The following is a 144179-nucleotide window of genomic DNA, read 5'->3' on the forward strand; positions in this document are numbered from 1 at the left end:
TCTTGTTTGAGAAATATCTGTATATGGCTTAGATGAATACTTCGTTGAGTTTATTTTAGAGGATTGTATTTGAAAAAAGAAATTAATTAAATACAAGAATCTATTAGACATTGAAATCAAGTTTGAGATTTAAAAGATAAACGTCCTCTTTCAATAGATTTTAAGAACGAATATTCATTTGAAAAAAAGAAAAGAAAAAAAAAAAAAGTTTGAAATAAAAAGAAAATTTTTGAATTAGAAATTGAATGGTTAAACTTGGTTTTCCTATCAGAATAATAATGTAATGGTTTTATATACATATAAATCATAGAATTTATTGAAATGAATATAATAAATTTTAATAAATAAAAATTATAATATTATAAAACAATTTTTATCTTTATATATAATAATATTAAATTTGTTTTAATAAAATTTGTATTAAATTTTAAATGAAATAAAAATAAAAATAAAAATTAAATTAAACAAACTTACCTACTTACCTTATTGCCTGTATGGTGGTCGGCGGCCCCCACGCATGACTGTACCTGCGATGGGAGGCAGGTTTTTTTTTTAAAAAAATACTGCCGCACGCCTGCCAAAACAGACCGCACGGCTGAATTAAAGGCTGCGGCTTATTTAATAAGGCTGCCAGCCCATAAAGCGTACAGTTTTATAAAAAAAAAGGTTTATTACTATTTTAAATAGTTTATTAAAAAAAATTATATATTAATTGAAATCGCTTTCAAACTTTAGTTTTTTTGATATAAAGCAAATTTTTAATATTAAAGTTTTCTAATTATAGGTTTTGCTTATTAATACTAACGTATGTTATTAAATAAATATGAAATGTTTATTAATTAAAGTATGTAATTAAATAAATATTAAATGCTTATTTAATATGTATTAACTAGTTTTAAATTATAAACGAGTTATAATAATTTTAAATTTGTTTACACAAATTAATATTATTAATTGGTTAATTGACTTAATTTATGAAAGTATTTAATTTAAGTTTTAAATTAAATTATTATTAAAGTAATTTTTTTAAGTCATAAATTTAGAACTGATTTGAATATTTTTATATATTAATTAATTTGATTAACTATGATTTAATTAGAATTAATTAATAAATAAAGTTGTATAAGTTGTAAGTTTTATTTAATTTTTTTGTTCTACTCGACTCTATATTTCCAAGTCAAACCAACTATTATAGTATTATGGTTTCTATGCAATGTCTATACTTTTGGATTTTTGGAGTCAAATAGATGTTGACCAGTCTAGAACGTACACCAGAGGTTTTATGGAATTTCTTTGATACTATTTTGTGGTTGAATGTCACGATGTGTTTTGTGATTCAAATTGAGATTATATTTATGAGATTTACTTTATGGAGCATTTATGTGTACTTGAATGGGAGAACCATCTTATTATCAGGTTGCCTGTTAAGGAACTGAATTGATCTTTATGAGTGTTGTGGTATGGGACACAACTGTGTTTTTTATGTGCTTAGGAGAGGTTGTCTAGGTACATGACTTGGGAGTGGCTTGCATAGGGGTCCGAGACCCAAAGTGGTCAGTACCAGGGTAACCTAATGCAAGTTATGTAATAAGTGATAATCTAGTAATTAAAATTTATGGGGGGAAACGCACTAAAAAGATAAGTTAGAGATTTGATCTACCCATGCCTTTAGTGCTTGTATAGACTAAGGATGGGAATGAGATGAGTGCCTCGTCTTCTTGAGAGGGCTTTCTAGTTTCCATATGTGTGATGTTGAGGGTTCGGGGTTCATAGTAACCAGTCCAGGGTAACTCAACGCTTGAGGGTCCGGGGTCTCTTAAGAGATCAGTCCAGGGTAACTCAAGAAGCCATTTGATGACACTCCCTAGTATGTAGCCTGAGTCTCCTCTGTAGATCTTTGTGGATTTTGTGTACCTCTGGTGCTGTACTTATTGTTGGATGTGGTGTACTTATTATTGTCGGATGTGTTTATTATGGATATTTACTTTCATTAAGGATGATTGGTGATTCATGGATGTTGTACTTTTGACGTGTGGCTTTTGACTTAAGGTGATTATCTTTTGTTGACTTTGTCTTATGACCTTGGTATTTGGTTTATACTTGGTTCATGTATGATGTTTGGTTATGTGGTGTCGATATTGGATTGAGTGTTCTTACTTTTGGATTATTTTATCTTCTTGAGTAGTATGTGTTTCCTATGAGGTAGTTTTGGCTATTAGGGGTACCTTTCCTAGGAATGTTTTATGTTTGATAGCCGTATGTGGATCGTTCATTATCTTCCCTGCACGGTGGGAGTGGAAGCCTGACTAGGTAACTACGCGGTCGGGAGGTAGTGCCTTCTTACCATTTGGGTTTCCCCTCCACATTGCTAGCTGTTAGATGTTCGTTGCAGAATATGTACCTTTATCATTCTTATTTCTTATCTTACAGACTTCTTTTCAGATGATGTATATATGTTATCATGTATTCTGTTGTACAGTATCTATTTTCACATACCCTGCAACATGTGCAGTGGATGTTATTGATTGGATGTACTTTCATTGTATTGTTTATACTTATGCATTTGCTTATGCGATTTATGTATCTGTTATTTCTTTATGATCATGTGACATTGTACTTGAAACTTAAACTAATTAATTTAAAATTATTAAATGTGACTCAACGTAAAGGAACCTTTGAGGAATTGAAACTATATCTGTAATTGCAAATGTGTATTTGTTGTGTATGTTCATATTGCTTCTGCATTAATGTTATCTTGATGTTGTTTAAACTTCAAAAAAAAAACAGTTCAGTAAACATTGTAACATGTTAGGTTTATTTCTCTTGGGTTCCCGAGCGGGGCGTTACAAAAACTAAGTATGCAAGCTACACTAACATGTAAATGCAAAGGCAATGCAAATGCATAAGTAAACTAGACCAATGATGCAAATGAAAAGCTAAACCAACCACCAAATGGTTAGTAAGCATCTAGAAATCACCATGAAAACTACCATGAAAGCTTAAACTAGCATGCAAGCTCAACTATAATGAAAACTCAAATCTCAAACTAACATGATAACAATGCAATAATGAGAGATGCAAATGCTTGAGATAAGACCTCTATTTATAGGCTTGAGAAAGGGCTTGGTGAGGTGGCATCCACGTAGGTGATACATAAGGTGACATGCAAGCCATGCAAGTGGTCAAAAATTCAAAGACCAAACTTGAGAAGAGTAGCGGGAGACAAGAGTGCAAAGGGGAGTGTGTAGGCATGCCTTCTCACACGTATGAGCACACACTTAGGCTAATGAGGGGGATTAGGAAGGAGATTAGGATGCTTAAGTGAGATTAGAGAAGAAGTAGGCTTAAGAGGATGAGAATGATGGGTGTAGGCTAGGTTTAAGGCTGGGCTTAAGATTAAATTAAATAGAATTTAATTTAATCATAGGTTTAAAAAAATTAATGGGATATGAGGATTTAAATAAATAAAATTTATTTAAAAAGGGGAAACATGGAGGATCATGTATTAAATTAATTTAATACATTAGGGCTAGGAGTAATTTAAATACTTAGGAGAATGAACTTATTTAATTAATTAATTTAATTAAATAAGTAAAAGAATGTGACCAATATAATTAATTAATTAATAATTAATTACAATATCACAGGCAATATTAATAAATTAATATAGTCTTTAGGGATGATTTTAAGCATCTACAGGTACTTATTCTTTTCACTTCGTGAATTTGATCCTTTGTTAGACACCTTTGCTTTCCCTTTCCCTTTCCCTGCTAGGGCAACATTTTCTTATTCCACTTCACTTTTCTAACTCTTGTTGGCACCATTGACAAGACTTAGTCTAAACTCCTCCTGAGTGAAATCAGTCCATAGTTTATCCCAACTCAGTAAGGTATCTCATCCACTGACAACTTGAACAAAGACACTCCATTGTTTAGTAAACCCATTTAAGGCTATTCTCACTAGCTCATCATCACTAGGGCTATCTCTAACGACTACTAACTCATCCTTGACAAGTCTCAGCTTGGTGAGGTAACTTGTGATGTCTTCTCCCTGGTTCATTCAAATATTCTTCAACTTCTCTCTAAGAATCATCTTCCTGTTGGTGGTAGCATTTTTGTACAAATTCAGAATGACATCTCACATCTTCTTCGCTGTATCTAGCTTTGAGATATGTGGAACAATATGATCCTTGACACCATCAAGGATTATCCTCCCCACCTTGGCATCTTCCTTCTTGTATGCTGCAAGGTGTGTAACATCTATAGGTACAACTACAACAGTGGTTATATAAACCTAAAGAGATCAATCTAGGTTATATAAACCCTTAATTTCTTTCCTAGGATAAAACACTTTTACCCTCAACACTGCTCTGATACCATGTGAAAATTCCTATTGCAATCACTGATTATTAATCTCCTATTTTAAATGATTATTAAACCATCGACAATTAATTCACAACTAATATCAAAAAATAACACAACTGCAACTTCACCAATAAAATACAAAAATAAATTCAGAATACAAAGAACACAATACTTTCAGACAAACCATCCTTGGAAAAACCCATAAGGGAAAACTAGTTCTATAGATGAGGAATTATATCAACTTCAACAAATCAAGAGATACAAAATTCCTTGCTTCTCATTGGTAGAACTCAGACAACCTCCCAATTTCTCCTACTGATATTCCTCCGTTGTTATCCCCAACGCTATCATTGTGCCCTTGCTAACATTGCAAGATTGTTTACTATCACTGCAAATATTCCTACAAACTTCTTGTTCTCCAAATGCCCCCCCCCCCCGACCCCTTTTACTACTCCTGGTGGAAAACCAACGGCTGAGATTGATTCTCAATCGACAGTCGAGATTAAAACAATGATACAACCCTAACCAAGTTAGTTTCTAGTTGCTTCTAAAAGTGGTCAATTAATTAACAAATATTTGTCCCAACTCTAACCAATTTGTTAGTAAAACAATTACTTGCTAAATAATAGCATATGGACAAACACTGTCCAAAGCTAACTAAACTAACATACGCCTCTCAGTTCTCGACTCTTCATTGATATTGACGAAATAGACGACTCTCAATTCTTGACTCTTAATCAATATTGATGAAATATACACTTCTCAATTTTTGACTCTTAGTGAATACATTTCAATATGTAAAAGCTTTACACATAATTTAATGTATGTATTTAACATATGTATTACATATACAAAAACAATACATATATTCTTGTTATTATATATAAGATATCGATTGGATCAAGTTTTGATGTAACGTATACACTTCAACCCTTCCCTTGACTCTTAATCAACCCTTGCCTTGACTCTTAATCAATATATATATTTTTTTGATGGAGGTGTTCCATGAAATATTTGTAGCTACCCAAGCACATCCTTACGACTGAACCTCTTCAACTAAGGGCCAAGGACTAAGGAGTATCTATTCTGCCAAATTCACCCAGGGCATGATCTTGACCTCATCCCTTTTCAATGTTTAGAGCCACACATTCAGCGAGACTTGATCCCTAGTGGCCTCTTTAAGAACCTTTTCAACTTCATCGATAGACCAAAGGCCCATTGACAATCAATAAAATTTGAACACGCTTGAACTATCATATTAAGTAACGAAAACAATGTCACATACGTTATAAAACCTTCCATCGAATCATATTAAGTAACAAAAACAATGTCACATACGATATAAAACCTTCCATCGAAAAATATATATATTTATTCAATGCAAAATTTTTAAATCTCATGCGGAAGGGAACATGTATAAATTCAAAAATCTATTGGTGACGGCGATGTATGAATTCCAAAAGCTTGTGGTGAAGGTGACACAGGTGTCATAAAACTCATCATTTGAAAATAGACTATACAACACACACTACAATCCGCCACTATAGTTTATATATTCTGTTTTAGCCGCATGGGGACGAGAGTGGAGCTTTTACACATGATTTGTCGGTATTTTTAGCTAGCCAGAATATCTAGAGCCCCTCGGGGGTTTTAATATGTTCCTCCTCGAATACCTACGGGCTACGTAGGTTTTATTCTATTCTACGCTTTTAACGCAATATACCTGGCCGTCTACAACAGTAATAATAAAACCACATACTTCAGACAGGGCCCGGTCAACACGGACCCCTCCATTTGTTTTAGCCGTATCATTTTCGGCCAGCAAGGCACGCAACCTCTGCCGTCGGATCCTCCGGCCATCGGACGGCCGTGAGTCCCTCCAAGCGGAACTTAACCATTTGACCGGGCCCTTGTGGAGCGGAGTTACGTTCAAGGGAGGAATCGCGAGAAAGGGGCGGAGGATTTCAGGGGTAGTGTTGTATGTCCCGACACACACAGCTGAAAAGGAACACCACGAATTCAGGCCAAAGAATTTAGCCGATCCGAGGTTGCAACTTCGAATCTTATCCCGGCTCACCTGCCGAGCACTTTTTTCACGGGTTTCTCGTCTCGTTTCACCGGAAAGTGGAGTGTCATTTCACAGGATTTCAGAGTTTTGATGCGATGAGATGTGTGTCGGTGAATTTCACGGTCGGTGACAGCCAAATTTGGCCGGCGTGTGATCTATGGAAATCTGCAAGGCTGGATTGATTTGAGGGTAAGTATGTTGTGTACTGGAGACTTCAGGCGTTTTCTGATTGTTTTGATTCTCGGTTGTGGACATTGGGGCTGGCTGTGAATGTAGTTGCTTGTGACTGTGAATTTTAGATTTAAGTTAGTTGTTGTGATGTAAAATGGGGGATTTTGGAAATCCGTAGATGTTGTACGGTATGGCCTGAGTATGTTAGGTTATGACCGCGGCCTCTAAGTTCCGTTTGATTGATTTGGTACACTGTAAATGTCTATTTGCCTAGTAGGTTATGTCAGTGAACCCGTTAGGTTATACTGTAGTCCGTAACTTTTTTGTAAAATGAGGAGTTGATGCAGCAGCTTTCGATGATTTGGTACGGCTGAGTGAATGTAGTAGGTTATGACATCAAATGTTTGCGTTTGCGTGCTTCAGGAGATTTTTTTGTTTCTCTGATATGTAAGAGATGAAGGTGGAGTATCCATCCGCGGACTTTGGTGTGTTCGGTGTGAAAAAGGCGCACGAGCAGCAGAAGAAAGGCATGGTAGGGACACCGCGGATCAGGTTTACGGCTAGGCGGCCGCTATGGGTTGTAGCGCTGATTATCATGGTCTGCCTCTCCATTCTGGGAGCCTACATTTATCCTCCCACATTGCTTAAGGTGAAAGTGTGCCCTGCCTTCTGCGGTGGCGGCCGCTTTGAGGCCCTGTCGCGCACTCCGCCTTCTCCTGCTCCCCCTCCTAGAATCTTCAGCGAGGCGGAAATAGCGACTCGTGTTGTGGCGGCAGATATACTGAGGATGCCTTCGAATTCGACCACGATGCCGAAAATTGCTTTTTTGTTTCTCACCCCGGGTCCCTTGCCTTTCGAAAGGCTCTGGGAAGAATTCTTCAGGGTACGTTTATGCTTCCCCTACCCGTTCCTCTCCCAGTTGATGATCTCATTTATTTTCACGGTCCTCTTGTGTACGAAAGTTATGCTTCAGAAGGTCCTATTTTATGATCAGAACGGCATTAAAAACTCTGTAAATTTCGTTTTCAATAGGTTCTTTCGTGCTATTTCCTGCTTTTTTTGGCTTTGAATGTCTGCGTTAGTGGCTTCCCCCGCCTCCCTTTGAATCGTTTTGATATCTGAATTGGAAATTTTAACTGAATTAGTTCATTTTATACTTTTATGTTTTGGTTGGGACCCAGTCATAAATTATGACGTTTGAAGGAAATTTGAATTTTCAAAATTATAGAATTTTCTTCTTCTGTAATTTATTACTTACTGCAACATGCTCAAAATTTTTTAACTGGTGTGTTTTACGAATGGTCTCAAAAATATTATTTGCAATAAAATCGAACTCTGAGTGCTTTAAATGCACAATAAAAATATTATACGTTTTTTGTTTTAAATTGCTGATATTTAAACTTTCTGGACTTGGTAAACTATAATAGCCTGGATAAGCTTCTTGGCTTTTTAATACAATCCTTCACCTTGAACTTTACTGAGAATAATTCTGAAATATATAGAAGTTAAATAACATGAAATTTCAAGTGAACTTCTAAAAAATTTCTACCAGGTCAGAGCCACAGTGAATTATTTATGCCGCTTAACCTGTCAAGTGGAGTTTGTAGAGGAGGTTACATGATTAAATGTAAACATTAATACCCGTAACCAATTTTCTGTTTTTCTTTTTCAAGGATATTCAATTTGTATTACACATTTGAAGCTTTAGTTCAAAGTGGTTTGCTGACGAGGATAAAACGATTCTTGTGTCTTCCACGATTTTTTGTGTTGGAAAGATACTACGATGGGATAGAACTGTAAAAACTATAAAGTTATAGCTAAGGACAGATATTTTTTTAGCAGGAACTTAATATTTTGACGTAGGCTTTTGTATCGTTTGGAATTATTGGCTTTACTTTGTTGAACATTTGTGAAGTGTGTCTTTCTGAATGTCCCTGTTACAAAACATTGAACTGGAAATTAAGAAATCAGTTTCAAATAATAGACTCTGTCAGAAATGACTTGAATCTGTTAACTTATGATAATTCTGCCAACACATTATCTAAACTTGAGGTGGCAAGTGATTCAATAATTTTACTTGCAATTGTATCTAAAAACTATAATCACCCTCACGACTGTTTCAAAGCCCAAATTTACTAAGAATTTAAAAATATTTCAAGTAAAATTCTTTTTAAATTTCTTGTTAGTTTTCTTATTTGTTTATTTTGTATAAACTTCTTGTTAGTCTACAAGTAGCATAGATTTACTTTGAACTTCACATCTTGTAATAATCAATTTACCTTGTACCATTTTATTAGTCTGTTCTATTTCAAAGTGCTTCCTACTTGCTCTCGCAAATCTCTAGTACCATTTTATTTAGTCTATTCTATTTCAAGTTGCTTCCTACTTGCTCTTGTTAATCTCTAAGATAATCTTTTTTTTTACGTTGTTAAAAACTTTGGATAATATAAGCAAAGAAGAAATCAGTCATCAAGATTATCTTTTGGTTTGGTTGGTGTTGGTGTAAAAGGCCTCTTGAACTTGGGATGGAAATTCTATACATGGTTTAATTGGAATCATGCATCTTAAATTCCTTTTTTGTTCAGTTTCTTCCTTCCACTAGGTTGCAGGGGCCCTTGGTTATAATTAAAAAAAAAGAATGAATGCCTTGGAAGAACAGTGGCCCTTGGTTATAATTAAAAAAAAAGAATGAATGCCTTGGAAGAACAGTCTGTGTAAGCCCATTCTCACGAATGGCAGCTTCACTAAGTTCACTTGTATGTTACAAGTGACCAGTTATCCCCTTTCTGGGAAGAGGGGAACATGAGTTAGGTAGACAACCTGCAGTCTGTGATTTGCAGGCTCTGCCTGAGATTTGGATTTTTGGGATAATGTGCAGTTGTTTAAGGCAAGGCCACAGATAGTGGGTGTTACTTCGCCAGTCTGGTGCAATTGATTATAGAAATTGACATTTGCACCTTCAATTGCCAGGGGCACGAGGGCAAATACTCTGTTTATGTCCACGCCTCAAAACGGAATACATTGAAGACAGCATGGAAGAGCCCTGTTTTTCTTGGTCGTGATATCACGAGCCAGAAGGTAATTTCCTTGCCTTCTTTTTCAAATTATTTAAGTAGCAATTCAAATTTTGCTTTTAGTGTATGCATGCTCAGAATCAATAGTATGGTTTTTTTTTGTATGTTGATATATTGCATATTCTCACTGGATTTTACTTTTTCATTCTTTTGGTAATGGAATACTTATATTCGTGCAACTAGTATATATGATATATTGAGGTCCTGATTATCCTCCCTCCCCACTCTGCAACTAAAGATAGTGAGGCAATCTTCCTGAAATGTTTGATTTAAAAGAAGTTCTGGTATCATTCATTCACTGGGAGTCTAAATCTTCTGTTCTTGGAAAATGCACAAATACTTCTATCAAGCATTAGTGCAATTTAACTCAATCTGCTTCCAGTGGCTTACTTGATTACCTTTTACATTACTTTCTATTGTCAGGTTAATTCTAAAATGGCTGTAAATGCTCATTCTTTTTAGTTACCTCTCTAATGACTGGATTGTTGATTTGGTGGCCTATTGACAAATTTTCAACCACAACATTTACTCATTGCTTACAGTTTGTTTAACGGTTTAACCTTACTATGAATGTGCATACTTTGAAAGAGTAAGATGCAACAATCTCAAGACTCGACAATTCATAGCAGCTTTCTGTCTGTCTGCCGTGTTTTACAATCTTATAGCTGCTCAATTTATGATATGTCTATTATAGGCTGTGAAAATTTGAAATATCAAATTACTATTAGTTGGATATCGACTTGAGTAATGTTTTCCACTGCTTTCATAGAAAAATCTAATTTTCAGCTTACTGTGCTTCCTTCAGCTTGCTGAACCAACAATTGACAGCACACAAGACACAAGTCTTTTACCTCCTCATGGATGAAACTTTTACCTTTCTTTTTGCTCCTTTCCATCCATGGACGGTTAAGGCAATCCTTGCCATATTACTTGCAAGAAATGTGACGTTACAGTTTCACATTTTGTAACTTGTTTAATGTTTTCAAAGTGATCATCCTTGTGCATGTTAAAAGTCTGACCTATTATTCTATAATATTCTATGCTCCACGGAGTTTCCGGGACGGGGACGTTTTAGGGGACGGGGACATGTTTCCGGTATAGGTACGGGTCGAAGCCAAAATTTAGGGGACGGGACATTAGGGGACGACGATTAAAAACATAGGGGATTTTTTTATATATAGAGACAAAATTCAAATATGCATATCGTAACATTGATAAACCATTCACCATAGACATTTTAGAAGATAAATACATGGAATATTATCAAATGGCAAATACTAAGTACTTACATTATAACAATATCACATACATATATAGCAAAAATCAAAATGCCTAAAGGCTCCAAGTATCATGCTGAAATCAGAATGAAATAAAGAGAAGTCCAACTAAAATAGTTAGTAAATATTAAATACTAAACGCAATATTTCCTCACTAAACACAATCTTTGCTCACTGCTGCTATTGCTCTTATGTTTTTTTCTTCCTCTTAGCAAGTATGTTAAATCTAAAAATGAGTAGAAGAGTTAGTGTTTTAATGGACCAAATATGGGTTGCATATTGTTATTATGTCTTTAAGACGACTAGGGGCCACACGGACAACAAAAATTAGAAAAAAATGATTTTTTGGGGGTGTTTTGCCTTTACCAGATTGACTGGAAAAAAGGGGATGGCCAGTAGTTTCGGGGACGGATAGGGGACGACAAAACCGTCCCCGGTATTGTTGGCCGTCCCCAAGTATCCTGCCCAAAAAAATTGGCCGTTTCGAGGAAGTTTTTGAATTCTTCAAAACGGGGATGACTCAGGGGACGGCCAAAACCCGTCCCTGTGTCCCTGTTTCGTCCCCGGCATGGGTACGAGGGTAAAACCCTAGGAAACGCATCCCCGTGGAGCATAAATAATATTCATTCCTCAAAATATCTAACAATGTCTTTTTGGAGAGAGTTGGCTCTTTATTGCTTGGAATGCCTGTGGACTGACTGTGATTTCTTTTTATTGATCAATAAATATGTTCTTAAAACTTACGAAACACTAGGGGAAAATGATATTGAGGAATATTTGGGTTATTTCATAAATATTTTGCTTAGTTTTTCTTGGGAAATCCCATTTTTGGGGCAGGTTAGATTTATTTGGCTCAAGTAAATAAGAAATGAAAATTAGCTTAATTATTTTGTGCAGGTTGATTGGGGGAAAATTACGATGGTTGATGCTGAGAGGAGGCTTCTTATGAATGCACTACAAGATGAGAACAATCAACATTTTGTTCTTCTCTCGGAAAGGTGGCATTGAGTTAGAATATTTGCAAGTATTGATGCTATTTAGGGAAAATCTGAGTTTTTCTTCTTAGAAATTTGTTGATCATGAAACTGTTGAGCACTCCATTATAAGAAAACTCACATTGTATGTTTGATATTTTTGTTTTTGGTTTGCAGCTGTGTACCCTTGCGTAGTTTTGATTTTGTGTACAATTATTTGATGGGTCAGAATATCAGCTTTGTCGACTGGTAAGATACTTTACGGTTTAGTAAAACTTGGAAACATGTTGCACAATTTTTGATCTGTGAAGATGTGCTAGCAAATGCTGTGGATGGTTGAGTGCCAAGGTTTTTGTCCCCTGACATGTTATGAAATTGCACTCATTCTTTTTTGTCATCCATCCCTGCTTTTCTGATTAGATAAGTAGAATGAAATATGGAGGGACTTCTCAGTTGGAATTGGGTTTCTGAATGTCCTAATTGCATAATCTTCATCTTTGGAATGATAATTACTGATTATTTTGTTCTCTCTTCCAGCTTTGACGATCCGGGTCCCCATGGAAGAGGCAGGTACACAGTACCATTTTTGCCAGAAATATACATCAATGAATGGAGAAAGGGGGCTCAGGTGTATATGACATTTAATTAATTCATTCTATTTAAAGTGACCCTACCTGTAAGGGAAATTCTGTTTGCTATGCTACTTCTTGTCTTTACATCAAGAAATAAAGAGAGAGATTGCAAATGCTTTATCATTATGAAATTGAGATTTCAAATGTTAATTATAATAATTTAAAATCAGTAGGCTTAACTTGATTCAATACCTTAGGGATATTCTCTAGTCAACATTAATCTGTTTTAAAGAGGTGCACTTAATCCATCCATTTGGAACATGTACATACCATTGGTGTTTATGGAATCTATGCTAGTCCTTCTCACTATGTAAACAATGAAGTTTGACGTATTCTGGTCAAATTTTCTTCAGTGTTATCCTCAACACTAATAAGTGTAGTTAATTGGAGATGTGGGTGTATGAGCATTTGTGCAGAATGGGTTGCCATTAAAACTAGAGTACATAAATAATGAATAACAGCAAGGCTTATATTATATAACTGTAGTCACTGAAAATTGGAGGGGTGGGGGGCCTTTATTGTATACTGAATTTTTTTGGTAACTCTGGTAATAAGAATATTGAAAAGTTGAACCAGAAAACAAAATAAATGGGAGTTCTGAGGAAGATATATTTTTTCTTACCATGAATATGGTAGCACAAAACTTGATGCCATGTAATGTTTAATTGTGGCTAATTGCTGCTTTTGTGTCTTGTTGCAGTGGTTCACAGTTAAAAGACAGCATGCACTTCTCATAGTGGCAGATTATGTTTACTACTCAAAATTTAAGCAATTCTGCAAGGTACACTTCTGTAATGCATTACTCTATTTATAATATTCATGTATTAATAAATGAAGCCCACTTGTAGTTTTCTAAGCCCTTATTCCACGGTTACTGTGGACAAGGTACAAGCTACATCCAGAATATAGGAAAATGCCCTAATTTTTTAGGAGCAATTGAGAAATGTAATCAGTGCTTAACAACCCACAGATTAATTTAGTATAAATAATGTGATAATGATTGAAACTTTTACGACATCTAGTTTTCTAAACACGTTAGCTGAGACCAAATCATTATTTAATATATATTGACTTGAGCAAGAGGGCAGGACACAACTAACAGAACATCTGTTTATATACAGAGAAAGCATGTTGAACAAAGCAACAGGGGCAACAATAGAAATATGCTATCTGTGGGTTTGGCAAGGGGAAGATAAGAATGCAGTTGTCAAATTCATTGTTGAAAATTTATAGATCTTAAATTTAACCAAACATTTAGAAATATTTTGGAAGTAGTTGTTGACATGTAAGCATGGTTCCAGGGAGTCTCGGAATGGGGTGTGGGAATCTGGTATAAATATACATTGAACTTAAAGACTACTAATATAAATATGTACAAGGAAAAAAACATAAAAAACTTTTAAATGCTCAAACATATTTGATATTGCATTTCATGATCAATAAGAATATTGAACATCCATATATTTTAATTATATTCAAAATGATGATTACATTAAAAAATACCTTGGATACCAATGCGTCCATATCCGGCCCGGAGGCGGGTGCGCATCCAGCTGGCCAGGAATGGCTTTTAGCCAGCTTCCGACCGCTCCAAATGCATCCACAGGCATAAACGCACATACATGCTTTTTTTTTTCCCGTTTAAAACACCAAAAATGCACATGGGGAAAAAGGTTTTTTAAGCAATTTTTTCCTTGGAAACCCTAAAATGGTGATTATTTTTGAAGATCATATTTGGTAGAACAAGAGATAGCTTCCACAAACAAGTTTTAAGCAACTAAAGTAAGCATTTAATTTCATTCTTGAGTTCTTCAATGATTTTTATGAGATTTAGATGATTTGTTTCAAGTTTGTGAAGAGTTTTTTCAAGTTATTAACTTTTTTTTTTGGAAAAAAGAAGTAAAGCAAGAAGTTTATCTGTCTATTTTAGTAGTTTTCTATCATTTTTTTACACTTATATGCTTGATGTTCATAGTTTTTATAATTTAAATTTATTTAATTTCTTATTATAGGCATATCAAGAAATCATATTGTATTGTGGAAAAATGGCCGCCACTTGTAGTCAAAGTTCAGTAGGCCAAGCAGTTGATAGTTCCGAAATTGATGTAGCATGTCCTTTGTGGAGACATATTGCAAGAATATCACGAGTTTCCATAGGTGGCTCCTATATTTGGAAGTGTAATTATTGTCAAAACAACAAAGGCAAATCACCCATTAGCTCTTATTCTTGGGCCACACTTAATTTTATGGGCCTGGTTGGTAAAGGATTTACAATGTGCAAAGGCACAGATGGGAAGGGGTTGTCTAATGCACAAAAATAACTTCATTTGTAAAAGAACAAGATCTTGTTGATAAATTGGTAAAAAGGTCCAAACAAAGTTTTTAACAACATCCATCCTCAAAGAAAACAATGCAATTACCCAAGGAGTCAATTGTATCCTCCAAACACCCATTCTTGCAAGTACCTATACCCGAAGTGGAAGAGGAAGAAGTAGGAAATATTACCCACAAAAGAGGTCCATTCGACACTACATTTAATATTGAGGCAAGAGAGTTTTGCTGATCAAGCCATTGCACGATGTCTGTATGCGAATTGGAAGGAAATGGTGGCAGCCATAAATAAAGCACCGACTCATTACACAAGTCCCAGATATGAAAAGGTGTGTACTATTTTATTGACAAAAGAGAGGGTTTGTGTAGAGAGAGCTATTCAACTAGTTATAAATTCACGGAAAACTTCAGGTGTTTCTATTGTTGGATGGATGGAAGATATGAGAAATTGATCATTGATTAATGTGATTGCAGTGTCACCCAAAGAGGCAATGTTCTTGAAGGTAGTTGATTGTGAAGGGGAAGTCAAATATTTACATTTCATCTCCAAAATTGTCATTGAGGCAATAGAGATGGTGGGTAGTGAGAAAGTAATTTAAGTGATTATAGATAATGCAAAAAATTGCAGGGGCGTAGGTGCTTTGACTAAGGGCTAGTATGACCATATGCTAGTATGATCATTTTTTTGGACAGCATGCATTGTAGACTCCATAAACTCGGGCATGCAACAAATTGGCACCCAAATAGATTGGGTGAAACAAATTTACCAAGAGGGAGAGGAGATGCAAATGTTTGTGATGAACCACCACACGTCACAATCCATATTCAGATCATTCTCCAATTTGAAGTTGCTAGTTGCTAGAGGTAAATTCAAATTTTAAATTTTAAAATAGTAAATACTAAATTTATCTTATCTTATTTAATTAAATTATTTGAATATATTTTATGTCATGTCCAATATTTATTGATATATTGTTAGCATTAACTTACTTATGTGGTTGAGACCACGTTTGCATCTCATACTATCGTTGTGAGACGACTTGTTAAGGTCCAAAAGGCATTAAGCCAAATGGTTATTTCAAGCCAATGGGGTATATGGAAGGCTTCGAATTCAGAGAGGTCACCAAAGGTGAAGGCATTGATCTTGGGTGACAATTGGTGGGCTCATGTGTAATTTGTATTAGATTTCACAAATCGTATCATGACTGTGCTTTGTTGATTCAGATCAATCTTGTTTGAGGGATGTAGATGATGGCATGGGACAATGGCTGAGAAGGTTAAAATTTCAATACAAGCACATGAGGATGACCCCTCAAAATGCGAAACCTTGTGCAATCAACTTGAATCAATCTTTCATCGATTTTGGGAAAAGATGACTACACCATTGCACCTCCTTGCATATGCCTTATCTCCAAGGTACTACAACAAGGAAGTACTTTGTATGTTTGATAGGGTAGCACTATATGTGGATGAAGAAGTTGGTAGTGGTTGCTTCAAAGCTTTTGCAAGACTCTTCCTAGATGATGACACTTACAAAAAAAGTTAGGACCGAATTTGGATTATTTGCTTCAAGAACAAGACTTAGTCCTCTTGCAATAAAGTACCAATGTGACATGGGAGCTATCACATTGTGGTACCTCTACAGTCAATTGTCAAGCATTTGTTGGAGTTGATGAAATCCAACTCCGAAGACGCCCAAGATCACCTGCATGTGAAAACCTGTCAAAGGGAAGCCAAGGAGAGAAGAGCGTGGAGCAAGGGAAAAATCCTAAACGGACATGAGAGAGAATATTGCAACACAAGAAAAAATGTATTTACAATATGCTAAATGTCTTGTTGTTGTGATGTACAATGAGGGAGAGGTTGCTTATAAAGGCCTCATGGAATCTTCCAGAACGAGCTAGAAGACGTTAGGAGATAAGTGTGACAACTAAGCATACATCCATATAAGGTGGAAAGTCCTCGAACAAGGTGAGAGGATAAGTATGACTTAGGAGAGAACAAACTCCCGTATTGTCAACAACTTATAACTAACTCCTAGACTACAACTAATAAAATAAATACATTTACCTAAGTAAGCTTAAGTAAATAGAATAAATAATTAATAAATTAATTATTTACTCTAACACCCCCCCTTAAGTGCAACTTAGGGAAATGCCTTAAGCTCACAAAACTAAGATGAATGCAGAATGGGTCCCAACAACGAGGCCATGTTAAGTACCCATGAACAAATGCAAAAGATGCAACCTCTGAAAACGGAGAAAGAGAGAAAACCACGTGGGAAAAACCCTCCCCCAAAAAGAGGTAAGAACCTAGTGAAGAACTGAAGAAGCCTCCAACTAGGGAAATGTCCTCTAAAACAGGAACAAGAAGTGATCATGAAGAAGCATCACTGAAGCATGTAGAAGCCGCAAATCTGCCAAACTGTTGATCTAAAGAACCACCAAGGAAGAAGATGGCATGAACCAAGCGTGTCTATATGGTAGATGATCCATCTCATCGAAATGCATAGGTAGCCAGCCACTGCAATCGCCTTGTACATAGGATCAACCACTGAATACATAGTTCACATTATCGAACCATCGAACCATGGATGCATTAGAACAATAGAATAACCCCCCTTTAATGCAGATGGGGTGAGATGACAGGCAACTGAAAAGGTGGGCCAAAATCTTCTGCAGACGAACCAAGAACGATGAGAGAGGAAAAAGTACAAACACCTATAAAGACACGGTCACATTGACGCTACATGGGGCTAATGTCTTGGAAGGGACACTCACTTGACAAAGGGAGAATGCCTAAAACAGCAAACAACTATTCCCCCCATGGTGCTTTATAAAAATAATGCGAGTACAACTGACTCAAAAACAACGTTCATGACCCCGAAATGCAAGAGTGGCACTTTATCTCAGTGTGATACAAAAAAGTGCTTCAAAGTAATAGCTACAATGATCAAAACTGAAAACAAGGTGCAACAAAACATAGTACAGCCTAAAACAAAAGAAACCATGCCAGGAAAACGATCCTCGGGCCTAAAACACTCAAGATATCCAACATAGAGCAAAAACGCTAAAAACATGATAGAAAGAGCATGGGCCAAAAACTAAGGAAAAGGACCACATTTCTGGAAAGATGACAGAACCAGCTTTCCAAAAATATAAAGTTTTCAAAAAATTGACATGGGACGCAAAAGATATGAATGCCAAAGTCAAAAACACAACTTCGGACTTCAACAAAAAAAAGGGCAACAAAAAAGCATCAAAACCTAAAAATCCCTGCACCAATGTCTCTGTCGCAGAACCAGCTTTCCGGCGCTTCTTTCGGATTGGAAAAATACCTCCGTATGCTCGAGTTATGGCCAAAAAACCAACAGTAGGTCAAAAATTGACACTGGAGATGTGCAAGCAAGGTGTGCTGATGCAGTGCTGACATCAGCGTTTCACTGTCCTAAATTTGACGGCCTGTGGCCTGTCAACGCAAAAAGGGCCACGTGGCAAGTATAGATGATGTGGCAGGGGCCACGTGGCAAAGTGCCACGTGGCAGACCTGCCACGTGTCAGCCTGCAAATCTGCTGATTGTATTGCAAAAATCCACTCGGTCGCTGACTTTGCATGAACTGTTTGTTAGTGAAATAGGATCTATAACTTGTAATAGCACTTGTAGAATTTTTATCTGTTTTTCAAGTTACTAGATGAATGAATATATATGTGAAATAAAGAGGCATGTCTCTTGAAGAGACATGTCTCTTTAACATATTAACTTATATTAGTTATATTTATAACATAAGTAATATACCCTTAATATATTATAATTGTTATAAATATATATATATATATATATTACACTCTTAATATAAGTTAATTATTTCATATATAATAGTTGTCATATATTATATATCTCATATATATAATATAATTTATCCGACATAATTATATCATTAACACTCCCTCTTAATGAAGAAGGATAAAACACATAGATATTATACCATAGGTAATATTTCAAAAATAATACATATAGGAAATCTTTGATCAAAAGATTTCTAGAGTATGATATCATGTAAGTATTGGCCTATCAAAATATCAACATATGATATTCACCAATTACTATTTGATATCATATTTGGTAACATGAGCATTGGCCTATCAGAATATCAATCAAATGATATTCACCAAATACTCCGAGTAATGGCCTATCAGAACATCAACTAAATGATATCCACCAAGTACTCAATGTGGTAATGGCCTATAAAAATATTAGGGCATGATATACACCAAGTACCGAAAATATATCTATACAAACAACGTGTAGATAATCAAATTAATGATATCAACCACCTAGTTGTTGATCTACAAGATAAAGCCCTTATATGAAACACTTTCACAAAAAAGAATCATGCTACAAGTTATTGTAAGGATGTCACTTTACAACAACTTCTTCTAATACAAGTGATAATCATTTAGAAGTCGTCACTTCTTCATGATGTACGCAGGGGACAGGCTCATACATGTATGACATCAAAAGTTCCGATGAAGTCTCCATGAATACTGTCATGTGGTGTTGTCACAACATTCACCATAAAACATGGTAGAGAATAAGGTTTCTCCCTCTTAGTTTGATATCAACTTTTCTGACCTCTTAGCACAAGGTTCTTTCCGATAAAGTGTCAGACTTCCTCTGAATCTGTTATCATCCTTCTAACCTCTTTTGGAAGCAAGTCATGTCATGCTTCCCTAGTTCAATGGGTATCCTGATAGCATAAAGCCTTCCAACCTATACACATGAGACTTTATCCCATGAATCATGGTCCTTTAGCTATTATAGTTTCTAACTAGTGTTGAATCCATTGATAAGGTCTACTCCTTTTGAACCAATATCATCAAAAGTTTGATTTAAGCATTTTTATTTTTTGCTCCCTCTCTTTCTCCAAGGTTGCCTCTAATGAACTGTTAGACTCCCTCGCATAATTTCAATCATCAAGGATATTTGCTTTGAGAAACTCACATTATCCAACCTAATCATCAGATGATTTTCAAATCCTAAATCATAGTTTCTTTGAAGGTACTATCATAAGATTGAGTCTGCACAATATTTGGTAGCATGTCTAATGTACCAATCTTCTTTTTCTGCAAGAACATCCTCAAAGACAAAGGAAAAGATCAATGCAAATAACTCTTTATAGTAATTATAGAAATATAAAATAAGAGAGAGACTACAATAAGTAGATACATGCAATACTCGAGGATAATAAATACTTATCTGCAATAATAATATAGGTTTCTCCAATGAAGGTCCATATGCATCAAATCAAAAAAGGCCTCCATGTAAGAATTTGTCAAACAATTTGAGTACTTCTTTTCTGCTCCCATATAAGGATGGTTCAAATGGGAATAGAACATTGGTTATTATTTCCTCTTACAATGTTAGATTCCCACTCTTTATATCATCGAGTAATTTTGCATCACATCACATATGGAAAACTTCTTTGTGCCCCTTTTTTTTTTTTTTCATTATATAGGAGCAACTAGAACAAGCTTTCAACCCTTGCAGAGAATCACATCATAATCAAATTCAGAGTCCCTAAGGCCTCCCATAGAACTCAATAACTCATGTACTACACAGTCAGTTTCTACAGTATTCATCTTCCATTTATCCAAGACTTGGTTATTCGCCTCAGACATGTTTTCACTTTCCTATTGTTTTAACCGCTCAACTCTGTGCATATGCTGCTCACGTGATCCCAAACATGGATGATAATTTGCTTTATGAGGTATGATTCACATATGATTAAAATGATAGGCCCAAGACCACCTTGGACTTACTGTCATAAGTTTTAGCTTGTCAGACAAACTTAACTGCACCTCCAAATGTTCTGATCTATATGAGGAATATCTAAGTCATCATGACCAAGAGTTCCCCAAGGTTGCACTTCCATAATTTGTTCATAGATTTGCTGCTTTGTGCATAGATAGGTGAATTAACAATAGTATTTGAAACATCCTGCAGAATAATATACTTTCATTTTATCATTGCAATTTCAACAGAAACAGATGGGTTGAGAAGAACTATAAATTTACAAAGAGAAGCCACAAGGTCATCTAGCACATCCCCTAGATGGTGACATCCTCTCTATGGACAAAGAACTCTGATATGACAACAATGAGTGGACCTGTTATTATAGAAAACATATCATGATCACAAAAGGCCCTTAAACACAAACAACGTGAGGAGGTTTCTTCTCCTATTTCTACATGAGATCAATCCAGTTGCTGATAGCCATCTTATGAAGTCCTATACTTTGTTCATAGGATGTTTAAATTTTGACTCCCAATGTTACACATAACAACACTTTAGGTGATACATTCCCAGTCACACAGCAATGCCTGAATAGTCTTTCCACAACAATCCTTTCAACCCAAGTTGAAAATTTCTATAGGCTCCTCAATCATGATAACAGATGGAAATTTCATCCTCCTTTGTGGGAAGGGGTGAGGGAAGTCATCTCGAGCCACTACTAAATACCCAAGATATGTGGAGACAACACTGTATGTAAGGTTAGCATAGATTGAGAAACATCTTGCAAGAGTCCACCTGGTAGTCACGACATCAACAAGGAGTAAACACTGGTCCAGCGAACATCTAACGAATTTTGCAAGATCTCAGAGCATCTGCATCGGACTGATGCCGCTCATATCTGACATCTAGCAAATTGCAATCCATATTGCAGCCTCAAGCGTGCAAATGAAGTGGCCCCCTCTCATCACTAACAGGTATGTTATCATCTTACAAGCTTGTGGTTATCTCTTTGCACTTAGATTCCTAAGGCGAGATTCATACACACACCGCAGGAGTTGGTCTCATAAACATAGGTTCTAGTTTACATCCATCTCTAAAAATATGATTCAATGATTCAATTTATCCTCACAAACTTCTCTATAATTACCATTTCAAGTATGGGTGGCTCCAAAATAATTTGTGACCTTACAAACCTTCTATGTTATCCCAAATCTGTGGTATGAATTTCCTGATCTTCCAATTTGGGGTATCCCGACAATGTATGCCATTTAATGTATTATGAGAAACTCCATCTGCCTGTAATTTCATTTTGCAGTTTCATTTCCTCTGCTAGTCTCCCATGGTCACCCAATTATATATCAAAGTTCGTTGGCTGTGAAAATAATATCTTCAATAATGAATTCAGAGAGCTTAGTTCCACAAGGTGTTATGTCTGCTCGTGTGCTGCGATGAATTCTAAAATAACTCTCAATACTTGTGGCTTTGACAGTGCAGAAAAATGTTGCTCACACCCTCGATAGCAAGGGATTTGTTATTTAGACGTCACTGTGACTCACACCAAACATGTGCAGGCTGTCCATCTTCCAGCGTCACGGTAGATTCAATTTGATCACAGAAGGTCACGTGATTTGTTTTGTGTAATCTGAATTCTCAAATTTAATTTGGATCTTCCTTAACTTGCTCTGATACCATTTTAGTGAAATAGGATCTATAACTTGTAATAGCACTTGTAGAATTTTTATGTGTTTTTCAAGTTACTAGATGAATGAATATATATGTGAAATAAAGAGGCATGTCTCTTGAAGAGACATGTCTCTTTAACATATTAACTTACATTAGTTATATTTATAACACAAGTAATATACCCTTAATATATTATAATGGTTATAAAACAATATATATATATATATATATCACTCTTAATATAAGTTAATTATTTCATATATAATAGTTGTCATATATTATATGTCTCATATATATAATATAATTTATCCGACAGAATTATAACATTAACACTGTTGACTGTACATCGACGGCGTAGGAGCGGAGGACGAGAGGCGATTGGGAGGCGCAGTCGGTCGAGGTGGAGCGCAAGCTGCGATTCTGTGGGACTGCGATGGCGTGGTGGCTTTGCAGTGCCGCGTCGGCGAAGGAGGCTGGGAAGCAGTGCGGGGGCAGCGTAGTGGGGCGCAGGCGGCCCTGCGGTGGCCGTTGGGTGGAGCTGCGGTGGCGCGCTCTGCGCTGTGTTTTTTTTTTTTTGATGCCGAATCTCCATATAGCCGTACTGCAAGACCTGGAACTAATTTTTTTTGGCCTCCCAGAGCCCTGTCTCCAAAATCGACGAATTTTATATGGATCTTAGCTGAAAAGTGCCTTCTGAATCCAATGAAAGTGTCCGTTTGGGCTCAATGTGCTCTGAAAATTCGCTGCCCCCCTGATTTGAAGAAAAAATGCACAAACAAACTAGGGTTTGTGACTCCAAATCACGGCTTCAAAAATCCTTCAACGAAGCAGCAGCAGGAAGGCTCTGATACCATGTTGGAGTTGATGAAATCCAACCTCGAAGACGCCCAGGATCACCTACATGCGAAAACTTGTCAAAGGAAAGCCAAGGAGAGAAGAGCGTGGAGCAAGGGAAAAACCCTAAACGGACATAGGAGAGAGAATATTGCAACACAAGAAAAAACGTATTTACAATATGCTAAATGTCTTGTTGTTGTGATGTACAATGAGGGAGAGGTTGCTTATAAAGGCCTCATGGAATCTCCTAGAACAAGCTAATTAATAAATGCATTTACCTAAGTAAGCTTAAGTAAATAGAATAAATAATTAATAAATAATTAATTATTTACTCTAACAGCATCTACAACCTTTTGCAATCAAAATCCTCTCCCAAGTAAATTTTATTTGTTTTCAACTTTTTTTTACATGTATTCTTCAATTCTTTAAATTGGTTTTCATTTTTATGTTTGAGCTTAATAATTAATTTTGTAATTGTGAACATTGTCTAGGTTGCAAGTTTATCTACTGCTGAAAAGAGTTGGAGTACAAAGTTTATCAGTTATCCAATAATTAAAACACTTATCTTCTTTAAACAAATTTAACCATTCAACCAAAGTAAATAGCAACCATACAAAGATGCACACCGACAATTACACCAGATATGTTGATTAGGGAAACCCTTGATCAGAGGGAAAATCCCAGTGGGAATGATGCCCACAAGATGATGTACTAATATAAATATTCCTTGTTAGAGGATGGACCCTGTTAGGAGTCTGTTACAACATTTAGTACAATGAGTCCCTTTTAGGTGATTCCAACTCTGTTAGGAGTTGTGATACAATGTATGTAAGAAGAGCCCACTGCCGAAACATGTAATTTCAACTACAAGAAGAACTCACTGCTCAAACAAGTAATTTACTGGTATTTTCTTCTTTCCTTTGTCTTTTCCTTGGTCTAGTCAACTAGACCAATCACTGTGAGACCTTGTAGACAAGGTCACGAACCTTAGATCCAAATATCACACCTCGGATCACTAAGAAAACCTCGGCAATGAAGTTTCCTTCACTTTCGCATTGCTCTGCTCAACTTCACATCCCGTATTCTTTGTTGCTTTCCTAACATTCACAATTCGCATTCATCCATATCATGATGAAGGAAAATGTCCTTCCTTTATACTGAGTCCATAAAACAATTCCCTAAGTCGGCTGTTAGTCCTTCTCACTTAATTATTATAGGACCTCACTAAGAACACATTACACTTAGTTATAACCTTAATCTTTCATTTTGCAACTTGAATAACTTTCCGTACACGCAATATTATGACGAGTGAGCTTAGCCACGTCATCCTCAACATGTCTTCTTCATGTCCTCAACCTCGATCCTCAAGATATCAACTCTGCTAGGAGATATAACAAGTTCACCAAAACATGCCTCTATAAACTCTATTTCAGAACATACATCACCAAAACTTACATAACTTCTTCTAGACTTGTCCTTTCTGCTTTCGACGTTAATTGCATATATTAGATATTCAGAAGTATCTCCCATAACCTTGGGTGGTTATCATGCTTAACTAGCCGTCCGTACCCAACTTAATCTTTCCGTTGTTGTTCTGTTAGATACCACAGGAGACATCAAACATCTGTTAGATACCACAGGAGACATCAAACATGCTATGTTGACATCAATGACAAACTCAGTCATGAATGTAACATATCATTATCAAACCAATCTTCCAATCTTGCCAATCTTCCAACAAGCCAAGCTTTGAGATGTAGAACCTAAGTGTGCAAACTTGGATGCAATGATTCAAAATCTTATCACAATCATGGATAATGATGCTTATAACATCATGACACATGGTGTATCTAGCACAAGTGGAACAATTTTTGGTTCGAATGATCTTGAACTTGCAACAGTTGGAGGAGATGGAGATGATGAGTTTTTGCAAATCCATATGATTTGGACTCAGATTAATAAACATTGATTGATGAATTATACTTTGAATTTGTAGTTGTGTTGATTTGTACTGGAATCATGAACATAGATGTGTATGATATTCATATCATCAATATGGTTTATAGTTTATAATCTTATTAAGTATTTGAATATGTATTAGTGAAGTTACAAGCTATCAAATGTTTTGTACGAATCTTTCATTTCCTTCCTCATACATAGTATACAGACACACACGCATTCAATGTTGCAGCTTGTTTTAGCTTGCACTTTGTGCATCAATAAACAAGAAAGATGGTGTATATGATGAACTTTATGTTGTAGAGTAGCCATAAGTTTAACAACTAGGAATACAACACGTGGAGACAGTGCACGTTTACAATATTTGAGTATAGGTGCCTTGATCAGGTTGTTCAGGTACTATGTCTTGGTCTAGAACAATGGGAAAATACTAGGACAAGTATGGAGAGTGCAAGTATAAATCGGTGATCCTCATCAAATTATCAACCATCAATGACCAGCTATGATAAGTGTCGTTTGGCAAGATAGCTACAAAGATCTAGACCCATTTGAAGGATCTCCATGAAACCTCAGAGAAAAGCTTGCCATTCTTGCTGAAGAACATGCTATTTCGATAATGGTGGATGAGAAGATGTCTTTGTAGGGGCATCTCACAAAGATAAAATAAATTCACGATCAACTAGAGGCTGTTGGTTGCATGATGGAAGAAGAGGATATGGTAGGTATTACGCTGAAACCTTGGCACGATTGCACAAGCACTTCATTAAGATGACCAACATTACTTCCATGAGAGTCGATCTCAAGTTTTTTGACTTCTGCAATAGGATAGATGGAAATAGTAGTTTGGGACTAGCACTAGCATATCCTCTATTGAACATGCATTCTTCCCAATTCTTGGATAAATGCAAGGGTAAAGGCAAGTCCTGTAGTAGAAAGAACAAGAAAAACTTTAGGAGAACTCCAAGAGGAATATGAAAAACTGTAGATACCGTTTGGTTGCTTGATAGTTAAAATTAGAAGGGTCTTAGGAGAAGGCCCATGTTGTAAAGCATACTAAAAAGGAGCTTGCCTTTAATGTATTTATGGCCAAAAGACCAACAAATTATGTCAAATTGTCTGTATAAATTTTGGAGCTAATGAACATTTCACTCTTCAATGTGATTAGTTTGTAGAGTACACAAGTACAAAGATCCAATGATCCTTGGAGGAGGGGAGTGTGCCATTTTTGGCAAGGGTAATGTTGACATTACATTTGGCAGGAGACATTCAATATTTCTCAATTTATACTATATACTATATGACAAGCATGGAATATTTCTCCTGCAGAGGCTGTCAAGAAGACCCTAGATGAAGCATGATTTATGCTTGGATTCCAAATGCAAAGAGGAGAAAATTGGATTCCAAAAGTTAGAAGTTGATGCTCGTGGATACAACGACTATCATAAATCCATAGTTCAATGATTGCCAATCTACACCCTTCATCTCGACCATGCTAGTCTTCTTGGGTGATTCACTAAGTGGATGTATGAACATTTGTAATCACAACCAATATTTTTACCGCATTGGCCTTGGCCTTTACAAAAGAAGTCTTGGATGTTTAAACATTTATATGCATAGAAAATGTACCATTTTGGCATTTGACATAATAAAAGATAGCTGAATGTTAAAGCATTTATTAACACATGCAATACATATGCCTTTCTGGCACTGACATAATAAAAGATAGATGGATATTAGAACATTTTACACACAACCATGCATCAACCATTTGGGTGATGACATCATATAATGGTAATGGAATTTAAAACAATACTATTTTGATTTGCAATCTGCTTTTGCTTATCTCGAGAGATATGTATTCAAATATCCCTATATAAGTTATACTCCAGTATTCATGATCTTGGAGAGGGAGATTCTTTAATGAGAAAATGTCGCAATTCTAAATCACTCTTACTAAGTGTGCATAGAGAGAGAAAATCGGTTCATATCATGATCGATGCTAATTAAGATTTCATGATTGGATTTAGACATGCCTCAATATAACTTCTGAAATTTGAACATAAGCTAACAATGATGATATCATGACCAAAAATGTTGGTCAATTCTTGCACGGCCTGGACAAATTGATACTCAGCTGTCTAAACACCAAAAGCTATGGAAGCAAGGATGCATAATCAGCTATTGCCGCTCAGTTTAGGCATTGCAATATTGATTTAAGCTGAATTCTATTGCCTGTAGAAGGTTTGAATAACTTGCAGGGATGATTGCCAAGCAAGAGTGAAAATATAGAAATAACTCTGTACGAGGTTGTGGTTTTAGTCAGAGGCAAGATTGTTATATTAGAATGAGCTTTCGTATCATATCTTAGCCTTCTTGGCTGCATGCTCAGTTACGAGCAAGATTTGCAAAGGTGGTAAGGAGTAACAAGGCACATACGATCATTGGTTCAATGTGGCAATAAAATAAATATTAATGTGGCCACCCAAACAAAATAATACAAGGCTGATGGAAACATTATAGAAATATGGCCGCTCATGATGAAAGATAAACTATTGCCAAGGTATAATATTAACCCATGCTATTTACCTTAGTAGAATGTCATACACCACCTACTTATACTTGTGTATGTATGTGCACACGTATACATATATATGTGTGATATTTTAACAATATATTTAATGTATACATCTTTATTAAGTGGACGTATACATATGTCTAATTCATGCATACATATATGTGTGTGATGCATACATATATATGTGTGTGTATATATATATATATATATATATATATATATATATATATATATATATATATGTATGTATGTATGTATGTATGTATCTATGTATCTATATATAGTTACATACATATATATACACACATATATATACATACATACATACACATACATACACATACATATATATACATATACATACATACATATGTATGTATATATATACATATACATGCAAGCATACATAGATAATATGATATTGTTGTACGAAGGCATGGCAATATCACATGAATTCCAATGATTAACCATCTTACCATTTCACAAGATCATAGCTAACTTTAATAGTCAACTGACTTCACATGAAAACCCAATGTCTATATAAGCAGCGTGAAATTTGGCAAAAATTGGGATGCAACAATTGATATCACATATCATTGCCCTCGTCCCATATTGAGGAGAGCAAGTCACAAGGAATGGAACAACATTGACAAAGAAGAGTTGTCAATAGCATAATCTGTCTCATCTCTATTCTACACATTGCATAATACAACCACTATTTGCAACATCACTAGTGGTCATTCTTTGTTTCCATTAGCCCTTGATGTAGCTACCCTAAACTAGATGGAAAATATAAGTAGATCAAGCTGAAATTTGTGGATAAGAGTAAGTGCCCTCAATGATGAAGCATCAAGCATGAGACTTTGATCACCAAAATAAGCGCATAATTTATTGATTTGAGTTCTTTTGCTCAAGTGACAATCTGGCACAAACTACAACACCTTTTCTAGTGACATAAAGGAGAAGTGCCTTAACTCATGTGATGCTAGCTTAAGTCACAAGCTGACAACAATGACATTTCGATAGCCTAGTGCCTTGTGTTGATGAACTAGGTTCTGATTGAAAATTTGTTTAAAGGTGGCTTCTTATCAAAAGAAGCTTTGGAAAAATGCCAAACATCAAAGCATGCCCAATTGAAGCAACAAAACCTCTTGAAATCAATCCTTTTGAGATCCATTGCCTGTGGTTGGAGTCTCCCAACCACAAATAGATGTGCGCTTTGAAAATGAACCAGCTATAGATCTTTGCAGTGGCTTGGGAGATCCTTTTTTTTATTGTTGTCAACCTTTCACACTATGATCTAGGTATAATTTTATGTTTGGTAACAGTGCCTGGTGTTCTTTTTTGCTATAGTGAATCTACAAGGCCCGTCATTTTTCTTCTCTGTACTTAAGGTTTTACTTGCACTGCTCTGCATATTATTGTGTTAGACTCATACATGGACCTTGGAGGCTCTGTGGTGACTGGTTTTGTAAACTTTTTTGATTAATCAATTTCTTTTCCCTCTTTAACATCATGGTGTGTACATAGCCTTTTAGTGGTCAACATGGCAATTGCATCACTCTATTCACAACCACTTAAATATGGATAATAGAGACGGTTTAGGCAACTAAGTTTTCAAGTGGTATCTAATTATAGTCTAAACAAGTAAAATTTCTTGTTAGGTTTATATGTCGTAACATGTAAAACAGTTATTAACCCACTGCATGTTTATCTTATTGAATTTAGCATATACAAAGCTGGAACATCAAATTTGCCTCAAATATGACGTCTCAAATGCACATTTGCTTCTTGCTTGTGATATTTTTCTATTTCAGTCTCTTGAACTTTTAGGACTTTGACAGTCATGAACAAATCCAGTGTGCCATCATCTCCAATAAAATTTACCTTCACAAGAAAAGTCTATTGTAACATACCAATTTTCCTAACCATTGCAAAAAAAATATTTAACTATCAACTAATCCCATTTATATAACAATGACTACCATTAACTAATTGAAAGAAATAACTGCTACTTAAACTATTTGCAATTTAAAAACTACGAATGTAAGGAAATAATAAATGATTACATTGCTGTCAATCTAACATGTTCATCTATAATTAAAGAAGCAACTATAAGATAACATTTAATATATTCCTGCATATGATTCTAAACTATCTATTTATGCGTCTATGTTTTCAAAGGTTAACGAACATACAGAAATGATGGAGAGTTCCCTTTGTTTTGTTGTCCAAGCCTCAGCATTGGTGAGAGGAGAAGCATTGACATAGGCTTAACCTCCCAACCACGGACCATACTTATCCCCTCACGTTTTAACTTAATACAATGACCCTCCCTACCTCAGAATCGAGCTTGGGATGTTCTTAAGTACAACCCTCTTAGCCATTTGGTGGTTTGAGTGTCCCATTAGTTATTACTAAATAACTGAAGCATCTGGATCATAGTTGGAAAACTCGGCAAGGCAAAAACTCGCCAAGCCCCCCAAAAGTTTAATTAGGAAAAACTTGGTGATTTAAAAAAAAACTCGGAAAAACTTGGGAACCTAAAAAAACCGCTGAAATTTAATTAAAAATACATTTATTTTTGCAAAATTTAATGAGAAGATGCATCTAATAAGTTAATTAAAGAGAGCACAAAAGAAACAAGCAGAGTTTAGATATATCTAAATGCATAGTGCGTACAAAATTGCATTCTCATGCGAAATGCTCATGGCAGGAAGCAAAATAGTAAATAGTTTCAATCTTTCAAACCAGAAGTAAATACTAAAAGTCTAAATACATCAATACAATCGCATCTTACTCTTTTCTCTAAAATCCACTCAAATCTGCCTTGAATCACTTGCAATCAGCTAAGAATGCCTCCAAACCTTCTTCTCTCCACACCTCAAGGCTCTAGAGAACACAAATGCAACAAACAATGAGAAAAAAATGAGTTTTTGCCCTTTTAAGCCGTCACAGGCCGTGGGCCACTCAAACCACGAGTTTTTATAAAAAACTCACCGAATTTTTTTGTTTCGGCCAATTTTTTGAAACTGTGAGTTAAATGGTGAAAAAGTTGCCGAGCTTAAAAACTTGGCAATTTTTCCATCTATGATCAGGACAAACAAAAAAAAGATCTCATGATCAACACATCTGCCTATTTCTACCTTGGCCAAGGATTTCAAATTGGGTTCGTAAACCTGATCTCCACCTCTTGACTTGACAACTGGTTTCATCATTAGGACATGCATGAGCTATTATATGTATTTTATTTCTTAGTTATTTGATTTCAATTTTGATTTTGTTTGCAGGTTAGATTTTACACCTCTTCACCAATCATTGGCCTTTCTGCCAGGTGAATTTCCTTGGTGTCATTATAATCCAATCCCATGCAAGGTAGCATGTTTAAGCTTTGCAACATTTTGATACCTTCCAAATTATTTTGGTTCAAAGTAAAACTGAATCATTGGTGTGAACTCAAGGTATTATTGTTATTTGACAAAATCATGAATACTCCATATATATATATATATATATCAACAAATGGTATAGTGGATTATCTCTAATATTATAGTCTTAACCGACTGAGGAGATTAAATCATTTTAGATTGAGAAAGAAGAATTAAGGTAAATGGAATATGCATGAGAATAGATATCGATTTACTACTCATTCAAATTCCCAGTCTTCCATATGAGGATATAAGACAAGAAACATGACTTTGGATAGTTCGACTAAATTATTAATTCGGCTCTGTAGCATTTACAACATCAAAGACAATTTTTGACTTCTACAAATCTCTAAAAGTTATCAGATTGAATGATAAGGAAATATGATTGAAAAATAAAAACAAGGATGGAAAAGCTGATCTCTAACATTGGTTCCTCTCTCTGCCAACTAAAAATCTTGATTCCTGCCGAGTATAGCTTTGATGCGATACTATTACTATGGTTTTAAATGAAAAATTAGAGGAACAATTTCGGATTTGTAGGGATAGAATGGTTTAACATGAGGGTAGGATTCTTAGAATTAAAACGTAGCAGATTCTTGGGAGAATAGAGGAAATCGCAGAATGGAAAAGGTTGTTCCAAATGATCTCAAGGATGGACTTTTAATGTTCAGCCATGACCTTTAGGCTACCATCGGTTATAAAGAAGCATTTCTTTTGATTTCTTCATAAATTTGAATTTTTGAAAAGAAGAAACAAAGAGGGGAAAATAATTAAAAGTTGAAGGGTTCAATCTTTATTTTATTATTATTGTAAGCCCTTATGTACGTTTATACATGTGTATCGATGAGATGACATCAATAGATTATATAATTATAATTTATTGGTGTCACTTCATCTTTATATATATATATATATATATATTTAAGAGTTTATGATAATGATTAAATAAGAGATTGTCAAAAATAAATTTTCCAATGTATGATTTATATTTAATTTAAATTATTTAAAGTTTTTATTTTATTGTTTTCCTAATAGCTCAAGCGGTCCTATAATGCAATTTGTGGTCAAGTCTTTGTATCCTTTCCAAGGTAGTCTTAGGTCATACTTGTCGATCTTGATGATTGAATCCATCGACCATTCCTCTTCCGATGATCCCTTTTAACAATGCTTCCTCTCTCCTTAGTCTTCTTCCTGCAATCACCCAAGCAATACATTCTTGCCAAGACATTAATTCAAAAATATATTTGTCGTTAATTCTAATCAAAATAATTGTCAATCATCTAATGACAATTATAGATTGCTTGATTATTTTCCTCAATGTCTATATTAACTAACTCATTTCACATGAATATGAAAGAAATAATCCGTTATCGGTTGGTACAACATATTTAATTAACTAACTCGTTTCTCATGATCAGGAGAAAGAAATAATCTGTTAACAATTGATACAACGTATATAATTAACTAACTTGTTTCACATAACTAGGAAAAAGAAATAATTTGTTAGTAGTTGATACAACATATATAATTACCTAACTTGTTTCACATGACTAGGAAAAAGAAATAATCTGTTAGCAGTCGATACAACGTATATAATTAACTAACTTGTTTCACATGAACATGAATAATTCGTTAAACGAACAATTATGATCAAATAAAAAATTAGGGCAAAATTTGGGATGTAACATCTATGTTGTTTTCATTTTCTTGATCAAAAGTGCATCCTTCAATACATCAAATAAGAGGTGCACCTCTTTTTTGTGACTCTTTACAAGATTGTATATATTGTGAATGTTCTCTATTGTTTTCACGTGCAGTGGAGATGGGTGACTCCATGTTTGTAGGCACTTATGTGTGCCCATAGGAGCTTTACAAATAGAAGGTCCAAAATGTATGAGGCTAGGCACAATGCATCTTTTGTGTCGTGATGTGAAGTACAAAATGATATTGCATTTTTCTGCCTATTTTACATTCACTAGGGAAGGAGTTTTGCAGCCATATTATCAAATCCATAAATATATGTACATTAATTTTATTTCATATTCTCATATGAATTGGTTTGTGACTCATTGAAGTTGGAAAAAGTTAGTCAACTAATCGAACCATAGACCTTGTGGTACAATCAAAGTTAGTTATAGAACCAAAGGCTGCAGAACGATGCATCTGCACCCTCTGTACCATATGGGCGAGATAGGGGATGTCCTGTAGACCTACCTTGTTCTTGGGGAAATCGGGGATACTTAATGAGAATTCTAGGTGATGAGTGTTTGCAGTGAGCCAGTGCCCCTCACAAGGTTCGCGACATGGCTTAACCGCCTCTTGTGGTTCTATAAGACTATTGGTTGTATCGGGCATTAACAAGTCGATCTTTTGGTGCAATGGCAACCCTGCTCTTTCTAACAATTGGTATCAGGACTTGGTCATAGATTGGAATCTTGTAGGCCACGACGAGTGACGCTAGGAGGGGGATTGTTGGCAGTGGGCCAGCGTCCCTCGTAGGGTTCACGACATGGCTTAACCACCTGCTGTGGTTTTATAAGACTATTGGTTGTATCAAGCATTGACAGGTCAATCTTTTGGTGCAATGGCTACCCTGTCCTTTCTAACAATGGGGCTTGGTGTCCTCAGAATGTTTGGCCATCCTTGGCATTGCGAGGGACATCATTCTTTGATTATACGAAGAAGAGCTGGTTGCCCCTTTAATTTAAAATAAAACACATTTTCTAAGGGAAAAGAAGCAGCGTGGGCTGGACCGCAAGCCCGTCCCACTCCCCTCATGAAGCCTCAAACACACTAGTATGTGATCCACTCATGTTTGCATTGCATTCACAATTACCACAATTATCTTTGTGATTGCAGTTGTGAGTTTGAAGAGAAAGGACAGTTGTACATTTTATGAAACCAAGAAAAAATTAAATTTTTTACTGCTGCTATACTTGAACCAATGAAGCATTATAAGAATGTCTAAATTTGAATGTTGAGGTCATGCTTATTTTCAAAAATCACCCAAAACTTGAAGAAATTGGGAGCACTCATGTGTCAGAAAGGAGGCTGAGAACTTACCCATGTCACTCGCATATGCCACATTTTCTCAATATATTCTTAATTTGTTAGCTAACTTGTTAAAATTTGAATTCCATCTGCAATATGCTACCCTCCCTTCTCCCTTATCCTCTTTACCTGAATAGCTAAACATACACAAACATATCAGATACAAATAATTGTATAATATGTACACATATAATACTTATATGCATAATACAACTATATATATATATATGTATAATTACATATATTTGTGTTTATACATATGTGTTTCTGTCCCAAGAATTTCCCCTGAGATAGCTATTCCTGAATTCTTGCTGTCATTGCTGTGAAAGCACTATGAAACATAGCTAGAAAAGAAATTATACATGTCTACTTCTGCTTGATGATGGATTTGGCAAAAAACAAGGTTTGTTTCATGGGGATGCATCCTTGGGAATGTCTTTAACATCATATAGAGAATTGGAGGGGATATCCCTCTTTCCATGACTGGGCAGCATGTTCTATTTGGTCACATCAGAGGTAACTTTTTGAGGTGGGCATGCCAAAAACTTTGTAAAAGCTAAAGGGGTTTATTACCATTGCAAATTCACTATATCGTATTTTTGTATTTGCTTTTTAAAACTTCAGCTGCTTTTAGTTTCTCTAACTTATTTTTACCATAGTTCCCAAACTTGGATTCAGCTTGGACTTGGCAAGGCCGACTTGACTCGTGACTCGGCAAAATGAAAAAAACCTTGAAATTTAGAGATTTTTAATGATTTAAAACTTGTTTCATGGAACCTTTATTACATTAAAACTTAAAAGACACTATAATATCATCAAATAGAAGCTAATTTGTCATCACATACATAAACAAGGAACATAAATGATATATCCATCATATATGCAAAATGGAAATTGTAGCTAAAATATAAAACCTTTAGACAATCCTTGTTCTAGCTTTAGTTTTGACCTTAGAAAGCTAGGATAGGTTATGTGAGGTTAGAGTGCTGAAGGCGTGCCAAATTTTGGAATTTGGCCTAGTCTAGAAATTTTTGGAAAACCCCAAAATCTAGATTTTGCATCTTAACTCCTACGAAGCTAAAACCTATCTCAACCATCCTGACAGTATTTATACAATGTATAAATCCACCCGCCACTTGAGCCAAGTGTTGAATTATAGAGTAAACTTGAAAGCATATGCTTGGACCCGACCGAGTTATGCATTCTTGGACTTGGCGAGTTGTTCAAGTTATGTCAACTCGGTGAGTTGGGCGAGTCATGCCCCAAAACTCGGTGAGCCAAGCAGTCGAGTTGTCAAAACTTGGTAGAGTTGACGCTTCTCGCCAACTCGTTGGACTTGCCCAACTCGTAGGGAGTTTGGGAACACTAATTTTTATAGACATCTCCCTTCTGAAACCCTTATCCCTAAAATTCACTAAAGATTTTACAATCTTGGAAACTATGTTTGTACCTCCCTGTGTGCTTCAAATGAAAACTTGGAGAAGCGCTTCAAAAAATGCTTAACAATGCTAATTTGTACCCTTAATTTTTAATTACAGTTCTCATGTTTTTATCAGCTTTTTGAAATATAGTGCTTCTAGATAATGTCAGGGGTGATGAATCGGGGTTATTACAAGGTTTTTGGAACATGTACGAGGTTTTGTAATAGGTTGAAGCTTGGCTTATTCACTGATAGTGTAAGAATTTGCCTTAGGGAAAAATTCATCTAGGAACTAAGAACTCAAACACAAGCACAATTGTAGACCAGAAAGAGAGTATGATTAGAATGACGATTTATTCATTCAATATGCATTATTAAAGTACACTAGGAGTGCCTGTATATAAAGGCCTCTAAGATACATATAGAATGCCTTGGAATTAGCTACATGATAAGTCATACAACCAGACACATGTCCACTAGATATGGATTATCCTCCATTATGCACGGAAGTAAGTGCGATGATGAGAGGATAAGCCTACAAGGGTGTAACACGCAAATCATTGTTGTAGACAACATGTGCAAAAAAGGGAGTGCGAATAACTATGTTGTCTACATGACAACTTAGTGAATGATGCAAACTCCCCAGGAACTAAGAACTCAAACACAAGCACAACTGTAGACCAGAAAGAGAGAGTATGATCAGAATGACGATATATTCATTCAATATGCATTATTAAAGTACACTAGGAGTGCCTGTATATAAAGGCCTTTGAGATACATCTAGAATGCCTCGGAATCAGCTACATGATAAGTCATACAACTAGGGGCATGTCCACCAGATATGGGTTATCCTTCATTATGCACGGAAGTAAGTGCGATAATGAGAGGATAAGCCTACAAGGGTGTAACACGCAAATCAGTGTTGTAGACAACATGTGCAAAAGAGGGAGTGCGAATAATTGTGTTGTCTACATGACGACTCAGTGAATGATGCATACTCTAGTGTTGTAGACACCATGTGCTGAAATAGAGTTGCGTACTTCTGTGTTGTCAACATGACAACTAAAAAATGTGCGCAAACTCTTAAGTGTCTCACAAAATAAAATAATAAAATAATGCATTAACCTAAGTAAACTTAAGTAAGTGTAAATAGTGAATACGTATTTACACCAACAGATAGTTAGTTCATGCAGCCAACTGGTTCATCAACTGGATATTTGGACTTAATTGGATATCATATTGGAAGAAAATGTATGCTTAGAAAAGGGCATTCGTTGTTCTGCTTTAAACAACATTTTCTATTATAGAAACATTTGGCTTGCATCCTAGGCTTGCAGTTGCATTGATGGTTTATGTTTTTTAGGATGTATATTTTTTAGGACTGGTAGATTTGATAGAAACAGCCAAAAAATATGTTTGACATGCAATCTTCTTTGTAGTAAACCATTCCTTGTAAATTTAGGATTAGGATTCAGAGGATTTGTGAATATTGTGCTTATACTTTCCATTTTGTTTAACTTTTATTTCTATAGAACATCTTTACATGATTTTCGTTGTCTCAATCTGACGAGAAACATCCAAGATACATGTTTTACTTGTAATCATCATTTTAGTAATTTTTTCCTTCATTGCATTTTTTTCCATCAAATTTAGGAAGAGGAGCCAAAATACCTTGAATGGGATTTGTATAATTTCTAGCTGATTGTAGAAACTAGGACCACATAATAGGTTTTCATCAGAATTCAGAACAGTCTTTCTGGGCAGTATCCACAGTAAAACTTTAGAACACAGGTCTCCTCATAATATCATTGGCAATAATCGAGGTGTCCATATGTCAATATATTCTTTTTCCATTTTAAGTTGCTAAGGTAGACTACACACTGCAATGTTAATGTGGCTAGTCATTCAAATATGAGGAAAACATGGAATTCTTATTTTATTGTAGAATTTTATTGGCCATAATGTTTATAATCATAGTAGACATTGTATTGCAGATTGACAATAACTGGCTGATACACGTTTCTTGATTGCAGCCAGGTGCAGAGACACATAATTGCTATCCTGATGAGCATTATGTTCAGACCTTTCTCTATGTAAGCTCATAAAATTTGGTCTTGCTAATAACCTTTTGCTATTTGTGTTCTTTGGATTTCATTACTTGATGTAAACACTTCTTATTTGTTAGATGGGCCTTATAGTATATCTTTTTCTCAGATGATGGATCCAGTTGGAATTTCAAATTGGTCTGTTACACACGTGGACTGGTCGGAAGGAAAATGGCATCCTAAAAAGTATTGTAGAGATGACATCAACATTAAATTGCTGAAGAATATTCAGGTAATCTTGCAGTTTTTTTCTTTTTGTTTTTTTTGCAAATTTTGAAGTTTTTCTGGGCCAAATTTATTCTGTTTGAAGCTATATAACTAGATAATTTAGATATAAATTTTTGGTGATGTCTATATAAACACCATTGAATGGTTGGTTTTGAATTCATTTTTTTCCTATTAAATGAACGGAGTTGCATAATGTTAATTTGCAGAAACTTGATGAGAACATTCACACCTCTAGTAATTTGAAGGTAGAACTTGTATCCCTCAAAACTCTCACCACTGTTGCTTTTTGTTTAAGCATGTTAGTGTAAGTGAAAGATACTATATGCGCAAGAATAATGTTGGCTATTGGTCCATTTTATTGAATGTGTGCTGTTTTTGTTATCTACGTTTTCAAACTTGTTTTAACCAAGTGCTGTTAGATGTGGAATCTTTCCCTTTGGATGGAAGACATTCTTATCAAATTTTAGTGGGAGTGGTGGTTCAATTATATTTCATTGGTCATTCCGATCTATGTTTGTGCGTTGTATATCATTGATATAGCCTATAGGCATTTGATGTTGATTTTCAGTATCACATATAACCTTCATTGTCTCCAAATTCCTGTAATTCTCTCATTATAGCATTAAATGCTTTCAATTAATTTTTGAAAACCATGAAAGATCCTTTTTAAGGAAAGCTAAAACGAGTTAAAGGAAGAAAATAAGGAAAAACATATGATGCACACACATGAAACCATTGAATTTATATCTACACACATTTCTCATAAAAGTTCATTATCAATGTAGGAAAGCATAAACCAAATATACTATCACACACACACACACATACATTTCAAAACCATTGTATGCATATAGGCACACACATTCCATAGAAAAGCCCCATTAGTAGTTGACAAAAGCTAAAACAAAATTAAAGGAAAAATAGAAGAAAATAGATATGATATTTTGATATGGGTTGAATATAATAGAATTTATTCAAACCTCTCATTTGAAATGATAATTGTTCTAAATCTCCTGAAAATATAAGTGAGCTTAGACATAACATAGATCAAGAGTACCGAAAATCACTTGGCCATCATCCGATCAGTAAAATCCTAGTAAGATATATTACCTCAAAATCTATCTTTATGTCTTGAATTCACTCATCAAATTCGAAAGGCCTTAGCTTCTATTAAATGTTGGTAAGCATATGAGAGAATCTAGTGACATAAATCATGCATATTCCATCTTTGTCAATCATCTTGAAAGAACTATAAATCTACATGTGAACGTTGGTCTTGTTCATGCTGTGTCACTTCGTGTTTACAAAAAGAGATATCCATAGTGCTACAAATTTGTTTGCTGGTATAGACAATTTGTTTGATGATGTTGCCAATTTGTTGAAGGGCATGAGATTCACATTTGTAGATGGGAAACCATTATAATTACATATTTGAATTTAAAAAAAATGTAATTTGTATCAAGTTTGGAAAAGTTTTGTAATTTTGTTTGTTTTGGTTCTATATGGTTTCATTTGGGACACACCCATAGTGTTGATGCGAGTTTTGTGTCACTACATAACATATTAGTAATTGGATGCTTGATACAGAATATCAAATACACAATTCCTCTCTTGAAAAGTTATCTCTCATGGGACATGAGTATAACTCCAATGTTCCTTACACCGTTGGATACTCGCTCAGTTTTGTCAATGTGATTTGCTGGTAATCACGTAGGCGGCCTTACGTTTTCTTGTTTGAGAAAAATTCGGATCTTGGTGAGAAAATGGAGATGGTGGTTCGGTGTGAATGCTAGATGATGTTGATGGCGCGATGATGGCAATGTAGGGTGAATGGCGATGGAAGGTGAGAATGCCGATGTTTTGGTTTACTTCTCTAACTAACCTCTTCTAAGCATGAAATTTGGCTACTCAACTACTCCTACTCCTAAGAATGGAAGGTTAGCAGATGGACGGGGATCGAATCTAATGAAGGCTAACCAGCGGCCCTACCTCCATAGATGCAACGCTTCAAAGGAAAGTAAACTAGATCACCACACAAAGCCTCCCAACCAGCTGCTAGGATGCTAGTGGCCTAATGTTGACCCCTATCAAACATCTACCAAAGCTACCATGCAACTATCCATTTTATTTTACTCTTACTCTAACAACTTGAAATGAAATTGCTTCAACTTGAAAAGAAAATTTAACTATGTGGAAGTAGAAAACATGCAATAACACCCAATGTTCTTAGTCAACATGCAATGAAAAAGAGAGCACTTTGGTATTATTTTCGCAACAATTTCTCCAACCCCCCCTTTTTACAAATGAGAGCCAATGGCCTTATATAGAGGTCCAAAATGCAATGGACGGTAGAGATCAAAACAAGATCGACGATCCAGATTGGATCCGAAAACCCTAATTAGGGTTGCCACCCCATCGGCCAATGAGAAGATGCCACCTCATCAATGGACCAATGAAAAAAGTGCAAAAGCGACAACCAATGAGAAGGCACCAAAATGGTGGCCGATCAGAAACAAACACTTGTCCTATTCCAGAAGAAAGAGAAAGTTGCCACTTGGGCTTACATAAGATGATCTTCTAATATAATTCTTCCTTTTTCTTTCGTTCTTTTAGCTAAGGCAATGAACTTAGCTAGCCTTTCGTTAACTTCTTCCATAGGAGGACAAGGTGTGTGCTTCGCTCGGAGTTCTGTTGACTTTGCCACGCTGTTTGCTGCTTGTAGTATCCTTTCGTGATCCTTCTCATAGTCCTTTGCAAACCCAATAAAAGCATTGAGTGAGGAAAGGGTGTTCAGATGTTTCCTTTTGACGGCAGCCTTTCCTAACTCATCCAATCTCGATCCAAATCCTGTCTCACTGACATCCTCCTCTCTAATACCCTCAAAATCCAGCGCCACCCCAACGTCGCCCATCATGGTCGAAATGGAAGTGTCGACGCTTGGGCCGTGTTGTGCAATCTCATCATGAATTTCCTCAAGTGTTCTGAATCTGGTAGTCAATGCGACATACCAAGATTCAACTATGCTCAATCCTCTCTCATCAACCAACCGGGCTCTTTCCAAATATGCCTCCGGTAGCCTAATGAACGCCTGCAGCCTAGGAATAACCAAATCCTTGATGGGAAGAAAATTCTTCCATTCCTCTTCAAATAATCTGAATTTGTTTCTAACAGTCACCAATGACTGGAATGTTGAGATGAAGGAGGGCAAGAAATTTCGCCCATCTTGGATTGTATCATAGATCCAACCCCTTACTTCATGTAACTGAGCTGATACCTCTTCTGAATTGCTCCCGCTGTCTTGAGGAAGGGCTGCCTGATGCAGCTGTTGGATTGGTTGGCAATCTCTCCAATATTTGTTTTCGGCCTCCAACTTTACTATCCTTTCGTTTGCCTTCCTCAATCTTTCTCTGATTGATGCTATGCCTTCCTGAACCTCCTCACATTCCATATCATCTGTATTTCTTCCCAAATTATGTTCTACTATTTCGTACTCCTGGGCTGCAATCTCATCCGCTGCCTTATTGACTGTTGGTATAGCAATCTGAACCCTTCGGTGACCATCACTGTCGCTTCTGATTACCCTTGCCACCGTATTTGCCATCTGTTTTTGGTTCTCGCTATCATCCTTGGATATCATCAACTGCGTGAGCCATTACCACCTCGCCTCTCGGCATAAGCATTTGCCTTAACAATAGTGGTGCAGTGCATCTCCCCAAATCTGGATTCGGTTCGACCAACAAAGCATCACCAACGGCCTTAGACGCCTGACTTATCTCTTCAATATCAATCGGCCCATCTTCTTCTCTACTAGTTTCTGCCATATTTCCTTGCTGGTTCTCCGAGAGAGGGGAGTACTCCGTACTTTCACTGTAGCCACTTGATTCCGAATCAGAGCTCACCTCCACTGCGGCCCCTTTATCACTCGAATTGACCTCTTGGCTTCTAGCCTTAGTTATACTCTCCCTTGACGGCGCTACCCGCTGTCTCTTGGCTGGAGGTTCCGAACGTTCTTGGCTTTTCTCTACCTCCAAAGCCCTCTTCTTGCTATTTCTAACTGTCTCCGATTGCCGGCCACTTCCTTCACCCTTCTGTCCGATTGATTCTACTAGACCTTCCTTCGGTTTCATCATCTCATAAGTAAGGAGAACCTTTTGTCTTTGTAGCTTTCTCAACTTGGCATTATACCACGACTCGGTATGCAAATCTACTGTCCTTGTGACTGCCTCCAAGGAAGGATCCTGATGATCGTCCCAATCCACTGGATTCAACTTTGTTCCAACTACTGTCTCATAGTCTTCTCTCAACACACTACGATCATCCTCCAATTGATCGGGAATATCAAGGCCTCTCCATCTGATATCTCTCATCATGTTCACCGACAATCTCGAGAAAGCTAGCTTTCTCACGTGAAAATCATCCTTTGCATTGGCCCAAAAGTCCTCTATAGTGGGAACATGCTTAAATTCGCTTCCATGAGATGCCTTGATAAGACCAACAGGGTCGAATCCTTGCCTTGCTCTGTACCATCCTAGATGATACCACTCCAATTCCTTTTCCGCAGCCTCAAAGGTGGCCCGATTTGGGCAACTATCATTGCCAATTATAATTGAGAAGGAAACGCCTGTTTTCCCCTCATTCCTCATTACTCTATCATAGTGCTCAAGCTGCCTAGCCAATTCCATCAAAACTACCTTGTCGGGCGGGTATCTTGGAAGCCTCTTGGGACAAACTGTACTTCCTGCCACTCTAATGTATGTGAATTGCGGGAATTGGATGAACCAACTCCCAAACTTCTTAATCCTTGCTTCTGCTTCCGATGAAAGTCTCTTAGCAGGCGCCCCTTGTAATACCCTTACTGTCTTCATGGCGAATGCATCGCAAAACATCTTGTAATCCTTGTTATTGTGCAAATGAAGCTGCGGATAGCATTCATGCACCAAATATTGCCCTGGCCCATTACCAATCTCTCGTCAGGCCCTAAGTCCCGGACTCTCATACAATCTAGCAATTAAGTAAAACAGATAGGATCCCATGTAGAATTGCCTTTGGTTTTGAACTGTTCTAAGTTGCAACTCTAAATTTTCACTTATGATCCTAGCCCAATCAAATTTTCCTTTTCCCTTTTCAATTTCATCAATGAAGAAGTACATCCAGTTTTCGAATTGCATAGCTTGAGCTAGGCCCATGATCCGGCTGAGAAGAACAATGAGATCGCCATATTCCGGCTTGAAATCTGCCACTGTAAGCCTTGTTGATTTGTTAACTCCTTTCCTTCCTTCGTGTATCCAATTCTGCTTTAGATGTGAGAAGTAGGCCTCTTGGTTACCTTGAAATGATTTGGCCGCCTGATCCACCATTACAACTGTCATGCCCTTGCTCTGGGGAATATTAAATGTCTCTTCAATTGCTTGTTCGCCAATGTTGGCCAACACTCTCTTCCCTTCGCCAAAAATGATGGATTTACTGTCTAGATCAAATCTGGATGCACAGTCCATAATCAATTCCGGACAAGGCAAAGTAGGAGGAAAAGCTGCTGCATGTACAATTCCGCTCTTGTATATCCTCTTTGCCAAGGGGGATTGTCCTTCCTTTAGTCTGTCCCTCATCCGTATCATGTCCACTGTAGCGATATTAGTATCGGTTATTTTCTTCATTTTCGAGAAGAAGGAAGTTTTGGGCGTCATATCCTCTTTGTCTTTCTTAGCGTTTGCCCGCTTGGGATTCTTACTTGCACTATCATCCTCCATGCTCGTCGCCCTATTACGGGATGGTAGAGTGGTGGACCAAAAGGCAAGAAGAACCAAGTAGTGCAATTCTTAGAAAAGAGCGAAAGAATGGATGTTAGCTTAAGCACTCCTTGCAACTCTAGATGATGACTTTCACCTTAACTAATAATCTTACAGCACCTTTTCGGAACCTGGGATATGACATCAAAGAATTACAAATCCCTTTGCAAATTAGAAAACAAAGCCTCTAAGCTTATCCAACACTTGCCTTCTATGCAAAAATCAAACTTTCATATGTATCTCTTCTCCCAACAAAATTGCCCAAATCTGATATAAAAATTGCAGCCCCTCTAGAAAATCAGAATTTTGTCTTCCACAAATTTCGGCCCCCACAAAATTCGGCTCCCACAAAATTCGGCTAAGCATGAAAAAAAATCTGCCCTTCCACAAAATTCGCCCAAGCAAAGAAGGAGCAAAATCTGTAAAATCTGCCACCTAGGGCACAAATCGCAGCCCACAAAGTGGAGCAAAAATCCCCAAAAACGCAAAAAATCTGGCCCTTAGACAAATCGCCCAACAATGGCAATGGAGAAATTGCCCAAAAATCGCCAAAAAACTGCCTTCCACCAATTTCGCCCAAGTCTGGAAATCTGCCCTTGCTTCAAATTCGCCCAAGCATCAGGAGCAAATGAATTGATGAAAATGAAATGGGAGGGGACTCCCTTTATAGCAGCTTTCACCTTCCTCCCAGGCTGGCCGACTTGGTCCTATAGAGGAAAAAAAAACCAAAATTAAAGCTAAGTTAGTGGCCCACTTTAAATACTTTGCCAAAATTTTAATTTTCTAAAATGAAAACTGCACTTTTAATTTACTAATTAATCACAAATTGCAAAACGAAATTGAATGGTGCCTTGGGGATGCTAAAAATTTCTATTTAATGGGGGTTTGCTAATTAATACATCCTTGAAGTTGAATTTTGGCTAACCAAAAGCCATTTCTTAATATTAATTTACCAATTTCATTAAATACCAAAAGCTTTCAAGGCAAATTTAATCAATTAAAGCCAATTTTTGCAATTTTCCTCCAAATCGATTTTGCTAAATAATTAAAATTTTATGACAAAAAATAAAATTGCCTCTAGAGTAAAAATCGATTTTGCAATTTAACTTCATCTTACAAAATTAAATTCTATTTCACCAAAAAAAATAAGATTTTCCAAGAACCTAAGTCTAACGAAAAATTTCCTTATTTGAAAATCATTCAAATTTACAATTAAATCCAAATTTTCAAAAGAAATCGTCTAAGTACAAAATTCACAATCTTATCCTGCCAAGTTGAAATCAATTTTGAACTTATTCGGCCTAAGGATAGAACTGATAGCTCTGGAAAATCAAGTTGAAACCGGGTGAAAAATACATCTAACCTTCTCCACTGGCCCTAAAGGCGATTAAAAAGGGGGTCCCCAAGAATTTGGGGCGATGTGTGAAAACCTCACAACACATAGTTGCTTGCATATGTCTTGACAAAGAATCGAACCTTGTTTTGACCTTAGTGGTGGATGACTTGATAAAAAAGAAAGATAGTATTTTCTACAAATAAAATACTCATAAGGTGGAACAAATTTTGGGTATTAGGGGACCAATGACCTTCATTTGGCAATATAGTCTAGTGGGTTTTTAGGGGTAGAGCTTGTAGGGGGTCTAGGGGCAATGCTCAAATTAAGGTCTATGACACCACATGAACCCATAAGAAGCATCCCATTTTCTTTATTTTATCCCCATGTTTATTTCCCAAATCTTCTTCACTCAGATCTAACATTGAAGACGAAGAATTTGATTGGCCTAAATGATGATATACAATTTTTTAACTTAAAGAGTGTTTAGGGTATGGTTGAAGACCATTATGCTATTATAATTAGCATTAGTGTTTTTCTCAAATGCCAAAATCGTGGACCAATTGTAAGATTCTAGGATGTTCAAATGATTATCTTGAGGGCCTTGAGGATGCCTATATACTTTCAACATCTTTATTAGACGAACAACATAGAAATGCCCTGTCTTTGAGGGAGACATCTTCTATTGAGTAGTAGTGAAGGAGGTGAAAAAATACTTAGCACAAAATACAAAATTAACTATGTAACAATTCTATTGAGTAGTAGTGAAGGAGGTGAAAAAATACTTAGCACAAAATACAAAATTAACTATGTAACACAATAGATAATTCATTGTCAAATGGTAAAGATAAATTAAACTTCCATATGATTTCTGTTGGGACTGAAAATTGCATGCTTCATTTTTAGTCACATTTTGAAAATTTTGGAAAATCATGTCCTAAAGTGCCTTTTATGCATGTGGTCAATTGGTAGCTTGAGGCCTAGATGGTGTTTGAGTGGCTTAACACCTTTCATTTGACATATGCATATGATCCATAATGTTATTTTGCCATCCCGAATCATTCTGTGAAGTCCCATTTTGAGCTAGTGTCAAAATTTGCAATTCTACCAAGTGTCAAATAGCGATCAGAGGCCCAGTTTGCATCTGAATATCTTTTACCCAGGACTGTTTCATGACTAGTCACTTTGGGGATGTTTAGTGTCCATAATAGAGAACCTATGTTCCAATTTTGAGATCATGTCGAATCCATTTGATCAGTTTGCTAACATCATCAAAAACCCAGTTTGCATTGTTTTGTTACGGCTAAGGTATCCAGATTGATCCGTACCCCTGTTCGGCATGTTATAACTTTGATCCTGTGATTGGTAAGCCTAAGTGAATTGTACCATTGTGTTGTATCCTGAAAATCCTTGAAGTATGCCAGTTCTTAAGTCATGACGAATCCTTCTACATACTTTCACATGTCCGTACATTTGCTAAAAATCACTTTTTGACACATTTGCCAATTAAAATTTCCAAGTGCCTATTTTCGGAAATTCGCCAAATGTGCCCTGTAATTCGTCATGAACCCAAAACATGGAATTATATTCTCTTCATGGCAAAGAACTTATATCCTAGTTTTCAAAACCCCAAGTGATCAATAACCCAGTTTATAATGCCAAACCCGAGCCCAGTTTATGTTTTTTAACATTGTTTGCCTGCAGGGTAATTGAAGTATGGATGTTCGGCAATTAAAATCTTTTGACTGGGAATTCGTTATAAAACGAGATTCGGCATTGTACCAGTATACAGAACATAGATTCAGTGTGTCAGGTTTCAGAGCTTGGTTAGTTGTCCGAGTCAGTTTTTAAGGCCAGTCAACGGACCATCTGGCACTAATTTCACAGTTTGCAAAAATTGGATGGCAACATTTATCTGTCAAGAAGGTAAAATTAGATGAAGGCATCTTTTCCACATAAAGATTTCTTGTCCCCATGGCATCAAGAAGGAAGGAGGTCTGCATTTGAGCTTGAAAGTGTTTTAAATTTATAAATGTTTTTGCAAATTGTGGTAAAATTGACACGTTTACAATATGTCTATCCATTATGAATGTATTGTTCTTATGAGGAAAGGAAAGCTTAGTCAAAGTTTAAAAGGGGACATCCAAGGTAGATATGAATGGAGCATATTCTGACTTCAGGTTAGAAGTCAGAAAATGTCAAATATAAAAAATAATACATAAGTCTTTCTTTGTAAAGATGCATATTGATTTTGACATAGAGATAAATAAAGATTACAATGGGCAGCCAGTTTTAGCATTTGGAGGTTCTTCGGGTGTAATAAGTGTATGGAACCTTGAAAAGAAAAGGCATAGATGAAACCTTTTGTCAAAGAGACAAAGCAAGTGAATGGCAATCCATGCTTGGATTCAAGCAAAACTCACGATGGACCAAGGCAGAATGGACGAATTATAGAGCATAGAGATTTTTAAGTTGCCATTGAACAAGATAACTCAGAGCTCAGCGCATTGAAAGGAATGCCATTTTAAGGAAGATAGTCATCCATGTTTCACAGAGTGTCTGCGTTTTCCAAGAAACAAGCCATAGCAAATAGAAAGAGGCTGCAAATGTTTTTAAAAGGACACAGTCAAAGCCCCTACGCAGACCAAGAAAGAAAAAGGAGCCAGCTAAGACAAGAAACAACGCTGCAAAGGAAGACTCACAACATATAAAGTTGTAGAGTTTAATATCAAGGGTAGGCAAAGCCGATGGCCAGTTAGCGAGAGAAGAGCCCCATTTTAAAAAAAAAAAGAAAAAGATTAGGCATTCTAAGAATAGAGAATGCAAGAAAGCGTAGTCAAAGACAGGTTTAAGAAAACATCTACGCGCAGCTAAAAGGAAAAGGTATAAAGACACCACGCATGACAGATCAAAGGAGGAATCCTCAGGGCAGCATCAAAGGAGTCATTGTTGAGGCGTCTATAACATTGGAAAGAGCTCCATGTGAGTAAAAAGAAGCCGTTGGAGCACAGAGCATAACCATGCAAGGAAACCTGAGAATGAAGAGGCCCATGCTAAGCAAGCAGGGGCAGAATTTTGCATAAGTAAAAATGCTCCAGTTTTAAATAAAGCTGAAACCACCAGTAAAAAGCTCACGCAGTCAAAGTGCAGGGGTGCCAATGGAAGGAACAGGCATCCACGTCATACAAATAGCAGAAGAGCACCGCTAAGAGAAACCGCAGTCCAAGGAAGGCAAGGCAGCGTTATGCTTACAGATATATCCCACATAGCCCTCGTATTAGAACTTTGAGCTTTTTAAATACCATTATACATTTAGATACTTATGTCTAAGACTTGTGTCTTTGGGAAAGTGGCTGCCTCTTGTGTGGCGTTCGTGGACTCGGATGACATCGGATGGAAGCAACCACGCATTAAATTTTGAACAAACCATCATGTAAAACTTGATGACGTCAGCAGGAGGTAAGTTGCCGGAAAGTTCCAAAACCCGGCGACTCGCTACCTCGCCACCGGAAAGTGGTGAGAAACTCCGGCTAGCGAGATAGCGAGGTCGCCGGAAAAACATAAAATTCCGGCAAGTTCCAAAGTGCTACGTGGGTTCAATAGCAATGTTGTCAGCGAATCAGATGTTGACACGTGGCACTTGGTCAACAAAAGTTTGACCCAGGAGAAAATGAGGAGAAATTTTAGACTTCTCAAATTTTATTATTTTATTATTGTTTTTTCTCAAATCTCACGTCAGGTTCTTTTTAATAAAGTTTGAAACTTTATATAGTTTAAACTATATGAAAGTTTTAAATTTTGCAAAAATATATGTTTCAAACCACTGAGTAGAGGCCTGATTTTCAAACGGCCATATCTAGGGCAAATTTTAACCGAATTGGGCACTCCAATATACTGTTGGAATCGGGAGAAGAGGAACTTTCCAATTTTGGAGTCGGTTTTTGCACAGGTATCAGTCAGTTTGAGCTACACGAGGTTTTCTATCAGGTACCTAAAGTGCAACCGTTTTCATACCAGGAAGTTCAGATTTGTTTCTTGTCAAGATAGTGACCTGGATATCAGTAGAAGGCAATGGAATTGCAGTTAGGGTCGAATTTGTTCTGATTTACTCAGTAGAAACTCATTTTAACTGGCTTTTTCATGGGGCAATCAGATATTTTGGCAAGTAAAGAGTTTTCGTCATTAGGCAAGGATATTTTGCAAGTTTGTTACAGATTAGTGATGAAACAAAATCAGATCAGAAGGGATGAAAGAAGAAAGAGGTTTTCAGTTGCACAAGATGGGATTCCAAGTGGGCACTTCTCGTCTTCAGTTTCAATCCGAGAATTCATCTCTAGGCTATATCTTGCTTTCTTTTTGTCATTGTAGGGGTTCCAGTTTTTGGCACTGAGAAACCATTCTTCAGCATTTCTTCTTGTATTCGACAACATTTTAAGTTTTGCAGATAGTTCTTTTCTGTTGGGTGATCTATGAGTTATTTTCTGTACATTTCATGTATTTGATTTCAAGGAAAACATATAAAGTGCAGCAAAAGTTTGAAGTTCAGTTTGAATCTTGTCTCCTGATTATGGCTCTGTTATTTCTTCTAATTTGTGATCAAAGAGCATGAATTAGGTTGCATTACATTTTGAAATGTATGTGGTTAAAATGTCTTGCTTATGGAACAAAGAACCATGTAATTGCTTGATATTTGTCACAGGGTTTGCAGATTTCATGATAGGATTTTCTGAGTATGAGATTCATTCTGTAGCAGATGTCTATTCACAAGGTGAAAGATAGATCAGGGATCTTAATGTAGAGATACGTTTGAGGTTTCCAGGAGATGTATGGTTATGATTCATTTAATTGCCCAATAGATAAGGCACTGGTCAGAGATAGGATGATTAAGTTCTGTTGTTCATACTTGGGTCTTGTTGTTATCAACATATTAAATCAATTTTCCCTTTTATGTTGAAAGCTACTCAATGTTAACCCACACTTAGCTTGCCAGTTTCATGAGTTATGTTCTTAGCTATTTCACGCTTATGATTCTTGGTTGAGTATAGAAGAAATAAGGGTTTTATCTGCTTCATATTAGATTCAGTGTATGCTTTGACAACTGGTACCATATAAAGAATCTACAGGTCTACCCACCTAGGTTTTGCAGAGCCTGAAGTAGAAGAAGGGTCATGCCTTATAGTTGGCCTGGTGTCTGAATGGATGTGTTGATAATGGGAGTTAGCTGCCCCTAGATGCATCTTGTTCTCATTAGGGTAATTGGAAATGGGTAACGTTTTCAAACACCAACAAAATGGCGACTCTGTTGGGGAGGCTGTGAAGTAATTCACTGTTAAAAGGACAAGAATCTTTGGTATATAATTTGAAAATTTCAGTCCTACTCTCAGTTTAGTTTTGCCCATCCGAGTCACCAACAAAATGGCGACTCTGCTGGGGAGTTGCATATCGAAAGAACAAAAATCTTTGCCATGAAACATATTGGATATATCATATCAATAGCAAGATGTGTTCCTTTTCCTTGCTGAAGTTTCATGTCCCCAAGTTAAGCTTTATTCATTATCAGCAGTATGTTGAAACTAGATGAAAATTGTGTTCTATGACTGTCATAGGTCTATCTTCAATCAATCCAGTTTGCAAATACTGTTGAGAAAGTTTCAGAGTCAAGAATTCTTTTATAAATTGTAAATTCTTTTCAAGATAATAATGATCTGCAAGTTTTTCCTACATTGAAAGTCTGGTTCAGATTTGTCAAGTGACAAATTATGTTTTATTTCTCACAAAGCGTGAGTGGCGACTCTCAAATCTCTGTACCAGTTTGTTCCTAGTTGATTTCATTGCAAAATTTTGAAGGACTTTCAGTTGTATGGGCAGATCTGAAGCTTTTGGTAGTTTCTTGAAAAGGAGTTTCAAATTCTTGATAAGTTTTTAAGTGCTGGTTGCAATCTGTTGTTATAAATAATTGAAATATAAAAATAAATCACAGCAGTGGTTATTTCATTCCTCTTGCGAAGAGGTGGCGACTCTACAAAGTTTGATCAGTGGTGTAAAGGATTTTCAGTCTTGCACTTGTGCCAAATCAGCAGATCCAAGTTCAGTATCAGTACTGGAGGTATTTTGGTTTTCATGTTTTCTTTTCATGGAAGTCAAGTGTTTAAAGAAGTTGCCTCTATTTAGTGATTTTCAGCACTAGAAAGAAGAGGTAGAAAGTTTGTTTTATGATGGAATCAGATCTTAGATCTGAGATTAGTTCCCCGAATTCTGAGAGTTTGAAAATTGTGAGTAATAACATTGCTATGTTGAATAGACTGGTTTACAAAAGGATTGTCAGTCTTATAAGAATTGAAGTAGGCAGTACTCAAGGTCTAAGTGTCGAACAATGTTATTTAAGGCTTAAGTTAGTAATCAGTAAGATGCCTTTTCATTGTAGACCTGAGGAATCTTCCCTACCAAATATTTTCTTTGATGTTCTAGTACCCGATTCAGTAGATTGGCCAGCACCTATAAGGTTACAAACAATTTTGCAGACTAAAAAATTCATTGAGGAGATGGAAAGTGGTGATTATAAATTTCATGAAATATCTCCTAATGATAATGAATGTGCTGAAAGCCAAGGTAGTAATGAATACAATGAGTCCATAGAGCAAGATAATTTGTCTTCTGATTGTGAAGAGGTGGATTCAAATGTTAATGAATCAGGTAATAGCAATCAGCATGAAAAGGATGGATATAAAAGAGAAGATAAATTAAGTTACAGTACATATGAAGTTGAAGAAAGTTGTAACAACAGTAGATCCATTGATTGCCATGATAAGAAAAAATGTTGCAATAATTCTGATTTTCCAGATTGTTACACTAAGGATCCTGCTGTTGCAAGTTCTTCATGTTATCCAGATGACAATCACAGCCAGGAGAAGATTTGTGAGGCAATCTTCTTGAGTTCTGATGAAATCTCTATTTTGTTGGCTCGTGAGTTTGAAAAGCACATAAGTATCTCTAAGGATTTTCATATGTTCTCTCATAATACTTTCTCATTCAGTCAAATCAATTCCCCAAAGTTTGATGTGGAAAAGGAGGTAGAATCTGAACAATCTTTGTTGGACTTTGGAGGTGTATATAACAGAACCTCAAATGTTTTTGCACATGACGAGTTGCTGGATGTAGGGAATGTTAATGAAGGGAAGGTTAATGCTGTTTCGGGTTCTTTTCATGTTGATCTTGCTGAACATTGTTTTGATTTTTCATATGATGAGGAGGAAAACAGTGAGTGTTGTCAATCCGATTATAAATTTTCTTTATATGCTGATAGGTCCTGTAAAGATGAGTTCAAGGTCTATTCCGACATTCAGTCTAATGAAGAAAATGATAATGATCAGCATGGTTTGGAACAACACTTTCAGAATGAATTTTCATGTATGGTGACTAATCAATGTTTTGAATGTGAAGAGGTTACAGTGAAAGATGAATCTGATTTAGTAAATGATAAGACTGCAAGTAGGCAACAATCGGATTCCAAATACTCTTCACAGCTAGAGGCACAAGGTGAGTTACCATCGGATTCATGTAACTCGTTCAATGAAGTAGAATATCAAGCTTTTGTGTTTCCGATTGCAGGAATCCATGACTCAATCAGTAGTGATCAGTTTCACTTTCAGTCTGATGTCAGTTATTATGATCACACTGATTCATATTCTCATAGTGAGCAAGGTGTAGAAAGTTTGTCTGATTTTTATATGCACTATGAAGATGGTATTAGCAGTTTTGTTTTGCCTAACGAACGCCACACAAGAGGCAGCCACTTTCCCAAAGCCACAAGTCTTAGACATAAGTATCTAAATGTATAATGGTATTTAAAAAGCTCAAAGTTCTAATACGAGGGCTATGTGGGATATATCTGTAAGCATAACGCTGCCTTGCCTTCCTTGGACTGCGGCTTCTCTTAGCGGTGCTCTTCTGCTATTTGTATGACGTGGATGCCCGTTCCTTCCATTGGCACCCCTGCACTTTGACTGCGTGAGCTTTTTACTGGTGGTTTCAGCTTTATTTAAAACTGGAGCATTTTTACTTATGCAAAATTCTGCCCCTGCTTGCTTAGCATGGGCCTCTTCATTCTCAGGTTTCCTTGCATGGTTATGCTCTGTGCTCCAACGACTTCTTTTTACTCACATGGAGCTCTTTCCAATGTTATAGACGCCTCAACAATGACTCCTTTGATGCTGCCCTGAGGATTCCTCCTTTGATCTGTCATGCGTGGTGTCTTTATACCTTTTCCTTTTAGCTGCGCGTAGATGTTTTCTTAAACCTGTCTTTGACTACGCTTTCTTGCATTCTCTATTCTTAGAATGCCTGATCTTTTTTTTTTTTTTTTTTAAATGGGGCTCTTCTCTCGCTAACTGGCCATCGGCTTTGCCTGCCCTTGATATTAAACTCTACAACTTTATATGTTGTGAGTCTTCCTTTGCAGCGTTGTTTCTTGTCTTAGCTGGCTCTTTTTTCTTTCTTGGTCTGCGTAGGGGCTTTGACTGTGTCCTTTTAAAAACATTTGCAGCCTCTTTCTATTTGCTATGGCTTGTTTCTTGGAAAACGCAGACACTCTGTGAAACATGGATGACTATCTTCCTTAAAATGGCATTCCTTTCAATGCGCTGAGCTCTGAGTTATCTTGTTCAATGGCAACTTAAAAATCTCTATGCTCTATAGTTCGTCCATTCTGCCTTGGTCCATCGTGAGTTTTGCTTGAATCCAAGCATGGATTGCCATTCACTTGCTTTGTCTCTTTGACAAAAGGTTTCATCTATGCCTTTTCTTTTCAAGGTTCCATACACTTATTACACCCGAAGAACCTCCAAATGCTAAAACTGGCTGCCCATTGTAATCTTTATTTATCTCTATGTCAAAATCAATATGCATCTTTACAAAGAAAGACTTATGTATTATTTTTTATATTTGATATTTTCTGACTTCTAACCTGAAGTCAGAATATGCTCCATTCATATCTACCCTGGATGTCCCCTTTTAAACTTTGACTAAGCTTTCCTTTCCTCATAAGAACAATACATTCATAATGGATAGACATATTGTAAACGTGTCAATTTTACCACAATTTGCAGAAACATTTATAAATTTAAAACACTTTCAAGCTCAAATGCAGACCTCCTTCCTTCTTGATGCCATGGGGACAAGAAATCTTTATGTGGAAAAGATGCCTTCATCTAATTTTACCTTCTTGGCAGATAAATGTTGCCATCCAATTTTTGCAAACTGTGAAATTAGTGCCAGATGGTCCGTTGACTGGCCTTAAAAACTGACTCGGACAACTAACCAAGCTTTGAAACCTGACACACTGAATCTATGTTCTGTATACTGGTACAATGCCGAATCTCGTTTTATAACGAATTCCCAGTCAAAAGATTTTAATTGCCGAACATCCATACTTCAATTACCCTGCAGGCAAACAATGTTAAAAAACATAAACTGGGCTCGGGTTTGGCATTATAAACTGGGTTATTGATCACTTGGGGTTTTGAAAACTAGGATATAAGTTCTTTGCCATGAAGAGAATATAATTCCATGTTTTGGGTTCATGACGAATTACAGGGCACATTTGGCGAATTTCCGAAAATAGGCACTTGGAAATTTTAATTGGCAAATGTGTCAAAAAGTGATTTTTAGCAAATGTACGGACATGTGAAAGTATGTAGAAGGATTCGTCATGACTTAAGAACTGGCATACTTCAAGGATTTTCAGGATACAACACAATGGTACAATTCACTTAAGCTTACCAATCACAGGATCAAAGTTATAACATGCCGAACGGGGGTACGGATCAATCTGGATACCTTAGCCGTAACAAAACAATGCAAACTGGGTTTTTGATGATGTTAGCAAACTGATCAAATGGATTCGACATGATCTCAAAATTGGAACATAGGTTCTCTATTATGGACACTAAACATCCCCAAAGTGACTAGTCATGAAACAGTCCTGGGTAAAAGATATTCAGATGCAAACTGGGCCTCTGATCGCTATTTGACACTTGGTAGAATTGCAAATTTTGACACTAGCTCAAAATGGGACTTCACAGAATGATTCGGGATGACAAAATAACATTATGGATCATATGCATATGTCAAATGAAAGGTGTTAAGCCACTCAAACACCATCTAGGCCTCAAGCTACCAATTGACCACATGCATAAAAGGCACTTTAGGACATGATTTTCCAAAATTTTCAAAATGTGACTAAAAATGAAGCATGCAATTTTCAGTCCCAACAGTTCCAACTAAGTTATTGGTTCAAGTTTGATTCATAGGTTTAGTCAATTTCTTTTTTCGGGTTTGCTTTGTTTTGGATTCATCCTTATAACAACATTTGAAAGTCACAAATGTATACATATTTGTAGTAATGCATACATTTGAAATAACCCTCCATATTAATAATCAAATAACATAGCACAATACATAACCATATTAATGGTCAAATTCAAATGTCATGATGTATATTGAAGTTAAAAAACATCAATGTCTGGGTCAACAATCAGCCATCATTGATCAAACATCATATGGATTTTAACACATAACATCATCAACATCCTCATTAGATGATATGCACAATGGTTGTAGAGTCAAAAATTGCATGCCCCTTTTGCAATCTTCCCTAAACCTTTGTAGCCACTTTAATGTCCATTCCCCTAACATTTGTGTCAGCTGATTTAAGCCCTCACATCAACCTTTTCATGAAAAATACATGGTTGGAAGCGAAATAGTAAATAGTTTCTGTAAAACTAAAATTAAATACATCATTACAATTACATCTTCCTCTTCCTCACTATAGTAAAAAATAAGGGAGTGTTACAACTAGAGCTTCTATTCCTAGAAGCTTGCATTGGGTGTGACTGTGCCTCCTCGCCTGGTATCTTTGAAGATGATGAATGTCTCTTGTCCTGCATCCTAGATGGAGCTCCTCTTGGCATCGGCAATGACTCCTCGTCCATCTCATCCTCCTCAATGTCACCCAATATGAAACCAAATCCACCCCCTCCCCCTCCATAGCGTGCCTCTCCAAACCAGTGACATCATCCTTGGTGAACAATAGAGGTTGCTCCTGTGAGGCATTGTAAGGATCTATATCATCCAAATCAATTGTACTAGCTGTTGCTTCTTGTACCTTATGCATATCTGAAGATTATATTAGACAAATACAAGGTCATTGAGCAGTTTTTGGGCTAACTAGTTCCACTTCCTCGTGTGGATGACCTCAAACAAGCTCCAATTGGGTTCATAATTGAATGAACTTACAAGGCTGGCATAATATTTTGAGGGCAAATTTTTTGAGTGGTGAGGTATTTCCACCCCAACTTTGCCACCAAAACAATGGAGCTGCAAGTTGGTAGTAGAGGATGACCGATACATGACAATGTTCGCCACTAAGTGGGGAAATTTTGCTCTTGCTAAGATGAATTTTCTATCTAACTGTAATAAAAAATAGAAGAAGCTTATAAGGATCAAGTCATCTAGTTAATAGGGTATAATTCGCCTTAGAGTAAGGGGATTATGGTCCTTTAGAGATGCCTTATCCAGGCTTGAAAAGTCCACACAAACCCGAATGCCACCATTTTTCTTCTGGACTAGTACAAGGCTTGAAACCCATGTGCTATGCTTTATTGGACATGATTTTGCACTCAATCAATTTATTCAGTTCAAGTTAGAAAGCAAATAGAAAAGAAAGAACACAATTTATCAATTTATCAGTTACTTTAATGACACAGAGCATCTAACAAAATCGTTCTTGGACATTAAAGCAACCATGAAGCCCAATCAATAACACAACATCTTTATATGGTAGAGGCATAATCATTCACCAATAACATGTTCCGTAATCAGTCAATCAACCTTGCCATCAATAATCCTCCCCTAATCATAAAACAAATAAATAATAAATTAACCACAACATTGTCTCCATGAAGGTATCACAAACTTTGAGTCAATTATCTAATTCACAACTTCTACCCATTCACCCAAATTCAAGGTCATACTTGCCACTCAATCTTATTACAAAGTTTAAGCATCAAAACCTATTTGACTAATAACTCACCATCCATACCTCCATAACATCTCTGTGATGATTCCATTGCCTGCAATAATGTCAACTTCCAATAGCATGATTAGAAACATAACAATGCCATAGTCCTCGAAAACCTGGAACACATTTCATTGTAACAACCTTAGTACTTTCAACATCAATGAAGATCATTTACCAACTTCCTATATGGTTCATGAGTCCAGAATTCAAACCAAAATAAACTTGAGTTTTTCCATTTTTTATGACTACCCTTGTTATGATAGTTTTGATAGTACTGCACTCTCGTGCCCCTCATTTATAAACCAAACATATTTAGGAAGATTACTTCGGCGAGAATGTGCAAAATTAGGTTTTCTCCAACATTTCCAAAAATTGTAAAGATCCAACGATTCAATAAAGAATTATCCCCCCCAACTAAATTTTACCGTTAAACAAATCTCAAAAAATACCATGTTATTGATTCTAGGACATCAAATTGCTCACATGTGCCATAATCATTCAATCCCAAACCTAATGTATATTAAAGTGCTTTGAATCTACATTGAAATGAATCATGAAATACAACTTTCTTTTGGTTCATTTATGAGATATTTGTAAACCTTTACAAACTACTCTATGATGAGGGCTTTATGACTATTTTCACATAAACCATCATATCTCATCCATTTCATCATGAAAGATTGCCAAACTCTGATAGAAAAGGAAGTTATTTCATTACCTTACCTAATAATAATACACCATTTTCAAGCCGTACAAGGCCTGGAAGGAGAGGAAAAAACTGTCTAGGAACTATAAAGCAAGAGATTTAAATTATCAAACTTGATCAAAATGTACTCATTTTTACTGGTTTGGATGGACATTACATCACTTAAATAGTTGTTCCCATTTTTGGGAATGTTCATAACTACCCCTTAACCATTTTTATATCTCCCAAGTTGCATTTTTGAACATTCTTGCATTACAACTTTTTCATTTCATATTTATAACTTTCACATTTTGACACAAATGGACCCTAAACTTTTGATGAGTACCCTTAATACATCAATATGGCTAAAAAACAACATATTGAACCATTTTCACCTCTCATTGGGTCTTTTTGCTAATGTTGACCCTATTGACCAAGATTGTTGACCCTATTGACCAAGATTAATTAATTAGGACCTTAAGAGCACAACTTTGACAACTTTGTATAAATGGCTTTATTTAGCATTATATTTGATTCAAATAGACTCAAAACATATTGAAATGACCTTAAGGACTTGCAAATTGCTCATGACATCATGATTATCCTTCTTGAACTTCTAGGTGTGCTCCTATGCTAGGTGATTGTGTACCATTTAGACCTTCAACTCCAAACGAAATTTTTTATAGCTGGGTTGGAGTAGCTCCTTCCTCTCGTTGCCAGCTCTGAAGAGAATAAATTACCCTTTGCTGCCACATAGTTTTGATGTTCAGCCACAATGAGGTCTCTCTCCTCAATCTCAGGTATCATCCTTTGAATGCATGCAGTGAGGCACTTCAAGACCTCTCCATTAGGATCCGTATAAGAATCATCAAACCTAAAATGAGGGCTAAGGAAGTACCATACTACATGAATGGGTTAGTCTGATTGTTCCACCTCCTATTAATAATTTTCCAAATGGGATCAAATTTGAGTCTATTTGCCTTATAGTAAAATTTTATTGACTCCTTGGCCCTATCCATGGCCTCGTAAAGATATCCTTGTTGGAAAGATTCAAGACTATGCTAAGTTACTGAGAGGGGAGGGGTGAATCAGTAACTTCTAAAACTTTAACAATTTCAATTCTTAATTCAATAATCCAATTAGCATTTAGTTCATCACATCTGATCTAATTGTATGCAAGAGAAATTGAAAACATGAAAGCATTCATAACAGTTTGACACAAAGATTTGGTGACCCAGAAACCTTCCAAATAGAAAGTAAAACTGGGGTGGGAATGATACCCACAAACTTCAATGCTGTAGTATAAAGTTAGCTTGTTAAAGCTTACATTGATCACTTTTGATGATCTGCCCTGTTAGGAGCAAAAAGGACTGCTAGGTGCACCTTGTGAGAGGATTTTCAAACATACAAAGAAGTATGCACTCGGTAAAGAGATTTATGAAAGACTGTTAGGTCTACCTTGTTAAAGGATTTTGACTGATCCACCTGTTAGGGTGAAGCAGTAGTAGATCTCTGATTTGCAACTTGGTTTGTTGAATGAGATTTCTTTGTGTACCGATCACCTTTTTGTGGTAGATATGTCTCTGTTGCTCCTTATGCTGTTATGGCCTTTACAATTCGCTCTTCTTCTGCTTTATTCAAATTGCATTTGATTACATTGCATAACTTACACACTCGCATACTTGATATGGTACAATACATTACATATATATACCAATCCAATTTACATAATTACAAAGTCAGCCATCATACAAGTTAACACAAATATTACAAAGTCGGCCCACATGAAGACACTCGGGTTTTGATAGAGGACATCCATTGTCATTGCTCGGCATCGTCATGCACTTGATAGACGTAGAAGCTCGGTCCATACTGATCACTTCTAAGTAGTCTTGAACTTGGTCTGCACTGGTGACTCGGTAGATATTATGCAACTTGGCTTAAACTGAATCACTTGTTTACCATGGCAATACTTGGTAAACACTATCACCTAGAGCTCGGTATAAATTGAATCATTTGGTTAACATAGAATGACTCAGTTAGCACTGGATTTGCATCACATGAATTGTGAGCTTGGTAAACACTAGACTGCTTGGTAACCACCAATAAACTTGGCATCAACTGAAATGCACAGTTTAACTGAATCTACTTGGTAACCATTGGGACTTGTCCAAAGGACTCGGTAGCAACTAAAATGCTTGGCAAACATTGTAAACTGTACAATGAGCTCGGTAACTGTAATGACCCGTACCAATAGGCCACTAAACAAACCCTAGATTTAACACACTGCTAAAATATATTGCTGAAATAAAATTAATAATAGTGCCAATATATTCATTCAATGAAAACCAAATGTTTTTACAAATGATATGGCAAATTTCAGCACCAAAACATTATGACATAGCACATTACAGAGAAACCCTAATTGGCTGTATACAATTGAGAACTTGTTGCAACTACAGATTGAAAAGAAGAACCTGGATTGATCAAATATTGAAGACTGACTGCTGAAGATGATATGGTCAAAGTGCAACTCCAATTGAAACTCCAAATCAGCAATTAAGCACAAATGAAAGGATTGAAATATCCTTCCCACAGCTGCAATGATTCAGGTGATCTCTCACACCCTCAAAATTGCGTACCAATTGAGAGTTTTCGTTCTCAATGGCCAATTGTGACTATTTGTAGAAACCCTAGGCTCCACAACGCACATAAGCAAAAATCAATAATAAATCTCGATGATAGGCAATGAGCCCTCAATGTCTATTTATTCTTTTTTCTTTGATAGGTCGGCCTCCCTTTTTAATTTTTCCATCGCTTCTTCCAGCAACCTCTAGAAGCTTTTTTTAATTTCATTTATAAAGTTACCTTGTAATATATATATTTTTAATTGATAACCTTATAATTAATTCCTCCCAAAAAATTAAAAAAAATGGGACATTATAGTAACCATATACAATCTGAATAAGTGTGTCACTAATAACAAACTTGACTGATATGTCAACAATCTCCCCCTTTGGAATTAGTGACAAAAACACTTATCAGCCAAAACTGAATACCTTATATCCATCACCACGTGATACTGGCTCGGTAGAGTATACTGTTTTTGAGATTTTTCAAAATTGGTTTTGTAAGTATACTATACCTCTTTTTGCTATATAGAACATGTCTTTCTGTTCATTTCTTATTTATTGCAAGTTCTCCCCCGTAGCATATTTCTCCCCCATATTGTCTTTAGTCTTTCTCCTCGTACTATGTGTCTCTCTCCAGTATAACATGTCTTTCTATTCATTCTCCTCATACTATGTGTCTCTCTCCCCCTTTTTGACAGTAATGCCAAAGATTTATTCTATTTTATTTACATAGAAACACCAAAATGAGATAAAAATTTAGAATTTACCTTGAGAATGATTGGACGATTGGGTTGGCATTGGTGGTCACAATCAAGCTTGCTAATGCTGTCTCCACACATGATGTTGTTGGCAGTAACTTGCTTGGAGTGTGAGGAAGTGAGGCAACGACTGCTATAGGTATCTTTATTGGGTCAGTCTCCTCATCATTTGGCTTTGCTTCCTCGGTAGCCTCTTGTCCTTGATCCTCTTCATCTTCTTCATTGTCAAAGTGAGTTACTTCAACATTCTCTTCATCGTCCTCCTTATCTTCTTTATCATCATCATCTTTGACATTGACTGGAAAATCACTTGGTTTATGTAACAAATAAATATTCTTCCAAGTGTTTGTTGCGTTCCTAACAACATGCTCAATGTCCTTAGTCAAAACTAGACAAGTATTAAACTTTAGAGTCAATTTTTCTTGGTTTTTTCTTCAATGACTTTTTTACCTCAGCATATGATATGCTTGGTAAATAACTGCCTCAAGGTTTGCCCATATATGTCTTTGACAGTTTGTATAGCAAAATCCCATCTTGGCTTTATCTTTTCCAATAACTCACTAGAAACTTGAGAAGTGAGCTGATCTAGTGAGTATTTCCACTTACCCATTTTATTCAACACCAGGTCTTCAATCTGCTTCTGCTCCTCTGCTGTCCTAATCTCATATTTTAATGATTTGAAAATTGTTAAGCCTGCCTTTGCTTTTGGATCTTTTAGTCTGTCTTGGAAGGTGGGTGGAGGTTTTCTAAATACCAGTGTTACGGGACTCGGACTCGCCTCTGACTCGGAAAGGTCAAAATTCGACTCGGACTCGGACTCAGACTCGGCGACCGGACTCGGCAAGGACTCGGAAAATTGAAAAACTCATGAAATCCAAAGATTTTTAAAGATTTAAAGATTGTTTCTTGTATTTTTTAGTCAATTAACATCAAATACACAATAATTGATATAAATAGAACCTACTTAATACACATACACAATTTTGCATAGATCACATTAGTATAAAAGCGAATTTTTGAAGGAAAAAAACTGAATAACCACAATATAAAGTTATAAACTATAAAGTAATAAACATAGTGTCACTCCAATATCAAAGACTCAAATGTCTACAACATTCATGGATTACAAAATCCATGGTATCAAATTCAAAGGTTCAAAATATATTTCAAAATAACAACTAGAGCCATCCTCTATGTCCTCATACGAGTGCGCCTAAGATAAGTCATGGAAGACTCTAGAGCCATCCTCTCTGCTTGTGTCTGAGGCTGACCCTGAACCTCCTCCTCATCCTCATCATCATCATCCTCCTCACGCACATAATACTCGTCATCAGCCTAGGATCCATCACTCCTAGCCTCAGGGTCCACCCTGTCTCCTCATGCTCTAGCCTCCTCAACTGCCATCGCTACTGCCTCAACCTCTCAATCCACCTGATCTACCCACTCCACATCTTCATCATTGAAGACAAGATCATCCACCTCTGTGTTCCACTTTGCATGAGGATCAACATTCTCTAATACAATCGGAGTTGTATTGGTGCTAAGGATCTGTCTATGGCGAAGGCGAAGGCGAAGGTTGTAGTGAACAAAGACAAGATCATTTAATTTTTGCACTGTCAACCTATTGCGCTTCTTTGAGTGTATGTGCTCAAAAAGACTCCAATTACGTTCGCATCTTGATGCACTAGATGGCTGGCTCAAGATGCGAATCGCAATCCTCTGTAAATTTGGCATCTTTGTGCCAAACATCTCCCCCCATGCATCTGAAACAAGAAATTTTTGAATCATATCAATAACTTTGAATTTATCAAATTAAGATGGTAATAGAATTATTATTAGAACTTAGGATGTAGAATCAAAGATTTTTAGTGTTTACCAGGCATCAATGCTGTCCTATTTCTTTTGCACAACTCTCGTGCAAATAAGTCCCCTTGAGCTTTCTTAAATAGCTCAATCTCACGGATTATATCTGTGCTAACTGCTGAATTAGGTGACATTCTCTTTATAACATCGTAGAGGCTGCTCCACACCTCATCATCAGCCTTGAAATGTGGGTTGAACTGGTATGCTGGATTAAGGAAGTAGGTCGCTGCATGTATAGGCCTGTGAAGTAGATTGTGCCATCGTCTATCAATGACATCTCATATAGGCCCATACCTATCTCGATTCCCTGCAAAAAAAGTGCGAATGGCCTCCTTCACCCTATCCATGCCCTCATAAATGTAGCCCATTGAGGGCTTCTCTCCATCAGCGGTTCGTAGGAGAACAATAAGCGGCTTTACAAACTGCAAACATTATGAAAGTTGGAAAAGAAATAATCAGCTTTAAGTTTTTTCTTTAAAAAATGAACAATAATTTATAACATAATTTCATAAACAAAATAAAGTTGAAATAAGGACAAAAAGGAAAATTACCGTCACAATATCAGCAATAGGTGTCCAAAAAGAGGGCTCGTCAAAAATATGATCAGCTACAGCAATCCCTGCAGTGGTCTTTGCATATGAGGATGCAAGCCACTCCTCGCTAACAAACATACGTTTCAAACCTCCTTTTGAATCAAGCAAGGATTTCAATGTGAGGAAGTTGGTTGCAAATCTAGTGACCCCTGGACGAGACAACTCCCTTTGCTCATTGTGTTTCCTCATGAGGTTGAGGACCCGTGTATGATTATATATGAATTTGCATACACTCTTTCCTCGCTCTATAACTGTTTTGATCCAAGGGAGTTTACCAAGATCCTCTAACATGAGGTCAATGCAATGAGCGGCACAATGGGTCCAAAATAGGTGAGGGTGTCTCTCCATAAGAAGCTTTCCTGCAGCAACATAATTTGCTGCATTATCAGTAACTATTTGCACCACATTCTCCTCACCTACATCCTTTATCACTTCATCCATTATCCCACAAAGATATTCAACATTCTTTGTTTTTCTCGAGGCATCAATGGATTTCAAAAAAACCGTGGCACCTAAAGAAAAAAAAACAAATTAGTATAATGATTAATGATGAATCATAATTTATAAATTCAAAATTTATAAACTTAATCACTTAAGTACAAGTTCTACTTCTAAATTTTTAATGTCTAAGACTCTAAGTACAATTACAGTTTACCTGAAACAAGAAAGTTGAGGAGTGTTCTACTCCTTCTATTAGTCCAACCATCAGTCATGATGGTGCAACCTTTTTTCTTCCACACCTCACGCTGCTCCGTGATTTCAACTTGTACATCAGCCACCCTTTGGTTCAAAATAGGGCCTCCTAGCTCTTCAGCACTAGGGGCTTTGAACCTCGGACCACAAACAGCAACAGCATCGATTCCAATTTGCCAATAAGGGGATCTAAAACAAATAGAATAAAATTTAAAGTTAAACAAATTAGTATATTATAAATAAATTTGAAAACAAAATACAAATTAAAATAAACAAAATAAACATATTATTGAAAGTTGAAAGTTGAAAGCTGAATCTTTAACTTTGAAAGCAAGAGAAGGCTTAAATTTAAATTTACATGAATAATTACCTTGCTGCATTGAATGAAATGTTGTTGTAGATGAAGAAGTCCCCAAGTGCTAATTTTGCATAATCATGTTTATGCTTGTTCCAACCCATGCCCTCAAGCGATGGCTGTGAACCTGGAGCCGTGCGTGGAGCAAACATAGAATCAAGTGTCGATTTTTGCTTACGAGGCCCAATGCTCACACTCGTAGAAGCAGTGGTATCCGTAGGTGGAGCAGTGGATAATGGAGAGCGAAAACTAGAAGACCCCTGGTGGGCTCCAGCTAGTTGTGCCACTTCTTCATGTTGCTTCTTTTTCAATTCTTTTTGCTTCATTTTTTCCTCTAGAAGAGTTTGGATGTCTCGCATAACATCTTGGGGTACATTTTTGCATTTTTTAGCATCATGTCTAGGTATATGTGCTAGGTGATACTTCAATCTATTTATTCCTCCCCCATTATATACCACACCACAATGCAAACATGTAACGACTCCTTTTTTGTGCCCCGGGATGGCATGTTTCCAAGCCCTATCCCTTGCTATTGCACTTGGGTCTGCATTAGGGTTAAATGGAGGCCTATTTCCACTTCCCTCACCTTGTTGTTGAGACATTATATCAAATTTCAGTAAGTTACTGTTCGCTGTCAGCCTGCTGCAATATGAATGTAAACAAAATGAGAAGTAAAAAAATAGTAGATTAGTAGTAGAGAGTAGAGACCAAACAAATTTAAACAAAATGAGAAGTGAAAATACTTAAAAAATATGAATGTAAAAGTTTAAAACATAGTATAAAACAACACAAAGAAATGCAACAACAACTTGTAGCTTACCTCTTCAAATTTGCACAAACAATGGAAATGCAAGTTTGTAGAAACCTCCTCCAAATGCTCCCTCAAACTCCTCTCAATGCTTTAATGCAAGCTAGAAAGATGCACAAACCATTAGCAATCAATACGGGAGAGCAAACCGGTTTGTTGATTTCTCTCTCAAAATTCCAATATTCTTCTCTAACTCTTTCCTCTCTCTTGTGAGCACAAACAAATGGTGGAATGACCTTTTTAGGTCAATAACATGTTATACAAACTAAAAAAATCCAATTAAACAAAGCATTTTATGTTTTTTTTGCCTTTTTACTTGTTACCCGCCGGCAAGAGTCCTGGCATCGGGACTCGCCGAGTCATGCGAGTCCATGGACTTGCCGAGTCAGACTGGACTCGGACAGGACTCGGCAGAGTCCTAGTCAAGAGGCAGTTTGCCTCGGAAAGGTGGACTCTGCCTCTGACTCGTCGAGTTCGAGGCTGACTCGGCGAGTCCCGTTACACTGCTAAATACAATGTCTCCTCCTTCCTTGTCAGAGTTCTTCCTTGAAGATCTCCTTGTGAAAATTGCAGTGGATGGCTTTGCTGGCTTGGTGATAATCACTTTGCCTTTCTTCTTTAGTGGTTCTTCTTTCTCAAATTCTTCCTCATCCTTTGCTTCCTCACTTTGCTTATCCTCACCTTTTCCTTCAGTTAACAAGAGAGGTGTACTTGATTTCAGCTTTGCAATCCTTCTCTTTCCTTTGTTGACCACCTGAGGGAGCCTTATTTCAAGTTCAATCTTGGCCTTTGCTTCATCATACGTTCCAAAGTATGCAGCCTTAGGATCAATTGGTTCATTGATAAGAGGTTTAGTGATATCCTTTGTTTCATCAGTGTTAACCTCATAACCAAGAGGTTTTACCCACGCAATTATAGGCCTAATTGCCTGAATGTACACTTTGTCACTGTCCACCATGAAGCATACATCATCCTTACAGTCTTCAACTAGCTTCTTGGGAATTTTGAACCTATTGTTCATTTTCTTCGTAAATACATCAAAATAGTTGTCCATGATACTGTTGTAGTTCTCACCCATCTCGACAATATACTCATTTATCTGACAAAGCACAGGCACATCTTTTCTCCATACTATAGTGCCTTTAGAGGGAAATAATTTCTGTACATAAAATAATAGGCAAGTTAACAAAGAACCGAACTTACATGGATTGTTCTTTGATGTTCTTATGCTTTCCATGTTCTTGTTGAACTGTCTCAGCAATAGGTCGGCAAGGTCATATGATAAATTGTTCTTAACCACCTTGTATGCCAAGTCCACGACTTCACATTACACACTATTTAGTCTGCTTGAACTGTATATCTTTTGTGCAATAATTTGAATACCAAACTTTAATTCCATGTTAGAAACATTGCTAATTTTCGTTCCTCTTCCATCCCATTTAGCTAGGGTTTTCTTTTCCAATTTTGCCTGACCTAGGGTTTTTGTCGTCTTGGCTTTGGCTAGCATTGGGAGGCCAGTGATTCGATGAATCATCTTCTTAGTTATCAGAATTGGTTGCTCTAGCTATAGCTGCCCATTATGCACTAGACTGAGGATAAACTTAATCCATTTGATTTGAAATTCACAGGGCATATGAAGGATATGTGTCAACCCTTTGGTTTCTAGATGTTGATGCTCAGGTTTTAGGACTCCATTCACACATAGCTGACCTAGGGCATCCTCCATTTCTAGTGTACCAATCTCTTGAATAACGCATTTGAAGTGAGTGTGAATATCATTGATAAGAACTACCTTCGGAGGGATTTGGGATTGCACACCGCTTGGATCTAGGGTTTCGGCAATTGCAGGAGTGAGCTTGAAATTTGGTGCTTTTCACTCAACTCCACGAACCAACATGTCAGATCCTTGCTTAACCTTGCTGCTGCTGGATGCCATTTTCACTCAGTAGATTGAGAGAATTCAAAAACATTCGTTGGAAATTTGTTCTAATTGCTTTGGTCGCTTTGAAGATTGCACTTTCACAATAGCACTTGTAATTTCACGGTAGGAAATGACTTTGATTCCATGCCTTTTGTTGAAATTTTGCCATTAATGCTCGTTACAAAAGTAGATATGTTACAGACTGTCATCCACTACTTGGCATTGGTCACTCGGCGACATCTTCACAACTTGTAACCATATGAATCTTCATTACTCCCGACCTCGCTTGGTAAAGTCTATGACCTGACCTCACTTGGTAGAGAAGTAACTTGGTAGACATTAGTACCCATATTACTCTGTGATCCCTTTGTATCCTGAATACAGATTTGGATCTTTGTCACCTTTCAATTGGAACTGATTTGGATGCCATCTTTGATAGCCTAGTTCCAGTTCTCTTTTGAGAACGTTAATTAGAAATGGTAGAGTCACCCAATTCTTGAGTGACTTGACCATCATTGCTTGGACCAGTATCCTCGGTAGACTTAGGAATCCATTGCTATCTCATCTGCTTTCAGATGTTATCAACTTTTGCCTTCTTTTCATCTTCAATTCTACTAGTATTCATACAGTTCTTGGCAAGATGACCAAGTTCTGTACAAATAAAACATCTTTTGGTGGTATCTCTTTTCCTCATATGATATTTAACACAATTCATACCAATGTGTCCAAATTCTCCACAGTAATGACATCTACACTAGGTATTGTAATCCCAACCAAATATAGCTTTCACAATTTGTTCTGTAGGATTCAGTGTCTTGGTTTTGCATTCTGATGCCTTGTGTCTATGTTTCTCACATTTATGACATTTGCCTTCAAATCTTGGTTTCTCTTTACATTCATTAGCCCAATGACCATGCTGATTGCAATTGTAGCACTTTCCATTGAATTTTGCTTTAACATTGCTCTAACATTTGTTTGATGTATGACCTATCTTACCACAGTGATTGCAAGTAGGTCTTTGATTCTTTTGAGCACCTTGTTTGGAGGATTCACCTTCTTCTTTATATCCAATTCCAGCTTTTCCTTTTTGTCTATAGAGATTTTGCTCATTCAATTGATTCATGTCTGCTTGGGATTTCATTGATTTGCCTTTCAGAGTTTAGATCATTCTGCAATCTTTCATTTTTAGATCTCAGGTTCATGATTTCTTCATTTGCATTGGTGAGCTGATTGATGAGGTCAGTTTGCTAAAAGGATAGATGTTGAATCTCATTGTCTTTTCCTTCCAATTCCGCTGTTGTTTTGTTTTTCTCTTCCATGGTTTCACTTAGCCTTACTGACTGGATTTCTTGTTCTCTTCTTAGTTTTCTCACTTCTTATTGCAGGGAACCATTCTTCTTTAGGAGTTCTTTGATTGCATCATTTGCTTCATCTGAGCTGCTTGAAGGATGAAAGTCTTCAATTCTTTCTTCAATGTAGAGATGATCATTCATTTGATTTGTAAGTTCATTTCTTCTTTTCAGGGATTGGGAGAGTTGCTCTTTTGCTTTCTTGAGTTGGGCAATGACCATTTCCAAATCCAACTTCTCATTGTCAATAGCTTTGTCAAGTCTGAATATCTCCATGGCCTTGATCTTTGCTCAAGCTGTTAAACTTTCTCCTGAGAACCACACAACTTTGATACCAATTGTTGGAAATATTCAAGACTATGCTAAGTTACTGAGAGGAGAAGGGTGAATCAGTAACTTCTAAAACTTCAACAATTTCAATTCTTAATTCAATAATCCAATTAGTATTTAGTTCATCACATCTAATCTAATTGCATGCAAGAGAAACTGAAAATATGAAAGCATTCATAACACTTTGACACAGATTTGGTGACCCAGAATCCTTCCAAATAGAAAGTAAAATTGGGGTGGGGATGATACCCACAAACTTCAATATTGCAGTATAAAGTTAGCCTATTAAAGCTTACATTGATCACTTCTGGTGATCTGCGCTGTTAGGAGCAAAAATGACTGCTAGGTCCACCTTGTGAGAGGATTTTCAAACATACAAAGAAGTATGCACTCGGTAAAGAGATTTATGAAAGACTGTTAGGTCTACCTTGTTAAAGGATTTTGACTGGTCCACTTGTTAGGATGAAGTAGTAGATCTCTGATCTGCAACTTGGTTTGTTGAATGAGATTCCTTTGTGTATTGATCACCTTTCTGTGATAGATATGTCTCTGTTGCTCCTTATGTTGTTATGGCCTTTACAATTCTCTCTTCTTCTATTTATTCAAATTGCATACGATTACATTGCACAACTTACACACTCGCATACTTGATATGGTACAATACATTAGATATATATACCAATCCAATTTACATAATTACAAAGTCGACCATCAGACAAGGTAACACAAATATTACAAAGTCGGCCCACATGAAGACACTTGTGTTCTGAAGATTGACTCGGTGAGGTTCTGATAGACGGCATCCACTGTCATTGCTTGGCATCGTCATGCACTCGATAGATGTAGAAGCTCGGTTCATACTGATCACTTCTAAGCTTAGTTACCGGATTCGTGCCCTAGAGGCCGGATCCGGATTCGGGTCCGATCCGGATCTAGATTCGTGCCTGGATTCGTGCAGATCCAGGCAGGATCCTTGTTTTACACAGTGGATTCGTTCGGATTCGTGGGCCATGAATCTTGACGAATCCACTGTGTAAAACAAGGATCCTGCCCGGATCTGCATGAATCCAGACACGAATCCTCAAAAGGATCCAGCATGAATCCTCAAGGATCGACAGGTTCAAGTGAGTCTAAATTATTTAATGACTTTTTTAAATATATTTTTTTGGCTTTCTAGTGCTAAAATGACCTTTTTATGCATTATATATACTAATAAATGAGAGAAATAAATAAATATATATATATATATATATATATATATATATATATATATATATATATATATATATATATATATATATATATATATATATATTACTAGTTGGGGCTTGGGCAAGATCAGTAATATATATATATATTCATGGATCCTCCACGAATCCTAATCGGGAAAAAAAAAAATCACGAATCCACGGATCCGATTCACGTGCTCGAATCAGATTCGTATCCCGAATCGATAACTAAGCTTCTAAGTCGTCTTGAACTTGGTCTGCACTAGTGACTCGGTTGATATTGTGCAACTTGGCTTAAACTGAATCACTTGTTTACCATGGTAATACTCGGTAAGCACTATCACCTTGAGCTTCGTATAAACTGAATCATTTGGTTAACACAAAATGGCTTAGTTAACACTGGATTCGCATCACATGAACTGTGAGCTTGGTAAACACTAGACTGCTCAATACCCACTAATAAACTCGACATCAACTAAAATGCACAGTTTACACTGCTGGTCTTCACATTCACTGAATCTGCTCGGTAACCACTGGGATTTGTCCAAAGGACTAGGTAGCAACTGAAATACTTGGCAAACACTGTAAATTGTACAATGAGCTTGGTAACCATATACAATATGAATAAGTGTCACTAATAACAAACTTGACTGATATGTCAAAAACCCCATTGGGTTTCGATCCTCATCTACCAAGCGCGAAACTCTAGCTAGGGGCTTAGACACCTACAATTAATGGAGTTAGTAAGTTATGAATTGATTACGAAAGACTTGAAACAATAATAATTAAAAATTCAAGTTACCTTCACAATCTCTGCAAACCCTTTGTGCAAAATGTTTGTCAAAGACTATGTATGTAACAAGCTCTCCTTCAACCTTCTTTGAATAAGGTGAATATAGCCATGCTCGACTCACAAACATTTGTTTCAAAGAAGCCAATGCACCAATATTTCTTTCCAAAGTCGAGAAAATAGCTGGAAATCTTGTGAAATTGGATCTCACCAAATCTTTCATATGAGTGTGCTTTCTCATGAAATGTAGAACTCTCAGGTGATTGTAGATATATTTTGTGATCTTGCACAACTTGAGTCACATAATTAGGTTTTCCAATGTCCTCCAAAAGGAGGTCCGAAAAAGTGTGGGGTTCCTTTCTTGGAGGATTTTACTTATTGCAACATGTTTCTGCATTATCTTTTTTGATTTGCACCATATTCTCTATTTCAACTTTTATGACAATGTTCTCCAACATTATTTCCAATATTTCTGCTTTATCCACCTCGTTGGAGGAAATAACTAATTTCAAGAGCACTACATTGTTCTTGCAAGCAACCAAAACATTAATAATGGTGCAATTTTTTGCTATCTATACACCCATAAAAAAATGGCGCAACCAATTTTTTTCCATTTTTTTTGGCCTCCCACTTCTTTTGCCATATCAACTGCATTTGTAAGCAACTTGCAAGCACAAAGTGAAACTAAGTATTAGTACATAATTTTGATTTAATAAACAAGAAATCTGAAAAAACAGTTAAAAACAAAATCAAGTAGACAATTTACTAACTTTCCACCCAAATCCTTGCGAGAAGGGGCCATGTGCTCTTCTCTTGAAACTATTGTTGCAGTCACCAAATTTAGCCAATAACGGCTGTTTACCACACTCAATGGGATGTTGACATACCAAGAATAAGCACATGCAATGTTTGTTTTCATATGTGCCTCTATGTTCCATCCAATGTGTTTAATGATAATTATGCTCTAGGTGTGTTCTTGGGCATGAAATAACTCCCTATAGGTTGTGTCCTTGATGGTGATGCAACAATAGGCACTCTTCTAGAGAAGCAAAAGTGGTAAGGAGGGGGATGCTTGTTTTGCATTTATGCGGGCCATAACAAAAGCTCACGATGCTCTTAGGTGCTTCTTCAATATCAATTGAAACAAGTTGAGATGGCTGCCTTCCTAGCTAATTTTGCCCTCCCCTGTTGCATTTTTTCTCTTCCCCAATTGCAAGCTTGACATTAACATATCTTTTTTTATCTCGTGGTTTTTTCACATTTCCTAGTATTATGCATGTCAATGCCTGCAAGGTGGTATTTGAGGCGGTTTATGTCTGCATGATTTAGTTTCTCAAATTTTATGCAACGCACTGTGATACTAAGAATGATTGGCCACTAATTCATGGACAGTGATGCTCCAATCCTTCATAGGCACACCTCCATGACTTACCTCTAGCACCTTTAGAACATGTGCTAAGAAATCCAGATGGGCCTGGTTCTAGTGGCCAATCATTCCTTGGATCTGCCATGCTGAATTAATAGTTAATTGGTGACTTGTACATAGGAAATGAAAACACAAAATTGATATTTTAGTCAAACAATTAAGCAAACCTTCTAAATTAGTCTCAATATTTTTAGAGAGAATTCATAGTTTAAAAAATAAAAAATTTACTACGGTTTGATTATTTGTAACAGCTAGAGATTCTTTGAAAAAATAGTGAACAATTCAATAAAACTTGTCAAAAATAGTGTCAAATCTTGTTCTAATGGCTCAAAATAAATTGTAACTATTTAGGAATGATTTTGTATTCATCTGGATGCAAGAAAAATAAATAGAATGTTTAAAAAAATACACTCAAACAAAATCAGAAAACCTATATGGGAATGTGATTTTTCTTCAAAAATTTCTTGAAATCAACTCAAATCCACTTTTAATTGGTTGAAATTAGTTATGAAGGGCTTGGAAGACTATTTCCTCCCTCACAACTGAAAGATCCCAAAAGGATCCTTTCACTGAACTTCTGTAAATTTTAATTAAAATAATAGAGTTTCCTGTGCTTTTCTTGTGGTCATAGAGAATTAGACGGAAGTTGCAGAAGTATTGTTTTAATTTCTTTTTTTTCCAGATATAAGTAAAACAATAACTAACAACAGCAACAAATAATATAATATTCAGTGAACCAGAATAGCTACAAATCGTACAGGGCAAGATATGTAATCAGTATGCTAGCAAAGGTGTTTACAAACAAAGAATGATGACACCAGCTGCAAGAATGGACCAGCCACACACCAAAGGGGCAGAGATGGGTGAAGTAAACCAACCAACAAATCACATGCCAGCTGAAAGGCAGTTGTACGGTTGCTATAGTCACACCAAGGCAGCAAGAAGATCCCAACGTGCCAAACAAGATCCTCAAAGTGCAATGCACAAGCACCCCCAAACGCTGAACTTAACAATCTTTGTCAACTATTGAAACAATATTGTAGAATGCTGCTGAAACCATCTATTGGAGTTTGCATCCCAATAGCCAGGCTCTAGGGTTTGCGTCCAGACCTCTAGAATCGCTCCTTAGAGGAAAATCGCAAATATCAAGAATGAAGATGTAAAAGATAATGAAAAAATGAGCCATCCAACATCTCCTTTTATCTCCCTCTCAAAGTCAATCGAACACTGAAGGGAGAATATGCCTCTCCCTTTATTATAAAATGACATCTTCTCAACTAAAAGGCTTCTATGTATAGGAAAAACACCCCTCTCCTCAAATAACATAACTATAGGTGCTTGAATGCCTCTGGATGATGAAAACAAGTTGTAATAATTCAAGACCTTTCCAATGAGCTATAAAACATAGGCTTGCCTGACCAGATGAAGCCAAAATCCCCTTATTACTCCAATTAGTTATATAAATAGCTTTATTTTAATTTATTTAAACGCAAACTTAGGAAATATTAAAATTATTTGCTTTTATTCAACTGGAAAGCCAAACCAACCAAATAATCAGTGAATAGGTCCTATCACCTACTTGTGATTGATACCGGGCAATGTGGGCCAAGTGGCAGTCCCATCCCTAGAAACTAGAGAATATACCATGTCACCTTGAAACTGAAACTGTATAATGGTCCTGAGGAGCCTCAAATATGATCAATGCCACAACCTACTAAATTTTAGGAAAATCCCTAAAATTAAGGAACTGCCCCGATTGGCTCTCAAACTGACTGCAGAACCAACTCTGGTCACTGAGTATCCAGTATGAGTCTCTATCCACCACTACCAGCCTACGAGACTCCAATAATAGGCCAACTCTCATGACTCTGCTAGTCAAACTAGAGAGGGGACATGACAACAACTAAATACACAAATTGAAAATATAAAAAACAAATCCGATTGCTATTTTTTTTCCTGTGTTTTTTTTTTTCCCAGCCGAACCGATACACAGGCTCACAATTTTTTTTCTTTTGCGAAAAACTTGGCTAGTTTAAGTCATAAAAACTCATAAAGACTTGGAGAGATTTTAAAACTTACTGATTACTCTTATGAGTAAGGGCCTGGTAACTATGGTGTTGACAAACCATGATCACAAAACCTTGGGTGAAAATAACCCATCTAAATTCCAGTTTCCAATTTAAGAGGCCACTGCACAAATAATTCACCTATTTACTGCATGCGCACATGCCTGATAAGCTTTGCTTACACTAGCTATGACCCAATGGAGAGTCATTTCAAACAGCACAAGAAGATTCTCAAAATCTTCTCAATATCCAAAATAGAGTTACAGCAATACAGAAACTTTCAAAGATGCAGATACAAGCGTTACAATACTCATATTGAGGAGGTAGCTATATACCAAAGTTTTAAACAAAACTTTTGCTGCTAAGTGCACTGAAAACCCTTTTGGCAAACTCGCATTGGAAATAGGAAGCCAATTTTTGCAGGAAACAAACCTAGAAAGTTTCAACAGAAAAGTCCATACGCATGACACTCTTGGAGTACTGTGGTTGCTTCCATAACTGACTGGGCGATTCAGCAATTGTTTGAAATATACTGGAAAACCACAATTTCAAAAGGTGAATATGATACTTAACATGATCATCTGGCTTCCCAAATTCGCAACAACATAATGCTAGGACCTACTAATGGATCATTGCTTAGTAATGCCCCAAACTCTGCAACTAAGATTTAATGGTGGCAAGAAGTAATATTTGTCTGCACTATAGCTTGTTGCATAACACATCCAATCACCATTAAGATTCTACTCCTAGAATTTCAAAATGACAGCTTTCAAATTTAAACAATAATGACCCATTTTCAAACAAAATCCAATTCCAATTCATTTTCTCTCAACTAAGTATTACAATAGAAAAATAGATACCATCTTATATACTTTTGCTGAGCAACAAAATGCACAAATGAAATCTGCAAACTCTTTCAAGTCTTGGTGAGTTCTCCATAATTCCAATGTGAACCTTAATCTCGCAAATGGATTTTTATGGCTACATTCTTTGAAATAATGATGATTAGTCTACCACCCAACCATGTGTATCAAAAGGCTTATCCCATTTGACTATGCAGACAAGCTCATGGCTAGCAATGTACCTTATTCATGGTTTTTTCAACACATGAATCACACAGAGTTCCAAAATGGATGACAATAGTAACACTGCGTTGGGTGGTTATCCAAAATGATTCCCTGCATCTCTTGTATTCAAGATGAGCAACTAAAGATATGTCACACTTTGACCTCCAATAGTTGATGAGCAAGGAGATTTACTACACAACCTGTAAAAGTCATGGTGAACAAAAGAAAACACTTCAAGCCTTCTACTTATTATCCATTCTACAAAATCTACACAGACTAAATAGTTTAATTCTCAAATTGCCTCTTGGGGGATTTAGTGAATACACATAAGCCTCTAGCAATATCCTATTCATAAATTTAATCATTTCTCAACTAATTTGATTTCACCCACAAGTTTCAACTCCAAAATAAATCATTTTCCAAGATGTATAAAGTGCATATTCTACCCAAACATCCATTATTGGAGCCTTTTTCAAGCGTTTAAGCAGACAAGGAAAAAGACATGGAAGCTTTCAATAGTCAGAGCCAGCAATTGGAGTCCTTACCATTCAAAAACATAAAATATAACATTTCAAACATACAAATGAATGCACATCCTTTTGAATTTGAATTTAAGAGAGAATACTCCAAGCAAAAGCTCCCAAGACTCCAAAGCTAAATTTTCTCCACACAAATCTCTTCCAAATCTCAAGAATTCATTTAAGGGTGGCACTAAAAAATCCTTCAAGCTTTCCAAATCAAGATATGCATAAGGAAAAGTCCTTTTCAAGATACAAGCAAACCAGTCCTCCTTGCATACTAACAATCTTATGAGATAAGATACATTTTCTTTCAAATCAAATATTATGACTTTGTACTTGCTTTTCAAGTCATCAAAACACCTGTTAACAAGTCAAAAATATTATGTCTGTATTTTAGGATAACATGAGGAAATTCTTTAATTTCTGAATAGTATTTACCATTTAATATTTGTTAATATACTAAATTTAAACTCATGTATATAACAAACCGTTTGCATATGCAAGGAAATGCAGTGATGCATATAGAATAGATACTCTCTATTGTTTTCATCAGAAAAGGGTCCTAGATTTTATGGCATTACGATAGATGGATTTTACAGGCATTGCCAACATGTGTCATTTCACATCATGGAGCACAACAGATACACTCAACAAATCCATGCCAACATCTTCAAAATTGACCAGTGTTGGTTTTACACTTGTAATCCTGCATGTTTAGGAGCACATCAAGCCTATCTATCACAGATATTATAAAGGCAGCAAGCACAACTTTACTCATGTAAAGCACATACATCACAAATTCCTAACATAATAATTGTACTACAATACAAATTCACTATTCCTAAACACAATCAAAACTATACACACACAGCATGATAAAATCACATGCAATCACCATCAACTAGCAATGCTGAATATTCAGGAAAAAGTGACTAAGGCCACATGGTGATAATAGAAACAATGAACTGAAAACTCCACTTAACCTAATCACACAATAGTCTCATTTGCCTCAAATAGTCATATTTTCATGTCGATATATACTGTGATCACCAAAATAGTTCAAAACATAAAATATATAAGCCAATGGAAAATTGTTCAACAAAGAATAAAGGCTCATCACTGGTGGGCTCTATTTTCATAACAAGTTGTGCTTCGTTAAACTTGAAATCAGCAACATGCGGTCTTTGCAAAATGTAGTGCCTGTTGGACCACAAGATTTGACTCAATTGTCTGCTCCGAGTTCAAATGGCTCTGAAAATTGCTTTTCAAAATGCAGAATCAAGTGATTTTCCAGGGATGTTCCTGCATCAAGGACTGGCCACAAGAGCAAGGAATGAGATACACTACTACCTTGTTTAGGATAAACCTTGCCTTATCTGATTCGGTTCCCTTTATAACAGTGTTGTGAGGGAGAAAAGATAGACTTAATGTTTATCCTGAAATCTTGGCTATTGTTTTTTGAAAGTTAGTTTGATTGTTGGCAACTGGTTATAATTTTGCTTCCTTTCATCATGCCATACACATCTAAAGTTTTGTATCCATCTGTTTTATATCGTAAATTTATGTTTCAAAGTGACCTACTAGAAATTTGGTTCTCTTAAAGGATCCTTCTAAATACCATTTGGATGAGAAGATAAATTAAACTATATGCTTTTCTACAGATTTTGTTGACAAATGATGGTCATACCTCAGAGAATCATCCTTTAAAAAAACTCCACACTAAATGAATGTGGTTGTCATAACGCCAGCTTTCTTGTGTAAATTTAGTTTTGATGATGATTTCTTTCTTGATTTAAGGACCATAAGTGTTTCTATTTGGGAATGTCTCGTGTTGATTTGTTTTTGAAGATTTGAAACACATGAGAATTTGCATCTCTTACCTTCTATTACGAGTTCACTTTTGCAATTGTCCATTGTGTTTGGTCATCTCTTTTCAATAATGCACCTTTGTAAAATTTCTTTCAAACCTTGACGATAAGCCCTCCAGATTAATTGTAGAAAATAAATGTAGTATTATGTGAATCCATTTCAAAGCATCATATAACATGTACTGTAGAAAAAAACAGCTCTCCTGTGATTCAATGAACTAGAGCAGTTTAGCTCAAGTTTAAACTAGGTACAAAACAACTTTCAGCTCTATAATTAGTTGCTTCTTGAGTTGATTGACTTTTCTGTTTAAGGCCAGAAACCTGATAGGGGCTGAATAAGCAACATCCAACATGTGTAATATCTGGTAATATACTGCTGGCATTGTTTCTGTCTTCTGTTATTGCCTTAGGTTGCTTGAAAATTGTAGGAATTATCTTATGAGGTTATTATTGTCATTTGCTTTCAGTGTACTTCAAGAATGTCGTAATAATTGTTGCTCATGGTAGAGTAGATCAGTGAAGAATATCACAAAAGCCTTTATGTATGTCTACGGTTGGTGTGAAGTCACAATAGAGTAAACTTTCTTAAGGGCCTATTTTGTTCACCCACATGGGGTTCTTTTATGACATCTCAAAATGTTATTGACGAACTATGATCCAATTTCGGGGGCATGCCAAACTTTTTATATTAATTTATTTGTTCAATTTGATTTCTGATGTTCTTATTCTCTTTAGTTTATCTATATGTGATCTTTTATTTCGCCTTTGCAGAAACAAATTAACAGACGTCCTTGCATGGTGAATGGGGAGCGGAGACCATGCTATTTATTTGCAAGAAAATTTATGCCAGATACTCTGGATATGTTGTTGGGAATTTTCCCGAACATTACAAATCCTTGACATGCTTTGTGTATACAAAAATGTGCCCCTCATATTTATATGGAAGAATTCTTGTGATTATTAAAGCATAGATGGGAAAGTAAATGTCCCACCTTCTATAAAGCCTTTTCTTTTGAGCTATTGATTTATTGTAAATTTTCCTTGTTTCTTATGCAAGTGTTCCTTTGTATAGGCTCCTTCTGTTCGGCACCTCAAAGTGTAGTAGATACAACAAATATCATAATTGAGAATGAAAATTCACACCAATTTACAAGATGGCATTTCCTATGGAATTAGTAGTGCAGTGCCGCATGACAGTGTTATCAGTGTACATCTGACCGATTTCCTAGTGTAGGCATGTCCCCCTAAGCAATTCTTTTTCACTATGTATTTTTTTGTCAACTTAATTTATATTTTGGAAGGGAATAAGTAATCCAGCTATTTATAACTTCATACGAATAGCGTTTTTTTCTTCTTTCTAGCTGTACTACCTGATCTTTCTTCGTTGGATATATAATAAATGTTGATTATGTCCTCATAAAGAAGACTCATTAAATACATTTATTGGGAGACATAGTTAACATAAATATTAAATATGGAACGAAAGTTGTCGGAGCTGCACACAATTCGTTAAGAGAACCAAGTTTGTCTGATTTCTATTTCCATTACTACAACAATTCCAGCTGCGGTCATGGCATATGATAGATATTACTCAGATTATGGATATTCACGGGTAAACGTGTACTAAGCACTAAGTGATGGTATGTTACATACAGTAAGAAAGCATTAGTTGGATGAATGATAGCTCAATAAACATCTAGGAAGCTAGTTGGACAAATGGTATAAACCATTAGACTTTATTGATAGAATATAGTAGTAATTATGAAACATATGTTATATTGTGAACCATGTAATTCTAAGCGTAGCTACATTTACATTAATTCTAAGCGTAGCTACATTTACATTAATTCTAAGCGTAGCTACATTTACATAATTATTACCACCTGGCATTATCAGGTTACTTGGATACACCAAAATCTTATGTTGGACCTATTAGAGACTAGAAATATGTAGACATGTATTGGAGATTTTTTGAGCAATTTCTTGAAGCCATCAATTCTATGCTCATTGGTTTTGCTAATATCAATGTCGCTTAAAAATCTGCATCAAACATAGAGAAGTTCAAGACTGAGAAAAAATATGCTATACTAGTGAACTTACTGTTGTAAAGAGGTAGAGCTTGTTTTTGTCCCTGGATAGTAGTAGGCAAGAAGACAAACACTAATATCAACTAGGTTAAATTCATTCTTAACATTTGATGTTAACAGAAGGTAGGATTATTTCTTAGGAATGAAGATTTGATTGTTGTTCAAAGAGACTTGAGGCTTACCCTTTCATCGTCATCTCCCAAGAGTATTTTAGAGATGTTACGTTCATGGACTGTGTACTGTTGTAACGAGGTAAAACCTGTCACTCCTCTGATGGTAACAAGTGCATACATGGGGATAAAAATAATCATCAAGATATAAGACAAATATGAAGATCAGCCATAGGTATGGGTTTTCCTAGCACCATGGAATAGAATCACGTGTTCAGAAGAGTTGACTGCTTATTACAGAAGAAGTTTGAACATCTCACACAAGTCTTCTTTTATAAAATAGCAGATTTCTCGAACGATGAGTTTAGACATATCCACAGCCTCATTGTTGGACTTGAGGATACTGATACTAAGGCAAATTTTATGCTGGATGACAAGAAATGATTGTCCAATTTACACAAAACTTCAGCCCTTAAATGGTACTGGTAGATGCCGACCTTGAAAACTTGTTTGTACATGTCAATATGAGCAAGAAATTAAGGTGTGTACATAAATTTTGTTTTAAATGACAATAGCAAGCCAAAATTGACATCGAAATTTCTTTAAATGCCACTAAATGAAATGAATATAAAAAAGGTACAACCTTTATTTAAAACAACACTTAAGCAATAGTACCACACATGTGCATCTACTTGGATACATGTCTAAGTAATAACTTTGCTCATGGTAAAAGAAGCCTTATGGAAATTGCAGACTAGAACACTGGAATAAAACATCAAAAAATGGGACCATTGAATGTTTGTAATATGACAAAATGTTAATTCAAATGTGAGATATCCCATTGAAAAGAGTCTATAATTTTGTTATGATGAAACAATAAGTTTATTTTGATCAAGCATAAGATGAAATCATTTTATGTCTCCTGTTGGACATCACATTTAATTTTGCCTTAAATTCACAAATTCAGATAAAACAAAGCATATAGTATAGTTAAGGAAGCATTCTTAAGAATAATATGAGCTAGACTTGTTTTGGAAACTTGAAATTGTTAAATACTAGATTGAGTATTGCATTGACAATGCATTCTTAAATGAGTTTACAAACACTAATAATAATGTAGTATGAAAATAGACTAAACTAAGGAAAACAAGAATGAAAACCTAAATGACCATTAACTAAGATTTTAGAAGAACAACTAAATTTATCAAGAATTTTAGATATTAAAATAATCTAATACCCTCCCTTAATGGTCATTCTATCAAATACCTTACAAAAAAGTTATAACATATCTAATAGTTGCAAATACTTAAGAAGCTTATCCTATTGTTGAGACCCTCTTTGAATTTAGACAATCTCAATGACATAGTAGCTTAGGAAAAAAGCAAAGAAGGTAGTTCTATTCTTTAGAATGGTTTGCAACAAGAATAGAGGTTGACTTTGACTCTTCATTGACCTTCTTAGAATTTGGAAAATTGTTGACTAGAAATCATTAAAGGAAACATCCAACCTGATGTTGGATAATTGAGTTGCTCTTCCTTGTAGACCTCTAACACATTGAGAACACTTGTCACACCTTCCAAACTATTGGAGAAGAGCATGGTGCTCCAAAATTGATTGCAAAATACCATGAAATTTTTATGAGTTTAAAACTTAAAAATAAAATAAAAATCAGTTAATGCCTTGAAATAACATCCTTGCCAAATTTTGATATTAAAAAAACCAAAAAAGATTTTTGAGGTGGAAAATTGACCAAAAGAAACATGATTTTTGAGGTGAAAAATCAATCAAAGCTAAACATAAGTAGAGATATAGATCATAGAATACAAAACTTTGTTTTTGAGGAAAAATGATAAAACCTAACTAATGTTTTTAATGACTAGAAAAAAAAATGCTGCCCAAAACCTTTGGGAGAAATAGAAGCGATTTTGGGAGGACAAAAAAAGCAAAAATCCAAAAACTCCGATTTGTAGTTAACCTTAGACAAGTTTGGAAAAGATTGCAAATAATGTTGGAAATGTTGGTCAAATTCCAACCCTTAAAGAATTTTGCCCAAAAACTAATCCATTAATTTAATACCATGAAATTGTTAAAAAATGGATTGAATATTGCATTAACAATGTACTCTTCAATAGAGTTTACAACTGCTAATAATAGCGTAAGCTAAAATGAGAATATACTAAGAAAAAATAAAAAGAACATCTAAATGACTATTAACTACGATTCTAGAAGAATGAGTTAAATTTAGCAAGAAGCTAAGACACTAAAAATAATTCTAATAATACTTGTAATCAAGTGAGGCAACATTATAGCTACAATTTATGAAATGAATCTATTATTGGGACAAGGAAATAATATATTTATCCATAAGCAATAAATCTGATTTTTATAGAAGGACCACTTTAGCTAGGACTAGGGTTCTATTGTCTGTTGGGGATGTTACTGGGGCTTCATCGTCCACTGGGATGATTCTAGCTGCGGCTTGGGTTTTGTCGTTTGTGGATGGGGTCTTGTTGTCTGCTAGTGCTTCTTTGTTCACTAGGTGGGATGTGGTTTTGTTGTCTGTAGATTGAGGGTTGTGTTATAATGAAGCTTTGGTCGGGGTTTTGTCATCCGTGGGAGTTTTGTTGATTGTTGGTCAACCTTCAATTGGGGCTTTGCTCGTTAGTGTATTTCTGTATGCTGGTTTATTGCCATCTCCTAGGGCATCTCTGTCTAACGAGACTTTTTCATTTTTGGAAAGGTCTTGGTTGGGTCTTCGACCCCTCTTTCTGGTGGGACTGAGAATTCTGGTGGCTTAGGTTTGAAAGTGAAGGGACCTTTCCCTATTTCATACCCTATCTATATCACTTTGGATGAGGATGTAGAGAATGATATTGAGAATGCCTCTATTTTTTTTGACCATGGGGGGATCTACCATTTCAAGGGCTTTTGGTTGAGTCTTCCAAATTTGCATTGGTGGATATCCTCTCATTGGGAACCTATTTTATATGGTCCTATTCACATTTTCCCCATGGCCAAGGGATTTTTTATTGCTAAGTTTGAAAAGGTTGATGATAGAAAGTTGATTTTGTGCAACCAATCTTTCACTTGGGAAGATCGTTTTGTGTTGATGATGAAACCATGGAACCTTGATTTTTCCCCTTCTTCTAAAACCTTTAACCAGATTCCTATATGAGTGAGGCTGCTCTATCCTCCTCTTCATCTTTGGGTTAACTCCCTGTTGGAAGAGGTGAGAAATACCTCCACTAGTATTGTGTCTTCTAGACATGGTTCTGCAAATGACTCCTTTGTTGGAATTGTCCCTATTGTGTCTATTGATAATGCTCCTAGTCATTTTGCTACTAATGCTCCAATATCTATTGGTAAAGCTTCCGATAAAGCTCTTGGAAGTTCTATTTCTATTGTCACAACTAGTTTTGCATTTGCCAATGTGTCTTCCATTTCTACTATGCATGGCTAGGGTATTGAGTGTGTTGGGCTCTTAGCTTTAAGTGGTGATGTTGGGCAAGATGCTTCTCCTTTACTAGAGGAGGTTGACCTAGGTTGTACTACAAAAACTACTATTGATAGCACTACTAAGCAGGAAGCTGTTGTGATTGTAGATGGAGGTTCTGTTCAGAAATCTCTTGTTCTATTGTGGCTGGTTCTTGTCCTGTTTCTATCCTAGGATCTCATGCTTTAGTTTCTCAAGATTGGAAGTATAAGGCATCTCTGGTTGAGGAGGGGTGGATCCCAGTTATTGGAAAACACCATAAGAAGTCCTCTCATTGTGATATGACACTATTTTTCCTAAAGAAGGGGCAAAGGAAAATCCTAGTTTTTCTTTGATTCGTGTAGGTTATGGGTTCTTAGTTTCAAATCCCTTTGGGAAGTCTAGCTTTATGTTTATTTATGTATTCTGCCAACTTCTATTGATCTTGAGTAATGTTGTCCTATGCAATATTCCTCTGGCGTATCTTGGGTTGCTAGTCAACGTATGCTGTCAATGTTTTATCTTTAGGCTTTCATTCAATATGTTATTCTCTAAAACTGTAAAGGTTTTAAGGTCCCTTCAAAATATGTTTTTAAATTAATCGAAAACAAATATGATTTTTATATGAATCTTAGTCATGTAAGATATGGAATAAGGAGGCACAGTAGGATGTCTTATGACAACCATATTCTCACCATGCGATCCCTCTTTATTCTTAATAACTACTCAATGTATGTGTTTGGAAGGGGAATTGCAATAGGGTGCCCTAATTACTATTCTTTCGAATTGCCACTGTAATAGGGTTCCCTAGAGTTGTCCTGCCTTAATGCAAATTATTTCATTACCTTTTTGATATATTGGCACAATGTTCTTTTTTGTATATTTAATATTTGTTAGCATATACAGAATATGTGCAACCCATGAACGTGGTGGTTGCTGGTAGAGGGATTGGGGGTTGTTTGGGGAGGGGGCGGGTCTATCTCCCCTACATCAATCTCACTTTCTTGTTCATTCCATAGCTCCCCACCCCACCCAATAGTGGATGCTTGTTGCATTGGCTCTATTTGGAAAGGCTCTTCTAGGTTTTTTTTTTTTTTGGCGGGGGGGTGGGGGGGACGTCTGTCTCCCTTGCATCAATCTCACTTCCCTGTTCATTACATAATTCTCCCTCCCACCCCCTCCAAGGTGGATGCTTCTTACATTGGCTCTATTTGTAAAGTCTCTTCTAGGTTTTTTTTTTTTTTTTTTTCCCTGGGGTGCGGGGGGGGGGGGGGGGAGGGGGGGGGTCATCTCCCCTGCATCAATCTCACTTTCCTGTTCATTCCATAGCCCCCCCACAGTGGATGCTTCATGCATTGGCTCTACTTGTAAAAACTCTTCTAGGGTTTTTGTGGACATTCCTATGTTTTATCCACTCTTTGTTGACGATGTTTTGAAGACCAATCTCTTCTTAGCATCAGACTTATAATTCTTTATTGGTCTTCTTAGCATCGGACTTATAATTCTTTCTCGTCCATGTGTGTAGATTTCTCTATGTGTCTTCAACAAGATTGTCTGAGTGGTTTTGCCTTTGGGAGATATGGTGGCGCCTCCTAGTTTGCTTAGGATTCTTATGTGCTACAAACTACATCTTTCTTAAACGTTACATCTTGCTTTTGTTTATGTTACTTCCACAGTGCGAGAGCACCCTCTTTTATGGTTGTTGGTGCCTCAAACATGGCTTTTGGTGCAACTATTGGAGGGAAGTGTCCTTATATTGTTATGGAGTATGCTATAGTTCATAATACAACTTTAAATAAGATGAAGTTTTTTGTGTGAGGGACTTTCTATTTTTCTATGCCCTTATTCATGTCACTAAATAAGGAGACAAATGAGGACATATATCATATTGCCTCTATTTTATTTGCCCATGTTTTGATCTTCCAGTTTCAAGATTTTCGTCCTAGCTTCCCTAAGCTACATCGCTGCATCTCACATCATTGGGAACTTCTCCTTGCTAGCGTGTACTCCTTTGGCTTGGGTTGTTTCTAAATTTAAAGATGTTAGGACATAAATGAAATGTTGGGAAAATATTACTGCAGTTGGGAGGATAGATTTATGCTCATTGTTAAACCATGGTAAGCAAGTTTCAACCCTATTAGTAAACTTCCAATAAGTGTTTGGTGTGGGTTCAATTAACTCATCCCCCCCTTTCACTTTTGGGTTGATTCTTTTCTTATAGGGTTGAAAATGCTCTTGGGGATTTTGTGATGGTGGATGTGGAATCTTTTGATTAACTCCATTCCATCTTTGTTCATATTCTAATTGATATTGACATCTCTAAAGGCATTCAATGGAAATTAAACTTGAAACTTTGAAGGATTGTTGGATGCAAACTTTGGACTATGAAGAGATTCCCTTTAGCTATAGAAGATGTTTTAAGACTACTCATGTGGTGTCACAATGTGAATTAGAGAAAATTAAAAAGTTTACCTTATGGTGGAAAGGTGCTTTAACTCAACTCTATACGATTGAGAAGAGTTCTTCTCATTGAAATTTCTCCTAGGTGGTTGCATAGGATATCCTTACGTCTTCTTCTTAGGGTGCTATATCATCAAATGGTTCATCTCATGATAGTGATTCATGAATTTCTATATTTGCTGGCTTTGCACCTATTGAGAATCTTGTTTCCTATGATTGAGTTTTGGCTATATGAGCTTTTCTTGTTGGGAGTAATGTTGGCATCTTCTCTAGCTATTGCTGGCCTTGTATCTTAGGATTTTGTTGGCCCTATCTTTGGTTCTATTGTGTGTGTTGTTGGTCAACCCTTGGATGTCCCCATTTTAGCAGTTGACCAAGTGTGTGTGCATTAGCCTTGTTCTACATGGTCCCGAGGGCTAACAAAGGGTTTAATGGGATCTTGGAGTGTTTTGGCCTAGTCATTTCCAGTTTGGGCCAAAACGAAGTTGATTTACTCAGTTTCAGGCATACTTACTATATTTAGTAAGTCGACAAGACACAGTGCAGGTCAATTTTGGTGATTGGATTCGATACTCCTCGGTGAGAGCTTTCCGATGAGCTATCACTCGCATTATTCGGAGTCCGATTGCTAATACATTTTAATGCCTGAAGTTTTATTAAAGTAACGTCTAATTTAATTGTAAAATATTGAAGTGTTACTTTAATATTTATTTTATGGTGATGTGTACCCAAGGGAGACATAAGGGGTATTTTAATATATGTTTTATATTACACATCTTTATCCCACATTGCCCATATGAGTTGAGCGGACCCGTGGGAATAGAATAAAAGGAAGCATTTTTAGCTTCATTAGACAGGTTGAATATGAGAAGAAATTGGTGTGTGAGTTGCAGCTTTGTTCTTGGCATTTGAGGACGTCTATCCTCTCTTGTAACATTCTAGACGTCATTCCCTTGGGGTTTGGCCTTCAAAATTCTTTCTTATTTGCTTCATTATCAGGCAGTTTAGTTGCATTTCCGACGATAGGCAGATTTGATATTTTGCTCATATCTTCTTCACTACTTGTCCGACGCTTATGCCGCTTGGAGGGAATGGTATTATGAAGGTAGGGGACTGATTGGAGGACAAAGTATTGTAGCAGCAAGTTCGTAAGCATGGGCTGGAGTATTATGACAATATTGCTGAAGTAATTAGTGAGTTGATAAATCTGCCATGTATTTGGTTTTATGAATTCTAAAAAATAACATTTTATTAGCAACAGTTCATTTCCACTTTGCATATTATTGTAGTTTCTTTCTTGTTTATGTTGTATGATACCAATTCCATGCACGAAACACAACAAACAAATAAACGTTTGATGTCCATAGCTATAAGGGGTTTTAAGAAGTTGAATGCAAACTGTTTGACATAATTCCTTTCAGCAATTTGGTTTAGTTTTTTGGGACATCCAAGGGTGTCCATTACAGTGGTATCAAAGCTATAAGTCTTGCCATCTTGTGGAGGTCTTATAGGGAATTTGGAATAGCCGGATAGAGGGAAAAAGTAAGTAAAAAACACAGGCTAAGCATTTATGTTTGAGCATGCAACAGGGGTCTTATAATTTCCGCGATACCAGAGCAAGACAAAATAGGATTTCAGACTTGCAAAGCAAACAGTCCAGTACATTCGTGCAGGGGGACATTGAATTCAACCATACAGACACAGAGGAGATATTCTGTGATCAGGACAATAATATGGGTGATCGAGATGACAGGAATACAGGATTAGGTGGAGGCAGAAATGCTGGTCCAGATCAGGGGGAGGTACTGTTCCGACAGTTACTGGATACATTAGAGCAGGGGCAGCGTATGCAGCAGGAGCAGAATAGGCGAATGGACATGATGTTGCAGCTCATGGCTAGACAGATGGGTGTCAATATTAATCCAGGTGATGCCAACAACAGAAACAATAACAATGAGAGAAACAATAACAACGGGGGAAACAATAACCATGAAGGCCAAGGCAACAACAATGGTCATGAGAATAACATTAATGGTAATAATGGACACGGCAACAATGGGAATGAGGCTGATAACTTTAGACATGTTGCACGCCCAGCACAGACTGCGAGCTCGAGACCTCTTCTACCCACTTTTCCACCTAGAGATCCGGTTCAACCAGTAAACAAACCGCAGATTATCGAGTTACAGGATCAGTTCAGGAGGGACTGGGAGGCTAGTGGACCAGAGTTTCAAGCGGATATTTCTCTTAGAGATTATATGGACTTGAGGATGAGACACATGCCTAAAGCAGGAGGGAGGAATCAAAACTTTGAGCTGAGGAAGAAAGTTGGAAAACTTTCTTTACCTTATTATGATGCTTCAGGGAAGATGACTGCACGACCTTGGGTGCAGAAGGTAGATACATACTTGCAGCTAAATCCTATGCCTGAGGAGGAGGCTATCAAGTATGCGGCTATGCACTTGGATGGCGTTGCACATGAATGGTGGCATCATGGCATGGTGACTTTGGGGCATAATCAGATTACATCCTATGAGGAATTCACCGAAATATTGATTGGGAGATTTGACACTAAGGATTCCGAGTTGCATTTTAAGGAGCTAACACAGTTAAAACAGTCAGGTTCTGTGGATGCTTACATTGCCAAGTTCCAGCGCTTGCCTGTACTTGTTACTGATATCTCTCCTAGGAGATTGGTGGTGTTATTTTGTGATGGTCTTGCTGATCCATTACGAGGTTGGGTGAAGGGACATGATCCACTCACGTTAGCTGAAGCAACTAAAAAGGAACGAGATTTAGCCCCTTCGGTATACAAAGGAAAAAACCATTCAACAGATTCTTCCTACTGCAAGGACAAAGACAAAAAATCATTTCAGAAAGAGTATAGCAAACCCAAAGAAGGATCAAAAGGACTAGACAATGAAACCTTGAATGAACTTCGAAAGAAGAAGCTGTGCTTCCATTGTAGAGAGCCTTGGGACTTATCTCATAAATGTTCTCTCAAGGCTAAGGCAAATCAAATGGAGTATTTTTCAGCAGAAGAGTCAGAGTCAGAAGGGGAGGATCAGCACTCCGATTCAGATGAGGGTAACACTATAGAGGAGAGCAACATTCCTAAGGATGATAGATCGTTGGCACGCTTGACAGGGGCCCAAAAGGCAATCACATTTAAGGTCAGGGGTACTATCCAGGGGCAGAAAGTGATATCTCTTATTGACACTGGGGCTACACATAACTTCATAGATGCACAGTTGGTAGCCAGGAGAGGGTTATAGACAGAGGAGCATGATGGGTTTAGAGTCATGGTGGCTAACGGTGATAAGTTATTATGCACTCGGAAGATATCTAATCTTCGCATCAGGTTTGGAGATGGCTACGAGTTGGAGGATGAGTTCTATGTTGTGGACATGGGAGATTATGATGTCATCCTCGGCATGACATGGATGGCTTCACTAGTTGAGTTCACACTCAATCTAGCAAAATTGGAGATGAGATTCCAGCATGAGGGCAGAACTGTGGTACTTAGAGGGCTTTCAGATGGAGCTTGCAGAGTAGTGTCCTTGAGGAGAATGCAGAGACTTTTTCCTCATGATGACATAGAGTGGGCGGCAGAGTGCCACATTATGCCAACTTCACCAGAGCCACAAGAAAAGAGTCATCCACTAGATGTCCAGAAGATACTTGATAGACACGCTAAAGTATTTAGCAATATTCCTCATGGGGTTCCTCCTGACAGAGGGATGGAACATGTTATTGAGCTCGAGGAGGGAGCCAAACTAGTTATGATTACTCCCTATCGTCATCCTAAGAAACACAAGGATGAGATAGAGAAGGCGATTAAGGATTTGTTGGAGATGGGGCATATCAGGTCCAGTAAGAGCCCTTTTGCTTCAGCAGTAGTATTGGTAAAGAAGAAGGATGGGACGATGCGCATGTGCATCGATTATAGGGCACTGAATAAGAAAACAATTAAAAACAGGTATCCCATTCCTAGGATTGATGAGCCGATTGATGAGTTGCATGGGCCATGCTTCTTCACCAAAATTGATTTGTGATCCGGATACCATCAGATCAGGATGAGAGCAAAGGACATTGAGAAAATAGCCTTCCGATGTCACTATGGCCACTTTGAGTTCATGGTTATGCCATTTGGTCTAACCAATGCACCTGCTACATTTCAAAGTTGTATGAACCAGGTATTCAGGAAGCAGCTGAGGAGATTTGTCTTGATCTTCTTTGATGACATCTTGGTCTTCAGTAAGACCTGGGAGGAGCACTTACATCATCTAGAGGAGGTGTTATCTATTCTGGAGAGAGAGTCATTGTATGCCAAGGAATCTAAATGTGAGTTTGGCATGACTGAGCTCCTTTACCTGGGGCATATCATTAGTGCAGATGGCGTTCGGGTTGATCCCGAAAAGATTAGAGCTATTGTAGAATGGCCTACTCCCAGAAACCTTACACAGCTTAAGGGATTCTTTGGTTTATGTGGTTTTTATAGGAGGTTTGTTAAGGGATTCTCACAGATTGCTACACCCTTGACAGATCTTACCAGGAAAGGAGCCTTCGTGTGGACAGGGGCAGCACAGAGGTGTTTTGAGCATTTCAAGCAGGTAATGTCTTCATGCCCAGTTCTAGCTCTACCGGATTTCACGAAGCCTTTTGAGCTTCATTGTGATGCATCAGGTGATGGGATTGGAGCAGAATTGATGCAGGAGAAGCATCCCATTGCATTCGAGAGTAGGAAGCTCCGAGGAGTTGAGAAAAGTCATTCTGCCTATGACCGGGAGATGTTGGCCATAATGCATGCATTGGCTAAATTTCGATCATATTTGGTAGGTGGACGTTTTGTGATCAAGACTGATCACAACAGTATTAAATACTTCATGAGCCAGCATGATCTTAATGACCGGCAACAAAAATGGGTGACTAAATTGCAGGCTTATGACTTTGACATAGAGTTTGTCAAAGGTAAGAAAAATGTGGTGGCTGATGCCTTATCTCGGAGACCTCACTTATGTGCTCTAGCAAAAATTTTAGGAGATTGGAGAGATCGAATTATAGCAGAGTATGTCGGAGATGCTTGGGCTTCTGGATTGATTTCAGGTACCATACAGGATGATCGCTATGAGGTTATAGATGGATTGATCAGAGTTCAGGACAGGGTTTATTTGATTCCGTCATCACATTTGAGAGAGGCGATACTGAAGGCATTTCATGATGCACCCACAGCTGGACATCTGGGGGTTTTCAAGACCTACAGGCAGATCTGAGAGCGGTTTTCATGGAAAGGGCTCAAGGATGATGTTCAAAGGTATGTCAGGGAGTGTGTGGTTTGTCAACAGAATAAGGGAGAACACACATTTTCTGCAGGTTTATTACAGCCCTTGCCCATTCCTGATAGGAAATGGGAAATTATTTCGATGGACTTCATCACTAGTTTACCAAGAGTGTAGGGAAGGGATTGCATCTATGTGGTGGTGGACCACTTGACGAAGTTTTCTCACTTCATTGCTATTCCGTCCACTTACACAGCAGCACAGGTGGCAGATCTTTTCTTTAAAGAGATATTCAGGTTACATGGGTTGCCCAGATTCATTGTCAGCGACCGGGATAGTAAGTTTATGAGTGTTTTTTGGCAAGAGTTGTTTAGGTTGTGTGGTACAGATCTTACACCTAGCACTAGTTATCATCCGCAAAAAGATGGGCAAACAGAGATTGTGAATAAATGGGTGGAAGGATATTTGAGAAACTATGTAACTACACAACAAAAGGCTTGGATCAGATGGTTGCATATGGGAGAGTATTGTTATAACACCACTTATCATATGTCCATCAAGATGACTCCTTTCATGGCACTCTATGGTTATGAAGCACCTAGCTTCATGGATTTAGTTTTGGGGGACAGTAGAGTGCCCAAAGCCAAAAACTTATTGCAGGATAGTCAGGACATCCTGAAAGTGCTCAAAGAGAATATACAACAGGCCCAAAATCAACAGAAATTGTATGCTGATCAGCACCGAATAGAGCGCAGTTTCGAGGTAGGGGATATGGTTTACTTGAGGCTACAACCATATAGACAGTCATCGCTCAAGAAGAGCGGAGCTAAAAAGTTGAAACCTAGATTTTATGGTCCCTACAGGGTGATTCGCAAAGTGGGCAAAGTCGCCTATGAGCTTGAGCTTCCAGAGGGCAATCAAGTGCACAATGTGTTTCATGTGTCTAGGCTTAAGAAAGCCATTGGTCAGAGTGTAGTGCCTTCTGTAGATTTACCCCCTTTGGATGAGGAGGGGAAGCTTGTGTTAGTACCTGAGGCTATTCTGGATACCATCGAGAGGAAGCTTAGAAATAGGATAGTGAAGGAGTATTTGGTCAGATGGAAAGATCTGCCAGAGGAAGATTCTACATGGGAGAGTGAGCAGGTTATTCAGCAGGCTGGACTGAGATTGCTTGAGGACAAGCAATTTCAAGGGGGGCAGACTGTAATGTCCCCATTTTAGCAGTTGACCAAGTGTGTGTGCGTTAGCCTTGTTCTACATGGTCCCGAGGGCTAACGAAGGGTTTAATGGGATCTTGGAGTGTTTTGGCCTAGTCATTTCCAGTTTGGGCCAAAACGAAGTTGATTTACTCAGTTTCAGGCATACTTACTATATTTAGTAAGTCGGTAGGATACAGTGCAGGTCAATTTTGGTGATTAGATTCGATACTCCTCGGTGAGAGCTTTTCGATGAGCTATCACTCGCATTATTCAGAGTCCGATTGCTAATACATTTTAATGCCTAATGTTTTATTAAAGTAGCGTCTAATTTAATTGTAAAATATTAAAGTGTTACTTTAATATTTATTTTATGGTGATGTGTACCCAAGGGAGACATAAGGGGTATTTTAATATATGTTTTATATTACACATCTTTATCCCACATTGCCCATATGAGTTGAGCGGACCCGTGGGAATAGAATAAAAGGAAGCATTTGTAGCTTCATTAGACAGGTTGAATATGAGAAGAAATTGGTGTGTGAGTTGCAGCTTTGTTCTTGGCATTTGAGGACGTCTATCCTCTCTTGTAAAATTCTAGACGTCATTCCCTTGGGGTTTGGCCTTTGGAATTCTTTCTTATTGGATTCATTATCAGGCAGTTTAGTTGCATTTCCGGCTACAGGCAGATTTGATATTTTGCTCATATCTTCTTCACTACTTGTCCGACGCTTATGCCGCTTGGAGGGAATGGTATTATGAAGGTAGTGGACTGATTTACAAAGTATTGTAGTAGCAAGTTCGTAAGCATGGGCTGGAGTATTATGACAATATTGCTGAAGTAATTAGTGAGTTGATAAATCTGCCATGTATTTGGTTTTATGAATTCTGAAAAATAACATTTTATTAGCAGCAGTTCATTTCCACTTTGCATATTATTGTAGTTTCTTTCTTGTTTATGTTGTATGATACCAATTCCATGCACAAAACACAACAAACAAATAAACGTTTGATTTCCAGAGTTATAAGGGGTTTTAAGAAGTTGAATGCAAACTGTTTGACATAATTCCTTTCAGCAATTTGGTTTAGTTTTTTGGGACATCCAAGGGTGTCCATTACAGGTTCATCTCATGATAGTGATTCATGAATTTCTATATTTGCTGGCTTTGCACCTATTGAGAATCTTGTTTCCTATGATTGAGTTTTGGCTATATGAGCTTTTCTTGTTGGGAGTAATGTTGGCATCTTCTCTAGCTGTTGCTGGCCTTGTATCTTAGGATTTTGTTGGCCCTATCTTTGGTTCTATTGTGTGTGTTGTTGGTCAACCCTCTTAGGGTACTGAAACTCTAGTAGTGGGTTTGACTGCATGGTAGGGTGCAACTGCCAACGTGGAAGAGGATTGGATTATGATAAAAGATACAAAGCTTAAGTTTCCTTCACCCTCTTTTGATATGACCCTACACTTCCTTAAGAGTAGGGAAAAAGGTAAATCTAAAATTTCTTTTGATTGTGGATGACCGAGCTAGACTTTTCTATAATATTTTCTTTTGTCTTAGACAACATGTTGGTTTTGTGTAGTGTTGGTGTTAGGACGAGGAAGCCTATTGGTAAAACCCTTGTTTCAATCTTGGTCCTCTTTTTTGGTAGGGTTTAATGACGTATCTTATGTGACCTTCTTGTAAAGGGCTTCAAGCCCCTTCAAACCCTATTTTATCATTAATTAGAAAATAAAGATGTGTAGATATATACATGTATAAAACCAAGCAATGATCTCTATATTACCATTTGAAATTAGAAATACTAGCAAATAACTATTTGATTTGATTACTTGTGAAGGGTCTAATATTCTATACTCTACATTGTTTGATCTAAATATGTGATATTTTACCTAGTGGTGTCTCGTGCCTTTTAAGGCTAGTTCATAGATGAAAGTTCTTTGATTTTTTATGATTGACGATGTAGTAAGTGTTGGTTTGTAATATTCGTGAACTACATGTATGCTGATTTGATAGAGGGGCTTACTCTTTGATTGTTTATTTGATTTGATAAATGATGATTGCTTTGTGTGGATTCAAAAGGGATGAATTTTAAGTGATCCTCGAATGATTAGGATAATTTTTTTTACCATGTTTCATAAGACTTGATTGATCACACTCCTTGTTTCCCTTTTGAGAGTAATACTTTTATACCAAATGATGTCGCTTGAGTCCCCTCAAATGAAAATTTTTCCCCTTTATATCTTCCATTTTAAGAGAGAGGTCACATCTCATCATAATTTATGCCCTTTGAAAGAGTCACAACCTTTCATAATTATCACCCTTCAAAAGAGTACAACCCTATTACATGCTAGGGTCTTTTTGTACTAAAAGATCGACTTGTCAATGCACAATTCAACCACTAGACTTATAAAACATAGGAGGTGGTTCATCCATATCTTGAATCTTAAGGGGGAATGTTGGTCGTTAGTCCAACAATCCCCCCTCAGTATTATTCGAGGATACTCAAACCTGTGACCAATTACAAGCTACGATTGTCATAGCACCAAAAGATTGACCTATCAATGCTCAATATAACCACTAGACTTGTACAAAATAGTAGGTAGTTAAGCCTTGTCTCAAATCCCAAAGGGGAATGTTAGCAGTTAGTCTAACAAACCCTTCATAATTTTTTCCCTTTTGCAATATAGTCTCTTCCTTATTTATATCTCATTCCTTTCTTGATTCTTCCTTGACTCACACACTCTTTTCCCCATTCCTTCTGTAGACACCCAAAAATTGGCAAAGACCTAAAACAACACAAATTTTGATCAAGTGACGCAAATTAATGATAAAATTAGAGTAAAACAATGAACTTTCAAATCAATCGTTACATTAGGTCATTAATCAATCAAATCATCTATCAAATCATAAAGGACCTAAATCAACTTTGAAAAGGGAAAAAATAATACACAAGATCATAAAATGAAATAAAAAAGGAAAAAGCAAAAGCCAGAAGTTGAAAATAAATGATTAAATCAATAAATCCATTTATCCTCACAAAAGTGAAAATCCTCCTTTTTCCATTTAAAAGAATTAGAAAATCTTCTTTTATCCTCACAAACTAAGTTTGTTGGACTCTTCGTCTTGGTGCCTTATGAGATATCTACAGTTTCACCATTACCCTCCAGTCAAAAGTGAAATCTTGATCTTTTCTCCAACCCCTTCTAAAATCCTATAAATAGAAGGGAAATTCAAGAACAAAAGGACCCAAGTTTTAGGCATCTAGACTCTAGGCACATTTAGAGTTATCATCCTTTAACATTGTTATTATAGTGAATTCATTTCATTTTGATAGCATTTTAGTATTCTTTTTATGTTATTTAATAACATTTAGCACATGTTTAGTCTATTGAATGCTCATATCATAACATTCTAGGGTTATTAAACTATAATCTGCATTCTCCCATGGACCTTGCATACATCTTTGTAGATCCACATTCATGGCATACTCCTTTTCTAGAACTGTCACTGAGATGCTGGTCTGAGAGCAATCTTAGTGGTTGTAGTTAGGGAAACATGAGATGTTCGTAGAGTCTCTATTTGACAATGATTTCTTGGGTTTAGATTAGTTCATTGTCATTCTATTTGCACTTTTCTCTAAGTTCTCATGAATACGTGAATCCCTTGCATACAAATTTGTGCCCACCATGGGGCTTCATCTTAAAGCCTTTTTGTTCTTCAAGTTTTCTTGCTAATCTTTTCTTTTTCTTTAAGATCCATATTTTTATTTGGTTTTTGGTGTAGATCTGACCCATTGCAGGTTTTACAGCATTTGGGAAGCTTCATAACAAGATTAATAGACTTTCAAAGATGTTCCCAAGCTCATGAAGACTACATCTGCCATTTTCCTGATGTTGTAGCACTTTTAAATACTATTTTAATGCTTCCGACTAGTCTTTTAACACATTTGAAGTGTTCAATGATGCTTTTGAAGCTTTCTATAGTGCATTTTCTCTATATCACAATGCATTTTCTTATTCTTACAGTGTGTTTACATTATTAAATAATGCATTTGATTATTCTTGTAGTGCATTTACATTTTCTGTGACACATGCTATTTTTTGTCATACATCTAATCTGGGTTATTAATCATCACATCTACTAACATTCAGATCTAATTGCTGGTAATTTGCATATCTCTTCTAAGCTGATAGGAACTCTCAAGCCATTAGAATCACGAGGTAGGAATGAAGAACTTAAAAAATGTGCCTAGCCTTTGCTAGCTTCAAACCAGGTAAGTAGACCTAGACCCTAGTCAATTAGATTGTAGCATTTCCAGATCTATAATCTAGTTGAAGTAGGAAGTTTGATCTTGCTGATCCAATTAGAAGTAGGCCTATGCTCTCAACTCACAAGAGTTGATCAGAATGCCAAACCTTCTGTGAGGGTCAATAACAGTCAAACAAAGAATGAAAAAACACCTAGCTTAATTAGGAGCCCCTTTATCTTCTATAGTTAAGGGCTCAAAATTGAACAATGTCTTGTCTATTATGTTTGGGATATCAAAGTAGTAGGGATATGCTCTCACTCTCTTAGAGTAATCAAATGCTCAGACTCGCTTTCGATTTCTACTTTTCCTACTTTGTACTAGCTAAGTTAGTCCACCTTAGAAGGGCTACCTCCCAAGATTTTCCTTAGCAAGGCCCATGAGAGGGAATGCCTTCCAATCTTGCAGTCTTAATCGAATGCAAGCCAACCATGTTCAAAAAATAGCCTTCCTCTAGTAGTTTCACTAGATATTGCACCAAACCTCCTTAGAATTGGTGGGAAGCTCTCTATCACAGAGAGGTAAATCCGAACATCATTGGTCAAACACTAAAACCCAATAGTCTCTAGCCTTAGACAACCTTGCTAGGAAGTCATTTCTTTCATTTCCTAGGTGTGTGGGTTTAATTCATTGTTATTTATATTGCAATTGTGTGTGGATGTGTCTGCTGTAATACATAATAATTTGAACTTTTTAGACCACAATCCCTTCAAGAAGACACAATGAAAAACTAATATGGAAAAAAGCTCCAAAATTGTTGAATAACATGAAAGAACACATCCAATCTGTAAAACAACACATTTGACCTCTTCTGTAATGCATTTGCACCCTGAAACAATGCATATGATTGATGAAACAATGCATTTGAACAATGGAATAACAAATATGCCCTGTAGAATAGTGCCTGGTAAACTATGAAATAACACATATACTCACTCAAATAGCACATCCAATACTTTTTGTAGCATATTTGAGGAAAATCCTAAAACAAAGACTATATGCACGTGAAATTTTTGCAAACAAACTATAGATTTGGATACCCTTTCCCTTGTTGACATTCTACCAAACTGAGAGATTCAAAAATTGATTGTCACCATTTTTCAAACAAGAAATGTTCTAACTCCAATGGAGACCCTTATCCAATAGTCATTGTTATTTAAGTCCCACATATCAAGTTAGAAACAAACAGAAACACACATTGTTCCCTACCCAACTTCATGAGCTTGGATTTTGCCATCATCAACATTGTCAAACATCCTTCCAAACATAGCTTGTTTCTTAACAAATTATGGTCTACAAGAAATTCTCATGTTGTCAAAAATGCAAATGAACTAAAGGAATCCTATCTACATCTCATGCCATTGTGAAAAACTAGTGTAGCCACGAAACATAAATGATCACCTATACATGTGAGTGCTAGAATAGCCCAAAGAACCATCGAATACATATGATCTCCAAACCTTAGTGAGCCTATTACACCTACCAACTATTCACCAAATACATGTACCCATGAATCACCCTTGTTCAACGAGAGCTCAGAGCTCTTTTCCAAGATGGGTTCATCCAAAATGTGGGATGAGAATAGCATCAAAACAAAAAGGGAAGATTTTCAGAAAAACCCTGAGCTTGTTGATATCATGGACAAGATACTTGAACAACAGAAAGAACACTACTTGTTGGCATTAGCACAACAAGGTGCCAAGATACCACCTGATTTTGACATTTCAAATCTTAAAGGAGATGAGGAAGAATCACCATTAGATGTTGTTACACAAAAATTACAAGACTTACAACTAAAAATGGAAAGGATGAAGAGAGGGAAAATCTAGCCTGCAGAATTTAGTTTCGAGAAGGTGTGCCCCCTTTTTTTTGACAAGAGCATCACCTTTACGCCTTTCACACAGAATATACAACTACCAAAATATGATAAGTATTTTGGTACATCCAATCCTCACGATCACCTTAGACAATTCTATATTCTAAGTATGGAATGTTTCCATGATACAACTTACCTAATGTGGCTATTTCCTAGAAGCCTAGGAGGACAAGCCATGGAGTGGTTTTCAAAACTCCCCTCCAACATCAAATCATTTGATCAACTAGTTGCTATGTTTATCACATAGTACTCATATAACATTGAAAGGGTGACCACCATGATCAACCTATGTAACATCAAACAACTGCCAGGGGAATCCTTCAAAATATTCCTACAAAGATGGAGGCATACCTTTGCCAAATATCATCAGGACATCCCAGATAAAGAAAAAATGGACATATTCATTAATAGCCTCTCCAAATTGATGAATTACTAGCTACAACTTCAAGGTCCTAAGGATTTTAAAACTACATTAGAAAATGCAACCAAAGTAGAAGAGACCCTGATAAACAATGATATCATAAAGATATTAAAAGATGGTGAGGGTTTCTCAAATAGCTCCTCATAGGATCATAATACATATGATCAGTCCATAGATAAACAAAATTCGTGGTGGAGAAACAACAAAAAAAACATAATCAATGATGGGGTGGTTGAAGCTAATCATGTTAAACCACAAACTCAACCCCATCCAAACCAACAGTATCCTATTGTCAACAACACTAATGTGAATACTAGACAAAACCCACCTAGGCAAGACAAGAGTGCATTGTAAACACTCTTAGCTGATGAACTCATTTTAATCCCTTAAGAAAAGCCCTATGAAAAAAAAATTAAACCAAAGTGGTGGAGTAACAAGCACTTTTGTGCCTACTACCAAAATATGGGGCATTTAACCAATAACTGTTAGACCCTTAAAAGGGTTGTACAAAAATTGATCAACAATGGAACTACTGAAGTGAATAATCTTTGCAATAATGAAGACCACATGGCCTTCAAAAATCCTTTCATGAGCCATGAGAAGGACGGATCCTCTAGAACAAACCAAAACAAACCTTCCCATGACAAGGTTAATTATGCTCATCATTACGATAATACCATCAACATGATCTTTAGGTTTGATGATGTCCTAAATGTCATCATAATGAAAAAATAAAAATAAGGAACAATCATCAAACACTGTTACTCGAGGTCAAGCCTCTAAAGTCATTCTACTAGTGCCCATGATGGGTTCCGATCATTCAACTATGAGTCCAACCTTACCTAAATACAACTTGGTTAACCAGTTACTCAAGACTCTTGTCCATATCTCTATTTTTGAGTTGTTGCAAATTTCCCTTGAGCATAAAGAGATCCTCACCAAGGCCTTAGTGCCAAACGACTTGGATGTTAGTAGACTTCAAAACATGGTAAGTAACCTTGTTGCCCCTCATTCCATATCTTTTTCAGCCCAAGCTGACATGTTTGTCATTCATTTGCACAATTCTTTGTTGCACATTGAAGTCTTTATCTATAGAAAACAAGTCAAGATAACCTTGGTTGATAGTGGGGCAGGCCTAAACATTTGCACGTTGAATTTGGTAAGAGCCTTAGGGTATACAAAAGATGTAGTTGATCAAAAGAAGAAAATTACCATTGAGGGTTATGACGATGAGGAGAGATCCTCCAAGTGCATGGTTATTCTGCCAATTAGGGTAGGTCCAGTGGTAAAAGAAACTATTTTTCAATTCTTGAACTTAAATCTAACTTACAATATCTTCTTAGGAAGGCCATGGATCCATGACATGCAAGTTGTTCCTTCCACTTACCATCAATGTCTCAAATTTTTGTACATGGATTAAGAGGTGACCATACCTGGGGATCAAAACCTTGCCCAATATTGTAACTCCTTTGTTCCTCATAAAAGGGAAGAAATTGACACCCCAACAGATGACATTAGCTTGTCCACATCAATAGACATGTCATGTTCCACTAGCCGAGATAATGACCACTTATCTACATCAACTAAAGGTAAAGAGAAAGTTGGCTGTTAAAGTTCTTCCATTCCTTCACCATCATCATCAAAAAACCCTAAAAAATTACATTATGAAGAAATGGATAGGTTAATGAAAGAGTTTGATAGGAATTTGAAACTACAACGAAAAGGGGTAGGCAAGTACTCAATCTCATTATTTGACCCCCCACTCTCTTTGAGATATCATGACAAACCATCATCCACCACTAGGCCTTATGATGTACATTTTTTCAAACAAAGTGGCGTATCTTCGGATTCCACAGAGGAAACCAGTGAACAAATACAAAATATTGACATCTCTCCTCACCTATATGGACAAGGTTTTTATTTAATGAAAAATATGGGATATACGGGCAATGACCCTTTAGGGAAAGGGAAAGGCACCACGAACCCCTAAAAACATAGTCTAGGTCTAACAAATCAAAAATAGCGGTAGGGTATAGTGAAAAAGAAAATGCATAGACCACTTCTAGGTCCTGTTCCAAACACAATGATTCCTCCTCTTCAACTTTAGTATGCATACCCAAGGAAAAAGATGTCAACAACCAAATGGAAGCTGACAAAAAGAATGTAAATCTATCCATCTTGGATTTACATCATACAAGGGAACCATTCATGGACACTTCTAATAATGAAGATGATGATGATTCCACTGAGTGGGAATTCAAATCATTATCTAAAGAGTTTATTCATGATTAAAAAATGTGATTTTATTCACATTCCATCATCTAATAGTTTCATTTCACAAGGATCAACCTCTTATATGGACTTTACTTCACTAAGAGCCAACACACATCAAAACAACTTAGAGGTTGATACATCATAGAAACAACACATTACATCATATGAGGATGATGAACCTATTGATATGTTTTAGTTTCAAACTTTATTTCTTGACTTCTTTCTAGCAGGAGTCAAAGATGAGCACTATGAGCCACTCGCTAGCTCTACTTTTCTTGATACTTTAGAGGAAGCACACGTTATAGAACTGACTGATACAACTTATGAATCGTTAAATGAGGTAATGTCTTGAAACCCTGCTGAATCCTATCCATATTACACACCCCTCTCTTTAATCCATCTTAAGCTCATTAACTAGGATACAACTTACCCTCACCATATTTTAATTCTTGACACTAACAATGATGTTTTCGTCTACCTTGTGGTCGAACCATCTCATTTACAAAGAATAGGAGAAATGCACATAGATGGGTTTGATATCAATCATCTCAGTCATACCAAAACAAGCCAAGCACATCAAAGCATTAATGACCAACACCAGGTTGTAGTTGATCTTGAGAAAAAAATTGAAATAAATAGAAATGACACATCCAATGGTGAAAACCCAACTGTGGCACCCACAGATGAGATGATTGATGCCTTACTCGGGAACTCAAAGGAAAGATCATCTATCCTAATTGAACCTACATAAAAAGTCAACATTGGAGTAGAGTAGGAAACAAGGATAATCCATTTGGACTAGTCTTTAAACACAAAAGAAAGAAGTGAATTCATTTGCTTCTTCAAAGAGAGGCAAATAAACTTTGCATGGTCTTACATGGACATGCCAGGGTTGGACCCAACTCTAATCCTTCATCACCACAACATTTCTCCAGAGGTCAAGCCAGTTAAGCAAAAGCTAAGGAAAATGCATCCCCACATAGCCTTGCTAGTAAAAAAAAAATTGCAAAAATTGCTCAACACCAACTTCATCTGGCCCTTAGCTTATGCGTCATGGATATCAAATATTGTACCTATCTCAAAGAAAGATGGTAGCATATGCATATGTATCAATTTTTTGGATGTTAATAAGGCATGTCCTAAAGATGATTTCCCCCTTCCTAACATTGATATGATTGTAGATTTGATAGTGGTAGATGATCAAGAGAAAACAACTTTTACTTGTGCATGGGGCAGATTCTATTGGAATGTCATGCATTTTGGACTAAAAAATGTAGGGCCCACCTATGAGTGGGCCATGCCCACTATCTTTCATGACATGATGCACACTAAGATGGAAGATTATGTTGATGAAATCTTGGCCAAACCACATACTTGAGAAGCTCATATTCCTATCCTGGACAAGATATTTACTTTCCTAGAAGCATTCAAAGTTAGGCTAAACCCTAAAAAATGCACCTTTGGCATAAAATATGGCAAACTCCTAGAGTACATTATTTTAGCCAAAGGAATTGATGTTGATCCCGAAAAGGTACAAGCTATAGTCAATATGCAACCTCCAAAGAACTTGAGTCAACTGCGTTCTCTCTAGGGAAGAATTCAATTAGTTAGCAAAAAAGTATGTTCCTTTCACTCACCTCCTCCACAAGGACATAATTTTTAAATGGGATAAAAATGTCAGATGGCCTTTGATCTAATCAATAACTATTTAATGAATCCACTTGTGTTAGTACCACTGGTTTTGCACAAACCTTTGTTGCTCTACATATCTTTAATGGATAAACCATAGGAGCCCTCTTGGCACAAGAAAATGACCAGGCCAAAGAAAGAGCCATTTATTACATCAGTCACACTGTGTTCAGCTATGAGCTCAATTACACCTTTATTGAAAAAGCTTGTTTGGCCATAGTTTTTGCTTCACAAAATCTACACCATTATCTTTTGACACACAAGGTTAATCTCATCTCCAAGATTGATCCCCCAAGTATCTCCTCAACAAGACAACATTAACAAGTAGATTGGCCAAGTGGGTAATGATCCTAAGTGAGTTTGATATTGAGTATATCGATAGGAAAGCTATAAAAGGACAAGCCATTGCCGACCAATTGGAAGATGCACCTATAGTGAGCTTAGATCCTATGCTAGTTGATTTTCTAGATATGCATATTCTCCAAATAGAGTTAATCACTCAGAAATTCTACTTTGATGGTTCTTATACTCACCATGGTTCGGACGATGGTATTTTGTTCATTATACCCCTAGGCATTACCATCCCCAAGCTGTACAAACTAATTTTCCCCTATACAAACAACATGGTAGAATATGAAGCCTTGGTTTTAGGTGTCAAACTAGCCTTAGAATAAAAATTAACAGTGCTAGAAGTTTATGGAAATTCTCAGTTGATCATCAATCATGTCACCAATACATATCAGACCAAGGATTAAAAGTTATTGCCTTACAAATATATGGTTGACACACTTAAGGTATGCTTTGTTTACATTACTTTCAAACAAAATCCTACATATAAGAATAGATAAATACACCTTGGCCTCCTTTCTTTAGTTACTAGAGCAGTGCAAGCAGTATGAGTTCTTAGTAGTAGAGGGGGTTGAACCCATGTTTACTTAATCTAATTCCCTCATTATTTGCCATTTAGATGCCCCTGATTCCCTCTAGTATAACTCCATCATCAACTAACTCTGTGATAACATCACTCCCTCTTGCCATTTAGGCGCCCCTGATTCCCTCTAGTATAACTCCATCATCAACTAACTCTGTGATAACATCACTCCCTCTGATCTCTCACAAAACCAAAGGCATAATTTCATTCGATAGACCTCACGCTACACTTTGGTGGCTGATATGCTATATATGAAAATTCTTGATGGTACTTTGTTTATTTTTCTTGAAAAGGATGAGTCTAGAATCACTCTACAAGATGTCCATGTAAGAATCTATGGGTCACACTCTAGTGGGTTTACGCTAGCAAAGAAAATTCTTAGGATGGGCTATTTTTGGCCAACAATGGAAAAAGATTCTATCGACTATGTTAAAACTTGCAAAAAGTGTCAAATCCATGGTAATCTTATTCATGCACCAGCACAAGAACTCAATCCTTTTGCTACATAATGGCCTTTTTATCAGTGGGGCTTTGATTTGAATGGAGCCATCCATCCACCTTCTTTCGATAGATATAAATGGATTATCACTGCAACAAAATATTTCACCAAGTGGGTTGAGGCGACACCACTTGTAGACTCTACAGGAAAACAAATATCTTCATTCATTTAAAACCATATAATTTGTCAATTTGGAATACCTCATGCCATCCTAATAGAGAATGCCTTATATTTTAAAAAATCAAATAATTGATAAATTATGTGAGAAAATTTCACATTATACACCATTCCTCATCAATCTATTATCCCTAAGGCAATGACCAAGCAGAGGCCACCAACAAGACCATTATCAAAATTCTTCAAAGGACCGTCAATGATATTGGTAGAGATTGGAATTTACAACTAAAACTCACCCTTTGGGCCTGTAGGATGATTATTAGGATGCCTACAAGCACTACACCCTTCTCCTTGGTTTATGGTTGTGAAGCCATTCTTCCTTTAGAGGTAGAGCTCCCATCCGAGTTACTCTCTATGATATCCTATTTGATAAAGACTATAGAGTGGCCCATCTAGAGTAGCTAGAACTATTAGTAGAACATCAATTTACAATGCATGATCATCTCAAAGTGTATCATAATAGGTTATCTAGATGCTACAATGAAAAATTCAAACCCTATGTTTTTCAAATTGAAGACTTAGTTCTCCAGAAAAACCCTAAGAATCAGGCAGCTAGAAAAAAAAAAAGGAAAATGGGAGCCCAATTGGATTAGTTCTTACATTATCATTGAAGCCTTCGGGACCAACATCTATAGACTTTTAGATTGTGATGGAGAAGATCTAGCAGAACCCATTAACAACATCCATCTCAAAAGGTTTTATGTCTAAAGTTTTGAGGAAGCACCTCATCTATGAAAATACCAAAAATAATCAAAACACTAGAAAATATTAAAAAAAAAAAAAAAAAATAACTGGTACAAAAGGAATGGGAAATATCACCTTTGGTTTAAAAGGAGCGATAGATAGCACCTTCGGGATTCCCTAAATATCACAAGTCCTTCAATGCTGACAAACAACAAGGCAATGACATAGGCAACCCTCTTTCAAGAAAATTTTGCTTGTTTGTGGTGTTTTCACTTTATATTGCCACCATACCTAGCACAGTTGAGTTAATTTCACACATATCCAATTGAGAAACACTTGTGGGTTACAATTTAGTGGTTTCTTAGCATTAGACACAATTCATAGCAACAAAGACAACCAAAAAAATAGGAACAAAAGGAAGACATGCAACTTAGAGGAAACATGGAGTTTGATTATGTTCTAAGATATCATAGACATGAATTGTAAGAAAATCAATGCACATCTCAACTACCAGCCATTTCCAATAGTTCCCAATATCCATTTTAGCCTTCATAAAATCCATTTGAAGTCCCAATATACTTGTTTGCCTCCATTGTCTCAAATATAGCTCTTCAAGCCCACTTTTAGCCTTTTTGGCCCACTTTTGGTCTCCTTCACTCTTTATGTGCTCCAATAAGGCTCCAGTTATCTCCATATTCCAAGAAATCTCACTCACATCCTCATTCCACTCCTACTAGTTCATAACATTGTCAAAAACATTCAAAAATTGTCAAAAACATTAAAAAATAATAAAAAATAATCCAAAACATTAAAAAATTATAATTTTTTTTCAAAAACATTCAAAATTTGTCAAAAACATCCAACAATTTTCAAAAATAGTCGAAACATCTCATAAATATAAAAAATAGCCCAAAAATCAACCCAACTCAACTCAAATAGGCTATTTAATATTGTATAAATTATTTTTTATGTTTTTCACACTGATGGTCCATGGATTTCATGTCAAACTGGTGTCCATCTATAATTGCTACGTGTTCGAGATAGGTTTGCGTACCTCAACCAATTTTATATGAAATCAATGGTGAGGCCAATTATGTTGAAAAATATTTCAGTATTTTATGGCATATTTTATTGCCCTATTGCCTTTGGCCAAAAAATAAAGAAATGCCTCAATTAATTAAGAAACAACATAGTTATGTGTTGAAACATCTTCCTGGGCTTTGGAAAATCTAGCACAACGTGAATAGTGAAAAAGGCTCCGGTAGATCCCCTTTTCATTTCTCCTATCAAGAACAACAATTATTAATAGTCTTATTTATGTTGCAGAGACCACAATTAACCTTTCAACAAATATATCAATGCTATCCTAGAAGGCCCAGATATTAGTCAGACTCTTTCATCGTCACCTAACAGGGGCTCAAAATAAGTAAGCGTATGTTTGAGAGACCGCATGGCCCTCAAATGCCTCTTCCAACCCCAATGCCTTTTTCAAGGCCCCATAACAGCTTTTCAAGCCTCAACACCTTTTACAGCCCCATTAGTGCCTTTTTAGGCTCCCAAAATGCCTTTTTAGGCTTAAACATCTATTATTAAGGCCCTATTTTGCCTTTTTGGGCCCTCAAGCACCTTTTTAGGCCCCATGCACCTTTTTCAAGGCCCAAACATCCTTCTTGGACCCCTAAGCACCTTTTTGAAGGTCCCTCTTGTGCCTCTTTCAGCCATCAAAGCCACTTATAGGCCCGAAATGCCTTTTCACAGGCCTCGTGAGCATCCATATCCGCACACACCTAGAGAAAAATCCCAACTTTGGTCTTAAGCTTGTCTATAAAGGCTATTAATATATACAAAATTATGCCTTACAATTCATGATTTAACACTTCATTCTTTTTTCACCTTAAAGTCCATGACTTTCCAAATGTTACACAAGTTTGTACTCATCTTTCATTGAGAGCCCACACCACCATTTGGTTACTACACATAAGTGAAGTTCAATCTTCCTCTGCATATTTTGTTGCTCACATTTTCATGGAAATTGCCAACCTTCCAAATAATTGCAAAATTTCCAAATTTCTAAAATATTTACAAACACATCCAAAAATAGTCAAATATTTATCAAAATTCCAAAAACATCCACATATTCCTCAAAATGCCAAAAACATCCAAAAGATATCCAGGAATTAGCAAAAATAAAATGACATTGTATAACTATAGACACCTAAATTTGTCCAAAAATCATTTCCTGAATAATTAAATAAATATTTATTATTAATTTAATTCCCCTACCTTTAATTAAATAAATTTGCATTTATTTAATTACATTTTCCTTACCTTGATTTAAATAAACTAAGGTTTATCTAAACCCTAGCCTTTCCTTGATTGAAATAAACTAAGGTTTATTTAAATCCTAACCCATTCACTTTAATTAAGTACTTTGTTTATTTAATTAATCCTTGCCTAATCCCACTTGGAATTAAATACTAAATTTAATCCTATTTGAGCACATGGCTCCTACCTTAAACCCTCACCTAACCTCACTATCCTAACTAACCCATCTTGCTAAACCCACACACTTCCTTAATCATGCTTACTTTGCCTAATCATCATTGCTAATGACCTTTTAATCCTAAGTGTGTGCTCACACATGTTTTAGGAATCCTGACACATGTGTGGGGAATGTTCACACTTTCCTCATCCCTCATGCCTTCTACGCCTCTTGCACACTTGTCCCCTTGCATGAGAGTCAAGTTGTCTCACACATGTGTGAGAAGCCATGCTTCTCACACCTCTTGATCATGTCACCATCAGAGGTTGCTCACACATGTGTGAGCATATTGCCCCCTTTGAATGGTCAAAAACCTAATCCATGTGGAGTCTACTTGGCCTCCACCTCATTGACACCTCATCGATCCTGAGAGATCCTAGCCCTTCATCTTGCCTTCAATCTCAGCCATTCGTTGCATCTCATTTTCTATAAAAGGAGAACCCTCTCCTCATTTCTACAAGCACTATCTACCCCATTGTTATGCTGCAGGAATTGTGAGCAACCACATCCCATGAGCAAGGAAATCATCTCCACTTGGTGATTTGTGATGCTACTTTGATGTTCATGTTGTCTTTATTTTACATGTTTATCTTCCATATTTTGAGGTTTGCATAATCATGTAGGAATAGATGTTAGTTGCTTAGTGTTTATTCCTCTTATTACATTTTTATGCAATATAATAACCAATATTTTTCCATCACGAGCACTAGTCACCCCTTTTGCTTGTCATAGACACAAACACACTTTTTATTCTATTACAATGGCAACACAAAATTACATTCAAATAACATTTGGTAGACCATTTATTTCAGCCTCCCTTGAGGAGGTGGTAGGATAGGGTGTTCGATTAGGGGCATTTCTATAGACCCAATTCTAGAGGATGAGGCTCTTGGCATCAATCCTCCTCACACCAACACCGCATTCATGGGAATTGGAAATCTCCCATGGTGCAATTGAGCATTCAATAGTTGTGTGAATTCCCTATCCAAAAACTAAGTCTCTCATTGATTCTCCTTGGGGAGTGACTGATGATAAAGCCTCATATAATAAGTAGCTTCTCGATGCACTTTCACTATCCATTGCATATCCACAAACACATTCTCCACTAACTTGTTTATTCCTAGTATAATGATTTCTTGTTGGGGCACATCTCGCTTCTATTACATTTGATTAGTCTCCATTCTCTAGTGCTCCACATCCACTTTCACTTCAATTAATCACTGCTGTAATTGCCTCACCTTTGACTCGCCCAATGCTAACTGCTCTTGAAACTATAATGATAGGGTGTTCAATTTTGTGATTGCCTCCCTAAACAACTCATACTACACTTGCAATAACACTAGTTCATTCTACGCACTTTCCAAACCCACTTGTGCTATCCTCAATGACTCTTGCAATCTTTGTGCTCATGATCTCTCAACCTGTAGACCCACATCATTTCTCTCTGCTCCTGACTGTTCCACTTGTATTTCTACTTCCAATGACCATACCTAATCTCTCTTAGAATTAACCACTAATTGGAGCCATTTTTCTTCTGATTACACTCCATCCTCGTGAGCTTTCTCCATCAATCCCAGCAATAATGAAACTTCTTGCTCCACATTATCTACTTAGAATCTCTCTGCAGCCAACATTTTATATAAGTATTCCACCTCACTTGTCGCTTGTGTTCATCCCTTTGCCTCTGGCAGTGGTTCCACCATACTCAATCCACCCACCTCCTCTTTCATTGAATTTTACCTTGGAATTCCTAGGCTAATCAACTGACTTACTATGCTCATCACCTCCCCTATGCTGACATCTTCTGCAACTCTCTAAATTTTTCCTATAGTCTTCTTCAATGAGTCCATCTCCCCTACCTCGGTCGTTGCTTCTGACACACTCTTTGTCACCCTAGCTGGACTATTCTCTACCTACATCATTGGTTCCTCATCCAATACTACCTACAACTCCTACTATGCTACACTCCTTGACAACATCCTTAATGCCAAAAATAGTGTTTCTTCCACCCTAACTCTTGAACCTTCAGGTTGTGCTGGTGCTAGTCTCACATGAGTCAATTCACCCCGCTCATGAACTAACACTTACAGTTTGGACTAATAGACCAATTCCCTAGAAGTTCCCCAATTGTGTTTTTTTTTTCTTGCCTCACCAGTCCTCCCTGGCTAACATCACCCTCTTTTTGTGACTAATATGGTGAGCTCGACATGCTTTCACTTCCACACTTCCTCAGACTTCTCAATAAAATCAATGGCTGTGCTATGCCTTTCACCATGCATCATTTTGTTGACATATTATCCATCTATTTATAACTGTCACTCACCATGACTCACACTTTGTTGGCCTTGTCATGCATCTACGCTCTGTATCCCACCACAACAGTACTAGGTACATTTACCACTTGGCTCTGCCATACCTATGCCACAACTTTTAATGATACATATCTTCCTCCATGATCACCAGATCTCGTTACTAAATTGCCGTTGACACATCCAATGCTTTGTTGCCAGAATTATACAATACTATCTTCCAAAAATATTTGAACAAACTTGACACTATTGCACACAATTGTCAGCAAGACTGCTCCACAAATAATGGGTTTTATTATAGTTATGAGCTTCTAATACCTTGATGATGTACTTAACTAGAGATACCAGGATGAAGTCATGATATTTTATTTGAATTCAATTTTTCACTGTTATGCTCCAGTTACCCTTTGATTTCTTGCATTATTGGTGTCCAATTGTAAGTGCATCCTCTCATCTAGAAGGCCATGTGTACCTCAACTAATTTTGTATGATATCTTAGGTGAGGTTTTTTACCTAACATGTGAATGTTTGTGTGCCTTTTTTCATGTACTTCAGCTATAACTCTTGCTCTTAATAGTTGTCACATCTTTCATGTACATTGCCTGTGTTTGGTGATACTTCTCAGTGTGATACAATATTCATATAACCATAACTGAGTTAGTGGTGATTGTACTAGGTCACCTTTTTTTACTAAATTCTCTATGATGACAATTAATTTGCATCTCTTTACAACACTTGACAATTAGTTGCATTCATTTAGCTTGCATTTTCATCTTGGGTTCCTTGAAAACAAATGGTTGGCACAAAATTAAGATGAGCTTAACAAACACCATTCAAAAAAATAGCTACACAATTCAGGGAAGGCTATCAAACAACATGACACAAAATGACATACTCGTGCATAGTTAACACTCAACTATTGTGGACTTTGTCTCGTCACAAAAATACCACCTTTTATTACACTTAATTCTCACATCTCATTTATTCCACTTATTGCATTATGTGACCTTCAAATCTCAAACAATTCTGGTCACTAATTTCACCTCATATTACATTGTGTGACCTTCGAATCTCAAACAATTTTGGTCACTATTCATTACACCATTAATCATATTTCATACATTCTCTATTTCACATATTCTTGCTTGGATATCAAGTTTCATTTGTAACTTTCGAATCTCAAATGTTGAGTCCCATTCCTTTACATCTTTTCATCTCTAGCACAATCATTTCCCTTCATTTTTCACTTTCATTCGTCTCATCTTCCCTCTTCTATTTTTATTGCATACTTCATTACATTTCCCCACATTTTACTTTTTGTATCACTTCATTTATCATTTTTCTTTCACTTCATTTCATTCATCATTATCATTTCATTTGATCATTTTTCATATTTCATTGCCCTTAATCTTATTTCACTTATCATGTCATTTCATTTATCATTTTCTATCATTATGTTTCATTTATCTTTCTTTATCACTCCATTTATCATTGTCATTTCCTCACATTTCATTCATTATTTCCTTCCATTTTTCATTTTTTGCATCATTTCATTTTCTCATCTTCTTTCATTTCATTTCGTTTCTTATTATTATTTCATTTCATCATGTTTCATTTATCCCTACACTTATTTCTCATCCCATTTATCACATTTTATTTTATCACTTCCTTGCATTTTATCATGTTTCATTCGTCATTCTCTCCCACTTCATTTATCATATCGTTTCATTGTCTTTTACCACATTTAATCATGTTTCATTTAATCACTTTTCATTTATCATTTTATTCCCATTTCATTAATCACATTACCTATTTTTTTATCACATCACATTCCATTTAAACATATCCTACCATGACATTTCACTTATCATTTCCTTTTTCATTTTTTTCATTCATCCATCATTTTATATTTATACATATCCTTTCATGTTATTGCATTTTATTTATACATTTCATTGATCATGTTTCATTTATCATTCCATTTCATTTCATCCATTACAATTATTCACATTTCATGTACTCACATTTTATTTATCATTTATTTCATTTAATTTTATCAACTTTCATTACAATACATCTCATCACATTACATTTCATCGCATCACATCACCTCTCATTTCATTCTAGTTATTCATCACATTTCATCACATCAAATTTCATTTCATTCATGCATCTCATTACCTAACATTTAATTCACACATCTCATTAGCATATTTCACTCATACGTGCCATTTAACTACTTCATTCACTATCCACATATCATTTTATTCTATATGCTACATTAATCATCTACAATGCACCAACATCTATAACTATCATATCAATCAAATCACAACATCACATGCATACAAGAGTCCATGATACAACACATGCAACGTCAGAATCGAATAATCATCTATCAAAAAGATCACATCAAAAGGTCCCAAAATATACCAACATGAATATCAATAGCTCCCAACATTTATCAACATGAACATCCAAAGGTCACAAAGTCATTAACATCAACATCAAAAGGTCATCCTCATTAATGACATACATGATAAGCCAATAAAACAACAATACAAAATGATCAATAGATCACCCCTATGTCTCACCACCTGCATCATCTGGTATGTATTTGATCCAGAGGTCCCTACTCATTGGGGGCATTCATCCCATCTATAGAATGTATGAGAACCCAAATTAGTCAATCACCTATCACTCAACCACTAATAATATTTCAATACTCTCCAATGAACATGGGTAAAAATCCCTAAACCATGAGCTTGTGCCCATATACCTGTTTCATCAAACAATCAAACAATGATGCCCTGTTTTATCACAAGTGATCATTCTACATTAATCAAATATCAACATCTAGCTATTTAGCTAATGGTTCTATCTTGAACTAGTTATTCCTCCTACTCTGAGATGGACATGTTAGTTTTCCCTACTCTATATCTTGAGGGGGGCATTTTTTTTTTAATCTATCCAACATCGCCAGATTGATTTTACACAATACTTTGTTAAAACACATTGTTGAACCTATTATTTGTTCTGTTCTATATTTGGAGAATTTCTTTTTAGTTTTACCTACTTTATATCCTGAGAGAGGACAATTTTTCTATTTACCCAATATCATGTTGGAAATCTGATTGAAAAGCTCATTGTTGAAGATCAAAGAGAGAGATTGTTGCAAAGAAGGAAGATTTTTGTTTTCAATCATTGTTTTTTCATTGATGTCAAACCTACTATTTGTAGGAATAATATTTTCTTATAAGATCCAAGTACTATCACTTAGTTGATTGATGAAGAGGATTTGATTAACAAGATGTAACAAGAGCACCTAAGGGAAAGGTTGAGTTATGATGTTGTAATGAAGTGCAAGGATCAGTTAAGACAATGGTTGAATGATGTATTGATAACATACTCAAAGATACAGAGGTTGGTGACACTTAGAAACATTAGAAGAAGAAATTGTAACAAGGTTGACTACAAAGCTTAAACTAAGATCATTAGTGGGTGCCAAGCAAGTTAATTGAAGCTGAGAAAATTCTTAGTTGGAGTTGAGTAATAGGAAATTCTAGTGTGTGCCGAGTGAAGTTTAGGTGCTAAGTAATAGGAAAATCTTGGTGCCGAGGGAAGTTCAGGTGCCGAGCATCAAAAAATCTTAGTTGGTGCTGAGTGATCTTTAGGTGCCGAGTATCAAGAAAAAAATAGTTGATGTTGAGTAACACAGTATGTGCCGAGCACCAGTATTTCAATAGTGCCGAGTTGTTGCATTATTTTAAATAATGGAGATTTTCCCAATCTGAGCTGAAAAAAAGGTTGCCTTGAATTTTGTGAACTAGTTGGAAGATAAGGATGATGAGCTAGTGGCACATAATTCTATGTAAACCATTTTTGGGCAAATTCAAAAGGATTATTCAAGAAATTTCTAGAGGAAACAAAATATGGGTTAGATGCAATGAATCCTACCTAATCCATATGAATTGAAATAAAAAAGAATGGATGAATCGAGTGGGAAAAGAACTCCAAGACTTCTATTTAAGGAGGCATAGACCAAGAAGCAAATGCTGCTGATGCCAAAGAGCCAAATTGTGAAGTAGTTAGAAGGGTTTCAAGAAGAAGGAATCTAGAAGAAGGAAGAGCATAGAGGCTCTACTTCTACAAGTGGTCAAGAAGAGATGATTGCACTAGCACATTGAGCATGGAGACTCAAGGAGACTAAGCTTGAAAAGAGGCCAAGCTATCAAAGTTGTAGAGATTTAAGGCCAGACAATGGTATGAGCTGAGAAGAGATTTGAGATCTACAAGTTAAGTAGTATGTTGTAGTTAGGTCAAAGATTTTCTAATACTCTCTAGAAATTGTATTAGATATGAAAATCCTATGGACTTAGGTTGGTTTAATAGCCATTTGTAAATCCTTTAACAAGGTGGCATTCTAAGTGAATGTTCTAAAGTCCTCTAACCAGGACCACTTCTAACAAGGTGGTTAAATCTTCTAACAAGGTCACATTTAATATTTTGTTGTAAGCCTTTAACAGGGCAGACCTTTCATAGGGCATCACTTTAGAAGAGTGAAAATTGAGTAGCATGTTATTGGTGGTTTTTCCCAAATTGGGTTTCCATGTAAATCATTGTGTTATGTGTTGATTTCTTATGTGTTATGCTTGCATGTTGATTTACAATAACTTTTTGATTAGAAAAGTTAGAGCTTGAATGAATGAATGATTGAAAGGTCTCACTATACTTAGTGAAAAGTTTGAATAGTACATTTGGACTTTGAATAATTGATTCACACCCTCCCTCTCACTTATTCTAAAGTATTTCTAACAATTGGTATCAGAGCCATCTGCTGATTTAGTTTGAAGGTACTAGAAGAAGGAAGATCAAGATGTCCAAAAGAGAAGTTCCCAAGCTCAACAAAGATAACTTTGCTGCATGGTAGAGCCTGATGAAATTGCACCTTGGATCAATATGTGACTATGCACAAACCTCAATTGGAATAGAACATGTAAATCCAATAGGACCTCTTACTACAGATGATTTGAATAAAAAGGAGCACAATCAAGCAATGTTGGAGATTGCCTCTACACTTAGTTATGTAGAATATGATAATATATAAGATTGTGACACTAAATTCAAGATGTGAAAAGCCTTATCAAATATCTATGGAGGAGATTAGAATGTCCAGAGAGCAAAGAGAGAAAGTCTAAGAGGAAAGTTTGATGACATGAAAATGGAGGAAGGTGAAAATGTTGCTCAATATGCTACAAGAATGAAAGAAATGGTAAGTGCAATAAAAAGTCTAGGTGGTCAATTGGGAGAAGAAACTATCATTAGAAAATACTTAAGAACTCTACTCCCTATCTATGCTATTAGAGTTTCAGCCATTCAAGAGTTAAGGTGTGTACAAGGAAACACACTAACCTTTGAGGGAATAGTGGGAAGACTTATTGCATTTGAATTTTCAAATTTTGATAACTATAGACCTGAGAACCTTGAATCTACTTTCAAGGCCAAGATGACAATAAAAGACACAGAGGAGAAGACATCAAGCAAGAAGAGAAGAAAAGGAAAATATGCATCGAGTGATAGTAGTGCAGATGAGGAAGATGAGGAATAGTTAGAAGCACTACTAGCTAGGAGATTAGAGGCAAAGGTAAATTTAAAGGTAAGCTCCCTATCATATGTTTCAATTGTAATTAAGTAGGTCATATTGGTGCAAGATGTACATAGAAGAAGAACTATAAAGAAGGAAACAAGTACAAGAACAAAAGAGAAGATGATATCAAAGACTACAAGGAAAAATGCAAAATATGCTATATTGTTGAAGAAGATTCTAATGAGAATGATGATGTAGTCTATGTGGCCATGAAGGATGAATCAGATAAAGATGAAGATGAAGCAACAATGTTGGTTACCTATGTGAACAAGAATGACAAGTGGATCATAGATAGTGGATGCTCACATCACATGATAGGAGATAAAAGTAAGTTCATTACCGTTGCTCAATATGATGGAAATAGTGTTAGATTTGGTAATGATGCTCCATGTCAAGTCAAAGAAAAAGGCTCTATTAAAATCACAAAGAAAATTTCATGTGATAATGCATACTATGTTGAAGGATTGAACTAAAACTTGTTGAGTGTGTCACAATTAGGTAATGTAGAATGCAAAGTAGAGTTTGGAAACAAAACTGCCAAGATCTATGACACTGATGCAAATCTGAGAGGAAAAGGTGAACAAACTAGGAGTAATCTATTTTATCTAGATATGGAAGATGCAACATGTCTTGTTGTTAGACTTGATGATGTGTGGTTGTGGCATAAAAGGTTGTGTCATGTTTACTTTGATTATCTGATTAGCATCAACAAGAAAAGGAAGGTCAGAGGGTTGCCAAAATTAAAGAAACCTAAAAACACAATGTGCAAATGATGTCAACTAGGGAAGATGACTAAGTCTAGCTTCAAAAGAAAAACATACACTTCCAAAGAAGTACTAGAGTTAGTCCATGCTGACTTATGTGGTCCAATAGAAGTGCAAAGCTACCTATGAGATATATACATAATGCTACTTGTTGATGATTATTCTAGGATGATGACTGCTATGTTTTTAAAGAAAAAATCAAAAAGTGATGAAGGCATATTTCTTGGATACTCCACTAGAAGTAAGGCATATAAGTGTTTGAACACTAACACTAACAAGATTGTGGAAAGTGCAAATGTAAATTTTGATGAGCATGCAGAAGTTTAGGTTGATGAAACTAAGAAATCAGAGGATTATAGATCCTTTGTATACCTCTATGAAGGAATGATGGTGAAAAAAATGCTGCAAATCAAGTTGGGAGTCAGCAACAAATTTTAGTATTCGCTGAGTCACAGCCAATGAATACCGAGCTGCATTCAGAAGCTGAGCTACAGAATGTAGAAAATGCACATTCTAATTCTAAAAACAATACACATGAGAGAAATGATGAAGTGCCAGATGAAGAAGAACAAAATGACTCTGAAGCTAAAGGATCAAACATGGAAAAAAAGACAGAACCAAGGTTAGCCAAGTATGTAAAAAGACATCACCCTACAAATCAAATCATTGGTGACAAGGATGCCAGACCAATGACAAGGAATAGACTGAGGAATGAATCATGTCTGTAGATTAGGGAGGTAACATTGATGACAGAAAAAGTACCAGTAGAGGAGCACTTTTCTTGGAAAATAGATTGATTACATATACCAGCAAAGAGCAAAGCTGTACCTCACAGTCCATTGTTGAAGCTGAATATGTTGTAGCTGCTATAAATTGCACCAGTATTGTATGGATCAAAAATTTGTTGCAAGGTATGAAGGAAGAGGTAATTGAGCCCATGATACTTTGCTGTGATAAGACTAGTGCAATCAACATATCAAAGAACCCTGTAATGCATGCTAAAACCAAGCACATTGCAATCAAGTATCACTATGTAAGAGAGTTGGTGGAAGACAAACAAGTGAAGATGGAATATGTTAGCTCAAAGAAATAGATTGCTGACATCTTCAAAAAAGCACTACCTAAAGATGCTTTTGAATACCTTAGAGGAGGGTTAGGGGTGATACCCCTAGCCAAGGCTACTTAAAGCAAAAGCAAGAATGTCCTGCATCAAATAAGCTGATTACTAAAAGATTTTATGCATTGATGCAGATGATGTTTACTTTAGAATTCATGCCTAAAATAGTAAAAGTGCTGAAGTTCCAAATCACTCACAAGAAAGGTGACATAGGGAGAAATTGAATGAACCTGTAAAAGCTACACTTGCATATTAAAGATGCTAATATGTCTTTGGCATTGTTGTCAAAGAGGGAGAAGTTGTGAGAAACTGATCAACAACATGTAATCAAAATGCATGAGGAAGAAGTTGACAAAAATAATCAAAAGTTGATCAGAACAATAGAAGCTAAGCAATACAGAGGAAGAAAAATAAAGAAAAATGATACAATAGCTAAGAGGGAGAAGCAGAAATGAAGCAATCAGAATAGTAGAAGATGTGAAGTCATAATTTACTTTTTGGCATTTGGCTTACTATTCTAACCTAGTTAGCATTTGGTTAAATAGTTTAGTTTTATGGTTGATCAATTTGGTTTTCCATCAATGCCAAAGAGGGAGATTGTTGAAAATATGATTGAAAAGCTTATTGTTGAAGATCAAAGAGGGAGATTGTTGCAAAGAAGGAAGATTCATGTTTTCAATCATTGTTTTGTCATTGATGTCAAACCTACTATTTGTAGGAATGATATTTTCTTATAAGATCCAAGCACTATCATTTAGTTGATTGATGAAGATGAATTGATCAACAAGAGCACCTAAGGGAAAGGTTGAGTTATGATGTTGTAATGAAGTGCAAGGATTAGTTAGGAGAATGGTTAAATGATGTATTGATAACATACTCAAAGATATAGAGGTTGGTGACACTTAGAAACATTGGACTAAGATGTTGTAACAAGGTTGACTACAAAGCTTAAACTAAGATCATTAGTGGGTGCCAAGCAAGTTAGTTGAAGCTGAGAAAATTTTTAGTTGGAGCTAAGTAACAGGAAATTCTAGTGTAATAGGCAATGGTATGAGATGAGAAGTAATCTAAGATCTACAAGTTAAGTTGTATGTTGTAGTCAGGTCAAAATTTTTCTAATATTTGCTAGCAATTGTATTAGATGTGAAAATCCTATGGACTTAGGTTGGTTTAATAGCCATTTGTAAATCCTTTAATATGGTAGCATTCCAAGTGAATGTTCTAAAGTCCTCTAACCAGCCCCACTTCTAATAGGGTGGTTAAATCCTCTAACAAGGTCACATTTAACTTTGTGTTGTAAGCCTTTAATAGGGCACGCCTTTCATAGGGCATCACTTTAGAAGAGTGAGAATTGAGTAGCATGTTACTAGTGGTTTTTTTCAAATTGGGTTTCCATGTAAATCACCGTGTTATGTGTTGATTTCTTATGTGTTATGCTTGCATGTTGATTTACAATAACTTACTAATTAGAAAAGTTAAAGCTTGGATGAATAAATGATTGAAAGGTCTCACTATACTTAATGAAAATTTTGAATAGGACATTTGAACCTTGAATAACTGATTCACCCCCCCTCTTAGTTATTCTAAAGAATTTCTAACATATCATTTGATTAATTCTACACATTACTTTGTGCCTAAACATTCCCTATCCATTTTTCTCATCAACATTTTCAAAAATAAAATTGGAATATCCCTATTTTGACCCGTCACTTTTTCTAATTTCATTTCTGAAGGAGCAATATACTTGGGCGTCAAACATTTTCAAATATAAAAAATGTTCTACCCTAGCCAACATTTTAGCATTAAATCAAATTGGGGCATCCAATCAAGTTATCCCAAACAAAGAATTTTAAAACATCAACATTGAATCAAACATCAAATTGTCAGCAATTAGACATCGAATCATCGGCAATTAGATGATAATTTAACAACAATCAAGCATCATATCAACCTCAAATCAATTAAACATCATCAATCAAACATTTAGTTATTAGAATTTGACCTAAAATCAAAAAATTAGATGATCTTTGAACTAATACACTTCACATATTAGCTCAAAGAGGGGCATTTGTAGACAACCAAAAAATGGAAAAGACCTAAAAAAATGCAGATTTCAATCAAGCAATACAAATTAAGAATAAATTTAGAGGAAAACAATGAACTTTCAAATCAATCGTTACATCAGGTCATTAATCAATCAAATAAAAAAGGACCTAAATCAACTTTAACAAGGAGAAAAACAATTCATAAAATCATAAAATGACATTAAAAAGGAAAAAGGAAAAGACAAAAGTTGAAAATAAATGGAACATTTATTAAATCGATAAATCCATTTATCCTCACAAAAGTCAAAATCCTCCCTTTTACATTAAAAAGAATTGGAAAATCCTCTTTTATGCTCACAAACTAAGTTTGTTGGACTCTTCCTCTTGGTGCCTTATGAGATATTTACAGTTTCACCATTACCCTCCAGTCAAAAGTGAAATTTTGATATTCATGCTAACCCCTTCTGAAATTCTATAAATAGGAGAGAAATTCAAGATCAAAAGGACCCAAGTTTTAGGCATCTGCACTATAGGCACATTTAGAGTTATCATCTTTTAGCATTATTATTATAGCAAATTCATGTCATTTTGATAGCATTTTAGCATTCTTTTTATGTTATTTAGTATCATTTATCACATGTTTAGTCTATTGCATGCTCATATAATAACATTCTAAGGTTATTATACTTGTATAATCTATATTCTCACATAGATCTTGCATACATCTTTGTAGATTTGCATTCATGGCATATTCCCATTCTAAAATTGTCACTAAGATGCTGGTTTGAGAGAAATCTTAGCAGTTGTAGTTAGGGAAATATGCGATGTTCGTAGAGTCTCTATTTGATAATGATTTCTTGGGTTTAGATTACTTCATTGTAATTCTATTTGGTCTCTGCTCTAAGGTATCATGAATATGTGAATCCATCGTCTACACCTTGCTTCACCCATTAAATGTTTCTTGATTCACATCTTCAAACTACATATTTTCTTAATAATTCTCTTTCAAGTTTGCATATACTTTCCTTCTCAATTTGCATCATCACATTATTTTAATATTGCATATATTTCCTTTCTATATTCGCCTATACCCTTCTTATAGTTGTGATGTAAACTCCTCATAAAGTTATGCATTCAACCTTTCTTTGATGATCTTCCCTTTTATCTTCTCATTTCCAGATATGAAAATTTAAGTATGATACAAAATCCCACTCCCCTCGAATGAAATTTGTAACTTATTAATAATCTATTCCTATATTGGTGTAAATTTGACCCTGCCAAAGGAAGACTTGATTTCCTTGAGAGCCAATTTCACAACATACATTCTTGTTGGATACAATTGATTAATTGTGTATTATCCTTGATGTTACACAAATTTCATAATCATTATCAATTATTATATGCTGAGCTCACTCGGGCAGTGAAGACAATTTTTTGTGTCTACGAAGCATTCCTATGTTTGCCTAGTTCAGAAGGTAGTGTCTATCGAGTTCACTTGGGCATCAAAGGAAAATATGTAGAAGGTGAGCATTAACTGAGCTCACTTAGTTAATGAAGGAAATTTGGATGGAACTAGTACTAATTGAGCTCACTTGGTTGCCAAATGATTTTCATGAGTTTACAGTGTTAACCAAGCTTTTGTTCGTTAATAAAGGAAATCATTCATGAGTTAGTTTCTATTGAGCTACATCAACTAATGAAAGATTTTCTTAATTTTCCATAATAAGCTTAATTGATTTATCTATTGATTGCAACTAACTAAGGTGATGATTATTAATTATTCTAAGTTGTATTTGAGTAGACTTGACAAAGTGGAAGAGATAAGTATAAGGTCAAGTTGTGTTTTCAAAGTGTGTGTGTATGAGAAAGTATGAAGATGTTATTAAAGACTTAATGATGAGAAGAGGAAGTGGATTTGAAGGATACACAAAATATCCTTGTGGAGTAGCAAAGCTATATTTGATCAAGAAGGATCAAGTACAAGCCATAATAAAGATAAATAATCAGCATATTAGTTGCATTCAAATCAGGTCATCTCATTGTTACTCTCTAGCCATTGTAGCAGTGATCTAAATTTAATAACAAAGTTTGCTTAACAACTATTTTCAAATCCTATAACTAGGTGGTAGTTCCATTGAATTATCTAAAGACCTCTAACAAGGCCACTCTTAACAGGGTGATTAAATCCTCTAATAGGGTCACACCTAATAGTGTGTTTTGTAACCTTTAACATGGTTGGCTCCTAACAAGGCTCACTTTAGAAGAGTGAAAATAGTAACTAGTTACAATTGGTGATTTTTCTTAAATTGGGTTTCCACATTAAATCCTAGTGTCAAATGTGTTCATGTTATTTTCTTTTATGTGTTTACAACTTAGTTAAAGTAATGGTAATCAAAGACAACATCTAAAAGTTTATATGTTAATCATTTATTGAGCTAATTTAGTTATTACTAAGTTACAACATTTTATGTGTGTTTACTGAGCTTTAACAATAATCAGTTTTTAGTTTGCATTTCTATACTAACGTGTAAGGGATTTGGGATTTATTTAAGTAGTAACTAATTCACCCCTCCCCTCTTAGTTACTCCTCTCATATTTCAAAAAATTGGTATTAGAGCTTTTGGTGCTTGTAGAGAAGGTTTCAAGTACCTAAGCTAAAGATCATGATGTCTTACAAAATAGAAATTCCCAAGTTGAACAGAGACAATTTTGTAGCATGGAAAGGACTTATGAGGTTACATATAGCTACTATTAGTGATTCAGGTTGCAAATATCTTGATGCTGAATACAAAACTCCCATTGGAACATTATCAATTGAAGATATTGCTGAAAAGAAGAATCATAATATCATGATGATTAATATTGCGTTTGCTCTCAGTTATGCTAAATTTGATGAGGTAAAGGATTGCAAAACTGCTCATTCAACGTAGACCAAACTAAAAGATATCTATGATGGAGATGACAATGTAAGAAGAGCCAAAGCAAAAAGCGTTAGAGGAAAATTTGATCAAATGAGAATGAGAGAAGATGAAAATGTTGCAAAATATGTGAAAAGGATCAAAGCAAGTGTAAGTGCAATCAAAGCATCTTGAGGAGACATTGAAGAGAAAATAGTTGTAAGTAAGGTACTTAGAACCCTTCTTCCTATTTATGCAATTAGAGTATCTGCCATTTAAGAAATGAGATGTGATCCAAATAATAAAATATCTTTGGATGCTCTAGTTGGAAGATTGACAACTTTTGAGTTAGATAACTTTGATAACTATGTTCCTAGTTCAAAGGTTATTGAATATGCTTTTAAAGCTAAACTCTCACTCAAAGAAAAGGCTAAGATATCAAAATCTAGTCAATTAGGAAGTGAGGAACAAGGAACATTAGAAAAAAGTTCAGATAGTGATCTTGAAGTTGTTGAAGCCCTACTTGCAAGGAAGTATTCCAAAGGTAGAGGAAAGCAAAAAGGTAAAGTTCCTCTGAAGAAGTTGGTCACATTGCTGCTAGGTGTCCAAATAAGGAAATCAAAGATGAAAAGAAAAGCAATAAGCATAAAGGAAAGAAGGATTCAAAGAACTACAAGAACTACAAGGAAAAAGGTAAGAAATGGTATATATTGCTATGAAAGATGAATTTGATGATGAAGGAGATAAGATGGTAATTATCTCTCATGTTAGCAAAAATGATATATGGATTATTGATAGTGGTTGTTCACATAATATGACTGGAGACAAATTTTTTTTTTTGAGCGCATGGAATATTATGATGGAGGTAGTGTGAGATTTGGAAATAATGAACCTTGTAACATAAAAGGAAAAGGATTTATTTCACTGACTAAGGAACTTGTATGTAACAATGCTTTTTGGGTTGAAGGACTAAAACACAATCTACTAAGTGTGACATAGTTGAATAACATTGGATTCAAGGTATAATCCATGAATGGATAGGCCAAACCATTGGATGGAAAAGGAAATCTGGTTGGATGTGGCAAGCAAAAAAAAAAAAGGTAACCTATTTTATCTTAATCTGAGTGATTATTCATGTTTTATTGCTCAGGTAGAAGAAAGATAGTTATGGTACATAAGGCTATGTTATGTAAGCTTTGATAATCTAGTTAAGATAAGAAAACATAGAAGAGTAAGAGGTATTCCTAGTTTGAAGAAGCTTGACATAGGTCTATGCAAAAATTGCCAAATTGGTAAAATGGGTAAGACTAGTTTCAAAAGAAAAAACTATCAGTCAGAAAAAGTCTTGGAAATTGTTCATACAAATTTATGTGGACCTATTGGAATAGAAAGCTATAGTGGAGAATTTTTTTTCATTCTTTTTTTTGATGACTATTCTCGAATGATGATAGTAATGTATCTAAAGGAAAAATTAGAAGCTTTTCAAAAATTCAAGTGGTATCTTTCAAGAGTAGAAAAGGAAACTAGAAAGAGGTTGAAATGTTTAAAATCAGACAGAAGTGGTGAATACATCTCCAATGAATTCAATAATTTTTCAATTGAAAGAGGAATCAAAATACAAATATCAACTCCTAGTACACCACAATAGAATGGTATAGCTAAAAGAAGAAATATATCTATCATAGATTATACAAGAACCATGATGATTGAAAAGAAGGTTGCTCTCAAATACTAGAAGGAAGCTATCAACATTGTAGTCCATACCTTGAATAGAGTATAGTTGAAGAAAGACTCAAACAAAACTCCTTATCAGCTATGGTATGGCTACAAACCTAATTTAAGTTACTTGAAAGTGTTTGGCAACAAATGTTATATCTTGAAAAAATATAGAAAAGAGAATTTTGATGTAAAAGGTGATGAAGGCATATTTCTAGGATACTCCTGTAGAAGTAAAGCATATTGATGTTTGAATTTGTCTACTCACAAAATTATAGAAAGTGCACATGTTAGAATTGATAAGTTTGCAGAAAGGAGTAAAGAAGAAAGCAACAAGAAACTAGAAAATTACAGAAGATTTGTTTACTATGAACTTGATACCCTACCAAACCTATCTGAAAGAAAAGAAGCTTCATCTCTTGAGTCCCCAAAATCCCCAATAGTTACCAAGTTGTAGATAGTGCAACCTGAGTTACAATCTAAAGGACTTGAGTCACAGTCATAGGTTACCAAGCTAGTTCAAACTGAGCCTAATGAACCTGAGTCATAGATAGAAGGACCCAAGCTTGAAACTCAAATTCAAGATGAAGATGGTGGAACTAATTCAAAGAACAAAGAGCCTATGTTAGCAAGATATTTTAGAAGGCATCATGCACCTGATCAGATCATTGGAGACAAATCAAATGGAACAATGACAAGAGGTAAATTAAAAGGTACATGTTTACTTGCTGAATCTGAACTAGAAGTGTTAAGGATGCTCTAGAAAATGAAAGTTGGATTGAAGCAATGAATGAAGAGATAGAACAGATAGAAAAGAATAAAACTTGGACTCTTGTTCCTAGACCCAAGGATAAAAATATAATTGGTACAAAGTGGATTTTCAGAAATAAGCTGAATGAAGATGGAAAAGTTTCAAGAAACAAAGCAAGATTGGTGTGAAAAGGCTATTCTCAAGAAGAAGATATTAACTATGGTGAGACTTTTGCTCCTATAACAAGACTAGAAGGTTTTTAAACTTTACTAGCATATGCAACACATAGAGGATTTAAAGTATATCAAATGGATGTTAAATCTACATTCTTGAATGGAATTCTTGATGAGGAAGTCTACATTGAATAGAAATTTTTTTTTGTAGATTGTAACAAAAGGATATGGTTTACAAGTTACACAAAGCATTATATGGTCTCAAGCAAGCTCCCAGAGCTTGGTATGAAAGACTTCATAATTGCTTAGTATAGATTGGTTTTCAAAGGACAAATGATAACAGTAGTTTGTATATCAAAGAAGGACCAAACAAAAAGATTGTGTTGGCAGAAATATTTGTTGATGATATGGAAACGATGACTTATGAAAAGTATTTTTAGAAGAAATGAGTAAAGAATTTGAAATGTCCATGTTTGATGAGATAAAATTATTAATTAGATTGCGAATAAATCAAAATAAAAATGGTATCTACATCACTCAATCTAAGTATATCAAGGAGATACTGAAGAAATTTGGAATGGAAGATTCAAGACCAGTTGGAACCCCTATGTCTACTGGACATAAGCTCTCCAAAAATGATGATTCTAAAGAAGTAGATTAGACCACATATAGATCAATGATTGGAAAATTGTAGTATATAGCACATACAAGGCTTGATATTGCCCTAGCAGTTGGAATAGTGGCAAGATTCTCAGCAAATCCTAAGGAAAATCACATGATGGCAATCAAGAGAATCATGAGATATCTGAAAAGTACCGAAGACTATGGTTTATGGTATAAACTTGGAGGCAATTTGGACTTGAAAGTATTTACTGATGCTGATTGGGCAGGAAATATTGATGACAGAAAAAGAACTAGTGGTGGAGCATTCTTTCTTGGTAAAAGACTAGTCTCTTGGACAAGAAAAAAGCAAAATTGTACATCTCAATCCATAGCAGAGGCATAATATGTAGCAGTAATAGTTAATTTCTCTAACATTGTTTGGTTCAAACAATTGTTAGAAGGAATGAAGATAGAGATCAAGGATCCAATACTCATATACTGTGATAACTCCAGTGCAATTAATATATCAAAGAATCTAGTAATGCATTCCAAAACAAAGCACAATGCTATAAAATATCACTTCTTAAGAGAGTTGGTACAAGAGAAAGAAGTCAGATTGGAATATGTTAATACAAAGGAACAAATTATAGAAATATTCACCAAACCATTACCTAAGGATGCATTTTCATATCTAAGAGGTAAGCTAGGGGTCATTCCCTTATTTGAAGTTCACTAAATAAAGTTTAGTGATGCATCAACCAAAACTTGTTGAAGATCAATTAGTTGGTTTAGAATTGGCAAGGGTATATTGCAAATGAATCATTACTTAAGGTACATTGGTATTTATAGAATTATTTTCTTTGGCATGTGTTGTCAAAGAGGGAGAAGTTTACTGTCATATCTCTGAGGAATTTTTGGAACCTAAATAAAGTAAGGAACTAAAGAGGGAGAAGTTTTCCAAAGAAGAAGAAGTTTACTATAAGAGGGAGAAAGTTATGAATGAAATTGGTAGAAGTTTTTGTAGATAGAGGAAGAATCCAGTGAAAGGAAGAGCTCATACTAACAGAGGGAGTTCTTAAAGGACAAATCCAAAATTTCATTGTGCTATGCCATGTTGTGTTTCCATTAATGTCAAAGAGGGAGATTGTTAGATACAATTGATTAATTGTGCATTTTCCTTGATGTTACACAAATTTTATAATCATTATTAATCAGTATATGTTGAGCTCACTCGGGTAGTGAAGACAATTTTTTGTGTCTACCGAGCATTCTTGTATTTTCCTAGTTCAGAAGGTAGTATATACCGAGTTCTCTCGGGCATCAAAGGAAAAGATGCAGAAAGTGAGTGTTAAATGAGCTCACTCAGTTAATGAAGGAAAGTTGGATGGAACCAGTGCTAACTGAGCTCACTCAGTTGCCAAAGGATTTTTGTGAGTTTGCAGTATTAACAGAGCTTCTGTTGGTTAACAAATGAAATAATTTTTGAGTTAGTTTCTACCAAGCTGGGTCAACTAGCAAAGGATTTTCTTATTTTGGCATAATAATCTTAATTGATTTATCTATTGATTCCAACCAAGGTGATGAATATGAATTATTCTAAGTTATATTTGAGCCAACTTGACAAAGTGGAAGATATAAGTATAAGGTCAAGTTGTGATTTCAAAGTGTGTGTGTATGGGAAAGTATGAAGATGTTATTGAAGATTTAATGATGAGAAGAGGAAGTGAATTTGAAGGATAAGAAAAATATCCTTGTGAAGTCATATCTTTCATTTTATGCTTCCAAGGTCATATATCAACAACGTTAACAAAAAATAATCCTTTATCAAAGATTCCCTCTAGTCATAGATTGATGCAAGAGCATCTTGGGTGTAAGGCAATCTTGCATTGCCCAAAAATATTTCTATTTCCAATTTTCTATTTTAATAAGGGCTATTCCCATACAAACTTACTATTTGAGGGATCTTTCTAATTTTACTAAGTTTGTATTGTGTGCTCAGATTGTTCTAATGTCATATATGGAGGTTCATCTTTGACACATCAGCATGCTGGATGAGTTTTATTGTCATATCATATGTATTAGTGTAGTTATTACAGATTTTTGGTATAAATTTTGGCTATCCAAACTTTAGGCCCAGCGATGAAGGCCTAAATGACTTTGAAATAAGGCGAAACCATAACTAATGAACACTTGTGTGATCAACCATTGTAGATTGTTAGCTGAGGATTTTGGAATGGGGTTATAATAACCAATTAGGTCAATGATTTTCTAGTTACGGTCTCCACAAGTGGACCCATTCAAAAATGTAATTTGTAAATTATCTCGAGTCAATGATATGTAATAAAGTGCAATGGAATAATATAATATAAGGTTGGTTTGCCTCAATCGTTAGGGCTTAGTGTGTAGAAACTTCTCGAGCTATCAAAATTTCTTATATAAGGAAGGCCCATAGGTTATCTAGGGCAGTTTTGGGTGACAATCACAACTTTGGCTTATAGACTATTGTAAGGAAGGCACCCATGTGGGTTAGCATATTATAGTTCTATAATTTTAAATTTGTGGCGATAATAAGAACACCATATTTTTTTCTCTAGTTCTATTCTTTGTTGTGGTATTAAGGGGAGAACCCTTCATTAAGTGATATCAGAGCAAGAGTTTCTAAGTGTGTAGATATATTGCCGATTAGGAGGCAGTTTACACCAAGACCATGGTTTGGGCTGAGTGCATGGAAAAAATCCCATTGTGAGGCATTTTCACTAAGATTTTAGTGGAAGCACAAAAATGCCTCCACGAAGAGAGCATGATGGAAGAGCCATATGTGTTATGCTTGAGGATTTTAAAACCCTCTAGAGATAGGTTTAAGAATTGGAAGAACAAATGTTCAAATGAATACATCTTTCCATAAGAGATGAAAGTGAGGATGAAGAAGAAGAAGAAGAAGAAGGACATGTCGAAGAAGATTCCATTTTGAACCTAGAAGAAGAAAGACTTTTTAGGGCAATTATCAAGATTAAAAAAATTCCTAAGTTTTAGATTACAACATTTTTAGGAAATGTTAACCTAGAGGAATTGATTGATTGGCTTAATGAATTGGAGGAATACTTTGACTATGAAGATTGAAGATCTGGATAGGGTCAAATTTGGAGAGGCCAAACTAAAGGGTCATGTGAAGATTTGTTGGAAGGAGATCCTGTTGGAGCGAAATAGAAGAGGAAAAAACAAAATCACAAGATGGTACCAGATGATAGCCAAATTGAAGTGACAATTCATTCCTATGGATTATAAGCTTGATCTATTGAAGAAAATGCAAGGGTTGGAGAAAGCAAGAAGATCTGTTCAAGAGTATATTGAAGAGTTCTACTGAGTTCTCATTAGAACCACTCATAAGGAAGCTGATAAGGAGAAAGTTGCCTATTATCTTAATGGGTTTAGGCCAAACATTCAGGAGGAATTGAGTGAGGTCCAAATGAACAATATTGAAGAGAAATACTAGTTTTCCCTAAGAATCAAGGAAAATATGAACAAGAAGTTGGATAAATAAAATAGTGGAAGAGATCTCTATGAAAGATCTATTGAACAGTCTTATGGAGGCAAAATTGATGATCAAAAGAATAAGGATGAGGCCATTAGTAGAAGTCAGAACCATGTGGAAATAATTCTAATTGTTTCCATGATTAAAATAATAGATATTACATAGGAAGAAGAAGAGGGAAAGGATCTAGAAGAGGAGGTTTCCATGGAAAATATTTTCACTGTACAAAAGAAGGGAATAGAGCATTTTAGTGTTCCCAATACCAAGGAATGACTGATAGAAGGACTGAAGGCTAGGCCAAATTTTCTCATGTTGATGAAGATGCCAAATCATCACATTATGAAGAATATGAAAAAGGAGATGTCCTAGTTAACATAAGAGTTTTTCTAAGTGGTGAGAATGAACTTGATCAAAGGAGTTTTTTTGTGCATTTAAGGTGTAAATATAAAGATAAGTGCTATGATGTGATCATTGATGGTGGAAGTACTAAAAATTTGGTGTTAGAAAAGTGTTCCATGAAGCTAAATATCAAGAGGCAGAAGCACCCACATCCATACTATATTTCCTGGGTGCAAGATGACCACAAGGTCATGGTCAATGATAAGCTCATAGTGAAGGTCAAGATTGGAAGCTACTAGGATAAGGTGCTTAGTGATATCATACCTATGGACATATGCCATATGTTTTTGGGTAGGCCATGATAGTTTGACATGTATGTTGTAAATGACATGCAAGAAAATACCTACACTCTGACAAAAGATGGAGTTAAACATAAGTTGAATTTGTAAAGGAAGAAAAAAGAAAAGTTATGTAGTGCTACTAGAATATGTTTTGTTCATGGAAAGAAGTTTCTCAAAGGTATAAAGTGTGAGTATATGTGTTTTACTATAATAAAAAAATATGGGAAAGAACAAGTAGAGGAGGCACTTGTAGAAGTTATAGATTTGTTGGGAGAGTTTTTTGATATTGTGTCACATAATATACCTAATGGATTACCCCGAGTGAGGAAGATTAGTCACCAAATGGAGTTGATCCTAGGAGCTATTTCTCTAAAAAAGGTAGTGCACAAAATGACACCAACAAAAAGTGAAGAGTTGAATAGACAAGTGTATGAGTTATTGTAGAAGGGGTTGATTTGAGAGAGTCTGAGTCCATGTGCTATACAAATAGTATTAGCACCAGAGAAGAATGGAGAGTGGAGGATGTGTATATATTCTTGAGCTATCAACAAAATTACAATAAAGTATCAATTTCCATTGCCATGAATGGATGATATTATGGACTATTTGAGTGGAGCGATGTATTTCATAAATATAGATCTAAAGAGTGGATACCATCAAATAAGAATTAGAGAAGGAGATGAGTGGAAGACTACCTTCAAGACAAGGGAATGATTATATGAGTAGTTAATCATTCCTTTTGGGCTAACCCATGCACCAAGTACTTTCATGAGGATCATGAATGAGGCACTAAAGGAGTTTTTGGGTAACTTTGTCATTGTTTACCTAGATGATGTTTTGATCTTTAGTAAGGCATTGAAGGAGAATTTTGTACACATTCATAAGGTGTTTGAAAAGATGAGGGAGGAAAAGTTAATGATAAATTTGAAGAAGTGTAGTTTTGTGAAGGAGTTGGTGTACTTGGGATTTGTAGTATATGTAGAAGGTTTGAAAATGAACCCTGAGAAAGTGAAGGCTATTGTTGAATGACCTACTATAAGGAGTGCAATAGAGGTATGATCTTTTCATGGACTTGCTAGTTTAATTTTTTTTTTTATCAGAGGTTTTAGCAGTATTTTTGGACCTTTCATTGAGATAATGAGATGAGATAGGAAATATTTTAAGTGGATGATAGGTGTAGATAAGAGTTTTAATATGTTGAAATAGAAAGTTACACAACCTATTTTAGCACATCCAAATTTTGATAACGTGTTTCAAGTAGATTATGATGCTAGTGGTATTGCAATAGGAGTTGTTTTGAGCCAAGAAGGTAGACCTATTTCTTACTTCAGTGAGAAATTGAATGATGCCAAAAGAATTATTTTATTTATGATCAAGAATTTTATGTTTTAATTCAGGTATTGAAGAAGTGGAGACACTATCTTCTTCCTAAGGAGTTTATTTTGCATACTGATCATCAAGCTTTGCAGTATTTGAATAGTCAAGGAAAATTAAATCAAAGGCATTTGAAATAGTTTGAGTTTTTGTAGAGTTAGACATTTATTTTGTAACATAGGAGTGGCAAGTATAATAGAATTGTAGATACTCTTAGTAGAAGACAAGTTTTGCTGACATAAATGCAGATTGAGATGGTTGGGTTTAGGGAACTCAAGAATTTGTATCCAAAGGATCCTAATTTTGGTGAGGCTTGGAAACTTGGTACAAAACCTATTATGATTGAAAGGAAAAAATAGTTGGATTTCATAATCCAAATGGTATGTTGTTCAAGGGAGGCTTATTGTGCATATCTATAAGTTCTATGATGAAGTATATCATGAAGGAGAGGCATAGTGGAGGATTAGCTAGACACTTTGGTAGAGATAAGATCATTTCTTTGATTCCTGAGAATTATTATTGGCCATAGTTGCAACAAGATGTGAATAAGTTTGTGCTGTGTTGCAAAGTACGTCAGATGATGAAAGTGTTGATCTCAGATTAGTTTTGACAAGTGATTGTCAACATACTTAAGTTATTTACTTAGTTCATGGTGAACTAGTAGTACATGGCAAGAACACCATGCATATATTAGACCATGTCGAGTCATAGTGAGTGCTGAGCCACTCATGTGTCGAGTCACTCAAGTGTCGAGTAGACAGTATATATTGAGTGACATAGGAGTTGAGTAAATAGTGGATGCTGAGCAATATAGGTGCTAAGTCACACCAAAGAGATTAGTATATGCTGAGCATTAGAGACTTTAGATGCTGAGTAAGACAATTTTGACATATTTGTTTGTAAAGGCACAAACAACTATGTAAACCATTTTTGAGTAGACTTAAGATTGAATTTTGAGATTTTGGAGATAAGGATGAGTCTCTAGTTGGATTTCAAGATTTTGGAGATAAGGATGAATCTCTAGTTGGATTCCCTATGTAATTACATGCAACCAATCAGAAAATGGGAATAACTAAGAGGCAAAATGGATGAATCTCAATTGTAGATTCATACCTAACCCTAAGTGACACAGTTTTCTTAAGGAGGAAAAACCATAAAATCTCTATGAGTGAGTGTGTAAGGAATTAAAGGAGTGAAGAGAGAAGTTTGCATGTACAAAGAGAGTATTCATGGTGGCTTAGAAGTTATGAAGTGAAAGAACATTACAAAATTAGTTAGAGTAGAATTGAGGAAAGGAAAAGGATACAACAAAGAGACATTTGATCAAGAAGGATCAATAAGACATCAGTTTAAAGATGATATGTTATCTAGAAAGAAAGTGGTAACTGTAGGATCAAAGCTGAGACATTCTAATAGGTGATTTTAGTCAAAATCTTTTAACAAAGTAGTCCTAATAGGCTGTATGAAATCCTTTAACATGGTGCTTACTTAGTTGTGAGTTGAAGTCCTTTAGCAAGGCACACTTCTAACAAGGTGTTGAAATCCTCTAACAAGGTGAGACCTAATGGTCTTTGTAAGCCTTTAACAGAGAAAACCTTTCATAGGGTAGATCATGTTTCATGGTCAATAAATTGTAACCTTCATTGGATACACTTTATTACTATAGTAGTGAAGATTTTTGGGTGTCATCCCCACCCCAGTTTTACCTTCTCATTGGAGGGTTTTCGGGTAATCATATCTGGTGTCATATGTGTATGATTGCTTATGTGTTTACATGATTTAGATATATATGCTTTACATGTTATTTTAGTTTACTCATTGAATGCATAAGATGGATGTGTGGTGAAAGTTTTTATGGGTCAAGGTTTAAACTACTGATTCACCACCTCTCAGAAGTTTACCTTTCCTATTTGTAATTCCAACAATCGGTATAAGAGATTTTTTCTCTAAAAGAAAATCTTTGTAGCTTTGAGGAGAAATCTTGCAATGGAAGTCTACAAGTTGGGAACGACTATTAAGAATCAGGGAATTGAAATACAATTCATTCTACATCAATTGGATGAAGCAAGAGAAGAACTAAAGAAACATTTGAAGAGAAGGAAATAAATTTCTATTGCAGAGAATGAAACACAATACAAAGAGATAGACACTACTAAGCTATTTATAGATGAAGACTCCAATGAATTTGATGCAGTAGTTGCAAATATAATGGAAAATAATAGAACCTAAGCTGAGGAAATAAAAAATCTCAAGTTTGAGAAAGAATCACAAGCTATACTATTATGTGAGGTGACTAAATAGAAGAAGAAAGCCATTGATGAAAAAGCTATGATTAAAGAAGACAAAAGATTTTTGGTGAACAGAGTGGAAGAAAAATCATCAGAACTAACCAAGATTTCCAACATACAATTGGATACTCTAAGTCAAATGATGAATGCCAACTATGAATTGAATGTCAAGGACATTGAGATAACTAAAAAATGAATAATTGTAGAGTGACCTAAAGAGAGAAAAGGAATTTGCTAAAATTTTCAACAAGCAAAATAAAGCCATCAAATACTTTGAGCAACTATTAAGATCCCCTAGATCCAATAATGATACATCTGGACTAGGATACAGAAGCATTGAAGAAGGAGAGTCATCCAAAAGTGCAGAAGGAAGGAACAAAATAGGTAAGAACTCCAGAACTAGTTTTTATAATTGTGGTAAGAATGGACATACCACTAATGTGTGTAGGAGCAAGACTATAAATCAGAATGTCAGCCTAAGAGCATGGTTCACTACCATTAGTGTAATAAACAAGGTTATCAAGCACATGAATGCAGAACCAAGAAAATGCATTCAAAAAGATTTGAATGATATTGCTACAACTATTAGAAGTATGGAAATAGAGATTTTGAATGTAGATCCAAACCCATGTCGTCATCAAACATGCAAACAAAGGTAAGGAACAATGGAAACTCTTATAACTAGGATTATAGTACAAGATATAGCTATCATTATTGTCAAGAATATGGACATGTTCCTAGGAATTGTATTAGGAAACACTTTAGTGGTAACTAAAAAAGGTGGTTGAGTCAAACCACATGTTTTAGCTGTTTGAAGATTGGTCACATAAGTAGATATTGTCCAACTAGGTCAAAAGTACCAAGTTGTGAATTTGATAAAGGCAAAGGCAAGGTAGATGTTGAACACATTAGAGATGAAATGAATAAGACATGGAAGAGAAAGGATGATTTTAGTACATCAAATGGAGAAGGGATCACTTCATCCAATGGGTAAGGTGATTACACCTCATCAAACTAGGCAATCAAGAGGTATGTGGGATTGATACTTAAAGGTTATATCATACATTAGTTCCAAAAGGACTTAGCATTAAAAAGATTACATTAGCATGACCAAAGATGCAAGATGTTGTTAGAAATCCAAGATAAATCTTTCAATTTTTCATGTTTTTTCCGAGTATGAAATATTTCCTATGTGAGTCGAGTGAAATGCTTGAAGATGTCAAGCTTACAAACTAGCTAGTTGATGCTGAGCTCATAGTGGTTACGAAGTGATTCAAATGTTAATGGATGTCGAGTGAGCCTAAAATTGGTTGATACAAAGCTTACAGATGTGTAAGAACTCAACATTAATTGTAGGGTTTTCAAAGGGTATTTGATCGATTTTAGCTCATTTTTCATCATTTCAAATTTGAGAAAGAGTGAACAGAGAAAAAGGAAATCTAGAAATCCATTCCAAGTAGTTGTAGAATATTTGAGCAATGATTCTACACTAGTTTGTAAGATTTCATAGGGTATTTATCAAGATTTGAGCTACGCAGTTTAAATTTTGTAAACCCTAGTTTCACATTATAGCATCTAGTTCAAAGAATGTAGAGGGGAAGGAAGTTTTGAATGTTCAGTTAGTGAGTAATGAGGTCAAAAAATCCATTTTCAAAACTATTCCTGATATAACATACAATTAATACCCTTATGGTGCATTGCTAATGATTCTACTAGATGTGATAATGGTACAAGATGTAAGAAAATGCTATAACTATAAAATTGGCAACATTGGTGATATGGAGATAAGGTAAGCATACAAAAGACTCTATGATAATTATGTTTTGAAGAAAGAGTTCAAAATTGTTAAGAGGAAGGGATTAACATGAGCCCTAAATTTTTTGAATGTATTCAAGACAGAGTGGATTAGAATAGTGCTTAGCCGAATCCATGATGGTTCATTATGGCTAGATAATGGACCTATCAAAATTACTAAGAGAATAATTTACAAGGTTACTAGTTACCCAACCTTAGATCAGCCTAAGACATTGATAAGTGATTCGAAGGAAGTGATTGAGAAAAATACTAGAGTTGTCTGGAACAAGAGAGGCATGACAATTGACACAATCATTGATCCTCTGATAAAATTTTCTATAAGAGTGATCTCACACAAGTTTTACCAATCTAGTAGATTGAATAGTGTTCCCTATATAGCTATGGATGTGGGACACAAAATTGTAAAGAAAGATCACACATATGATCTAGCAGAACTACAATTGCAACAATTGATGGAGAACCTTGGAGCAATCAAAAGGATAAAGAGTGTATAATGTAAATTTGGTTCTATATTGATTTGTATATTTTTTATGTGCAAAAAACATTCCCCTCATTTAGCATTGGTGGATGGAAAACCAACAAATCAGTAGCAGTATAGATTGGTGAGTACATTGAGCAATTAGGAGAGAATTTTGAATGTTTGATGACAAGTTATTTTGAAGACTTCAAGAAGTCAATGAAGGAAAGATTGAGAATACTAGTATCCTTAGTTGAGAAACACTATGATGATGTATGTTTTCTTGTGGATGCTGATTATACATTTGTACAAGCTGCTATGCCAAGGGTGAGATGGTTGAGACCCTTAGGGCCCATTTGGTGAGTAGAATAGGAATACATATTCCAAAAATTTTGAATTCCTTATTTGGATGCAGAAAAATAGGTTTGGGATACGAAGCAAAAATGGAATACGTATTCAATTTTTGGCCAAAAAATGGGGTTTTATGATTCCACCAAAATAGGTGGTATTGGAATACGTATTCCTATTCCATTTTTTTAAATTTTAGAAAACATAAATTTTTGGGTCTGCGAATTCCCATCAAATATTGGCCGAACCAAATGGAGAATAGGAATATGTTCTATTCTAGAATACATATTCTAGAAAATGTATTCCAGAATACGTATTCCTATTTGGCTCACCAAACGGGCCCTTAGGTTATGAAATAAATGTGTATGAGGCCTCTATAGCTATAACAACTTTTTTGATAGAAGGGTAGATAAAAATGCAAAGGTATTTGGGAATTATCAAATGGTAAAGTCCAAAATTACCATGGAATTGAAGATTTCCTTTTCCATGAAGAAAAAGGAGAAGATAGAGAAGAAACTGAAAGCTAAGTTTGGAGAGGGTGCTGAGGAGGAAGAAGAAGAAGAAGAGGATGATGAAGAAGAAGAAACCCAAGCACAAGCACCACTTGTATTGACTTAGGGTATGGGAGAAGACCAAAAATAGGAGGATATTGAAGGTGTCGAAGGAGAAGAAGCCAAGGAAGGACCTAATCCTACCGAGCCAAAGAAGAGGAAGGCTAAGGTTCAACCAGTGACTAAAGCTAGGAAGGGAGCTAAGCTAAGCTAGTCCAAGTCTACTATACCTACTAAAAGAGATAATACATGTGCAACAACCCAAATGGCCAAGGAAAAGAAAAAAACAAGTAGTACAAGGAGGTTAAGAGCAAAAGAGACCAAGAAGAAAATATGTTGCACAATTAGATTCTAATGAGGAGAAAGTAGAGTCAAATGACAATAGCCAATTTAAGGTGGTGAGTCATAATCCTCTTTGAGATCTTGAAAATTTATGTGAAAATGTTAAGAATAGTGTAGACCTATCAGGATTTACACCTGTAGATTTTGATAATTTAGGTAAAGTAGAGAAAAATCAAGTGGAGGAGGTCATATATGCCATGATGGAAAAATTCAAGAAAACTCCACTAGAGATTTACAACTCAATGCCAAAGAGTCTATATGATAGAGTTGAATAGAAATGGCACTATTGTCTAGACCTCGAGAAACAAATTAGAGAAACATCTCTAGCCCAAGTGATGCCTAAACTAACTAAGGCACACATAACTAAGGCTGTAAAAAAATATGTAGTTAGGTTCACACCTAAATACAAAGCCTTTAGCATCCTGTATAACAATATTGAGGATGTTGCTAAGAAGTCCACACAGATGTGGAAGCTCATTTATGGGTTGACTATAGTTAAGGAAGGAGGGCAAGCAACCCATTGAAGTGAAGGATGATGAAGAAGATGATGACAAAGCTAACACTATTGGAGGAGGAACAAAAATGGAAGAAGATGGCAAGGAAACAAAAGATCTAGAGTAGCCAGAAGAACAGAGTGTGCAAGCCACACAATTGTTAAGTGTCAGTCATCCACATGTCACAAGTGAGACTACTGAAATAGTAACTATCAAGGATGTTTTTGATCTATCAGCTCAGAACATCAATCCCTTTATTGAAGATGATTTGAAGAAGATATTAGATTAGTCTACACTATAGACCAAACTTTGTGATAATCCTCTTTTGGTCATTATGGATGAGCTAAAAAAGTAAATGAATGATGTTGCAAGGGAAAAGATGAATCCACAAGAACCACCTTCTATCATCCCTCCAATCACTAATGTACAACCTTTGGTCCAAATTCCAGATGATACATCTAAAAAAGTTGATACAATTGCCAAGATTAATACAATAGAGAATAGCATAGTGGAAACACAATTTGCTACTATAGAACAACAAGAAAAAAGTTAGATAGACTTATCTGCACCTATAACACAAGGACAAGGTGCAAGTCAAGTCATTGTGGTAGAACAGGGCAAGCCTAAAGAGAGTGAGATGACACCACATTTGAAGGAGTAAATAATGCCATCCATGCCTTGGTAACCTTACTAGTATCTAGAACTCCACCAAGTCATACTCTTCAAAAGCCAAGTACAAATGCTACTCCATTGTAGATCTTAGTGTCGAGCCCAAGTTCATCAAAGAAAGAAGAAGTGATCCAATATGGAGATGTGAGCCTTGATGAAGAAATCATTTTTCCCAAATATGATTATGACACCATGACTATAGAATAAATGGGCATATTGTAACAAGCCCTAGCAAGGAAAAAGAACCAAGAAATGCTTAGAAGGGAGCATAAGAAAAAGTAGGCACTACAAGATATTAAAGACATCTTCTTTTAGATGCATTTAGTTTGCCAACTTTGGATGAGACCAAGCCACTAATGGAATGACTGACATATATAGTGAAGAAGGTCAATAATGAAGACCTAGATAATAATGCAAAATTGTTAGAATGGTCAGAAAAGAAGTTCCAAAACAAGTGAATGAGAATATATCAAGTGATATAGCACTAACACAAGTTGCATTGGAAACTAATTTTGAGGATGTGAAGAAGGTTCTTGAGAACTTATTCTCATTGTACACTAAATTGTGTAATCCCTCACTCTTCCCAAGAGACCAAAAGTCACATTCTAAGTTTGGAAAGCCAAATTACTATAGGAGTTGATGAAATCCAACTCCACAGTTGCCAAGATCACCTACGTACAAAATAACATGTCAAAAGGAAACCAAGAAGGAAGAGGTGGAGCTTGGAAAAACTCTAAATGGACATGAGAGAGAAATAATGCAAAACAATGAAATTATATTTACAATGAGAATGCGTTATGAGATACAATGAGAGAGCGTGAATAGAAAGGCCTCATGGAAGATTTTAGAACAAGCTAGAATGTGGTAGAAGATAAGGTTGAAAACCAAGCATCCACAAAAAGGTGGAACATGCTAGAAGGGAACAAACTCCCATGTTGTCAACAACTCATCACTACATGCATTAAATACTAAATATTAAATAAATGCATTAACCTAAGTAAGCTTAAATAAATAGAACAATAATCAATAAATAATTAATTATTTACTCTAATACCCCCCCTTAAGTGCAACTTAGGGGAACGCCTTAAGCTTACAAAACTAAGATGAAATGCAGAATGGGTCCTAACAACAAGGCCATGTTAGGTACCCATGTACAATGCAAAGAGATGAAGCCTCTATATATGGGGAAAGAGAGAAAACCACATGGGAAAAACCCTCCCCCAAAAAGAGGTAAGAACCTAGTGAAGAACTAAAGAAGCCTCAAACTAGGGAAATGTCCCCTAAAACGGAAACAAGGAGTGATCATGAAGAGCATCACTAAAGCATGAAGAATCTGCAAAATCTACCATCTAAAAGAAACTATTGATCTAAAGAACCTCCATGGAAGTAGAAGGCACAAACTGAGTGTGTCTATATGGTAGATGATCCATCTCACCAAAATGCATAGGTATCCAGCCACTGTAATTTCCTTGTATATAGGATCAACCACTAAATACATAGTTCACACTATCAAACCATCAAACCAAGGATGCATTAGAACAATAACATAACCCCCTCTTAATGCAGATGGGGTGAGATGATAGGCAACTAAGAAGGTGGGCCAAAATCCTTTGCAGAAAAACCAAGAATGATAAGAGAGGAAGAGGTACAAACACCTATAAAGATACGGTCACACCGACGTTGCATGGGGCTAATGTTGTGGAAGGGACACTCACTTGACAAAGGGAGAAGGCCTAAAATAGCAAACAATTATTCCCCCCATGGTGCTTTATAAAAATAGTGCATGTACAACTATCTCAAAAAATAACGTTCATAAACTCGAAATGAAAAAGTGGCACTTTATCTTAGGGCGTATACAAAAGAGCTTACAAATGATGTCTACAATGATCAAAATAGGAAAAAAGCTGACAAAAAAGATAGTACAGCCCAAAGCAAAAGAAACCATCCTAGGAAAATGATCCTCAGACCTAAAACACCCAAGATATCCACCATATAGAAAAAATGCCAAAAACATGATAGAAAGAGCATGGGCTAGAATCTAAGGAAAAAGACTATATTTCTGAAAAGCTGAGAAAACCAACTTTCCAAAAATATAATGTTTTCAAAAAATTGACATGGGACGCAAAATATATACATGTCAGAGTAAATTTTTTTAAGACTTAAACTAAAAAAATAGGCACTAAAATTGCATCAAAACTTGAAAATACCTATACCAATGTCTCCATCTTGGAACTAACTTTCTAGCGCTTCTTTTAGATCAAAAAAATACCTCCGTATGCTCAAGTTATGGCCAAAAAATTGAAGGTAGGTCCAAAATGACCCTAAAGGAGAGGTGCAAGAAGGTTTACTAATGCAGGGATGACATCATGATGATGTCAAAAAAATGCTAGGTTAAAATTGATGACCTATAGCTTGTTGAGGCAAAAAATGATGTCACGTGGCAGTGCCATGTGGATGCCACGTGGCAGGTGGACAAGGTGGTAGGTGATGTTGTAGGGCCCACGTGGTAGAGTGCCATGTGGCACCCATGCCACGTGTCACCAGCACAAACATTGACTATCCTCAAAAGCTCCTGATTAGGCATAGCAAAATCCTACAAAGTGCTGACAAAGTAGGAGTAGTGTTGGAGCTGTGAACTAACAGCGGAGCAGAGTGTTGTGGGGGCACTGCCGTTGCAAAGGCGAGTTGGTGGCATGAGAGCTGAGAAACTAGGTAGAGTAGAGGATGCATTGCTGGGCTGAGGCAGAGCAAAATATTGGTGTTTCTCGGGTGGTGCTACTAGTGTAGGTGGTACTCTGGCTGAGTTCAGGTGGCCTCGTAGTGGCCGCTAGGTGGTGCTAAGGTGGCACGACCCAAATTTTTTTAAATTTTTTTTTAAATGCTTTGTGTCCATACAATCCATACATAAAATCCTTGGAACAATTTTTTTTTGCCTCCAGAGCCAATGGAAACTTTCGTTTGGGCCCAAAGTGCTCTGAAGAAATGCTCTTCCCTCGGATTGAAGAAAAATGCACAAACAAACTAGGGTTTGTGTCTTCGAATAGTGGCTTCAAAAAACCTTCAATGAAGTAGCAACAAGGAGGCTCTAATACCATGTAGGAGTTAATGAAATCCAACTCCATAGTCACCAAGATTAGCTACATGCAAAATAACCAGTCGAAGGGAAACCAAGAAGGAAGAAGTGGAGCTTGGAAAAACCCTAAATGGACATGAGAGAGAAATAATGCAAAATGATAAAATTGTATTTACAATGAGAATGCGTTGTGAGATACAATGAGAGACCCAAAATATAAAGGCCTCATGGAAGCATGTAGAACAAACTAGAAGGTGGTAGAAGATAGGGTTGACAACCAAGCATCCACAAAAAGGTGGAACATGCTAGAAGGGAACAAACTCCCATGTTGTCAACAACTCATCACTACATGCATTAAATACTAAATATTAAATAAATGCATTAACCTAAGTAAGCTTAAGTAAATAGAATAAATAATTAATAAATGATTAATTATTTACTCTAATAATTACTACATCAGGTGCAAAAATACCAATGAATCCAGCTTAGAGTAAGAATCATTTTAGGAAATTGCTTCGAACATAGAGTCAGTTAGCTATATTGATAGTAGATGAATCCAACATAAGGGCCAGACTAACTAGCATCCAAGAAACTCTCACCCCCCATATGAAAATTTTGCACAAGGAGCTAGGCTATGCCAAAACCTTAATGAAGAAAGACCCAAATATTCCTACCTTAGATGGTCTAGTCCACCTTGTTACCGAGCTAGCAATCCAAATCAAGTCATTAGATGTAGCATGTGAGAACTAAAATACAACTCTTAAGATGATATTGGATGTCCATAAATCTTTTTTGGACAAACACATAATAAGTGTATAGCCCATTGACATAAGTGTAAAAAAGGAGGAGACATATTTTTGGGGGAGAAATAGAGCAAAGGGGGAGAGTGAAATAAGAGAATGGGGGAGAATGAATTTGGGAGTAATTAAGAATAAGAATTTTGGGGAGATACAAGGAGAGTAAGAGATAAGAGGAACAAAGAAAAGATAAAATTAGCTAAGGGAGAGCAAGCATCAAAACATATCAAGAGTATCAGATGAAAGAGTATCAACAAAACAACATGAAGTCAAAGAGTATTAGTAGAGACACATTTACCCAGTAGGAGCACACTATTTTGGATATAGAATAGACATATCAACTCAAGAGGAGTTATCAAATTTTCAGGTATCTAAGTGATTACAAAATTTTGACATTTTGAAGTTTTGTATATAAGTTGAGTTAAGATATGTTATGCTCATGAGATCAAGGATATTAATGAATATTCAAGTGTTTTTGACACTCATGTCAAAGGGAAGATTGTTGATCTCAGATTGATTTTGACAAGTGAGTGTCAACACACTTAAGTTATTTCCTTAGTTTATGTTGAACTAGTAGTACATGTCTAGCACAATATGTATATATTAGACCATGCCAAGTCATAGTGATGCCGAGCCACTCATGTGCCATGTCACTCAAGTTTCGAGTAAACAATATATGCAAAGTGAAACAAGAGCCAAGTAAATAGTGGATGCCAAGAAATATAGGTGCCATGTCACAATAGAGAGATTAGTGTACATCAAGCATTAGAGACTTCAAATGCCGAGTAAGATAGTTTTGACATATTCAAGTTTGTAAAGGCACAAACAACTATGTAAACCATTTTTGAGCTGACTTAAGATTGAATATTGATATTTTGGAGATAAAGATGAATCTCTAGTTGGATTCCCTATGCAATTACATGTAGCCAATCAGAAAATGGGAAGAATTAAGTGGAAAAATGGATGAATCTCAGCTGTAGATTCAAACCTAAACCTAAGTCACAAAGTCTTCTTAAGGAGGAAAAACCCTAAAATCTCTATGAGTAAGTGTGTAAGGAATTGAAAAAGTGAAGAGAGAAGTTTACATTCACAAACATAACATTCATGGTGGATTAGAAATTATAAAATGAAATAACATTGTAGAATTAGTTAGAGCAGAATAGAGGAAAGGAAAAGGATACATCTAATCAAAAAGGATCAAGAAGACATTAGTTTAGAGTTGATCTGTTATCAAGGAAGCAAGTACCAACCATAGGATCAAAGCTAAGGCATTCTAACAGGGGATTTGAGTCAAAATATCTTAACATAGTAGTCCTAATAGGCTATATGAAATCCTTTAACAGGGTGCTTATTTAGTTGTGAGTTGAAGTTTTTAACAAGGTACACTTCTAATAGGATGTTGAAATCCTCTAACAAGGTGAGACCTAACAATCTTTGTAAGCCTTTAATAGAGTAGACCTTTCATAGGGTAGATCATGTTTTATGGTCAAAATATTGTAACCTTCATTGGATATACTTTATTACTATAGTAGTGAAGATTTGTGGGTGTCATCCCCACCACAATTTTACCTTCTCATTGGAGGGTTTCTGGGTAATCATATCTAGTGTCATATG

General features: G+C 36.0%; 1 protein-coding gene across 1 annotated transcript; it reads left to right on the forward strand.

The window, feature by feature from the left end:
* Positions 1-6284: 6284 nt before the first annotated feature.
* On the forward strand, positions 6285-79274 carry LOC149571056 (glycosyltransferase BC10-like). The gene is made up of 11 exons (XM_089812627.1): positions 6285-6621; positions 7027-7486; positions 9574-9681; positions 11852-11952; positions 12106-12177; positions 12466-12556; positions 13261-13341; positions 37672-37731; positions 37853-37975; positions 38178-38216; positions 78893-79274. Exons 2-11 carry the CDS (start codon positions 7058-7060, stop codon positions 79019-79021), a joined length of 1233 nt encoding a protein of 410 aa, XP_089668753.1. The 5' UTR covers positions 6285-6621; positions 7027-7057; the 3' UTR covers positions 79022-79274.
* The last annotated feature ends 64905 nt before the right edge of the window (positions 79275-144179 follow it).

The sequence above is a fragment of the Cupressus sempervirens genome, chromosome 2 (assembly GCF_028749045.1).
Source record: "Cupressus sempervirens isolate cs-2001-9-10 chromosome 2, ASM2874904v1, whole genome shotgun sequence".
Taxonomy (NCBI): domain Eukaryota; kingdom Viridiplantae; phylum Streptophyta; class Pinopsida; order Cupressales; family Cupressaceae; genus Cupressus; species Cupressus sempervirens.

Coding starts and splice junctions, on each gene's coding strand:
- LOC149571056 (XM_089812627.1), top strand. CDS start 7,058: ATGAAGGTGGAGTATCCATCCGCGGACTTTGGTGTGTTCGGTGTGAAA. Junction 7,487..9,573: donor TCTGGGAAGAATTCTTCAGG/GTACGTTTATGC, acceptor TTCAATTGCCAG/GGGCACGAGGGCAAATACTC. Junction 9,682..11,851: donor GTGATATCACGAGCCAGAAG/GTAATTTCCTTG, acceptor TATTTTGTGCAG/GTTGATTGGGGGAAAATTAC.